At 43.2% G+C, this 143,657-nt stretch overlaps 3 protein-coding genes, 6 non-coding genes and 1 pseudogene across 13 annotated transcripts; 8 read left to right on the top strand and 2 right to left on the bottom strand.

The window, feature by feature from the left end:
- Positions 1–24,671: 24,671 nt before the first annotated feature.
- Positions 24,672–52,245, top strand: KNG1 (kininogen 1). Its single transcript, XM_010389702.2, has 11 exons — positions 24,672–25,128; positions 26,803–26,913; positions 28,798–28,882; positions 31,411–31,583; positions 33,327–33,434; positions 37,875–37,959; positions 38,846–39,018; positions 45,399–45,506; positions 45,628–45,714; positions 49,484–49,561; positions 51,535–52,245. Exons 1-11 carry the CDS (start codon positions 24,934–24,936, stop codon positions 51,613–51,615), a joined length of 1,284 nt encoding a protein of 427 aa, XP_010388004.1. The 5' UTR covers positions 24,672–24,933; the 3' UTR covers positions 51,616–52,245.
- Positions 52,246–75,478: 23,233 nt separating this feature from the next.
- Positions 75,479–76,153, top strand: LOC104682891 (annotated as a pseudogene).
- A 10,136-nt stretch (positions 76,154–86,289) lies between these two features.
- On the bottom strand, positions 86,290–86,396 carry LOC115892090. The gene has a single exon (XR_004051980.1). It is a non-coding gene; the product is annotated as a U6 spliceosomal RNA (small nuclear RNA).
- Positions 86,397–97,843: 11,447 nt separating this feature from the next.
- EIF4A2 (eukaryotic translation initiation factor 4A2) lies at positions 97,844–104,450 on the top strand. 3 transcript variants are annotated; one of them, XR_004057984.1, is made up of 12 exons: positions 98,104–98,178; positions 98,971–99,019; positions 99,106–99,238; positions 99,515–99,654; positions 100,436–100,604; positions 100,720–100,829; positions 101,059–101,202; positions 101,671–101,808; positions 102,040–102,129; positions 102,350–102,429; positions 102,864–102,974; positions 103,679–104,450. XR_004057984.1 is itself a non-coding variant. In XM_010389747.2 (11 exons), the coding sequence occupies exons 1-11, from the start codon at positions 98,150–98,152 to the stop codon at positions 103,821–103,823; spliced, it is 1,224 nt and encodes a 407-aa protein (XP_010388049.1). In that variant the 5' UTR covers positions 97,844–98,149; the 3' UTR covers positions 103,824–104,450. The 3 variants fall into 3 exon arrangements, 2 of the variants coding, with proteins under 2 accessions (XP_010388049.1, XP_010388042.1); XM_010389747.2 differs by lacking the exon at positions 102,864–102,974 and having other exon boundaries at positions 97,844–98,178; positions 98,974–99,019; XM_010389740.2 differs by lacking the exon at positions 102,864–102,974 and having other exon boundaries at positions 98,116–98,178.
- Positions 99,346–99,414, top strand: LOC115892279. The gene has a single exon (XR_004052177.1). It is a non-coding gene; the product is annotated as a small nucleolar RNA SNORD2 (small nucleolar RNA).
- On the top strand, positions 100,875–101,001 carry LOC115892167. Its single transcript, XR_004052048.1, has one exon. It is a non-coding gene; the product is annotated as a small nucleolar RNA SNORA63 (small nucleolar RNA).
- On the top strand, positions 101,228–101,405 carry LOC115892274. Its single transcript, XR_004052173.1, has one exon. It is a non-coding gene; the product is annotated as a small nucleolar RNA SNORA81 (small nucleolar RNA).
- On the top strand, positions 101,845–101,976 carry LOC115892166. Its single transcript, XR_004052047.1, has one exon. It is a non-coding gene; the product is annotated as a small nucleolar RNA SNORA63 (small nucleolar RNA).
- On the top strand, positions 102,157–102,295 carry LOC115892188. Its single transcript, XR_004052071.1, has one exon. It is a non-coding gene; the product is annotated as a small nucleolar RNA SNORA4 (small nucleolar RNA).
- Positions 104,445–128,859, bottom strand: RFC4 (replication factor C subunit 4). 3 transcript variants are annotated; one of them, XM_030932538.1, is made up of 12 exons: positions 128,789–128,859; positions 127,993–128,073; positions 119,017–119,159; positions 115,729–115,807; positions 111,982–112,061; positions 109,084–109,203; positions 107,527–107,670; positions 107,213–107,333; positions 106,447–106,572; positions 104,876–104,956; positions 104,692–104,805; positions 104,445–104,614 (listed from the first exon to the last, which is right to left on the bottom strand). In XM_030932538.1, exons 2-12 carry the CDS (start codon positions 128,050–128,052, stop codon positions 104,519–104,521), a joined length of 1,164 nt encoding a protein of 387 aa, XP_030788398.1. In that variant the 5' UTR covers positions 128,053–128,073; positions 128,789–128,859; the 3' UTR covers positions 104,445–104,518. The 3 variants fall into 3 exon arrangements, with proteins under 3 accessions (XP_030788398.1, XP_010388024.2, XP_030788409.1); XM_010389722.2 differs by lacking the exons at positions 127,993–128,073; positions 128,789–128,859 and adding an exon at positions 120,739–120,948; XM_030932549.1 differs by lacking the exons at positions 127,993–128,073; positions 128,789–128,859 and adding an exon at positions 120,672–120,924.
- Positions 128,860–143,657: the final 14,798 nt, after the last annotated feature.

Raw genomic sequence — 143,657 nt, 5'->3', positions numbered from 1 at the left:
TATAGATTGCATGCAATCTATATCAAAATATTCTCCACAGAAATAGAGGAAAAAAAATTAAATTTATGTGAAACCACAAAAGACCCAGAATAACTAAAGGTATCCTAAGCAAAAGAACAAAACTAGAGGAATGACTTGACTTGACTTCAAAGCATACTACAGATATATAGCCATCAAAACTGCACAGTACTGGCATAAAAACAGACACATAGACAAATGCAACAGAATAGAGAACCCAGAAACAAACCCATACACCTATAGTGAACTCATTTTTGACAAAGGTGCCAAGAAGACACACTCAGGAAAAGACAATCTCTTCAATAAATAGTGCTGGGAAAACTGGATATCCATACACAGAAGAATAAAACTAGACCCCTATCTATCATTATATACAAAAATCAAGTCAAAATTGATTAAATACTTAAATATAAGACTTCAAACTCTGAAACTACTATGAGAAAACACTGGGGGAAATATTCAGGACATTGATCTGGGTAAAAATTTCTTGACAAATACCCCACAAATATAGGCAACCAAAGTAAAAATGCACAAATAGGATCATAACAAGTTTAAAAGCTTCTGCACAGCCAAGAATGCAATCGATAAAGTTAAGTGACAACCCATAGAATGGGAGAAAATATTTGCAAACTACCTATCTACCAAGTGATTGTTAACTAGAATTATAAGGAGCTCAAACAACTCTACAGTAAAAAAATCTGATAATTGATCAAAAGATGGGCAAAATATTTGAACAGGCATTTCCCAAAAGAAGACATGCAAATCATAAGCAGGCATGTGAAGGTCCTCAACATCACTGACCATCAGGGAAATGCAAATCAAAACTACAATGAAATATCATTTCACCCCATTTAAAATGGCTTTTATCCAAAAGTCAGGCAATAACCAATGTTGGTGAGGATGTAGAGAAAAGGGAACCCTCATACACCGTTGGTAGGAATGTACATAGTATACCTACTATGGAGAACAGCTTGAAGGTTCCTCAAAATACTAAAAATGGAGCTACCATATGATCCAGCAATTCCACTGCTGGGTATATACCCAAAAGAAGGAAAATCAGTATATTAAAGAGTTACCTGCACTCCCATTTTTGTTGCAGCACTGTTCACAGTAGCTAGGATTTGGAAAAAACATAAGTGTCCATCAACAGATGAATGCATAAAGAAATGTGATATGGGGATTTCCATTCCAAGATGACCGAACAGGAACAGCTCCGATCTGCAGCTCCCAGCGTGATCAACACAGAAGATGGGTGATTTCTGTATTTCCAACTGAAGTAACTGGTTCATCTCATTGGGACTGCTTGGACAGCGGGTGCAGCTCATGGAGGGCGAGCTGAAGCAGGGTGGGGCATTGCTTCACCTGGGAAGCACAAGGGGTCGGGATTTCCTTTTCCTAGCTAAGGAAAGCCATGACAGATGGTACCTGGAAAAATGGGACATTCCCGCCCAAATACTGTGCTTTTCCAATGGTCTTAACAAATGGCACACCAGGAGATTATATCCCGCACCTGGCTCTGCGGGTCCCATGCCCATGGAGCTTTGCTCACTGCTAGTGCAGCAGTCTGAGATCATCCTGCCATGCAGCAGCCTGGCAGTGGGAGGGGCATCTGCCATTTCTGAGGCTTGAATAGGTAAACAAAACAGCCGGGGAAGCTTGAACTGGGTGGAGTCCACCACAGCTCAGCAAGGCCTCCTGCATCTGCAGACTCCACCTCAGGGAGCAGGGCATAGCTAAATAAAAGGCAGCAGAAACTTCCGCAGGCTTAAACATCCCCATCTGACAGCTCTGAAGAGAGCAGTAGTTCTCCCAGCATGATGTTTGAGCTCAGAGAATGGACAGACTGCCTCCTCAAGTGGGTCCCTGACTGACCCACATGTAGCCTAACTGAGAGACACCTCCCAGTAGGGGCCGACTGACACCTCATACAGGTGGATGCCCCTCTGGGAAGAAGCTTCCAGAGGAAGGATCAGGCAGTGATATTTGCTGTTCTGTAATATTTGCTGTTCTGCAGCCTCTGCTGATGATACCCTGAAAAACAGGGTCAGGAGTGGACCTCCAGCAAACTCCAACAGACCTGCAGCTGAGAGAACTGACTGTTAGAAGGAAAACTAACAAACAGAAAGGAATAGCATCAACGTCAACAAAAACGACATCTACACCAAACCCCATCTGTAGGTCACCAACATCAAAGACCAAAGGTAAATAAAACCACAAAGATGGGGAAAAAACAGAGCAGAAAAGCTGAAAATTCTAAAACCCAGAGTGGCTCTTCTCCTCCAAAGGATCACAGCTCCTCGCCAGCAATGGAACAGAGCTGGATGGAGAATGACTTTGACAAGCTGACAGAAGTAGGCTTCAGAAGATCGGTAATAACAAACTTCTCTGAGCTAAAGGAGGAAGTTCGAACTCATCACAAGGAAGCTAAAAACCTTGAAAATAGATTAGATGAATGGCAACTAGAATAAACAGTGTAGAGAAGTCCTTAAATGACCTGATGGAGCTGAAAACCATGGCATGAGAACTATGTGACACATGCACAAGCTTCAATAGCTGATTTGATCAAGTGGAAGAAAGGGTATCAGTGACTGAAGATCAAATTAATGAAATAAAGAGAAAAGAGAAGTTTACCAAAAAAAGAGTAAAAATAAATGAACAAAGTATCCAAGAAATATGGGACTATGTGAAAAGACCAAATCTACGTTTGATTGGTGTACCTGAAAGTGATGAGGAGAATGGAACCAAGCTGGAAAACACTCTTCAGGATATTATCCAGGAGAACTTCCCCAACCTAGCAAGGCAGGCAAACATTCAAATTCAGGAAATACAGAGAACAACACAAAGATACTCCTTGAGAAGAGCAAACCCAAGACACGTAACTGTCAGATTCACCAAGATTGAAATGAAGGAAAAAATGTTAAGGGCAGCCAGAGATAAAGGTCGGGTTACCCACAAAGGGAAGCCCACCAGACTAACAGTGGATCTCGCAGCAGAAATTCTACAAGCCAGAAGAGAGTGGGGGCAAATATTCAACATTCTTAAAGAAAAGAATTTTCAACCCAGAATTTCATATACAGCCAAACTAAGCTTCATAAGTGAAGGAGAAATAAAATCCTTTACAGACAGGCAAATGCTGAGAGATTTTGTCACCACCAGGCCTGCCTTACAAGAGCTCCTGAAGGACACAGTAAACATGGAAAGAAACAACTCGTACCAGCCAAAATCATGCCAAATTATAACAACCATCAATGCTATGAAGAAATGGCACCAACTAAGGGCCAAAATAATCAGCTAACTTCATAATGACAGGATCAAACTCCCACATAACAATATTAACCTTAAATGTAAATGGGCTAAGTGCCCTAATTAAAAGACACAGACTGGAAAATTGGATAAAGAGTCAAGACCCAACAGTGTGCTGTACTCAGGAGACCCATCTCCTGGGTGCAAAGACACACATAGGCTCAAAATAAAGGGATGGAGGAAGATCTACCCAGCAAATGGAAAGTGAAAAAAAAAGCAGGGTTGTAACCCTAGTCTCTGATAAAACAGACTTTAAACCAACAAAGACCAAAGCAGACAAAGAAGGCCATTACATAATGGTAAAGGGATCAATTCAACAAGAAGAGCTATCTATACTAAATAAATATGCACCCAATACAGGAAAACCCAGATTCATAAAGCAAGTCCTTAGAGACCTACAAATAGACAGACTCCCACACAATAATACTGGGAGACTTTAACACCCCACTGTCAACATTAGACAGATCAACAAGACAGAAAGTTAATAAGGATATCCAGGACTTGAACTCAGCTCTGCATCAAGCAGACCAATAGACTCTACAGAACTCTCCAACACAAATCAAGAGAATATACATTCCTCTCAGCACCACATTGCACTTGTTCCAAAATTGACCACATAGTTGGAAGTAAAGCACTCCTCACCAAGTGTAAAAGAAGAGAAATCACAACAAACTGTCTCTCAGACCACAGTGTAATCAAATTAGAACTCAGGACCAAGAAACTCAATCAAAACCACACAACTACATGGAAACTGAACAACCTGCTCCTAAATGACTACTGGGTAAATAACAAAATGAAGACAGAAATAAAGATGTTCTTTGAAATCAATGAGAACAATGACACGGCATACCAGAATCTCTGGGACACATTTAAAGCAGTGTGTAGAGGGAAATTTATAAAACTACATGCCCACAAGAGAAAGCAGGAAAGATCTAAAATCGACACCCTACTATCACAATTAAAAGAACTAGAGAAGCAAGAGCAAACGAATTCAAAAGCTAACAGAAGGCAAGAAATAACTAAGATCAGAGCAGAACTGAAGGAGATAGAGACACAAAAAACCCTTCAAAAAATCAATGAATCCAGGAGATTTTTTTTTAAAAGATCAACACAATTGATAGACTGCTATCAAGACTAATAAAGAAGAAAAGAGAGAAGAATCAAATAGATGCAATAAAAAATGATAAAGTGGATATCACCACCAATCCCACAGAAATACAAACTACCATCAGAGAATACTATAAACACCTCTACGCAAATAAACTAAAAAATCTAGAAGAAATGGATAAATTCCTGGACACATACACCCTCCCAAGACTAACCCAGGAAGATGAATCTCTGAATAGACCAATAACAGGCTCTGAAATTGAGGCAATAATTAATAGCCTACCAACCAAAAAATGTCCAGGAGCAGACAGATTCACAGCTGAATTCTACCAGAGGTAGAAAGGGGAGCTGGTACCATTCCTTCTGAAATTCTTCCAACCAACAGAAAAAGAGCAACTCCTCCCTAACTCATTTTATGAGGCCAACATCATCCTGATACCAAAGTCTGGTAGAGACACACAAAAAAAAGAGAATTTTAGACCAATATCCCTGATGAACATTGATGCAAAAGTTCTCAGTAAAATACTGGCAAACCAAATCCAGCAGCACATCAAAAAGCTTATCCACCACGATCAAGTCAGCTTCATCCCTGGGATGCAAGGCTGGTTCAACATATGCAAATCAATAACCATAATCCATCACATAAATAGAACCAATGACAAAAACCACATGATTATCTCAATAGATGCAGAAAAAGCCTTTGACAAAATTCAACAGCCCTTCATGCTAAAAGCTCTCAATAAACTAGGTATTGGTGGAACGTATTTGAAAATAATAAGAGCTACTTATGACAAACCCACAGCCAATATCATACTGAATGGGCAAAATCTGGAAGCATTCCCTTTGAAAACTGGCACAAAAGTGGGATGCCCTCTCTCAATCACTCCTATTCAACATAGTGTTGGAAGTTCTGGCCAGGGCAATCAGGCAGGAGAAAGAAATAAAGGGTATTCAATTACGAAAAGAGGAAACCAAATTGTCTCTGTCTGCAGGTGACACAATTGTATATTTAGAAAACCCCATCGTTTCAGCCCAAAATCTCCTTAAGCTGATAAGCAACTTCAGCAAAGTCTCAGGATACAAAATCAATGTGCAAAAATCACAAACATTCCCACACACCAGTAACAGACAGAGAGCCAAATCATGAGTGAACTCCCATTCACAATTGTTACAAACAGAATAAAATACCTAGGAATCCAACTTACAAGGTATGTGTGCAGGACTTCTTCAAGGAGAACTACAAACCACTACTCAACAAAATAAAAGAGGACACAAACAAATGGAAGAACATTCCATGCTCATGGTTAGGAAGAATCGGTATTGTGAAAATGGCCATACTGCCAAAGGTAATGTATAGATTCAATGCCATCCCCATCAAGCTCCCAGTGACTTTCTTCATAGAATTGGAAAAAACTACTTTAAAGTTCATATGGTACCAAAAAAGAGCCCGCATTGCCAAGGCAAGCCTAAGCAAAAAGAAAAAGGTGGAGGCATCATGCTACCTGACTTCAAACTATACTATAAGGCTACAGTAACCAAAACAGCATGGTACTGGTACCAAAACAGAGATATAGACCAATGGAACAGAACAGAGGCCTCCGAAACAACACCACACATCTACAACCATCTGATCTTTGGCAAACCTGACAAAAACAAGAAATGGGGAAAGGATTCCCTATTTAGTAAATGGTGCTGGGAAAACTGGTTAGCCATACGTAGAAAGCTGAAACTGGATCCCTCCCTTACACCTTATACAAAAATTAGTTCAAGATGGATTAAAGACTTAAATGTTAGAACTGAAACCATAAAAACCCTAGAAGAAAACTAGGCAATACCATTCAGGACATAGGCATGAGCAAGGACTTCATGATTAAAACACCAAAAGCAATGGCAACAAAAGCCAAAATAGAAAAATGGGATAAATTAAACTGAAGAGCTTCTGCACAGCAAAAGAAACTACCATCAGAGTGAACAGACAACCTACAGAATGGGAGAAAATTTTTGCAATCTCCCCATCTGACAAAGGGCTAATATCCAGAATCTACAAAGAACTTAAACAAATTTACAAGAAAAAATCAAACAACCCCAACAAAAAGTGGGCAAAGGATATGGACAGATACTTCTCAAAAGAAGATATTTATGTAGCCAACAGACACATGAAAAAATGCTCATCGTCACTTTCCATCAGAGAAATGCAAATCAAAACCACAATGAGAGAGCATCTCACACCAGTTAGAATGGCGATCATTAAAAACAACAGATGCTGGAAAGGATGTGGAGAATAGAAACACATTTACACTGTTGGTGGGAGTGTAAACTAGTTTAACAATTGTGGAAGACAGTGTGGCGATTCCTCAAGGATCTAGAACTAGAAATACCATTTGAGCCAGTGATCCCATTACTGGGTATATACCCAAAGGATTATAAAGCATGCTACTATAAACACACATGCACACTTATGTTTATTGTGGCACTATTCACAATAGCAAAGACTTGGAACCAACCCAAATGTCCATCAATGATAGACTGCATTAAGAAAATGTGGCACATATACAGCATGGAATACTATGCAGCCATAAAAAAGAATGAGTTCATGTTCTTTGCAGGGACATGGATGTAACTGGAAACCATCATTCTGAGCAAGCAATCACAAGGACAGAAAATCAAACACCACATGTTCTCATTCATAGGTGGGAATTAAACAATGAGATCACTTGAACACAGGGCAGGGAACATCACACCCTGGGGCCTGTCGGGGGCTGGGGGGCTGGGGGAGGGATAGCCTTAGGAGAAATACCTAATGCAAGTGACGAGTTGATGGGTGCAGCAAACCAACATGGCACGTGTATACCGACGTAACAAACCTGCATGTTGTGCATATGTACCCTAAAACTTAAAGTATAACACAAATAATAATAATAATTTTAAATAAAAGAAATGTGATACATGTACACAATGGAGTAATATTCAGTCATAAAAAAGAATGAGATTCAGTCATTTGCAACAACATGGATGGAACTGGAAGACCTTAAGTGAAATAAACCAGGCACAGAAAGACAAACATCACATTTCTCATTTATTTGTGGGATCTAAAAATCAAAACAATTGAATTCATGGACATAGAGAGTAGAAGCATGGTTATCAGATGCTGGGAAAGGTAGTGTGGGTGGTATGGGTGGAGGTGAAGATGCTTAAAGGGTATAAACAAATAGAAAGAATGAATAAGACCTACTATTTGATAGCACAACAGGGTGACTATAGTCACCAATAGCTTGATTGTACATTTTTAAATAACTGAAAGGGTATAATTGGATTGTTTCTAACAGGAATGACAAATGCTTGAGGGGACGGATACCTCCTTCTTCATGATGTGATTGTTTCACATTGCATGCCTGTATCAAAACATCTCATGTTCCCCATAATTTTATACACCTACTATATACCCATAAAAATTTAAAATTAAAAAAGATTACATATCAATACATATATCAAATAATCAATAAACATAATCAGAGTAAACATGACATAGAAAAAGCATAAAATTCATGCATCATATATCTTGAAAGTGTGCATAGCAAATGTAAACATAGAAAATCTTTAGTATAGTCATAACTTTTTGTCATTTTACACTTAGAACTAAACTAAAAATTACAAGTTAGCAATTTTCCACATTAAGCACTTTTGTGCACATAGTAAGTAAACACCAGTATGTCAACATTGAACAGTTTTGATGTAACAAACAATTTGCTAACCTAAATTAGATTGATACTATTCACAGGGAATACTATATAGCTAAATTATTTCTATATTTTTGTTTTAATAGCACTAATAGTAGATAAATCAATCCCACAGAGATATGTTGACAGAAATGGAAGAACAGAGTTTAAAGCAATTTCAACAAGTCCAAGATATTCATTATTAACTTTTATTAATAACATGGCCCTACTGGCCATTACTAGTTTGCAGCTCATGCCACATGTGACTCACCATGCAAGTTCACCACCAGAGCTGATCCTCTATTCCATTCAAAGACAAAGTCACTGATCGTTGCTTAGACGCAGCGGGAATGGCAAACTGCTAGCAAAGTCCTCTCCATTTCTGTACTCATATCCTCCTGGGCCACTCACAAACAGCTGACAGTCCGGCACAGTCTTTACACCACACTTTGAATAGCACTGACCCATAGGACCTGAAAAATTGGTCTGTCAGTACTTTCATTCTGCAAAAACTCAAGGTAAAGAGACACAGCCTTTTTACCAGAGAGTCGCTCAAAGATCTGTGAAAAGTTAGCATATTTGGGGCAATGCATTAGATCGCTTATGCCTCCAAACCCATGCAGATGGCAAAAGTGCTGACAGACATTTGTGTCTTTAGTTTTAAAATTATGCTGTTTCCACATATTAACATTACATTCACTTATACAAAGCGTGTTTCTGTTTGAAGTTCTTGTAAATAATGGTTGTCATTTTACATTCATTATGATAGCAAAAAACAGTTTCAATCAGACAAATCCAATTAACATGAACATATTGACTTTCACCAGCAAACAAAAGAGACAGAACTGCAAGAATAAACCCTGGTCCCCCAGCGGAGAAATGGCAGTGAATTCTAAAGACTCATTTCAATTCACACTCTAATTACTGAATCCATGCTCACTGGCTAAGAATCTCCAGCATTGTGGACAAGCCAGCTAATAAAGGGATGTATAGAGTCCATACGTAGGGCACATGTTATTACTTGCATGATGTCAGTGAAGTGAGAGACTGGGTTCTTACCTTGACTTGGGAATTGTTCCCAACCTCTTACTTCTGTAAAAAGAAGAAGATTTTGTGGACAAAAAAAAAAAAAGCCAAACTCTGTAAAATACAGATAGAGTGGTTTATTCTGAGACAAATGTGAGGACAATAACCCATGACACATCCTCAGAAGTCCTGAGAACATGTGCCCAAGGTGATTGGGTTCCATCTTGACTTCATACATTTTAGGGAGACTCAAGTTACAGGCAAAGACATAAATCAATGCATATAAGGTATACATTGGTTTGGCCTTGAAAGGTAGGACATCCTAAAGAGTTGAGGTCAGCAGAAAGAAATGCTTGGGGTTAAGATAAGGGGGTTGTGGAAGTCAAAGTTCCTGTTATATAGATGAAGCCTGCAGGTAGCTAACTTCAGAGAGAATATATGCTGAATGGGTGACTGCTTCTTATCATACCTTAAAAGGTATCAGATTCAGGTAAATTTCTCCAGGTTTGGAAAAAGGCCTGGAAAGGGAAGGAGATTCTCTACAGAATGTAAATTCTTCCCCTGAGAGACGGCTTTGCAGAGTTCTATTAGGTCATTCTTGCATTGCTATAAAGAAATATCTGAGACTGTGTCATTTATAAAGAAAAGAGGTTTAATTGGCTCATGGTTCTGCAGGCTGCACAGGAAGCATGGTGCTGGCATCAGCTTGGTTTCTGGGGCGATCTCAGGGAGCTTTTACTCACAGCAGAAGGAGAAACAGGAGTGGGTGCATCACATGACAAAAGCAGGAGCAAGAGACAGAGAGTGGGGAGGGGGAAGTGCCACACACTTAAACAACCAGATTTTGGAGAACTCATTATCATGAGGACAGCACCAAGCCATGGGACATCAGCCTCCATGACCCAGTCACCTTCCACCAGACCCCGCCTCCAATTCTGGGGATTACATTTCAACATGAAATGTCGAGGGGAACACATATCCAAACCATCTCAAGGGCCATTCCAAAATATGTTAAATAAATGTATTTTGGGGAAGAATTATTTGATTTCCTTTTGGGCCTGTTATCTGTCAGGTTATCTGTCAGGTGTTATCTGCCAGAGCCAGCTTGGAGTTACTATCTTATTTCTACAAAGGGCCTGTGCTATCAGTCTTAGGATCTGCATTTTTATGTAAATGCTGGTCAGTTGTGTCTAAACTCCAAGAGGGAGAGGGAGTAATGAGTCATGTCTTGACTCCCCTCTTCCTGTCATGGTCTGAACTAGTTTTTCAGGTTTCTTTAGAATCCTCCCCTTAGCCAAGAGGGGAGTCCATTCAGTCAGTTGAGGAGCTTAGAACTTTATTTTTGGTTTACAATTTTCATGGAAATATTTTTGCTCTTTCACCACTACCAAATGATGTCCCCTCTGTCTCTGTCCAGTTCAACTCCCACTTTGGTGCTCTGCATATCCCTCCCTCCCCCATCTGTCTATGCCAATGGCTGTAAGCCTCATGCTCCAGAAAACTGCCACACAAATATGCCCCCAACTGTTGACCACTATAATTAACTGTTGAACATCTGCACTTGCTACAACAGGAGATACACGATGTTAAGATCCAGTTCAGTAGTTGACACTTTGAGCTGCATATGACACGTGGCTCAATATAGAGAGAAGCACAACGTGCTGGGAATGAGAGGTAGGCAGCACAGCAGAAACTCAAACAGCACTCAAAGGAAGAATGCAAGAAGTTTACTCCCCGTGTATAGTCAGGAGTGTGGTCAGAGTAGTAACAGTTTAGCTCAAATATAAGCATGATTCTGAGAGGCAAACCAGAGAATGGTGGAGTGATGGGAGGCTTTTAAAAGCAGCATGAGACATTGTTGCATGGTGGTGGGGATTACACTGGAGTGGTTGCTTGCTTGCCAGTGCCAGGTTGATTCCTGTGATCCTTTACAGTGTGTTTCCAAACATTCAAAAGGGTACTAAAAACGCTAAAAGGTGAGAATACCACTATTCTCATTTATCTTCCTATATTAATCTTCCATATATTTATCTTCATACATTCCCCCATTCTTACTAAGCTGGCCTGAGTCTGATTTTCTGATTAGCTCTCTAGAGTTGAGCTAGAACCAGAACTCTACCCTGTAATGATTATAACAACCACCCCTGTATGTTAAGAACCTACAGTGTACCAGATACCATACTGGGTGCTTTAAATACCTTATATCATCCTCACAGTATCACTGTAAAGTAGGAATTATTATCCCATTTTATAGATATGAAAAATGACTTTTTAATAATTGTCATTCTGACTGGCATGAGATGGTATCTCATTGTGGTTTTGATTTGCATTTCTCTAATGATTCGTGATACTGAGCTTTTTCCCTATGTTTATAACCAACTTTTATTAAGACCCTACACAGCAAATATTTTTATCAATTCCAACTGATTGACACCCACAAAGATCCCATTTGATAAATGAGGAGGTAATTGATGCTCAACTAATGAAGGGTCTTGCCAATATTCACAACTAAACTGAGGTTAAAATCCATTTCTTTTCATGCATAGTCCTGTGGGATTTTTCCCCTGATTATTTACAAATTGATACCCATGTACCTGTGGGAAAATGTTACTAATAATAACTGGCATTTGCATGGTGACCTACAGTTTACAAAACACTGTCACATATATTACTGCCATTTCAGAACCTCACAATAATGCCACTGACAAGGAAAAGGAAGTGTCTGCCTCCTCTTTCTTGGGAAAAGGTGGCCTAGAGTTTTAAACACCTACCAAAGGACAATTATCTAGAAAGTTTTAGGACATAGAATTTTAATTCTGATTTCACATTGAGGATTTTTCTAAGGTTTGACAACATATCATTCATAGCTGGAAGGAAAGAATCATATATTAGTTCCTTTTCAGGCTGTGGAAATTTTCAAACTGAACCAATTGTAGCATTCTGCTTAGTGGCCACCAGAAAAGACACCTCCTTCCCCTATCCCCATCCTCAACTAACTCTTCATGAGTTTGGTGTGGGTAATGTAAGCCCAGTGGTGAACCATGGAAACCGGAGAAGAGGCTCGGGGCTAAGTGTTTTATAGCATACTCTCATTTAACTGAGCCCTCCGGTGCTGGGCGTGACGCCTGTAATCCCAGCACTTTGGAAGGCAGAGGCAGGCAGATCACTTGAGGTCAGGAGTTCGAGACCAGTCTGGCCAACATGGTGAAACCCTGTCTCTATCAAAAAATACAAAAATTAGCAGGGCGTGGTGACAGGCTCCTGCAGTCCCAAGTACTTGGGAGGCTGAGGTGAGATAATCGCTTGAACCCAGGAGGCAGAGTTTGCAGTAAACTGAGATCTCACCACTGCACTCCAGCCTGGGTGACAGAGTGAGATTCTGTCTCAATAATAATAATAATAATAATAATAATAATAATAGAGCCTTCCTACACCTGTAAGTATATGTTATTATACCCATTTTACAATGGCTGGCTTTCAGAAATTTTGTGTAACTTTCCCAAACTCACAACTAGGAAATGGAGAAGCCAGGATTAATGTAGGTCTCTCTGATTCCCAAACTGTACTCAGAACCTCAATACTTAACAGTTTCTTCTAGCAGACAGCCATCCTCTTGTCCTAGGCAATCTTTCACAGCTGGGTTTAGGGGCCTCTGGAGCACAGGAGTGCCATCCAGTTGTAGCCTTTGTACCTATGGTGGAAACAGCAGACACTTGCCTTGACAGTGTCCATGAAAACCCATCTTTATGCTACGCAGGTTCCCTCCTGTCCAACACTTTCCTCCAAGGGACTAGCTGCAGTTGCAAAAATCCCTCTTCAGTACCATTCTTCATTGTTTGTAGGCACGGGCAACTCAGTTCTCCAGGGCAAAAGGGTTGGCCTAAAGGCAAGGCAGCAATGATGTGGTTTTCCTCACCACCCATGGGGAAGCCCAGTACTGGTGCCTGCTCATGAAAAAAACCACAGCAACTTAAGCGATACCCTTTGACACCTGCACTTTCCCCAAAGTGTTAACAAGGAAAGACTGCTGAACAACTGGTGGGGCTATCTGATCACATTACTCTTATTTTCTCTAAAGCTCTTCTTCCTTTCCTGAATGTCTGGAAGTTCACACCTCTGGCTGGGCATCTTCACTTCCCCATGTGCACACATATACACCATGCATACACACACACACTAACGGGTTTATCTCTCCTTTGAAAGTCTGTGGAGTCTGCAGAGTATATTTGTCCTATGATGCAGGAGCCTTGAACTTGAAAAGCACAAAAGACCTTGTCATAATGTGCAAAGTATTCAACCCTCAGGTGAGTTGTTTAAGCAGACTTTGTCATGAGCAGTGCCAGACTAAGTGACATTTGCACACACATAGTGTAATTGGTTCTTATGGCTCTGTAAGAGAGATTGTGCATGCACGTGTGTGTGAGAGAGAGAAAGAGAAAGACAAGAAAAGAGATACAGAGAGTGCCCCAAACTGGGGAAAGGAGTGCAATGGCTATTATCACACGAAAAGTATAAATACTTTTCCAAGAACTGGGGAGGAACAAGATTTGGAAGAAAAGTAAAATCGTGTCCAATTCACTCAACCTTGAATGAATTTGAAAAAGCTCCTTGCAGTCAGGACTCCAGTACTGAGACTTAGTCATTCCTAGCTTTTATTATTAGGCACAGAATCCAAGGGGAATAAATTAGCCTCAAATTTATTATATAAATGTATATAAAATAAGATGCAAAACTATATTTTACTTCTGTCCCAGAAATCTTAGTTCTATTTTTTACATGAGTACAAAGATTTGCTTCATGGAATTTTTTGTATCAGAAACAAAACTGAAAATACTCCAAACATCCACATCCCAAATTAAAAAAAGAAAGAAAGAGAAACAAAGGGCAGGGTTGTCACCATGAACATAACTCTGTAGATATTTTTTAAAATTAAACTCTAAACAAGAAAGAGGGGGAACAGGTTAAGTGTTCAGCCTTGGGGAGTAAGAGATATCGATACCGTTAAGCCTCAGACCTCTATCAAGAATATCAATTATAAGGCACTAGCTCCCCAATGTTAGTCCACACATGGTTTCCAGGCCATAATACAGTTTCACCACTGTCTGTTAAAATGAGAAAAATGAGGATAATAATTTTTTTTTGTTTTTGTTTTTGTTTTTGTTTTCATAGAGATGAGGTCTTGCCGTGTTGCCCAGGCTGGTCTCGAACACCTGAGCTCAAGTGATCTGCCCACCTGGACCTCCCAAAGTGCTGGGATTACAGGCATGAGCCACCATATCTGGCTGATAACAATGCTTTTCGTATCTAACAATTTTCCATCTATAGGACTATCTTTTACTCCGAAGTTGTATTTCTGACCCTTTTGTGAAATGATGGTGGAAGATAACAGTTGTGGTTTACATTTTAAATATCAACTGGGTTAAATGACAATTTCAGAACACTTTTTTAAATTCTACTTTTCAAATTCATTTGTGGAATCCAAGATCTGGGCGCCATTGGTCTAAACATAGTTAAATGTCTAACTTCTCATTGCGTGTTACATGATGATATTCACTTTTCTGTGTTCCATACCAGGAAGATAGAATCATCAATGATATAACCCGCATTTGGGCTATCCCTTTCACTTTGGTGGGCATGAGCATTCTCCTACTGCTAAACTTCCATTTAAGCCCCATGGGTCCAGAGATCATCATCATCCCCACAAGCTACAAGAACTTGGATTCCCACCTCTCCCAGATGAAAAAGATCACTTGGACAGACCCTCTACTTCAACAAAAGGACTCGTTCACAATTGCCCTCTTCTTGGTCAACAGGTCATCACACCCCTTCTGGCACAAAAAGGACCCAAAATCACCCTCATAATCATAATTACAGAGAGGTCCATCTTCATGACCGTCATCCCCAAGGACACTATCTGCATGGACATGGTCCCTATGCACATCACCACCATGGCCATCACTTCCATGAGGATGGACCCTATGACCCACCACCCCATAGCCAAGGTCCCCAAGGTCACCATCTCCATAGCCATGGCCCACCACCTGGGCACTCAGAAGAATGAGATCCAGGTAAAGGACACTTTCCCTTCCATTGCAGACAAACTGTATCTGCGTTCCCACTCCCTCCTAAGGGAAGGAGAGGTGCTGAGTCTTCCTGAAGTCAATTTTCCCAGCTTCCCATAGCTGCACAACAAAAACCCTCTAAAGCTGAACTTTCAGCCCTCCCTCAATCTGCCTCTGAATCACGTCCAGGGAAGTTCAAGAGTGAGTTTCCACAAGTTTCCAAGTTTTTTGCATGTAGATTTCCAAACTAAAATGTGATTCCTTAGATGGGAAAAATATTAAAATATTTTGAACTAGAACCACAAATGAAATGACCAGTAATAATGAAAATCTCAGTTCCTTTCACCTTACATGCTTACTCAAGATGCAGCAAAATATGGATGGGAAAGGAGATCACATGAGCGAGATAAAAATGAAAAGGAAAGAGCTCAGTGCTGCCAATCAGTAGTTAATTCTGTCACTCTCCACTACATCACTTGAGGCAAATCTATGACCTTCCAAATTTCTTTCTCTTTTGGACTTAACTCTAATTCTACAGTCTCTATTACTGCTTGGGCTACATGTGGGCATACCAAGAAGGGATGGTACTTAAAGGATGAAAGATGATAGTGATGATGATGATTATTATTATTATAAAAGTGATGCAAATTCTCTCCTAGTGATTATTTCTAGTTATATAAATTTCCTCTTGGAAAAATTAGTTCTAAACTCAATCATGAAGCAAAAAAACCTCTGGCTATAAATTCCAAAGAAGTTTGCTGGCATAATTCATGATCATAAATTCATGTTCACAAGAAATATCACTTTATGTTCAGAACAAATTTATTTCAATTTCAGGTTGCCATCTTACTGGCCTAGTAGGAAATTTAACCCCAGTCCTTCTTGGATTCTTCTTGCCCTGCCCTGCTATTTTCCACACAAGTTGGGCCACAGTTCTAGAATCTCACAAATCTCACACAGTGCCAAGCTGTCTGGGTAGTGACCACCAGAAGGAGGTCTGATCCTTGATCATTAGCCCAACAGTTGCCCCTGTTGAGGGATAGTCACCACTCAGGGTGGTGACTATCTGAGTCTTGTTTATCTGCTACTTCTGTAGCAAAGTGTGGATACAGAAGCGTCTGTAACTAGAAATGGACGTGACTGCTAAGGTAAAGCATGTTACTATTCTCTCCTGGCTTCTTGCTGCCTTCCTGGCTACAGGCCCAGAAAGCAGGGCAGAGGTGTTCTCTGCTTCAAAGACCCCAGACCCCGCTGCTCTTCTTATATCTTCTTCCTCGGCTAAGGGCTCTCTTTCTAGTCTCAAGTAACTTCACTTTATTTATTTTTAGGGCCCGAAGACTCTTTTTCCGTGCTGAAATATTATTTTTCTTCTCAAATCAGGGCTCAATCATTTGAAACAAACTAAAAGAATTCAGATTCTCTATGCTTTCCAAGTACAATGGTGATACTCAAAGTATTGTATAACCAATATGAAACAAGCACTGACCCATCAGACCAGACAAAACAACGAATCAGAATAGCTGCCATCCATAAACAAAGAGTGTGGCCACTCTGACAGATGCAGCTGAATGTGACCCTGTAAAATCACATTCCTCCTGGAGGCATGGACACCAGGTCAGCTGCTTGAATGGGGAGAAGAGAAAAGTGAGAACCAGGGAGGACAAAAGATACAGAGGTTAATAACTCGGAATGTATCCTCTTGCAGAAGCACTGGTAGGGTTCAATAATTTACAAAGTACTTTCACAAACATTGCTTGAATTAATGACAGTATTACCTTGAATACAGAGGAGTTGAAGTTCTCAATTCATTTCAATTAAATGCATTCTTCACATGCACACCCGATACTGCAGGGGAATAACGGGATACGAAACCATTCCCACCCTGAGAGCATACGTTCTACTAGAGGCTTTAGACAATACACCATGTATCCTTGCCTTTCTAGACTTTATATGTCATCATGGCTAACAAAGCTATGAATCTTTGCAAATATTCTGTAAACTTTCACAGGTGATGTTCACAGAGGGAATATAACTGCCTCCTCAAATGTCTAAAGCCCAAGCGCCTCACTCTTCTCTAGAAAATTTCTCTCACTTCCTACCATCACTCTTGCTGTCAGTGGCACAACCATTCTTTACGTCCTATAGCAGAGAAATACTTATTGATTCTCTCTTCTTCTTCATCCCTATAACAGCACAGATGTTGTCTCGTTTGCTCATTAAAGCGCCTCCCAAACAGTAAGTGTTCAAGAAATGTTTATTTAATGACCTGGTACAGTAAAAATTTATTATGACTCTGAAGATTTTTTGTTTTGTAATTTCACCTTTACCAACAAGTCCCTCATACAGAAAATATCATTGTATCAAAATAGGTCAGTTGCTGGAACAAACAAACTCAGTGGCCTAAGGATGGAGAATTTGATTTCTCTCTCATGTTACAGGTCAATATGGGTTATCAGCAGGCGGTCATCTACATGGTGATTTGGGGTGCCAGGCCCCTTTTGTCTGTGGCTCTGCCTTCCCCTTGGCCTCAGAATTGTCTCTTGGATCCTCTGCATCCAGTCCACATCGGGAGAGACTGGAGGATCAGAAAGGTGGTTTCTGTGGGCCAGGCCTGGAAGGCACATGCATGATTCATGCTCACATTTCACTGGCTAGAACTCAATCATATGGCCACACCTAATGCAAGGGAGATGGGGAAATGAAGTCTGCCTGTACTTCAAGGAGGAAAGGGACATAGGCGGGAAAATGGGCTGCATGATCACCATTTCTTAGGGAAGAAAGAGGAGAACCAAAGAGGTTGAATTACTTGCTTAGGTTTACAGTCAGAAAAGTGGGACTGGGATTAGAACCTTGACTGGCCTCCACCACAGCCGCATGCTGTCTTCTTGATGACACTGCCGGCAGATGCTGCCCAGGCCTGTTTCTTTTGTTGTTGTTGTTTTGAGATGGAGTTTCCCCCTTGTCGCCCAGGCTGGAGTGCAGTGGTGTGATCTTGGCTCACTGCAACCTCCCCCTTCCTGGGTTCAAGAGATTCTCCTACCTCAGCTTCCCAAGTAGCTGCGATTACAGGCACTCGCCACCAAGCCCAGCTAATTTTTGTATTTTTAGTAGACATGTTGGCCAGGCCATGTTGTCTCACACTCCTGACCCCAAGTGATTTGCCCACCTCTGTCTCCTAAAGTGCTGGGATTACAGGTGTGAGCCATCACGCCAGGCCTGTTCATGAGCCTTCACTGGAAACACACTTGCTGGTCAGCCTCAACCACTCCTGTCCACTTCCCCCTGGACAGAGCTCCCTCATGCATTTCCCCATCCTCCCAGTCTTCAGCTTCTGCATCTCTACTTCTCCTCCTTCCTCTCTGCCTCAGAACTTCGCAAAATCGCTTCCATTTTTCATATTTTCCACACAACTCCCCATTGAAATCTGCCTTCTCCTATGACTATGCACTTGAACCTATTTCAGTCAGGCAAGGATTCTTAGACACCTTTCCCTAGCATTGGAGATAGTTTATAAGAACGAATTACCAAGCCCTGCACATATATTAATATTATCTCATTCACTTCTCAAAAACACCCTGTTAAAATATTATGATTTTCAACCATTTAAAGGTAAGAAACCTAAGGTCAGAAAGGTTATGTGACCCTGTCTTGCTTGGGGTCACATAGGTTAAGTAGCAGAGTTAGATTGGAATCCAGGTTGGACTCACTGCCAAGCTCATGTTCCTGCCCCACCCCTATAATAGTCCCATTTGCACCCACTGACCCTTCTCCAGGGACTCCAGGGAGAATCAACTGGCAAGTTAGAGATCCTAACACAACAAAACTTCAACCTTTATGTTTGTAAGACTTGAAGATACGGCCGGACGGGGTTGCTTACGCCTGTAATCCCAGCACTCTGGGAGGCCGAGGCGGGCGGATCACGAGGTCAGGAGATCAAGACCATCCTGGCTAACATGGTGAAATCCCGTCTCCACTAAAAACACAAAAAATTAGCCGGGCGCCTGTAGTCCCAGCTACTCGGGAGGCTGAGGCAGGAGAATGGCGGGAACCCGGGAGGTGGAGCTTGCATTGAGCCGAGATCGCGCCACTGCACTCCAGCCTGGGCGACAGAGCAAGACTCCATCTCAAAAAGAAAAAAAAAAGACTTGAAGATACACATTTGCTAAGGACAATCACGTGTCTCTAACCTACCTTTAACACTCCTCTCTCTGAATAGTCTAAATTTATTTAAAAGTTTGCTTAGGTTTTGTGAATGCAAAACACAGTATCCACTGCAGGGGCAAATAGGTGTGATGCTTTTCCTTACCCACCATAAGGGTCACAGCTGGGACTCTTACAACAACAAAAAGAGTTAACAGGGGAAAGCATAGCATATTCATTTAATCCAAGTTTTTATAGCGTGGAAATCTTCAGAATGAAGACCCAAACACACAAGTGACACTGTTCATCGTTAGGCTTAAGTCGATGGAAGACTGTACAACAGTATAAAATGGGATTATAGGGAAAGATCCCATAGTAATAGACTGTCAGGGGAAACCCAGCCAGGGCTTCAGTGTGAGTTCCCCGTGGCCCCTCTGCGTGGCAGTTCTTGCTCCTGGGTATAGCGCCTAATCCCTCTGGAATGTGGATCTGAGAACCTATTATCAGACAGTAAATCCTAGAATTTCTTTACCGCCAGCCCCTACAAAGAAAGACGCATCAGGGAGGGTAGAGCTATATTTTAGGTTTTATGGTTATTTGGGGGCAGAGGTATTTCACTTTCTGTGACCTGCCTAGGGGAAGCAGAATTCTAGTTTCTATGGTGCCTTAAGAGAGAAAGGAGAGCAGGAGAAAGTAGAGTGGGAGAAGGTCAAACAGATCTCGCTTCTGAGGCCCTTTTGGTTTCCTTCAGTTCAAAGGACTCAGCATATCAAGGCACCATAGTTTGGAATATTGTGCTCTGGGTCCCAACAATATTCGAGTGAACACGGGAGTGGTAAGTGTCCTGGGGCTATGTAATGAAGGGGGATCTATTAGGATTGCATGGGGGCTGGGTGCGGTGGCTCACGCCTGTAATCCCAGCACTTTGGGAGGTCGAGGCGGGCGGATCACAAGGTCAGGAATTTGAGACCATCCTGCCGAACATGGTGAAACCCCGTCTCTCCTAAAAATACAAAAAAAAATTAGCTGGGCGCGGTGGCGGGCGCCTGCAGTCCCCGCTACTTGGGAGGCTGAGGCAGGAGAACGGCGTGAACCTGGGAGGCGCAGCTTGCAGTGAGCCAAGATGGTGCCACTGCACTCCTGCACTCCTGCACTCCAGTCTGGATGAGAGAGCGAGACTCCGTCTCAAAAGAAAAGGATTGCATGTGGGGAGGCTTCCGCTTGGTAGCCATACATGGGTAGGATTTGCATAGGAAGAGGGTCTGGGTAAGGCATTCCTGGTGAATTCCTGACACCACTACTTCTAGGTGAGTAGGGAATCAGAAAGAAGGGTGTTGGGGAACAAGTGAATATAAGCAGGGGGGTTCCAGAAGTTCTATGTGGGCTCTGGAGCTGTCATTATTTGGGAGATGAGCCTCCAGGCTCATCTTAAGGCAAAGCAAGGCTACTGTTTTCACTTCGATTATTTGCTTACCTGGAGTGGATTTGAGTGGCTGATAGACACTATGAAAAGACATGAAGCCTCCCTCCTCTCTCCCAAAATAAACTACTCCCTCTTTGTTGAAACAACTGAAATCAGGAGGACAGACCAGGAGTACTACAGTGTACTACAGGAGTACTGCAAAGCAATGTACCCTTCTTAATGTATCACAGAGGGAACGCTGCAAGTTGCAGAGAACAGGAGTGCTGGAATTTAGGTTTCCATTCAGTGACCCTTACTCCCATTCCAGACTCTGCTCCAGGTTATAGCACAGCATGCGTCAGCACAGAGCTACCTCTGAGAGCTAGCACACAGAGTGGGTGAGCGGGTGAGGCCCCATTGTGCCTGAGGAAACTGAGGCAGGAGACAGGGACATGAACTTGGAAGTTATTTTATGTATGCAGGAATGAGGTGCCAGACCCGGGCAGTGGGAATTAGGGCAATGAGAATGAGGAATAGACATGAGAGAGATTGCCAGTTGGTTGATGTTTGTCATGCATTTAGAAAATGGAAAGTCAGGCCAGGCATGGTGGCTCACGCCTGTAATCCCAGCACTTTGGGAGGCCAAGGTTGCCTGAGGTCAGGAGTTCAAGACCACCCAGGGCAACATGGTGAAACCCCGTTTCTACTAAAAATACAAAAAAAATTAATGGGGTGTGGTGGTGTGCACCTGTACACCCAGCTACTTGGGAGGCTGAGGCAGAAGAATTGCTTGAGCCTCAGAGGTGAAGGTTGCAGTTAGTCGATCTCACGCCACTGCACTCTAGCTTGGGCCGCGGAGTGAGACACCATCTCAAAAAACAAAAAAAGAAAAGAAAATGCAGAGTTAAATAGACTGCAGTGTATACAACCCGTGAAGTGAATAGAAGGCTAGAAGGAGAAGCATCTAAAATGAATGAGAGTGGTACCTCTGAGAAGAAGCTGAGGTGCGGGAGGGGTGATTTTTCACACTCTGCTTATGTTCACGTCATTTGAACCTTTTCAGTGAAATAGTATTCACGTTATCACTTAGGTGGTGCATTTTGTGAAAGGCAGAATGAAGCATGGTGTTGAAGCACAGGCAACTGAGGTCTCCAGTGCAGAAGGGTGGATGTGGCTTTCCTCAATACCACCCATGGGGAAGCCCAGTGCCGGTGCCTGCTTGTGTCTAGCAGACAGCCATCCTCCTGTCTCAGTTTATCTTTCACAGCTGGGTTTAGGGGCCTCTGGAGCACAGGCGTGCCAGCCAATTGTAGCCCTTGTACGCAGGGTAGAGCCAGCAGACACTTATCTTGGCAGGGTCCATGAAAATCTATCTTTATGCTATACAGGTTCCCTTTTGTTCAACACTTTCCTCCGTGGAAGAAAACCACAATAACTTAAAATGACACCCTTCACCACCTGGGCTTTCATCAACGTGTACATGAGGGGAGATTGGTGACCCACTGGTGGGGCTATCTGATTATATTACTCTGATTTTTCTAAAGCTCCTCTTCCTTTGCTGAATGACTGCAAGCTCACAACTCTGGCTGGGCATCTTCAGTTCCCCATGTGCGCACACACACAGGCTTCTCTCTTCTTTGAAAGTCTCTGGATTCTGCAGTGCAGATGTGTCCTACGATGTCATAAACTGTGAAGTCTTCAACCCTCAGGTGGGTTTTCTAATAGGCTTTGTTATGAGCAGTACCAGACTTAGTGGTATTTGCACACACATAGTGTATTTCATTCTTATGGCTCTGTGTGTGTGTGTGTGTGTGTGTGTGTGTGTGTGTGTGTGTGTGTGGAAGGAGCAGGGGAAGAGATACAACACTCCTGGGGAAAAGAGTGCAATTGCTAGTATCACACAAAAAGTGTGAAAACTTTTCCAAGAATTAGGGAGTAATACGATTTGGCAGAAAAGTAAAGTCATATCCAGTTCAATCAACCTTGAATGAATTTAAAGATGCTCCTTGTAGTTAGGACTCCAGGGCTGAGGCTTAGTCGTTGCTAGCTTTTAATATTAGGCACAGCATTCGGGTGCAGTGGCTCACACCTGTAATTCCAGCACTTTGGGAGGCCAAGCAGGGAGATCACTGGAGGTCAGGAGTTCAAGACCAGCCTGCCAACATGGTGAAACCCCGTCTCTACTAAAAATACAAAAATTAGCTGGACATGGTGGCAGGTCCCTCTAATCCCAGCTACTTGGGAGGCTGAGGCAGAAGAATTGCTTGAGCCTGGGAGGTGTAATGAGCTGAGATTGCACCACTGCACCCCAGCCTGGACCACAGAGCAAGACTCTGTCTCAAAAAAAAAGAAAAAAAAATTAGGCATAGAATCTAAGAATAAATTAACCTGAAATTTATTATATAAGTGTATGTAAGATAAGATGCACAGCCATGTTTTACATCTCTCCAAGAAATCTTTGTTCTATTTTATAGGTGAGCATAAAGATTTTCTTTACAGAATTTTTTTATCAGAAAAAAAAAAAAGATTGAAAATAGTCCAAACATCTACATCCTGTGTCAAAAAATAAAAAATAAAAGGAAAAAAGAAAGAAAAAGAAAAAGTACGTTTGTCATCATGAACACGGCTCTATAGATTTTTTTAAAAATTAAAGTCTGAACAAGGAGCAGAGTGAATAGGCCGGTTGTTTGTTTGTTTGTTTGTTTGTTTGTTTGTTTGTTTTTGACGGAGTTTTGCTCTTATTGCCCAGGCTGGAGTGCAATGGTGCGATCTCAGCTCATTGCAATCTCCACCTCCCGGGTTCCAGTAATTCTCCTGCCTCAGCTTCCGGAGCAGCTGGGATTACAGGCATGTGCCACTACGCCCGGCTAATTTTCTATTTTTAGTGGAGATGGGCTTTCTCCATGTTGGTCAGGCTGGCCTCGAACTCCTGACCTCAGGGATCCACCCGCCTCGGCCTCCCAAAGTGCTGGGATTACAGGCGTGAGCCACCGCACCCGGCCAGTTTTTATCCTTTAGGAGTAAGGATGTTGATACCATCAAGCCTCACACGTCTGTTGAGATGCTCAACTGTAGTTTTCCAATGTTGGCCTACAGATGGGGGCCATTCTGTAATATAGTTTCCCCACTCGGTGTTGATGTGAGGGAAACAAGGATAATAAAGTTTTATTGCTGATTTTGAGGGAGAAGGGTTCTATGACCCGCCTTGGGGAAGAGAAATTCTAGCTTTCATGGCCTGCCTTGAGGGAAGAAGTGGAGCAGGAGAAAGACAGGCAGGAGGAAGCAAGAACGAGAATTTGTTTTTGCAGCCTTTTTAATGTCCTTCAGTTCAAAGTACTCGGCATGCCAAAGAGCCATATTTGGGGCTATCTTTTTCTGCGCCAAACCAACACCACCAAACCAGAAAGAAGCAAGCATAGGGAATCCAGGGCTTCACCCAACCCGTCTCTTCCTATGCTTCTCCTCTATCGCCTCCACCCTGGGAGCAATTTTCTTTTACAGAACTAATGCAATTGAGCAGAAAAAAGCTGCCTGTCCAGAGACCAGACAGGACACCCATGTTTTATTTTCAGTTGTGTCAACATCCTGCATGAGACTCCCGGAACTCACTGGCTGCCCCTGTGCGTGAGCTTCTTAGGCATGTAATAGAATTAACAGCAGTCTGCTTCTATGCAGGTAGGTATCCTGCAAAGAGATCCTGTAGGAAACATGTCTGCACATTGTACTCATTCTTGCATTGTTTACCCATGTAGTGACCTTCACAAATGGCTTTGTGAAAGTCACAGGGGAATAACCAAGTTAGTAGGTACTTTTTTCTCCTCCTTCATCAGATTCTGCTCTGATTTGCTACATAAAGTTGTATAATCACCTGGAAATATGCACTGTGCTCCCTCATGATTTTCAAATGCAAATGAGCAGGTTAACAACCCCAGTGTTGCAATGTTCTAGCCGTAAATATGTTTGGATAACCCAGCAGAGTCATTTAACCTTTGGGAACAGGGTGTGCGTATGGCAGCAGGAATCTAACCCGTGCCCCGAGTGCTGAGGCAGAGAGGAGGACAGAAAACGAGAGGCTGGAGATTGTCAAATTCAGTATCCAAGTTGGCTCTTGATTCTTGGTGAAACCATCCCTCAGCTCCTAGAGGGAGATTGCTAGATCATGAAACTAATTACCATCCTTTTCCTCTGCTCCAGGCTGCTACTAAGTTTAACCCAGGAATCACAGTCTGACGAAATTGACTGCGATGACAAGGATTTATTTAAAGCTGTGGATGCTGCTCTGAAGAAATACAACAGTCAAAACCAAAGTAGCAACCAGTTCGTATTGTACCGCGTAACGGAAGCCACTAAGATGGTGAGTGAACTGTGTTTAACCTTGAAGTCACTTGGGATTTGTACTGTCACTAGGAGCCCAGGCCTCTCACACACACACACACACACACCCCACCACCACCACCACCCCCCACCATCACCACCACACCCCCTACCACCACCACCCACCACCAGCACCCACCACCACCACCCCCCACCTGCTACCACCACCACCCCCCACCATCACCACCACACCCCCCACCACCACCCCCCATCACCACCCACCACCCACCACCACCACCACCCCACACCACCACCACCACCACCCACCACCACCACCACCCAGCACCACCACCCCACCACCACCACCCACCACCACCACCACCAAAGATGTGATCATCAAAGGTAGAAGCTTACAACTTGTGGAAAGACCGATACCACTCTCTGGCCTGGGGTGGGAGGGCAGAGTATGACTCGTCCTCAGGCAGATGGGTGAAATGAAACAAAGTAAATGGAGAAATCTGAACGGGACCAAGTAGAGTGGGAGAATTTAGGAATTTAGTTAGACTGCAGCAAAAGAATTCACTGGGTCTCTGGCCCTAGGCTAAAAAACAAACCTTAAATGGGAGGGGATACTTAATGGGTCATGTCTAAGAGGAGTCAGGAATGAGTTTAGTGCAATTCTACGGAATTAGACAGAAGTCTGTATGGCTGAATGTACCAGGTTTAACAGCAATGTTTTAGTTAGTTTTTATTATTATTGCAATGATACACTCCAGTAGGAGATAAACCCTTGCAGGATGCATGGTTCAAAGAAATACCAATCTTTCAAGAGTATGTTTAAACAAATTTCACTATAAAAGACTGTATCTCTGGGACAGTTAAGCAATTGGTTACTTTAGCAGAAAAAAAAAAAAAACTAACCATGTGACAACATGGGGATAAAGGAAAATCAACACAGTGGACATGTTATTTTTTCTGAAAATAAAATCGACCCATTTTGTTTCACAATCGAGTACAGTCCTGTGAGAAATTCTGCTTCATGGTGATCTCAAGCAACAGTTTATTTGTGGTGTGGCACCCAATAGATTGTGGTGGGTATGGTTGTAAATATACAGAAAACATTAAATTGTATACCTTTAGTGGGTAAATTTTATGGCACGTAAATTATATCTCAATAAAGCTGTTTAAAAAAGAAAAAGTAGGAAACAAAACAAACCAAATAAAAGTGCTAAAATTACCCATAATTAATTCCACCATACAGAGATAACTGTTAACATTTGTTTAAGGTTTTCTTGTTTGCTTTTTCTAATTGGTAAAAGTCATATATGTTCATTAGGGGAAAAGACCACTTAGAAATGTTTGCTTGAAGAAGAATGTGAAAGATAATTATAATCTCACCACTGACAGACAAACATTTTAACAGTTCACTGTGTATCTTTCCAGACTTTTTAAAAACATAGATTTATATATAAACCAGTTTTTACAAAAATGGGCTAATACTATGCATACTGCTTTGTTACCTTTAAAACGACATTGTGAGTATATTAGAAACATTCTTTCACATAAATGTTTATGATACAAATATAAATATATTTTAAGCGAATGCTTTGCTCTCAAGTCAAAGATCAATATTCCTAACGTTACTGAAACCCACTAGAATTATTTGCTATCGGGTCAGTTGGATGAACCCTCAGTATCTTTGGCTGCTTTTCAGGTTGGCTCTGACACATTTTATTCCTTCAAGTACGAAATCAAGGAGGGGGATTGTCCTGTTCAAAGTGGCAAAACCTGGCAGGACTGTGACTACAAGGATGCTGCAGAAGCGGTAAGTGTATTGACCATTCTTGGGCCTTCTGTTCTCTCCATTGACTCTGCCAGATTTTTTTACTCATGCAGAAATGATGACTACTGGTGAGCCTGTTTATGAGAAATGCAAATAAACATTCCAATGTGTAGAAAAGTCAGATGCTTTGTATCTATATTCCTGTATAGACAGAAAAATCGTGGAGAAGCCAGCAGTTAAATGTGGAGAAAGCCTTTCCATGAGAAGGGGGCTGTCAGTCAGTGTCCAGTCAGAACATGCAGCTCAGACTCCAGAGAGACAACAGATGGACATTTGGGCCAAGCTGAAGGGCTGGCAAGGGGAGGGCCTGGGTGCTTCTGTTGGACAACCTTGAGTGCAAATCTTGACTCTGCCTTCCGTTAGCTGTATGATAGCGGGGGAGCTGTGACCTCTCAGAACTGGCACTCTCCGCTGTATGTGGGAGATAATATTGACCTCATCAGGTTGTCGGAGGATGAAATTAGATGAATTATGCAAATAAATTTGATAACAATGCCTATCTTAACCAAATGCCTAACATATAGGCCTGGCACACCATAGCCGGTTGTTCTGCTTTAATTAAGAAAGACTTCAGACAGTGTCTGCCTCGGAAGCAAGCCTCTCTTTTCATGGATTGATTCCCTTCTTTTATGTCAGAACGTAAAAGATCACTGTCAGTCATCTGCGGTTACCGAAGAGCACTGAACTCCAAGTCAGGAATCTAGGAGTTTGCAGTGCTGGTTCTCCCTTCTCAATCATCTCATCTGCAAGGTGGGGATAAGTAGCTGCTGTGCCCTGTGCTGCCTGCTTCTAGGAGCTGTGTGGATAAAGGGAGGTGTGCTCTATCCTGATGGAATAATACCTGTCACTTAGAATCCAATGGATATGACTGAAGAATGACAAGACAAAACAAAAACACTGTTCAACAACAACAATTAAACAACTGCCTATTGTTAAGTACCTGCTCTGTAGCGGGCCTCTAGTAGGCAAACACAGCGTGTGTTTGCACACATGCTGTTCACAACAACCCTAAGAGACAGGTGTGTTCTATCTCCTACAACATGGATAAACTGAGACTCCGAGAGTCAAGGGGACATGACATAGGTAACAGCTAGCAGGTGACAAGGCTGGGACTGAAAACATTTTGATGCCAAGGTCCTTGTCTTTTCTGTTAAGTTAAACTGAAGTTTATATGAACAGTATTAACTCACTAAAGTTGAGAGGTAGATAACAGGAGTGTTTACCAGGCTGGTTCTAGACCTCTGCATCCCTCTTGGTTAGAAAGAAATAGCTCCAGGGCTCAGTCAGGCGCAGTGGCTCATGCCTGCAATCCTAACACTTCGGGAGGCCGAGGTGATTGGATCATTTGAGGTCAGGAGTTCAAGACCAGCCTGACCAACATAGTGAAACCCCGTCTCTACTAAAAATACAAAATTAGCTGGGCGTGGTGGCACGCACATGTAATCTCAGCTACGTGGGAGGCTGAGGCAGAAGAATCGCTTGAATCTGGGAGGCAGAGGTTGCAGTGAGCCGAGATCGCACTATTGCACTCCAGTCTGGGTAACAAGAGTGACACTCTGTCTCAAAAAACAAATAAAAGAAAAAAGAAAAAGAAAAAAGAAATACCTCCAGGGCTTAAAACAAAGACTCGACCTTTAAAACCTTTTTACACTGTCTTTCCTCCAACATCTCATGAATATCAGTGGCTTATGTCAAGTAATCATTAGGCTATAAAAAACATTTATTCTCATGTCTCAAAACTCTTTTGGATAAAATCTTCACAAGTTTTGTTTTGTTTTTTTAAGGAAAGCCACATTTAGCAACAGTACTAGGTAGACTTTCCCATCTGAAAGATTAGGATAAATGATCTCTTTCTTTTCTTTTTAGGCCACTGGAGAATGCACGGCAACCGTGGGGAAGAGGGCGAGTATGAAATTCTCCGTGGCTACCCAGTCCTGCCAGATTACTCCAGGTACCTGGTTTATCCTCTGGCACTGCCCTGGTGGGAAATTAACTACTTCTGTGTGCCAGGAACACAACCTTGACCAGGCTCTGCTTGCTCCCAGAGGGCGGCAGTAATAAAGCCATTTGCAGAATTAGGGAGCATTGGGTGGAGCAGCAGAGCCCGGAGGGTGGGCCAGGCTTGTGACCATCATCCCCTTAGGACTATCCCAACTCTTCCTGTGTGCTGCATTGTACCTGGTGTGTGCAAGGGCTCTGCAGAAGGACCAGGAGACACAAGACCTGCCCTCTATTGTAGGCAGCATCCCAGAGTGAGGAGCCCATAGGCTTTGAGGGCAGACCTGGCCTGGAATCTTTCAGAGCTCCTTGCTTTCTTGGCTGTCCTTTTCCTTGTCTAGAAGAGGGAGGTAACAGTACTTTCCACCTCACAGGACTGTCGTGAGGCTGAAATGAGATGATATGTCTGGAGGTACAATCAACATACTAACATATTAATCATAATAACATATTAGCAACAATCAGGATAAAAATAATAGCTAACATGTATTGAGTCCTTACGTCTCAGCCATGACTTGAAGCTCCTTACATGTATTAACTTCTCTTTCTTTTTTTCTTTTACTGATACATTATATTTTACATATTTATGAGGTACATGTGAGTGTTTTTTACATGCGTTGAACATGTAATGATCAAGTCAGAGTATTTGGGGTACCCATCACCTGGAATATTTATCATTTCTATGAATTGGTAATATTTCAAGTCCTCTCTTCTAGCTACTTTGAAATATACAATATATTGTTGCTAACTACAGTCACTCTAGTCTGCTGTATAACATTAGAACGTATTTCTTCTATCTAACTATAATTCAGTATCTATTTTACCAAGCTCTTCATTTCCCCATTCTACTTCCCTACCCTGCTCAGCCTCTGGTATCTATCTTTCTCTTCTCTCCTCTATCTCCATGTGATTAAGTGTTTTACCTTCCACATATGAGTGAGAACAACGTGCAGTTTGTCTTTCGGTGTTTCGGTTGTTTCACTGAACGACCTCCAGTTCTGTCCATGTGGCTTTAAATGATATGATTTCATTCTTTGTTTATGGCCAAATAGTATTTCATTATGCACACATACCACATTTTCTTTTTTTTTTTCTTTTTGAGATGGAGTCTCGCACTGTCACCCAGGCTGGGGTACAGTGGCGCGATCTTGGCTCACTGCAACCTCCAGGGTTCAAGCAATTCTCCGGCCTCAGCCTCCTGAATAGCTGGGATTATGGGTATCCGCCACCATGCCCAGATAATTTTTGTATTTTTAGTAGAGATGGGGTTTCACCATGTTGGCCAGGCCAGTCTAGAACTCCTGACCTCAGGTGATCTGCCCACCTCAGCCTCCTCCCATAGTGCTGGGATTACAGGTGTGAGCCACCGCGCCTGGTCCCCCACATTTTCTTTATTCATTCACCCTTTGATGGACACTTAAGTTGATTTCATATCTTTGCTATTGTGAATACTGCTGCGACAAACCTGGGAGTGGAAGTACCCCTTTGATAGACTGATTTCTTTTCCTCTGGGTAGATGCCCAGTAGCTGGACTACTGGATATATGGTATTTGGTGTTTTCATTTTTTGAGAAATCTCCACACTATTTTCCATAGCGGTTGTACTAATTTACATTCTTACCAGCAGTGCATAAGCGTTCCCTTTTCTCCATACCCTCCTAGCTGTGTTTGCCGCTTACACGGCAAGCAGCGAGAGCTTGGTGGGTGAAGAAGCCCAGGCTCCCAGGGGGTCCCTCCAGGTGTGCCACTCACTCTTCAGCTACGTTACCTTTTTATAGACTTTGCCTCTATTGACCAGTAGGTTAGGGCTATCTGTTATGAACATTACTTGGTAATTTCATACAAACTCTTTTTAACAATAGCCATTCTAATGGGTAAGATGATATCTCATCTCGTAATGGTTTCGATTTGCATTTCCCTAATGCTTAGTGATATTGGGCATTTTTTCACATACCCATTGGCCATTTGTATGTCTTCTTTTGAGAAATGCCTACTGAGATCCTTTGCCCACTTTTTAATGGGACTACTTGGTTTTTTAATTGGTGAGTTGATTACATTCCTTGTATATGCTGGATGTTAGTCCCTTGTGGGATGAATGGTTTGCAATTTTTTTTTTTTCTTTTGAGACAGAGTCTTGCTCTGTCTCCCAGGCTGGAGCGCAGTGGCGTGATCTCGGCTCACTGCAACCTCCATCTCCTGGGTTCAAGCAATTCTCCTGCCTCAGCCTCCCATGTAACTGTGACTACAGGCATATGCCACCACACTCAGCTAATTTTTGTATTTTTAGGAGAGATGGGGTTTCACCATGTTGACCAGGCTGGTTTTGAACTCCTGACCTCAGGCAATCTACCCACCTCTGCCTCCCAAAGTGCTGGTTTTACAGGAGTGAGCCACCATACCCAGCCTCTTCTTTGTTTAGGGCAATGTATGTGAATGCTGATTGTAATCACTGATGCTGCGTTTTTGTCTGCTCTTTGTTAAGCCGAGGGCCCTGTGGTGACAGCCCAGTATAACTGCCTCGGCTGTGTGCATCCTATATCAACGCAGAGCCCAGACCTGGAGCCCATCCTGAGACACGGCGTTCAGTACTTTAACAACAACACTCAACATTCCTCCCTCTTCACGCTTAGTGAAGTAAAACGGGCCCAAAGACAGGTTTGTTCTTTAATTCTCTAGGTCACCTAGTATTACTAAAATGTGTTAGATCTTTACGTTTAAAATGTCTGATTGCATGGCTGGTGGTGTTTTCATGTGACTAGCACAGGAAGCAAAGGCCTTTCTCCTTAGTCAAAGTGAGTCGGATACCACAACATGTAAAGTGAGAAAAGATGTCTAATCAGACCCCCTTCCTTTGACGTTTGATTTTGACAAATGGGTAATCGTCCTGACATGCTCTTCCTAGAGACAGTGAAAAGTCATAGTGGCCTTAGGATTTTCAGAAAACTATACTATCACCTAGCCATCATGAGTTAAACACAGCTCCAAAATATTACATTGTGTCTACAATGGTCGGCATGGCTTCCTGGCTACCCACTAAGTTACAGTTCCCGTATCATCAGAAAAAAAAAAGTAAATATCCATAAATCTGGTTTTTTTGTTGTTTTTTTTTGTTTTATTTGTTTTGTTTTTTGACAGTCTCGCTCTGTTGCCGAGGCTGGAGCAGCGGTACGATCTTGGCTCACTGCAACCTCTGCCTCCCAGGTTCAAGCAATTCTCCTGTCTCAGCCTCCCGAGGAACTGGGATTACCGGCACGCATCACCACATCTGGCTGATTTTTGTATTTTTAGTACATGAGGGTTCACCATGTTGGCCAGGCTGGTCTCGAACTCCCAACCTCAAGTGATCCTCCCACCTCGGCCTCTCAAAGTGCTGAGATTACAGGCCTGAGCCACTGCGCTCAACTACAAGTCTTCTTAATGATTCAGTACAACCAGAATGTCGTCCTTTTTTTTTTTTTTTTTTTTTTTTGAGATAGAGTCTTGTTCTGGAGTGCAATGGTGCGCTATCTCAGTTCACTGCAACCTCCACCTCCCAAGTTTAAGAGATCTCCTGCCTCAGCCTCCCAAATAGCTGGGATTACAGGCACCTGCCACCAGGCTCGGCTAATTTTTGTATTTTCGGTAGAGACAAGGTTTCCCCAAGTTGGCCAGGCTGGTCTTGAACTCCAGACCTCAGGTGATCCGCCTGTCTCAGTCTCCCAAAGTGCTAGGATTACAGGCATGAGCCACCACTCCTGGCCCACCCAGACTTTTCTGATGGTTGACTGGGTCGCTTGTATTTCAGCCTCTTATTATGAGTGATTCCCTTTGGTCAGTAACATTCTCTACATTTAATAAACCTTACAACTTGCTTTCATGTGAGCATGCTTTACTCAATGATGTCCATATAGAGTTATCAGGGTGGCAGAGGCCCAGAATACAGTAGGAGAAATCTTACTACTTGGTAACCTGAGAGCCTGAGGACCCAGCAGTAAAGACCACTCCCCTCCAAAGTTTTCTTTATCCATCTAGAAAGGCATTATTATTTTATGAAATTCAGTAAACATTTCTCTCTGCAGCCTGGCAGAGGAACTATTGTTAGGATTTACTTAAGGAAATCCATGTTCCAAAACTGGCTGAAAAATAGCAAAATATATATATATTGCTTGTCATTTTCAGATGGCTAGCGGTATGTGTGTGTGTGTATAGGGTGTGTGTGTGTGTTTGTGTGAGAGATGTGAGAGTGTTAAGGTGCTCAATGTTTATTCAGCATTTTTTTGCCTAGTAATAATAATAATTTATATTTCTTGAGCACTTTTTATATTGCCACACAGTTTTCTAACCTCCTCATAACATTCATATCCCACAGCGAATAATGTTTAAATCACGCTTTAAATACTCAATCTGAAATTGTTTCAGGTGGTGGCTGGATGGAACTTTCGAATTACCTACTCAATTGTGCAAACGAATTGTTCCAAAGAGAATTTTCTGTTCTTAACTCCAGACTGCAAGTCCCTTTGGAATGGTGTAAGTGGGCAAAAATTTAATGATAAAGTTCTTAGCATTTTGTTTACATTTTGATGGTAACTATCAAGCTGAGTGGGAAGACCGTCACGAAAATTTTAGATGACATTCAGCAATTCATATTCACATTCACTCGGGAAGCCTAAAGCTCCCGTCACTGGTCAAGCTGCCTTACCTACCTGGCCAAAGAATCTGCACAGCTAGCATTAAGGATTTTTTTATAACTTTATTTTATTTTATTTATTTTTTGAGACAGAGTCTCACTCTGTTCCCCATGCTGGAGTGCAGTGGTGCAATCTTGTCTCACTGCAGCCTCCACCTCCCAGGTTCAAGCTATTCTCCTGCCTCAGCCTCCCAAGTAACTAGGACTATAGGCGCCAACCACCACGCACGGCTAATTTTTGTATTTGTAGTAGAGACAGAGTTTTACCGTGTTGGCCAGAGTGGTCTGGAACTCCTGATCTCAGGTGATCCGCCCACCTTGGTCTCCCAAAGTGCTGGAATTACAGGTGTGAGCCACCGTGCCTGGCCAGCAATAAGTATTTACAGAGTATAACCAGGGACTACAAATAGACAAAATGCTTGAACTGTCAAGTGTATCTTTGTTATGTCTCCACAATTTCCTATTTCCTTTTCTTCCCCATGTGCTCAATGCCCATATGGTATTCCTTTGCTCTACCCAGGGTTAATCTTCATGTCAAACTTTTCTCTGCTTGTTTTCTCATCTTCCCTTCCCTACCTTTATCCTTAATAAACAGACCCTGAGTCTCTAGCCCTTAGTGGTCCTTCCTAGCATCGTATCTTGTTATCTGAACCAAAATTATATTAAAACGGTGTATCTCAAGGTAGTAGTAGCCAGTGAATGTTAAGATGGCTAAGACATGATATGTGCCCAGGGATGTTTGCATTTGAGCAGAAGACTGTGCTTTAGGCAAGGAATTGCTGAAAGCCCTTGGATCTAGTAATTCTGCTTCTAATTCTTTTATATGGGAAATCCAGACCATAAAATGTTAATTTCAGTTGTTTTTTAATAGAAAAATATTGTAAATAAATTGTTTATGCAACATTAAAGAATGGTTAAGTAAATTACAATATATCCATACAGAGTAAAAATACAACCCACAGAATGAGAGAAAATATTTGCAAGAGTTTAACATGATACAGCTATCAAAAATTTTTAATTTTTAGTGACATAGTAAAATGGTTACAATGTTAAGTAAAAAACAAAAAAAGTGGGATACAAAGCTATACATGTAGATTTATTTAAATATGTAAAATAAATGTAAATATAAAAAGTGATAGAAAACAAATTATGACAAAATATAGAACGTAGTTAACTTTCATTTGGAATTGTGGGTGCTTTTTCTTTTCTTTCTTTTTTTTTTTTTTTGTTTTGTTTTTCGAGAAGGGGTCTTGCTCTGTCACCCAGGCTGGAGTGCAGTGGTGCAATCTCAGCTCACTGCAACCTCTGCCTCCAGAGTTCAAGTGATTCTCATGCCTCAGCCTCCCTGAGTAGCTGGGATTACAGGTGCCCGCTGCCATGCCCAGCAAATGTTTGTATTTTTAGTATAGACGGGGGTTTCGCCATGTTGGCCAGGCTGGTTTCGAACTCCTGACGTCAGGTGATCCACCCACCTTGGCCTTCCAAAGTGCTGGTATTACAGGTGTGAGCCACCACGCCCAGCCACTTTTTCTGATTCTTTATATTTTTTGGAACTTTTTGATACTTCCTGAGTTTTCTAATTGAGCATGCATTTATTTTATTGAGAAAAAAGTAAAAAGAACGCTATCAAGGGAGTAAAAATACAACTCACAGAATGAGAGAAAATATTTGCAAATCATGTATCTGACAAGAGTTTAACATGCAGAATATATAAAAAACCTCTTTTTGTTCACAAAATAACAAGCATTAGAAAGGGCATGGAGAAATTACAACTTCTGTGCATTGCTGGTAGGACTGTAAAATGCTGCAACCATTATAGAAAATAATTTGGCAATTTCTGAAAAACTTAACTATAGAATTACTATATGATCCAGAAGTTGCTCTCTTAGGTATATGCCCAAAAGAAATGGAAACGCATATTCAAACACATGCTTACACGTGAATATTTATAGCAGCAAAATTCATAATAGCCAGAAAGTCAAAACAACCCAAGTATCCATCAACAGGTGATAAAGAAAATGTGCCAGCAGGCCGGGCGCGGTGGCTCACGCCTGTCATCCCAGCACTTTGGGAGGCCGAGGTGGGCGGATCACAAGGTCAGGAGATCGAGACCATCCTGGCTAACACGGTGAAACCCCGTCTCTGCTAAAAATACAAAAAATTAGCTGGGCGTGATGGCGGGCGCCTGGAGTCCCAGCTACTCGGGAGGCTGAGGCAGGAGAATGGCGTGCACCTGAGAGGCGGAGCTTGCAGTGAGCCAAGATCGCGCCACTGCACCTCCAGCCTGGGTGACTGAGTCAGACTCCGTCTCAAAAAAAAAAAAAGAAAAAGAAAAGAAAATGTGCCATCATATATATACACAATGAAACACTGTTCACCCTTTAAAAACAATGAAATTCTGATGCATGCCACAATGTGGATGAAGCTTGAAAATATGATGTTAAGTGAAATAAGCCAGACACACACACAAAATATTGTATGATTCCACTTACATGAAACATCTAGAATAGGCAAATTCATAGAGACAGTGAGTAGATGTGAATTTGTGAGTGGAGAGGAGGAGAGAATGGGAGTGTATTGCTCAGTGGGTAGAGAATTTCTGTTTGGGGTGATGAAAACTTTTGGAAATGGTGATGGGTTGCATGACATTGTGAATGAAATTAATGCCACTGAACTGTATCCTTTAAAATGGTTAAAATGGCAGATTTTATGCTATACATGTTTTATCACATTTATCACACAGCACTTGGCTATGTTTGTTTATTATTCTTTTTTCCCCTCACTTCTGGAGACCTAGGCGTAGGTTTTTCTATTTGTTTTTCTCCCACTGTTTTCAAACTATGAACTCATGTTAAGTCAAAAATTAACTTAAAATGCTGTTCTGATAACATTATATGGAATTCTCATTTTTGTTATTTTGGTTGTTTTTTTTTTTCCTTATCCAAGAAAGACCCTAACTTTATTGGCAAGCATGTTTATATTTTCAAGTATATCATTTTTGTTTGTTTAAACATGCTATTAATTTTTACAGATTATTTTTTCTTTTTGGTGCTGAGGTGAAAGAACATGTTCTGTATTGCTTATGCTTTGTAAAATTTATTGAATCTTTTTGTGACCTGGTGTAAAAACAATGAACAATATTTGTATGATACTGGCTGGGCACGATAGCTCATGCCTGTAATCCCAGCAGTTTGGGAGGCCGAGGTGGGTGGATCACTTGAGATCAGGAGTTCGAGACCAGCCTGGCCAACATGGCAAAAGCTCATCTCTACTAAAAAAAAAACAAAAAAATAGCTGGGTGTGGCTGCACACACCTGTAATCCCAGATACTTGGGAGGCTGAGGCAGGAGAATCACTTGAATCCAGGAGGCAGAGGTTGCAATGAGCCAAGATTGAACCACTGCATTCCAGCCTTGGTGACAGAGAGAGACACTGTCTCAAAAAAAAAATATATATATATATATATTATATATATATATATATGTATATACACACACACACAAATACATACAAATTTTATGATACTTATGAAAGTATTTTAAATCATATGCAGCATATGAAAATACCATTTAAATAAATCTTTATCAAGTTATTCAAATCTTCTATGGTCTTACTATTTTTTCTCTTGCCCTTTCTTAGATTTGTAATTGCATGCTAAATTTTCCCACCACGATTATTTCTATCCATTTCTCTTCACATGTGTAATTTTTTCTACTTTATGTATTTTGATTCCATGCCTTCCAGTCCATGCTTTTGAAAAATAAAATGATCATTTTTACTACCTTTATGAGTGTTTTTGTTATCATGAATTTGACTTTGTCCAATATTACTAATACTCTAGTTCCTGCTATGTTTATATTTGTCCCATGTAGCTTTGTTCACCTTTTATTTTTAAGCTCTATACATTGTTTCTATTATAAGATGATTCTTGAAACCGTAATACATTGATTTGGTGTTTTAACAGTCTGAAAGTCTTACCTTCTTTTTTTAGAAATTTACCTTTTTACTTACATGGCTGTTATTTCTATACTAGATCTTCTTCTTATCTTATTTCCTGCTTTCCATGTGCTTGTGTATATGCATGTATTTGCTGATGCTATTGATACTAATATAACTGTATTTTAGTATCTCTTTCGCAGTAAGACTATGTTTTGTTTCTTTTTTTGCTACACAATGATTTGGAAAGTACACATCCCTGTTTTTCAATTTTACTAGTTGTTTACTTTAAAGACTCTAAAAAATGTTTTTAACTGAGCACTTAAATGCTTTCTAAAAACCAGGATACCGGTGAATGTACAGATAATGCATACATCGATACTCAGCTACGAATTGCTTCCTTCTCACAGAACTGTGACATTTATCCAGGTAAGGAATAACACACGTTGGCACCACAATAGAGGAATAGCGGTCCCAGACAGCTGGCTGGGTCTTTTCCTGTAAGTTGTGTTTTGGCTCCCATGATATACTCCAAAGTCTGTGTAACCTGCAGACACAGATGCACCCCTTGATGAGAACACTGGACCCCTTCCCTGCCCAGTTGTGCTGCAGCTCAGACTGTTCTGCAAGTGGCCAGAATGGGTTATGAAGACAGAAGGGAAATTTATGACCCCTGGGTAAAGTCGGCCTTTGGGTACAATGCCAACTGGTCTCTCTTCTCTACAAGTTGTCCTTAAGTCAGCTGTTGTAAGTTGGAGAGACCTGTATTTTATTTCTTAGCACTCAGAATAAAACCCTTTCAATTAAGCTGGGGTTTTTTTTTCCTGCATGTTATAATGGGAGGAAATGGAGATAGTGTGAGTTTGTGGTCAGGTCAGTGTTTCTTATAACAAGGGTGTGCTTTTCTCATACTTGAAAAACACTTGTATGCATTCCACCATGAGTAGTCTGAAGCTGCCTGTTCACCAGAACCACAACACTTAAATTTTTCTCATGAGAGTCACTCCTTTAAATTAAGCATTGCTTTTTACAGTTTCCATCAAAAATGCAAAAATTCAGGAAAAGTGTAGCATTTTGATTGAGTTACTCGCACCTTCCTATTGAAAATGTTTCCCTAAATACACTGGGCACTGAGGAGGGGAAAAGAAGAGAGGCAGGAAGTGACAGTCAGACAGACAACCTTCACGCACTCACTACTGGGCCTGGGCTCCCATGTGGCCCTTTATACATGTGGATGCTGGTTCTTGTGCAGGAGGGATGCTAGGCCAGGCTGCTACTTCAGTGTACATGCTGACTTAAAACCTGATCCTTTCAGGGGAGGATTTTGTACAACCACCTTCCAAGATTTGCGTGGGCTGCCCCAGAGATATACCCACCAACAGCCCAGAGCTGGAGGAGACACTGACTCACACTATCACAAAGCTTAATGCAGAGAATAACGCAACTTTCTATTTCAAGATTGACAATGTGAAAAAAGCAAGAGTACAGGTTTGTAAATTATGCTACAAAAGCAGTAACGCTATAGTCTATGTGCAAATTGCTTACTAATTTTGCCATTGATCTTGGCTCTGCTTTAGGAAATGATACATTTGATAATGTGATTTGGTGCATTAGATTTGATAAATTAAGTGCCAATCTCCCTGTATGCTTGATCCTGGACAGGTGTTTTACAACATTCTCTCTGTTTTCTATATGTGAAGGACTGAGGTGAGGATCAAATAAGTTAATATATGTCATATCATTTTTTCAAACTGTAAAATGCTATATAAATACAATAGCGGCTGGGCACGGTGGCTCACGCCTGTAATACCAGCACTTTGGGAGGCTGAGGCAGGTGGATCACAAGGTCAAGAGATCGAGACCATCCTGGCCAACATGGTGAAACCCTGTCTCTACTAAAAATACAAAAATTAGCTGGGCGTGGTGGTGTACACCTATAGTCCCAGCTACTCAGGAGGCTGAGGCAGGAGAATCGTTTGAACCTGGGAGGCAGAGGTTTCAGTGAGCCGAGATCACGCCACTGCACTCCAGCCTCACAACACAGCGAGACTCTGTCTAAATAAATAAATACAATAGCAACCGTGATACAATTAATAAAATTCAGGGCTAGGGCCAGCAAAACTTACTCTATGTCTTTCTAGACTCATCTCTCATTATAATACCACATAATGCCTTGGGCTCGGCCACATCAGGCAATCCATCACTGCCCAGGCTCCAAACTCTCTTGCCTCCATGTCTTTCACCCACTGTTCTCTCTGCCTGGGATCTCGCTCTCCTGCAAATGTACCCTCTGGGGATTCATCTTCCTTTCATGCCCTGTCAATAGAAGATTGACAGGAGTGTCTCCTGGGAGTCAGGAGACTCAGTTCCACCATAGCATCTGCCACTCATATGCCAGATCACTCTGGGTGGTCATTCAAATGTTCTAAGCCTTTGTGGCCCCATTTGTAAAATGAGTGACTGTATTAGAAGAGTCTACATTTGCTGGGCATAGTGGTTCATGCCTGTAATCCCAGCACTTTGGGAGGCCGAGACAGGCAAATCACCTGAGATCAGGAATTCGAGACCAGCCTGACCATTGAGAAACCTCGTCTCTACTAAAACTACAAAACTAGCTGGGTGTGGTGATGCATGCTTGTAATCTCAGCTACTCAGGAGGCTAAGGCAGGAGAATCACTTGAACCCGGGAGGTGGAGGTTGCAATGAGCTGAGATTGCGCCATTGCTCTCCAGCCTGGGCAACAAGAGCAAAACTCCGTCTCAAAAAAAGAGAAGAGCCTACATTTCTAGCAACTCCAATAGTCTCTGAGATGATTATGGACAGATCCCTGTTTTAGGAACTCAAAATTGGCTTCCCTAAATACAAGCTAAAGAAAAATAATCAAAATAGAGCCAAACTGTTACAGCAAGCCAACATAATCCTCATAATCTGGTGAAAAAATTCTCACTAAAAAGTTCATGCTTTTGGCTCCGAATTGAATTTCTAGGAATCTAAAATAGGAGTCTTTATATACCATGCTATTCACTGCAGTTTTAAATATAACAGCAAAAACAGTAAACTGTCAAAATGATTAATATGAGAATGATTAGATCATGCCTGGCATATCCTCAGAACAGAGTGTTAAGCAGCAATTTAAAAGTATCTTTGTGAGGAGCTCTTGATACGGGGAATGTCTTGTGTTATAATATTCAATGAAAAAAAGGAGGCATAAAATTGAATATACGTGATGTTATCAATTGTGTTATTTTAAAGGACAGAAAATAATGTTGAAAAAAAAAAGTGGCTCACGTCTGTAATCCCAGCACTTTGGGAGGCCGGAGTGGGTGGGTTGCTTGAGGTCAGGAGTTTGAGACCAGCCTGGGCAACATGGTGAAACTCCATCTACACTATTAGGTTGGTGCAAAAGTAGTTGTGGTTTTTGCCAAAGTAATGGCAAAATCACAATTACTTTTGCACCAACCTAATAAAAATCCCAAAATTAGCAGGGTGTGATGGTGCACACCTGCAATCCCAGCTACTCAGGAGGCTAAGGCACAAGAATGGCTTGGACCCGGGAGGCGGAGGTTGCAGTGGGCCGAGATCCTGCCACTGCACTTCAGCCTGGGCAACAGAGTCAGACTCCGTCTGGAAACAAACAAAAAAACGAATGTCTCATAGTCATAGGGGAGATTTTTAGATGATGGAATAACAGGCTACTTTAAACTTTCTAATTTTCTGTGTTACTTTTGTAACTGAAAAAAGTAAATAAATTAGATTAAAGTAAATCAATACTGACACTTGGATCTCTCTGCTACTTGAGCACTGGTTTCTATCCCAGACACGACCACCCTCTCTCTCTGATTTCATTGCCACATGGCCACGTTAGGTTTACTTGAAAGGGATGCCAATCTACGCCATTCATGCTCTTGTCAGCTTTTAATTCTCACTTTATATTTTTGCTTTTTTGTGAAACTTTTTTTTTTTCCTTGTTGTTTTTTAAGAGAGACGGGGCCAGACGTGGTAGCTCATGCCTGTGATCCCAGTACTTTGGGAGGTCGAGACAGGAGGATCACTTGAGCCCAGGAGCGAGATCAGCCTGAGCAACATAGCAAGACCCTGTCTCTACAAAAAAAGAATTAAAGGCCAGATGTGGTGGCTCATGCCTGTAATCCCAGCACTTTGGGAGGCCAAGGCAGGTGGATCACCTGAGATCAGGAGTTCGAGACCAGCCTGACCAACATGATGAAAAACCGTCTCTACTAAAAATACAAAAATCAGCCTATAATCCCAGCTACTCAGGAGGCTGAGGCAGGAGAATCACTTGAACTTGGGAAGCAGAGGTGAAGTGAGCCGAGATCACGCCATTGCACTCTAGCTTGGACAACAAGAGTGAAACTCCATCTCAAAAAATAATTTAAAAAAAAAGAATTAAAAAATTAGCTGGATATGGTGGTATGTGCTTGTAGTCCCAGCTACTTTGGGAAGGTGAAGTGGGAGGATTGCTTGAGACCGGGAGGTCGAGACTGCAGTGAGCTGTGATCATGCCACTGCATTCCAGCCTAGGTGACAGAGCAAGACCCTTTGGGCAACAGAGCAAACAAAAAAAGAGAGAGTGTGAGAGAGAGATGGGGGTCTCACTGTGATGCCCAGGCTGGACTCGAACTCCTGGGAGCAAGCAATGTGACCATCTCAACCTCCCACGTAGCTAGGATTACAGGCGCACACCACTGCTCCCAGCTCCCTTATTCTCTATTCTGAATGTTGTAGGAATAGGCCACCATGTGTTGTATGTCAGAGGTTTGCCATCAAAAACAGAACCACTCATTCTCAAGCATGAATATCTAGTTTTCTTAGTAGTTACAGTTTTCTCTGTAGATTAACAAATCAACATTCTAGTATGTGTGTGTGTCTACATTAAGGATGCCAGGGAGACACAAAGAGGTAACCCATCAGTTAGTTGTCAAGTGAATCTGAATATTGTGAGAATTTCAAACTTACTTGAGAGAGATGAATCTTAACTGATTTTTGCATTTAAAGAGAGCAATTTGGCTGCTTGGACATAGTCACCCAAGGCGGCCTTGGTGGAAGCAGCCAATTGACTGGAAATCAATTAAACATATGATGAATTTACTAAAAGCTAGTCTCCAAATGACCAATTTGCCAAATTGCTAAATATATATTTTATAGTTTTAATCTTGCCCTGGGTTTGCACATTTAGTCCTGTTTGGATGCATGTTGATTCCATGTTGGGTTCACATTTCAGATACCAAACACTTCCTGAATCTTCCATTTTCACACGTTAGTGATTGCAGTTTCATATACGTTTTATTTTGCCCTGCCACCACTGCTGCTGTCCCCAAGGCTGTTGATGCTCCTGTCTGCCTCTGCTGAGATGAATACACTTCCAAGATCTGTGTGTGCACATGCAGAAATTTTTCCTTTGACAAAGTCCTAGAAATGTCAAAGAATATGTATATATCTAAGACTTGATGCAAATTGCCAAAATCACTAAATATTTGCAATGATGCCAATTTACACTCACATCACCTGGGTATAAGACACCTGTTGAGGCCAGGTGTGGTAGCTCACGCCTGTAATCCCAGCACTTTCGGGGGCAGAGGCGGGCGGATCACCTGAGGTCAGGAGTTTGGGACCAGTTTGGCCAACATTCTACAAAAAATACATTCTACATTCTACAAAAAATACAAAAATTAGCTGGTCATGGTGGCACTTGCCTGTAATCTCAGCTACTTGCAGGGGTTGAGACAGGAGAATCACTTGAACTCAGGAGGTGGAGGTTGCAGTGAGCTAAGATGGTGTCACCGCACTCCAGCCTGGATGACAGAGTGAGACTCTGTCTCAAAAAATAAAAGCAAAAAGACACCAGTTGAGGATCTCAATTTAAATTCTTTTCCTACCAGCAGTGACTGAGGCTGCTTGATTCCTATGCCTGGCCAATGCCACGTATCATCAATTTTTGTTTTCATCTTTGCCTGCATGGAAGGCTAACAATGATGTCTCATTGCTTTTTTAATGTGCATGTTTTTGTTTATTAATGAAGTTAAACTTTTTTTCAGGCTTAATGACCATTTTAACTTCTTCTCTGAAATACCTGCTCATGGCTTTTGTCCATTTTTTAGTATTGGGCTTTATATGCATACAGATATTGATTCTATATCATATTTTCCCAGCTTGCCTTTCTATTTTGCTTATTGTGATTTTTCAGAAGCAGTTCTCATTTTTCTCTAGTCAAGTTTTAATATTTTCCCCTTCCTTTAGATTTCTGTCCTCTGCTTTTCGTCTAAGAAAGGTCTTCCTCATACTGACTTTTGGTGAATATTTATTTATTTGTTTTAGTTTAGTTGTGTTTTTGTTGTTTGTTTGTTTTTGTTTTGTTTTGTTTCCCGAAACAGAGTCTCACTCTGTCACCCAGGCTGGAGTATAGTGGCACAATCTTGGCTCACTGTAACCTCTGCCACCCGGGTTCAAGCAATTCTCCTGCCTCAGCCTCCCAAGTAGCCGGGATTACAGATGCCTGCCACCATGCCTGGCTAAGTTTTAGTATTTTTAGTAGAGACAGGGATTCACTATATGTTGGCCAGGATGGTCTCAAACCCCTGACCTCAGGTGATCTACACGGCTCAGGCCCCCAAGGTGCTTGAGACTACAGGCAGGAGTCACTGTTTAAATACTACAATTTAATACTAAATAATTTGGTTGAGAAATTGGGCCACAAAATATTTAATGGAAGATAGCATTGAGTAGTGATTAAAACTGTTGCTAGAGATTAAAATAATTTATTTTCTTTTTGAGACGGAGTCTCACTCTGTCACCCAGGTTGGAGTGCAGTGGCATGATCTTGGCTTACCGCAACCTCCGCCTCCTGGGTTCGAGTAACTCCCCTGCCTCAGCCTGTCAAATAGCTGGGATTACAGGTGTGCACCACGATGCCCATCTAATTTTCATATTTTTAGTAGAGGTGGCCAGGCTGGCCTTGAACAGCTGGCCTTAAGTGATCCACCTGCCTCAGCCTCCCAAAGTGCTGGAATTACAGGCACAAACCACCACACCCAGCCTAAAATAATTTCTTAGTATTAAAAATAGTAAGAGAACAATAAAAACCCCAAATAATTTTTCTAATTACAAAATTTAATCCACATAATTTCTACAGTAGTACTAACTCAGTATTTCACCAATTCAAGATTTGGCAAGACAATAAGGCATGTTTAAAAACATTTTAAGTTTTTCTTCCTATTCCTGTTAGATTCTTAGATATTACAACTTGAGCCCTTGAATTACTAGTGAATTTAACAGCCATTGGACAATAAAACTCAAATAAATACATAAATAAATAAAGATTATAGGCCAGGCATGGTGGCTCATGCCTGTAATCCCAGCACTTTGGGAGGCCGAGGCAGGTGGATCATCTGAGGTCGGGAGTTCGAGACCAGGCTGACCAACATGGAGAAACCCCATCTCTACTAAAAATACAAAATTAGCCAGGCATGGTGGCGGGCAACTATAATACCAGCTACTCAGGAGGCTGAGGCAGGAGAATTGTTTAAATCCAGGAGGTAGAGGTTGCGGTGAGCCAAGATCATGCCACTGAACTCCAGCCCAGGCAACAAGAGCCAAACTCCGTCTCAAAAAAAAAAAATTATAGCTTGCTTATTTCTTCCCCCATTTAGAAAAGGAAATGGGAGCAACCGACAGCCAAATATTTTAAATATGCATGCCAAGCTTTAATGCCAAACATTTGTACTTTTTTAATGTAACTCCCTAAGTTGGTCAATTAAAATTTCAAGATTCTCCCTTAAAATTTCTTGAAGATAAATGATTTATTATGCAAATATTTTTAAGCGTTTACTTTGTACTAATTAATTTTTCAGGTGGTGGCTGGCAAGAAATATTTTATTGACTTCGTGGCCAGGGAAACCACATGTTCCAAGGAAGGTAATGAAGAGTTGACCGAAAGCTGTGAGACCAAAAAACTTGGTGTGAGTAGTCATGCACCTGTCTACTTTTTCACTGGAAGCCTATTTGATGTTTTTAGAATCATTTGTGCAAATATCTCATGAATAACACTGTCTCTCTTTTGACTTCTGTTTTTATGGATAGCAAAGCCTAGATTGCAATGCTGAAGTTTATGTGGTACCCTGGGAGAAAAAAATTTACCCTACTGTCAACTGTCAACCACTGGGAATGGTATGATTCTAATTACAGTCAGTGTGGGGTCGGTTCTGCTCATTCTGAAAATCGGTATTTGGGGGTTGAAAATGAACCATTACTGAAATGAATTGGGGAGCTATCTTTTTAAATGGGAAGTAACTCTCACACTTCTGTGCTGATGTCTGTTTAATGGCTACAAAGGAGAGTAACAGTCCTCCTGATCACTTCTCACACATTGTCAGTGTCTCAGTGAAGCGTCTATAGACTCTCTCCTAGTGCATTGCAGTCCTGCTGTGGGGGAGCAACACTGGCTATGCCAGGTGTACCTGAGGCCCGATACAGCACTCCACTGCATTCTGCTGACATGCAAGGACCATGTGAAAAATGCACGGCCGGGAGTGGTGGCTCATTCCTGTAATCCCAGCACTTTGGGAGGCCAAGGCAGGCAGATCACCTGAGGTCAGGAGTTCAAGACTAACCTGGCCAACATGGTGAAAACCCTGTCTCTACTAAAACTACAAAAATTAGCTGGGTGTGGTGGCGCACATCTGTAATCCCAGCTACTCGGGAGGCTGAGGCAGGAGAATCCCTTGAACCCAGGAGGTGGAGGTTGCAGTGAGCCGAGATCCTGCCACTGCACTCCAGCCTGGGCAACAAAGAGCGAAACTTTGTCGAAAGGAAGGAAGGAAGGAAGGAAGGAAGGAAGGAAGGAAGGAAGGAAGGAAGGAAGGAAGGAGGTAGGGAGTGTAGGGAGGGAGGGAGGGAGGGAGGGAGGGAGGGGGGAAGGGAGAAGGGAAGGGAAAGAAAGAAAGGAAAGAATGAAAGAAAGAGAAAGAAAGAAGAAGAAAGAAAGAAAGAAAGAAAGAAAAGAAAGAAAGAAAGAAAAGAAAGAGAAAGAAAAGAAAGAAAGAAAGAAAGAAAGAAAGAAAGAAAGAAAGAAAGAAAGAAAGAAAGAAAGAGAAAGAAAGAAGTGAGTGAGGGAGGGGAAGGAAGGAAGGAAGGAAGGAAGGAAGGAAGGAAGGAAGGAAGGGAGGGAGGGAGGGAGGGAGGGAGGGAGGAAGGGAGGAAGGAAGGGAAAGAAAGAAAGGAAAGAAGGAAAGAAAGAGAAAGAAAGAGAGAGAGAGAAAGAGAAAGAAAGAAAGAAAGAAAGAAAGAAAGAAAGAAAGAAAGAAGGCCGGGCGCGGTGGCTCAAGCCTGTAATCCCAGCACTTTGGGAGGCCGAGACGGGCGGATCACAAGGTCAGGAGATCGAGACCATCCTGGCGAACACAGTGAAACCCCGTCTCTACTAAAAATACAAAAAATTAGCCGGGAGGGTGGCGGGCGCCTGTAGTCCCAGCTACTGGGAGGCTGAGGCAGGAGAATGGCGTGAACCCAGGAGGCGGAGCTTGCAGTGAGCGGAGATCGCGCCACTGCGCTCCAGCCTGGGCGACAGAGCAAGACTCCGCCCTCAACAAAAAAAAAAAAAAAAGAAAGAAAGAAAGAAAGAAAGAAAGAAAGAAAGAAAGAAAAAGAAAGGAGTGAGTGAGGGAGGGAAAGGAAGGAAGGAAGGAAGGAAGGAAGGAAGGAAGGAAGGAAAGAAAGAAAGAAAGAAAGAAAGAAAGAAAGAAAGAAAGAAAGAAAGAAAGAAAGAAAGAAAGAAAGAAAGAAAGAAAGAAAGAAAGAAAGAAAGAAAGAAAGAAAGAAAGAAAGAAAGAAAGAAAGAAAGAAAGAAAGAAAGAAAGAAAGAAAGAAAGAAAGATTCAGACTTGCAAACCCCACTTCACAGCTACCGAATTTTAACGAGATCCCCGGGGGATTCATATGCATGAATCAAGTTTGAGAAGCATTCTTGATGTCATTTTTCTACTTTAAGTCTTAAAAGATCTCTGGGACATAGGAACACTTTCCTTATTGTCAAGGATGAGACACTAAAAATTAGAAAGACTCTGAGGTCCTGAGGGAATAATGACATTATCAAATGCTTCCTCTGTCCCAGGCACTATACTGAAGGCTTCACTCACATTTTCCAGTCCTCCTTATAACTCTGTGAGGCAGGTGCTGTTATTATTTCTATTTTACAGAAGACAAAAGTGAAGCTGACAGCACTTGGATTCAAATCTTGGTCAATTCAGAGTCTACCCTTTTCATCACCATGCTGATTACCAGTAGGGTCTGGCTTGACTGCAGTGACCATGTTCTTTGCATCACCAAACACTGCCTCCAATTAACACATTCTCACAGGTAGCAAAAGTGTAGGTAGAATCAATCTACAAATCGACTTCTTTGATGCAAGTTGCCTCTTCTCCCTCTTTTCTGATTTGGTCTTTTGTTGTGTGTAGGTATGTAGATAGTCTAACACACAAACATTGTACTAAGGCTGCATTTCTTTTTTTTTTTTTTTTTTTTTTTTTTTGAGGTGGAGTCTCGCTCTGACACCCGGGCTGGAGTGCAGTGGCCGGATCTCAGCTCACTGCAAGCTCTGCCTCCCGGGTTCACGCCATTCTCCTGCCTCAGCCTCCCGAGTAGCTGGGACTACAGGCGCCGGCCATCTCGCCCGGCTGTTTTTTTGTATTTTTTTAGTAGAGACAGGGTTTCACCGTGTTAGCCAGGATGGTCTCGATCTGCTGACCTCGTGATCCGCCCGTCTCGGCCTCCCAAAGTGCTGGGATTACAGGCTTGAGCCACCGCGCCCGGCCAGTTTGCAAATATGTCTCAGTGTACTTCAGCACAACGAAGTGATCATGGATACATGCTCCCTATATATTCAGTTCATAAAGCCACTTAGGGCCTTTTAGGATAAAAGCAGTGATGGTGGTAATAACAGTAGTATCAACAATTAAATACAGTGCTTGCATAAACATAGGCCTAGAAGATACCCTAGAGATGGCCGGGCGTCGTGGCTCACGCCTGTAATCCCAGCACTTTAGGCAGGCGGATCACAAGGCCAGGAGATAGAGACCATCCTGGCTAACACAGTGAAATCCCGTCTCTACTAAAAACTACAAAAAAATTAGCCGGGCGTGGTGGCGGCACCTGTAGTCCCAGCTCCTTGGGAGGCTGAGGCAGGAGAATAGCGTGAACCCGGGAGGCAGAGCTTGCGGTGAGCCGAGATCGCGCCACTGCACTCCAGCCTGGGCGACAGAGTGAGACTCTGTCTCAAAAAAAAAAAAAGAAGAAGAAGATACCCTAGAGATTAGCTAGCTTAACCACCGAATTTTTCCAGATGAAGAAAAAATGCTCAGCTTATTTTACAGTGTTTTTTGTTGTTTGGTTTTTGTTTGTTTGTTTGGTTTGGTTTGTCTTGTTTTTTTTTTTTTTGACAGAGTCACCGTCACCTAGGCTGGAGCGCAGTGGTGCCATCTCAGCCCACCGCAACCTCCACGTACTGGGTTCAAGTGATTCTCCTACCTCAGCCTCCTGAGTAGCTGGGATTACAGGCATGTGCCACCACACCCAGCTAATTTTTGTATTTTTAGTAGAGTTGGGGTTTCACTATGTTGGCCAGGCTGGTCTCAAACTCCTGACCTCAAGTGATCTGCCTGTCTTGGCCTCCCAAAGTGCTTAGATTACAGGCGTAAGCCACAGTGCCTGGCCATTTTACAGTATTGTTAAGAACAATAATCAATGTCCACAAATTTTAAGATCAATCAAAAGACAAAAACATATTATTCATCCTTTCTGGAATATTAATACAGTATTTAAGCTCTGGAAAACACCTCCCCCATTGTAAACTAAGATGGCACTGCCAGATCTCAGTGTTTCTTTCCTCCATTGATAGCATGATTTTTGCAGTAATACTTTCATCTTAATATTTTCTGTTTAGATCTCATTGATGAAAAGGCCTCCAGGTTTTTCACCTTTCCGATCAACACAAGGAGGGGAAATAAAAGAAGAAACATCTGTAAGTCCACCCCACACTTCCATGGCACCTGCACAAGATGAAGAGTGGGAGTCAGGAAAAGAACAAGGGCGTACTCATAGACATGACTGGGGCCATGAAAAACAAAAAAAATATAATCTTGGCCATGGCCATAAACATGAACATGACCAAGGGCATGAGCATCAAAGGGGACATGGCCTCAGCCGTGGACACCAACAACAGCATGGTCTTGGTCATGGACATAAGTTCAAACTTGATGATGATCTTGAACACCAAGGGGGCCATGTCCTTGACCATGGACATAAGCATAAGCATGGTCATGGCCATGGAAAACATAAAAATAAAGGCAAAAAGAATGGAAAGCATAATGGTTGGAAAACAGAGCATTTGGCAAGCTCTTCTGAAGATAGTACTACACCTTCTGCACAGATACAAGAGAAGACAGAAGGGCCAACACCCATTCCTTCCCTGGCCCAGCCAGGTGTAGCAGATACCTTTTCTGACTTTCAGGACTCTGATCTCATTGTAACTATGATGCCTCCTATACCACCAACTCCCACAGAGAGTGATGACGATTGGATCCCTGACATCCAGATAGAACCAAATGGGCTTTCATTTAACCCAATATCAGATTTTCCAGACACAACCTCCCCCAAATGTCCTGGACGCCCCTGGAAGTCAGTTAATGAAAATAACCCAACCACAGAAATGAAAGAATCTTATGATTTCAATCTTGCTGATGCCCTTTATTAATGTATGCAGCTATGGGTATTTCTTTAATACTTTATTAAAGTATCAATATCCCTCTCTCCATTGTCCAAATGAAAATATCCTGATATAATGCACCAAAAACTGTGCAGCTTCAGAACAATCTAAAGAGAAGTGGTGAGACTCTCGGTGGAGACACCATCAGTCTCCATGGACTGCATAAAATTGTGTGCCACAATTCTGAATCTTTTCTGAATCTTCTCCCCAAGTTTTCTAAACTAGCACAGTAAATGAACAAACTAATGTGCCTTATGGCCTGCTGCAGTTGGCTTCTCTGATAACAATTATGTACCTTGCAACGTATGTCATGAATTTTCATACAAAGATTCTTGACATTCTTAATAAACTGTGGCACCTGGTCTTTGAATGTGTGTGAAAATAAGGGAAGTCAAGAGATTAAATGGTGAACTTATTAATGGACTAGAAATAAGAAAAACTTCCAGATGTCAAAGAGAAATAACAAGAAAGAAAGACAGGTTGGCCAAAGGGAGGAAAGGGGGGACATAAATTAATTGACTTTCTGTTCCCAAAATGGGCTAGTTATATCAAATAACTACTCCCACTTCCCTTTCTGAGTCAGACTGTTTCTCACAAGTCAATAACTTCTGTTTACTCATTAACTACACTTTGCAACAGACTTTCACAGAGGAGTATTCTGTTTGTTTTTGCTGAACCTAGATTGAGTAATTCTTAGTTTACAGAAGCTTCAAGCTTAATGATAAGGATGAAAAGCAGAGGGAGCAACATAGAAGCAGGCTTGCTAAGAAAACTTTTTAAATAATTGACAAGGGAATATTATGGAATGTGATGCAAAGTTTGTTCAGAAATTTTATGAGGAAATTATTCTCTAGTCTCACTTTATAATCTTTTTGCTATGACTTTGAAGACCATTGACTTTTGAGAAAGAGAATAATAGGATTATCTTTCATTGCCTTATACTGCAAAGAAGGTATATGCTTTATAACCAACGTTGTCTTTTTGCCTAGAGAAACAAGATATGGCTTTAAATAGCTACAATCATCTTTGGATGTATATGTCACTGCTGCTTCAACTTTTTGGATGCATTTGAACCTCTGAGTTTGTCTTTCATTTTAAATATTGTCTGTTCTTTTAAATAAACAACCACAGATGTCAGGAAAAAGTCTTACCTTGTCAACTGGTTGCTCCACTTTTTAAAAAAGATTGAATGATAACATCAGATTAACTGCATTTTACTATACTTACAGAGTCACCTAAGGTCCTGCGAGTACAAGGGTCGACCCCCAAAGGCAGGGGCAGAGCCAGCATCTGAGAGGGAGGTCTCTTGACCAATGGGCAGAATCTTCACTCCAGGCACATAGCCCCAACCACCTCTGCCAGCAACCTTGAGAGGAAAGACAAGAAGAAAGATGGGATAGAATTTAAATAGAGAAGATTGCCATTTTATCACTCTGCCTCTGGGTGAAATAAAGATCAGTCTTGATGTTCTTACTCCTGGTTAATTCACAGTGGTCTCCTTTCGGCCATACCCATCCTGCAGCAAATTCCAGCTGGTCAGAGAGTCAGTGCTGTGGCTCTGCCATGGAGGTTCATAACCCAACACTGGAACATTCTCTAACCAAGGCAGAAGTGCTTTGGCGGGACTTCCTTTTAGCACCATGGGTGCTAAAAGAAGGGTTAGTAGGTTATGCTACTAATCTAAGGACTCTCTCTACCTTCTCTTCTTCCTCTTTATCCAGATTTCCAAGCCTTAGCTAAGAGTAATTTGGCTTGTTTAGTATTGTTTTCTTATGGTCCAGTTAATTACCAAAAATATTTTTAAAATCATCTCTGTTAATATGATGCCTACCAACTTCTCATTATCAGAAAATACCTAACCTCCAAAGAAATTTGAAATTATCTTTCTGATCCAGGTAAAGCAGCAAATAGAAAATCAATAAAATAAAAAGTGACAGAGATTTTAAATTTTCTGTAATAAAAACATTTATTGGGCTGGGCATGGTCGCTCACGCGTGTAATCCCAGCACTTTGGGAGGCCGAAGCGAAGGGATGACCTGGGGTCAGGAGTTCGAGACCAGCCTGGCCACATGGCAAAACCCATGTCTAATAAAAATACAAAATTAGCCGGGCATGGTGGCACATGCCTGTAATCCAAGCTACTCCAGAGGCTGAGGCAGGAGAATCACTTTAGCCTGAGAGGCAGAGGTTGCACTTGCAGAGGTTGGACTACTGCACTCCAGCCTGGATGACAAAATGAAACAAAACTCAGGCTCAAAAAAAAGGAAAAAAAAAAAAAACCATTTATTGAACATCTATTACAGCCATTTGCTGTGCTAGATAATTTACTTTTGGCATATAACTTAATCCTCACAACCACTCTAAGGCCCTCGTGGTCATCATTCTTTCACAAGGAAACTGTAGTTCACAGTGCCTAGCCCAGGGTCACATAGTTAATAAGTGACAGGGCTGGCATTCAGACTTAGACCTTTTGAACTCCATTATACCATGTCATCTGAAGGCTTTATTATTAATGTTGTCATTACAAAAGACACACCAAGTCACTGACTATAGTCACAGAGACCCAATTAAAAAAAAAAAAAAAAAGACACACCAAGATAATTTCTGACTCTGAGAGGATCCTTGTCTCAATCCAAAATATCCTTATTAAATACCTAATTGTGGCTGGTGCTGTTCTAAGTATTGGTCAGGATTAACTGAGTTAAGCAGCAGTCACTAACTATTTACCATATGCTTCGCATGAGGTCCTGAGAGGAAAAGAAATAAATTTTAAAAGACATAAATCCTTTCCCTCAAAGATCTTGCAATCCCATTGGTAAGTCAAGATGAAAGCATATGGAACGAAGACTTGATCCGGCTGCAGTCTTTTGTGGAACAGTGAGTGAACGCAACCAATGTGACTGGAAGAAGTTGACAAGGTAGAGGGATCCGCTGTGAAAGGTAGCATGTAGCCCAGTTGGGAGTTTAGGCTGAAATATGCAGTAGAGTTCCTTCTACAGTCTTTACCATACTCAGAGAGCATTTGAGATAGATGATTCTGAAGGTTCTGGGTAGGGTGGACCAGAATGAGAAGAGAATGGAGTCAGGGTGCTGCTCTGGGTATTTCCTGACGATCATGTTTTAGCAGAAAAATAATGACTAAGGGCTGATAATATAAAGCCTATACGTCTCAGTTTACTCAACAACATGAAGTATTTCCACTTCAGGCCTTTGTTAGGTAACATAAACATGAGTTTCCTGTGACCCAGAAACTAACTTTCTTATTTTTTAAATATCTATACCAGTGGGACATGGTGGCTAACGTCTGTAAGCCCAGCACTTTGGGAGGCCAAGACAGGCAGATCACCTGAGGTCAAGAGTTCAAGACCAGCCTGACCAATATAATGAAATCCCATCTCTACTAAAATTACAAAAATTAGTTGGGCATGGTGGTGTGTGCCTGTAGTCCCAGCTACTTGGGAGGCTGAGGCAGGAGAATTGCTTGAACCTGGGAGGTGGAGGTTGCAGTGAGCCAAGATCACGCCACTATACTCCAGCCTGGGTGACAGAGCAAGACTCTGTCTCAAAAAATAATAATAATAAATAAAAGACATAAATCACTTACTGAGTATGAAGAATGAAAGAGAGGAATAAATCGAAGAGGACAAGATATTTTTCAGTCCGGTGCCTACAGGAATGATGACATTGACACAAACAAGGAAACTGTGCTTTCTAGTAGCTCATAAAGTAACAGACTGACTTAAAATGCACATAATTTAAAACATTTCAATAGCTGCATGCATAAACATACAAAATCAATACACAAATGGAGTGTAAAACACTACTATATCCCGGCTCAAATAATCGAAGTCTAAGGATTAAAGTCATGTCATTAACTCTAATATCCATGGCACTTGCCATACAAACAGGATAGTATCCTTAGATATTCATGAACTAAGCTTGTGGAAAACATGTGGGAAACTGCATTACAAGACTCCTCATCATATCAAAAAGAATAGAAAGCAAAGAAATTATTCTCTGAAAATAATCTTAACTTCTGTCTCTACTACTGAATTAGAAATATGATTCTAGCAAAAGTCTTTGGGCTCTAATTGTCTTTCTCTTTATGGCAATTAGAGACGGTACCACATTGAGTGTAGAAATAACACGATTCAATGCATCCATTAAAAATGGATAAAACAGTAGGTCTTGGAAAAAAATACATAGGTAGCAGCTTTTTAGATAAGTGGTATTTACCAGCTGGGTCATTTTGCTCTGTGCCAACTCAACTCAGCAGGAATTACACTTTTAAGGAGCCCCTGTCCTACATGGGTCTGGGTTAGAGTTAGCCAAAGGAGAAATTTATGTGAGATTTGGAAGACGAAATGAAGCAGCAGCCACCATTCTCTGAAAGTCATTGGGGTAACATGCAGTGAGAGGGCTGGACACGGTTGCTCATGCCTGTAATTCCAGCACTTTGGGAGGCTGAGACGGACGAATCACCTGAGGTCAGGAGTTTGAGACTAGCCTAGCCAATATGGCGAAACCCCGTCTCTACTAAAATGCACAAAAATTAGCCAGGCATGGTGACAGGCGCCTGTAATCCCAACTTGAACCTGGAAGGTGGAAGTTGCAGTGAGCCTAGATTGCGCCACGGCACTCCAGCCTGGATGACACAGCGAGACTCCATCTCAAAAAAAAAAAAAAAAAGAACAAAGAAAAGAAAAGCTGCAGTGAGAGATGGATGCAGGGGAGGGTTCCAGCCTGTTCTCCCTCGCCCCTGCTTGGCACTCAATTATTCTTCCATTGCCAGCCGCGCTAACTTAAAGCCACAGCACACCTAACAGGGCAAGAGCCTTCCACAGATTTCTCCACTAACTCCCCTGCGCAGTCCCTTGGCAGCTATATGTGCCTGTCCAGTTTTCCCTAAAAGCTCTGACTTGTCCAGCAGCACCAATGCTTTTGGAAGGCTGATTAGTAACCTTCCTCAGATCCTCCAACTCCCTTTCCCTGGACATTATTTTCCTAGCTCCTCCCACAATGGCATTAGATTTCGATAAATCCCCTACGCCATAGGATTCACAGTGGTTCTGCTTCCTTGACGAAACCTTGACTGATGAACCAGCCTTTTTTTCACCCTATCAATTTGTTACCAAAACACCAAGGGTTAGGTCTAGGTTCTGCTGCTTGCCACACAGAAAGCCAACCACTGACACAAGTGTTGCCAGTTAAGAAGGCTTTAATTGGGTGCTGCAGCCAAGGAGATGGGAGATCAGTCTCAAATCCATCTCCCTGACTGGCTAAAATTAGGGGATTATACTGCAGGGAAGAAATGTAACTACATACAGGAAAACAGGAATTAGGGAGGGGTAAGGAAGAGGAGCTGTTCAACAGGAAGCAGGTAGTCACTTAGGCAACCATGGTAGGTGAGGGGTCTGATGTCTTATTGTCTAGATGCAGTGATCTGGTAAGTTTCAGTTTATTGACACTATCTAGGAGGCCTAATGGTTGGATGCCAGAGAAAGAAACTGAGAAAAGATAAATGTAACTTCCTCAAGTTTCAAAACTGGGAGGGTCAATTTCCATGTTTATTCAAAAGAAGCCATAAATATCAGTTCTATGGGACAACTGGACCAGTTTCCGAGGTATATTAGGAGAACACATCCTATTGCTTTCAAATGCATGACCAGGTCCAGCAATGCAACTGCATCTGAGCATCTTCTAGGAAAATGATTAAAGGCTGGCAGGGTGCGGTGACTCACGCCTGGAATCCCAGAACTTCAGGAGGCCAAGATGGATGGATCATCTGAGGTCAGGAGTTCAAGACCAGCCTGGCCAACATGGTGAAACCCTGTCTCTACTAAAAATACAAAAATTAGCTGGGCATGATGGCGGGTGCCTGTAATCCTAGCTACTCAGGAGACTGAGGCGGGAGAATCACTTGAACCTGGGAGGCCCAGGAGGCAGAGGTTGTAGTGAGCCGAGATCGTGCCATTGCACTTCGGCCTGGGCAACTGAGCAAAACTCCATCTCAAAAAAAAAAAAAGAAAGAAAGAAAAGGATTAAAGGCTGTTCCTGCCCTCAATATCACACTTTAGGGAGAAGCACAGACACATTAAAAAATATATAAATCAGCATAAAAATTCCAATGGTAGAGTGTTTAAGCTTCAGTGAAAGCATAGAGAAGGAAGAATCAAGTCTGAAAAGCTGGAAGAAGCTAAGAGGGCACAAAGACCTATCTCACACAGCATCATATTCCCAGGGCCCAGGCACAATGCCTAACAAAAAATTAGTGCTCAATAAATATTTTTTTTTTTTTTTTTTGAGACGGAGTCTTGCTCTGCCACCCAGGCTGGAGTGCAGTGGCTGGATCTCAGCTCACTGCAAGCTCCGCCTCCCGGGTTTACGCCATTCTCCTGCCTCAGCCTCCCAAGTAGCTGGGACTACAGGCGCCCGCCTCATCGCCCGGCTAGTTTTTTGTATTTTTAAGTAGAGACAGGGTTTCACCGTATTAGCCAGGATGGTCTCGATCTCCTGACCTCGTGATCCGCCCGTCTCGGCCTCCCAAAGTGCTGGGATTAATAAATATTTCTTGAGTTGAATTGAGTTAAACTGAATTTGTTCACAACACAGTATTTAGCCCTAGGAATGCAGCATTAACAATACAAGCCAGGTGCAGTGACTCACACCTGTAATCCCAGCACTTTGGGATGCCAAGGCAGGAGGATAACTTGAGGTCAGGAATTCAAGACCTGCCTGGGCAACATAGCAAGATCCCATCTCTACAAAAAAATAACAACAAAAAAAACCCCAGATGTGGTGGCATGTGCCTATACTCCTAGCTACTCAGCAGGCTGAGAAGAGAAGACTGCTTGAGCTCGGGAGTGCAAGGCTGCAATGAGCCATGATTATGCCACTGCACTCCAGCCCAGGTAACAGAGCAAGGCCCTGTCTCTGGAAACAAACAAAAATGAAAACGAAAAACCAGACAGTTCACACCTTTGCGCAGCTTACAATCTAGTGCAGTTCTTCACAAATTTTAGCACCCATCAGAATCTTCTAGAAAACTTATGAAAACTGTCCGGGTGCAGTGGCTCACACCTGTGATCCCAGCACTTTGGGAGGTTGAGGCAGGCAGAGTACCTGAGGTCAGGAGTTCAAGACCGGCCTGACCAACATGGGGAAACCCCATCTCTACTAAAAAGACAAAAATTAGCGGGGCGTGGTGGTGCATGCCTGTAATTCCAGCTACTAGGTAGGCTGAGGTAGGAGAATTGCTTGAACCTGGGAACCGGAGGTTGCAGTGAGCCGAGATTGCGAATTGCACTCCAATCTGGGCAACAAGAGCAAAACTCTTACCCAAAAAAGAAAAAAAGAAAACTTATTAAAACCCCAATTGCTGGAGCCCATTTTCAGAGTTTCCCATCCAGCAGGTCTGTGGTGGGGCCCTAGAACTGGTATTTCTGACAGCTTCCCAGGAAACGTTGGTGCTATTGGTCTGGGTTGCATACTTTCAGAGCTACCGGTCAAGTGCAATAGTTCTCAATGCTGGCTACACATTGGAATCACTTGCCTAACTTTAAAAAATAGCCTGCTAGGAGCATCAGCCCAAACCTATTAAAGGTAATTTTAATGTGCAGGTCAGCATTGAAACCACTGATATGACAAACAGGAGTAGTTAAAATTATTTGCTTGCTTGCTATGTAACAGACACCACTTGAAGATCTAATACATGTTATGACATTTATGAACCCCATTTTACAGGTGAGAAAACTGAGGCTCAGAGAAGTGAGATAAACTGGCTGAGATCATATAAGGCCAGCACAGTGGGTCACACCTGTAATTCCAGTACTTTGGAAGGACAAGGTGGAAGGATCACTTGAGCTCAGTAGTTCAAGACCAGCCTGGGCAATATAGGGAGACCCTGCCTCTACAAAAAAAAAAAAAAAATTAACTAGCAAGGTGCTGGTTGGGTGCAGTGGCTCATGCCTATAATCCCAGCACTTTGGGAGGCCAAGGCAGATAGATCATCTGAACTCAGGAGTTCGAGACCAGCCTGGGCAACATCTCTACTAAAAAATGTAGAGTTCTTTCTTTTTAACCCATTTCTACTAAAAAATACAAAAAATTAGCCAGGCGTGGTGGCATGTGCCTATGGTCCTAGCTACTCAGGAGGCTGAGATGGGAGGATCACTTGAGCCTGTGAGGCAGAGGTTACAGTGAGCCAAGAGTGTGTCACTGCATTAAGGCGTGGGCAATGGAGTGAGACCCTGTCTCAAAAAAAAATTAGCCAGGCGTGATGTACAGTATAGTACAGGTGTTTGCCTGTAGTCCCAGCTACTCGGGAGGCTGAAGTGAGAAGATTGCTTGATTCCAGGAGGTTGAGGCAATAGTGAGCCTTGATTGCACTACTGCGCTCCAGCCTGAGTGACAGAGCAAGACCCTATCTAAAAAAAAAAAAAAAGAACATCCTAGGCGCGGTGGCTCATACCTGTAATCCCAGCACTTCGGGGGCCAAGGCAAGTGGATCACAAGGGCAGGAGATCGAGACCATCCTGAGTAACACGGTGAAACCCCATCTCTACTAAAAATATAAACAATTAGCCGGGCGGCTGAGGCAGGAGAATCGCTTGAACCTGGGAGGCAGAGGTTGCAGTGAGCCGAGATCACACCACTGCACTCCAGTCTGGGTGACAGAGCGAGACTCCATCTAAAAAAATAAAAAATAAAAAAATAAAAAATCATAATAAGCAAGCATTAGTAGGGGAGGAGGGATTGAACCCAGGTATCTCTGACAACAGAGTCCATGCTTATAACCATCATATGTCAGCACCACATAGGCCTCACAGAAACACTGCCCCTGATTTGAATATTGAATGGTGAGTAGAAGTTCTCCAGGCAGGCAAAGGAGGAAAAGCATTTAAATACTGAGCTCCACACCTCTGGAGATGCCAAAGGAGAGGCAGGAAGTTAGAGGTATACTAGGAAGGATTTCTGAGCTAGGTAGGAGGGCAGGATGAGATGATCACTGTGGCCCACCTTCCTCCAAGAGCCTAGAATTGTAGAATGAGGCAATCTAGTACCTGATGGCTGCTTTATTTGTAGAAACCTTTCAAGAGGAAAAGGAGAAAAATAGGAGCGCTGACATTTGCTCAGAGTTGCCCTGAAAGAATAATGAGCATACGCCCATTTACAGCATTTAGTTCTTTTTTGAACATCTACTGCTTGGTCTTGAAATCTTATCTGTCCGAAAACAACTTTATGCTAGTTATCATGCTCTATAAATATTCACAGATAAGAGCCAGGAAAATGTAGGACAGAGGCTATCCATATTTATTCATTTAAGTGTTAAAATGCATGATTAATTTTTCTCCAAGTTTCCTGATACGTGTATTCTTTCTTTTCATATGCTAGTTTATATTATACACTTTAGTGTTTAATGTGGAAAATTTAGAAAATACAGAATAATGCAAAGAAGGAAATAAAAACTATTGTAATGTCACTGGCCAAAGGAAACTACTGTTGAAATTTTGGGCTGGGTGTGGCGGCTCATGGCTATAATCCTAGCACTTTGGGAGGCTGAGGTGGGAGGATCGCTTGAGCTCAAGAGTTCAAGACCAGCTGGACAACATGGTGAGACCTCACCTCTAATTTAAATAAATAAATAAATAAATAAGGCCAGGCATGGTGGCTCACACCTGTAATGCCAGCACTTTGGGAGGCTGAGGCATGTGGATCAACTGAGGTCAGGAGTTCAAGATCAGCCTGCCCAACATGGTGAAACCCCGTTTCTACTAAAAATACAAAAATTAGTTGGGTGTGGTGGTGAGCACCTATAATCCCAGCTACTCAGGAGACTGAGGCAGGAGAATCATTTGAACCTGGAAGGAGGAGGTTCAGTGAGCGGAGATCATGCCATTGCACTTCAGCCTGGATACCAAGGGTGAAACTCCATCTCAAAAAAAAAATTAATTAATTAATTAAAAACTAAATTAAAAAAAATAAATTTTGGTTATGACTTTCCAGAAATGTTTTCTCCAAGTGTATGCATGTATTCCAAAAATGGAATCAGGCTGTAAATACAATATGTAATCTCTATTTTTCACTTGATATATTGTGATGTTTTTTAAGTCTTTAGATTTAACTCCTATAAATTACTTTATAATTATAAATATGTGAATACTTTTTTTTTGAGATGCAGTCTCGCTCTGTTGCCTAGGCTGGAGTGCAGTGGCACGATCTCGGCTCACTGCAAGCTCTGCCTCCCGGGTTCACACCATTCTTCTGCCTCACTTTCCTGAGTAACTGGGACTACAGGTGCCCACCACCAAGCCCAGCTAATTTTTTGTGTTTTTAGTAGAGATGGGGTTTCACCATGTTAGCCAGGATGGTCTCGATCTCCTGACCTTATGATCCACCTGCCTCGGCCTCCCAAAGTGCTGGGATTACAGGCATGAGCCACCGCGCCCGGCCATGAATACCTTTTAATAATGATGCACTGCCGGAAAACTGCAGTGGGTAAGAAAAGTCAGTCAGTATGGTATTTGTCATTGCTATTATTGTACTGTCCTGAGGCTGCCGTCATGAAGTGTGGATCCATAAAATAGGTGGAGACTCATCTGGGAGTCATTAGTAGCTGACTCAAGAGGAACCAACAATGTTTACTCTCTGAATAGGTGTTTCTACATTTGAGAGGTGATTCAACTTATATTTTTAATCTTGTTCGAGTGAGTAAGGATTGTGAACTTGGAGCACTGGTAGAGTGCTTTTCCTCGTTGCTAGTAAAATAGGAAATGGAGGGACTCAATGCAGAACTCCCTTCCCAAGGTTAACTTTCCTCCTTCGGAGGGAACTGCTGCCTCCCAGAGGATAAATGCACAGGTGAAGGTCTTAATGCGAAGCCCGTGGCCACTGAGAGAATGTGTTTCCCTTCTTAACGAATGCATTTCCCTCCTTTCTTTTTCTTGTTCTTACAGGGTTTCTGTGTAATTTCAGTTTACCCAAGAGTTTTCTAATTTCTTTTGTTATCTGCTGTGATTTTTTTTTTTTTTTTTTTCCTGAAAGCCCACATGTATCCAGGAGGACCTGTGACTCCAAAAGGGACTCCACCCTTTCTGAAGCCTTCAGTAGTAAAAGCTTTCTATTCCTGGAGAATTGCTGTGGATATGTCACACATAACAGAGGCAGGAGCCTCCTTCAAGAGAGGCCTTTGACTTATATATAGGATAACTCACCCATGGAAAAATGAGAAAGTCAAGTCCAGTAAAGTACCTAAATTCGAGGGGGCTTTTACAATTGGTTTCAAAAGACTACTAAGACGTTATACATATCTAAGAAAATAAGAGAAATAGTCGTAAAGATTATCAAGAAGAGGCCGGGCATGGTGGCTCATCCCTGTAATCCCAGCGCTTCGGGAGGCTGAGGCAGGTGGATCACCTGAGGTCAGGAGTTTGAGACCAGGCTGGCCAACATGGTGAAACCCCATCTCTAATAAAATACAATAAATAAATAAATAAGCAGTTGTGGTGGCGGGCAGCTCTAATCCCAGCTACTTGGGAAGCTGAGGCAGGAGAACTGCTTGAACCTGGGAGGCGGAGGCTGCAGTGAGCCAAGATAGCGTCATTGCACTGCAGCCTGGGTGACGGAGGGAGACTCTGTCTCAAAAAAAAACAAAAACAAAAACAAAACAAGATTATCAAGAAGAGTGAGTCATTAGCCAGGCGCGGTGGCTCACGACTCTAGTCCCAACACTTTGGGAGGCTGAGGCAGGCGGATCACTTGAGGTCAGGAGTTCAAGACCAGACTGGCCAACATGACGAAACCCCGTCTCTACTAAAAAGCACAAAAACTAGCCAGGCATGGTAGTGCACGTCTATCATCCCAGCTACTCAGGAGGCTGAGGCAGGAGGAGAATCGCTTGAACCTGGTAGGGGGAGTTTGCAGTGAGCCAAGATTGCACCACTGCACCCTAGCCTGGGCGGCAGAGCAAGACCCCATCTCAAAAAAAAAAAAAAAAAAAAAGTGAATAATAAAACCTGTAAGGAAAAGGTAAATGCTCTTCTGTCACCCTGTCTATAGGTGTCCAACAGTAAAATTACACTCTATGCCTTATGGAAATGGATCCAGTACATGCTGGTCTTCAGAAGATGAAAACTTTAAAAAACTTTTTTTAGGCTGGGCGCTATGGCTCACGCCTGTTAATCCCAGCACCTTGGGAGGCTGAGGCAGGCAGATAACTTAAGGTTAGGAGTTCAAGACCAGCCTGGCCAATATGGTGAAACCCCATCTCTACCAAAAATGCAAAAATTAGCCAGGTGTGGTGGCGGGCACCAGTAGTCCCCGCTACTAGGAAGGCTGAGGCAAGAGAATCTCTTGAACCCAGGAGGCGGAGATTATAGTGAGCCAAGAGCGCACCATTGCACTCCAGCCTGGGCGTCACCAAGAGACTCTGTCTCAAATAAATAAATAAATAAAAAGTAAAAAAATAAAAAACTTTTTTTAAATGTATATTTTTTTCTTTTTAAAATAATCTAAAGATTACTTTAGAACCTGTGGTGGAAAAGCAAACAAAAATTTTGACTAGGAAAACATTATTTCCAAGAGGAAAAACTTAAGTTCAGATGAGAGTAAAAACTATATCTGACCAAAATAATATTTAAAAGATATAAATTGAGGCCGAGCGCGGTGGCTCAAGCCTGTAATCCCAGCACTTTGGGAGGCCGAGACGGGCGGATCACGAGGTCAGGAGATCGAGACCATCCTGGCTAACACGGTGAAACCCCGTCTCTACTAAAAAATACAAAAAACTAGCCAGGTGAGGTGGCAGGCGCCTGTAGTCCCAGCTACTCGGGAAGCTGAGGCAGAAGAATGGCGTGAACCCGGGAGGCAGAGGTTGCCGTGAGCTGAGATCCGGCCACTGCACTCTAGCCTGGGCGACAGAGCGAGACTCCGTCTCCAAAAAAAAAAAAAAAAAAGATATAAATTGGTCGGGTGCGGTGGCTCACACCTGTAATCCCAGCACTTTGAGTGGCCGAGGCAGGTGGATCACCTGAGGTCAGGAGTTAGAGACCAGCCTGACCACAGCCTCGGCCTCCCAGGTTCAAGTAATCCTCCCTCCTCAGCTCCCCCAGTAGCTTCTCTTAATGTTAACACCTTACAGGATCAGAGTACAATGATCAAAACTAAGATATTAACATTGGTGCAATGCTATTAACAAAACTACAGATTTTATTCTGGTTCCCAGTGAGCTTTTATTCATTTTATTTTATTATTATTATGAGTGAGACAGTGTCTTGCTTTGTTACCCAGGCTGGAGTGCAATGGCGCCATCTCGGCTCACTGCAACCTCCACCACCCAGGTTCAAGGGATTCTCCCTCCTCAGCCTCCTGAGTAGCTGGGACTACAGGTGTGTGCCACCATGCCCAGCTAATTTTTGTAATTTTAGTAGAGACAGGGTTTCACCATGTTGGCTAGGCTGGTCTCGAATTGCTGACCTCAAGTGATCCGCCCACCTCGTTCTCCCAAAATGTTGGAATTACAGGCATAAGCCACAGTGCCCAGCCTATTTTTATTTTTATTTTTGAGACAGACTTTCTCTGTGTCACCCAGGCTGGCTGAAGTGCTGCGATCTTGGCACACTCCAACCTCTGCCTCCTGGGTTCAAGTGATTTTCGTGCCTCAGCCTCCAGAGTCGCTGGGATTACAGGTGTGCACCACCACACACAGTTAATTTCCTGTGAGCTTTTAAGTTATGTTTTAAAACCTACTTGGCCAGGTGCAGTGGCTCATGCCTGTAATCCCAGCCCTGTGGGAGGCCGAGGCAGGCAGATCACCTGAGGTTGGGAGTTGTACAGCAGTGATTTTGTATTTAAATTTTAACTTTCTGTCACAAATAGTTTTGCAAATGTTTAAAATACTAGATGATATTGTGAAGATTTTTAAATTTTCATATATGTAAACAATAAAACATACAATTTATATTGGAAAAAGTGGCACACTATAAAATTAGGAGTTTGGCTTAAAGGGTCCCTTAGATTATCACCCGAGAAAGACTTTTATCTGTTTTGTCACTTGATCACAAGGTGGGTTTTTTCTTTTTCTTTTTTTGTTTTCAGAGACAAGATCTCAGTCTGCGGCCCAGGCTGGATTACAGTGGTGTGACAATAGCTCACTACAGTCCCAAACTTGATCTTCCTACTTCAGCCTCCCAAGCAACTGGGACTACAGGCAAGTGCCACTGTGTCCGGCTAATGTTTTTTTTTTTTTTTTTTTTTTTTTTTTTTGTAGAAACAGAGTCTCACTCTGTTGTACAGGCTGGTCTTGAACTCCTGGCCTCAAGTGATCCTACCACCTTGGTCTCCCAAAGCGTTGAGATTAAAGGCGTGAGCTGCTGTGCCCGGCCAATCACAGGTTTTGAAAGTAAGAAAATATAATTATCCACTTAATTATAAAGATTCCATTCCTAAGTCTCTCATCAAAAACAGTGGTTCTCAAAGTGTAGTCCTCAGATCAGCAGCACCAGCATTACCTGGGAACTTGTTAGAAACACAAATTCCCAGCAACCTATGTTTTAACAGAATTGGGTGATTCTGAAGGTGAAAATTTAAGAATTTCTGATTTAAAGAGTTGTCTTTATGACAAAAGGGAGGTGAGAGGGAGGAAGAAGAGACTAAAAGAGAAAAAAAATTCCAATGGGACATTCAACCTGACTGTTAACAGGAAGGTCTGTTTCACACTTTGTTTTTAAGAATTTAGATTGTACTGGCGGGGCGTGGTGGCTCACGCCTGTAATCCCAGCATTTTGGGAGGCCGAGGCCGGCAGATCACGAGGTCAGGAGTTCGAGACCAGTCTGACCAACATGGTGAAACACCGTCTCTACTAAAAATACAAAAACTAGCTGGGCGTGGTGGCACGCACCTATAGTCCCAGCTACTCAGGAAGCTGAGGCAGAAGAATCACTTGAACCCAAGAGACGAAGGTTGCAGTAAGCCTTGATCACACCACTGCACTCCAGCCTGGGCGCCAGAGTGAGACTCCATCTCAAAAAAAAAAAAAAAAAAATTCCAACGGGACATTCAAGCTGACTGTTAACAGGAAGGTCTTGTTTCAGACTTTGTTTTTAATAACTTAGATTGTACCGGCTGGCCGCAGTGACTCAGGCCTGTAATCCCAGCACTTTGAAGACAGTGTAATTTGTACGTTATGTAAGTGGTTACAGATAAATGCACTTTGGTAACTGAAATTTGCACTGTGTTGTGGGAGGACTGGTCATGTCTACCTGAAATTTTTGCATATTGGAACCATGCAAAGAGAGGATTGCCTACATTGATTTCTTTTTTTTTTTTTTTTTTTTGAGACGGAGTCTCGCTCTGTCTCCCCGGTTGGAGTGCAGCTGGAGACAGGTGGATCACAAGGTCAGGAGTTCGAGACCATCCTGGCCAACATGGTGAAACTCCATCTCTACTGAAAATACAAAAATTAGCTAGGCGTGGTGGCATGTGCCTATAGTCCCAACTACTTGGGAGACTGAGACAGGAGAACTGCTTGAACCCAGGAGGCGGAGGTTGCAGTGAGCCAAGATCGCACCACGGCACTCCAGCCTGGGCAACAGAGTGAGACTTTGTCTCAGAAAATTTTAAAAAATGAAAACAAAATTTAGATTGTACTTTGTTTCTCGTAAGTACAGACTCACCTTTGTGACACAGCAAGGTTTAGACTATGGTCACCTTTGACCTGAGTGAACTGTTTCCAAAAACTACAAAACAATTTACATACACCTAATATATTGATAGCCTCTTCTGCCAGAAACCAATTTGATCATTTTCTTGTCAAGAAATCAATGTAGGCAGGTCGGGCGCAGTGGCTCATGCCTGTAATCCTAGCACTTTGGGAGGCCGAGGCGGGCGGATCACAAGGTCAGGAGATCAAGACTATCCTAACACGGTGAAACCCTGTCTCTACTAAAAATACAAAAAATTAGCCGGGCATGGTGGCAGGTGCCTGTAGTCCCAGCTACTCGGGAGGCTGAGGCAGGAGAATGGCGTCAACCTGGGAAGGTGGAGCTTGCAGTGAGCCGAGATCCAGCCACTGCAGTCCAGCCTGGGCGACAGAGTGAGACTACGTCTCACCAAAAAAAAAAAAGAAAGAAAGAAAGAAAAAAGAAATCAATGTAGCAATCCTCTCTTTGCATGGTTCCAATACGCAAAAATTTCACGTAGATAAGACCAGTCCTCCCACAACACAGTGCAAATTGCAGTTACCAAAGTACATTTATCTGTAACCACTTACATAAAGTACAAATTTCACTGTCTTCAAATAACAGATATGTGTTGTGAGCAGTTACCAGTCACATCAATTCTTTCAAAGTGTATTGATGAGTCACTGTGCATTTGTTATTTGGTTCATCCACAGTCTAGCAGAGTATGTAGTTGCTTCTTTGTCTCCAAGTGATAAATCCACATGACAGTTTGCAAAAATAGGTCATCAAAAAAGGGAGGAGCTAGGTAGTGGCTAGCACCTGTAATCCCAGCTACTGGGGAGGCTGAGGTGGGAGGATCACTTGGGCCCGAGTTAGAGAGCAGCCTGGGCAATACAGTGAAACCCTGACTGCAAAAAAAAAAAATCTTATTAAAAAAAAATTTTTAATTTAAAAAGAGGGTACTGCTCATTAGCCAGGAATGGTGGTGTGCACCTGTAATCCCAGCTACTCAGGAGGCTGAGGCAGGAGAATCACTTGAACCGGGGAGGCAGAGGTTGCAGTAAGCCAAGATTGCCACCACTGCACTCCAGCCTGGATGACAGAGTGAGACTCTGTCTTAAAAAAAAAAAAAAAAAAAAAAGGAGGGAATTGCTCAATGAAGATGAAAGTGAAGCAAAGAAAGAAAAAGTGATATTGTTAGAAGTGGAATTGGATGTGAGTAGAAGATACCCCACTTGGGAAATGTTGATCCTGCTGTCATTCTTGAGATAAGATATGAAGCCAGAGGAATTTTGTGAAGGGGAATTTATTGACATAAATGTGGAACATGATTGTGAAAAAAAGGATAAAGATGTCCCAGATAAAGTGATGTCTGCAGAAAAACTTCACATTAAAGAGATCCCTCAGATTTCACAGCATTGAAAACACAAAAGATAAAACCTTACAAGCAAAAATAAGTTGTCAAATTATACTACCCGGAGAGCCGGGACCTAGATCAATAGGCTTTCAGGGAATTAGGGGTTGACAAATTGTATATTACATTGGGAATGTGTTAGTTCAGAAATTGTTGTGTCTTATATGCATTACCTTTATCCTCTAAAGTTTTATTTCCTCTTGGTTGACATTCTTAATAAGTAATTGATCTTATAATAATATTTAAATCATTGTCTTTTTTCTAAAACATAGAAATACTTATGAATTTTCTTAATTAAGCCAGAAAAGGATTTTTGATGCTTCTCTCACATTTATGTTGGTTAAAAAGAAGGAAAGGGAGGAGAAAGGAGAGAGAAAGCGGAAGACTCTCGCTTCCATTTTTTTTCTTTTTCCTTCTCTTGAGACAGGGTCTCATTCTGGAGCCTTGACCTCTCCTGGGCTCAAGCGATCCTCCCATCTTAGCCTCCTGAGTAGCTGGGGCTACAGACATGTGCCACTACACCTGGCTAATTTTTGTATTTTTGTAGAGACGAAGTCTCTGCTATGTTGCCCAGGCTGGTCTCAAACTCTTGACCTTAAGTAATCTGGTCACCTGGGTATCCCAAAATGTGGGGATTACAGGCTTAAGTCATCATACTTGGGCTCAATTTTTTTTTTTTTTTTAAACAGAGTTTCACTCTTGTTGCCCAGGTTGGAGTGCAATGGCACAATTTCAGCTCACTGCAACATTTGCCTCCCGGGTTCAAGCGATTCTCCTGCCTCAGCCTCCTGAGTAGCTGGGATTACAGGCATGCGCCACCACGACCGGCTAATTTTGTATTTTTAGTAGAGATGGGGTATCTCCATGTTGGTCAGGCTGGTCTCAAACTCCCAACCTCAGGTGATCTGCCCGCCTTGGTCTTCCAAAGCGCTAGGAATACAGGTGTGAGCCACCGTGCCTGGCCCACATTTTCTTTTTTGTATAGTATATAATTATTATTTTAAGGATTCAATTCTTCTATGTCTTAGTCTTTTTTTATTTTTATTATTATTATTATTTTTAACAGAGATGGGTTTTTGCTGTATTGCTCAGACTGATCTCTAACTCCTGAGCTCAAGAAATCGTGCCTCAGCCTCCCAAAGTGCTGGGATTACAGGCATGAGCCACTGTGCCCAGTGCATTTTAGTCATTTTAAATGTGCTCATTTCATGTTCTCTTTTAGATAATCTTTCCGTAATCCGCAATTCACGACCATGAACCTGGCTGTTTGTTGTTGGAACTGACTCACAGGCATGGTGAGCAGTTTCCATGGATGTCTGGAGCATAAGTTCATCGGTAGCAGGGCTTGCTTTTTCCTGAGAGAATTCATTGTGAGAAAGAGTCCTGGCACGTCTGTTCTGTTGACTTCTGCCGAGAGTCTTGGAACGTCACTGGGCTTGTACATATTTCTATAAGTTCTTATATTAGAGTTTGGGGTACCACATAGGTAAAAAAATTCAAACTCTAAATCCCTATGAGAAACTAAACTCTGAGATGTTAACAGTGAGGGAACGTGGGTGAAACAAATAAGGAGAAACTCTGTACTACCTGTAGCTTTTCTGCAAACTTACAGTTATTCCAAAATAAAAAGTATTTTTAGGCCAGGCACAGTGGCTCATGCCTGTAATCCCAGCACTTCAGGAGGCCGAGGAGGGTGAATCACTTGAGATCGGGAGTTTGAGACCAGTCTGGCCACCATGGCGAAACCCCGTCTCTACTAAAAATACAAAAATTAGCCAGGTGTGGTGGCACGTGCCTGTAATCCCAGCTACTCGGGAGGCTGAGGCAGGAGAATTGCTTGAACCTGGGAGGCAAAGGTTGCAGGGAGCTGAGATTGTGCCACTGCACTTCAGCTTGGACGACAAAGTGAGACTCTGTCTCATATATGTATGCATATGTATACACACACACACACACATATATATATATATATTTTTTAATGAAGCCCCTAGATTACTAAAGCCAATTCAACCCTTAGGTAGTTTGGAAGGAAAATAAATCTCCCCAAAATCAAAGTCAAGCTGGGAACTGCGTAGGGCAAACCTGCCTCCCATTCTATTCCTAAATAAGATAGCTACAAAGAGTTTAAAAAGCTACATACCTCCCTCACAATCTGCCCACCAGGAAATTCCCTGTGGACAAAGTACAGGCTGAACTCAAAGTCATCGCTCTGCTCACATGAGACAAATGCGTATCTGATTGCCTCCTTTGCCCTGCTGTTTCACCAAGCCAGACTAAGACTAAGTGACTATTCTGGCAAATTGTGCCTTCAGTGAAAGGCTAATCAGAAACTCAAAAGAAAACATTTGTCTCTTGTCTACCTATGACCTGAAAACCTCCTCCCTGCTTCGAGTTGTCCCACCTTTCTGGACTGAACCAATGTACATCTTACAATGTACATCTGACATGTCTCATGCCTCCCTAAAGTGTATAAAGCCAAACTGTGCCCCAACCACCTTGGGGGAACCTGTTGTCAGGATGTCCTGAGGCTGTGTCACAGGTGCATCCTTAACCTTGACAAAGTAAAGTTTCTAAATTGAATGAGACCTGTCTCAGATACCTTTTGGCTTACAGTAGTCAGAGTCAGCTTATATCCTTGTTGGTCTTCACTTTCCTCCTCATTTGATATATCTGCAGATAGTCCTTTTGCCTTGCATGCTCAGCTATGAATTTAAAATAATTTGTGTTCACCAGGTTCAGTGGCTCACATCTGTAATCCCAGTGACGCAGGAGGCTGAGACAGGAGGATTGCTTGAGATCAGGAATTCAAGACCAGTCTAGGCAATATAGCAAGATCCCCATTTCTTAAAAAATTAGCCAGGCGTGGTGGCACACGCCTGTAGTCCCAGCTGCTCAGGAGACTAAGGTGAGACTATAGCTTGAGCTCAGGAGTTTGAGGCTGCGGTGAGCTATGATGGCACCACTGCACTCCAACATGGGCAACAGGCCAAGACTCTGCCTCTGAAAAAGAAAAATTGTGTCATAATTTATTTAGTATTTGTGAAAGTTATCAGGTCATATTAATTCACTACACATAGCCTTAATTCCACATTTTCTCTTTAACCGGCACTAATCAAGCTTTCATCCCTACCACTGGATTTGTTCTAGTCAACATTACCAATAGCATCCATCTTGCAAATCCAGTGGTCATTTCTTAGTAGTCATATTAATATTCCATCAGCATTTAAACCTTTGAGAAATCCCTCCTTGAAACTCCATATTCTCTTGGTTTGTCACACTCTTCTTTTTCCTACCTCTCCTCAGTCTTCTTTGTGGACTCGTACTCCTTTGCTGACCTTTAAATGCTGAATATGGCCGGGCGCGTTGGCTCACGCCTGTAATCCCTGCACTTTGGGAGGCCAAGATGGGCGGATCACCTGAGGTCAGGAGTTCGAGACCAGCCTGGCCAACAAGGTGAAACCCAGTCTCTACTAAAAATACAAAAATTAGCCGGGCATGGTCGCAGGCACCTGTAATCCCAGCTACTCAAGAGGCTGAGGCAAGAGAATCGCTTGAACCCGGGAGGCGGAGGTTGCAGTGAGCCAAGACCTTGCCATCGCACTCCAGCCTAGGCAACAAGAGTGAAACTGCATCTCAAAAAAATTAAATAAATAAAAATAAATGTTGAGTATTTCTGGACTCAGTCCTCTATCCAGTCTCATAATTCTATGCTCATTCTCTATGTGACCCCATCCAGTCCAGTGATTTTCAATGCCATATATATGTCAATGACTCCCACACTGAGATCTTCCAACCTGATTTCTCACTCCCAATCCCTGTTGCAGGCTTACATATACAACTTTATATAACTGCCCACTCAACATCCCTTTTTGAATGTCAGACTTAATATGACCCAAACAAAATTCTCAGTTTGGTGTCAACAATAGCAGCAAACAGAAGAGAGAAGTAAATCACTATGGCATAGCAAAAACCTCTTCGTGGGATAGTAGGTAGGCTTTTGAGTGCACACATGGCCCTCCCCAAGTCTAACAATATGACACAGAAAAAAAACATAGTTCTCTACATGATCACCAAATGTCAGGTGCACCTTCATGAGGGCCCTCAATCCAGAGGTATTTTTATTCACTATTTTTGGAGAATAAACCTCTAGCCAGAGTGGAGGAGGAAAAGTTGCCTAATTACCTGGGGCAGGGGGAGAAATTCCTGAAGTTCCACTGCATTTTCAACAGATTCTCAACCAGCGTCTGTGTTTTACTCTCACGTCCCCATGTCCAAAGGCACCTGGTGCCACCAGTTCCTGGTCTTTGGGTCTTTCCGCAGCTTAGATGAAGTTGCTTATCAGCTTTCCTCACTTCCCTTTTAGGACTAAGCTTTTTCCCATCTGCTAATTTCATCATCGTTTTCCTATTTGCTTTCCAATTTAAGCAGCTTTGTGGGCTGTTGTCTCTTTTCCAATTTTCTTTAGTGTTTAAGTCTTTTTTTTTTTTTTTTTTTTTTTGAGACAGGGTTTTTCTCTGTCACCCAGGCAGGAATGCAGTGGCATGATCTTGACTGACAGCAGCCTCCACCTCCCCAGACTCAGGTGATCTTCCCACCTGCAATACCACACCCAACTCATTTTTTGTTTTTTTGTTTTTTTTTTTTTTGTAGAGGCGGGGTTTCGTCATGTTACCTAGGCTAGTTTCAAACTCCTGGGCTCAAGGCGTCCACCTGCATCAGCCACCCAAAGTGCTGGGATTACAGATGTGAGCCACCATGCCCGGCCTTTAAGTCCTTTTTAATAACACTTTTCACTGTACTTTAGTGAGCTTTCAGGAGACAGTAGAAGCTAAATAGCAATCTTCCGATTTTAACCAAAATTCAAGACTGTAATCCATAGAGATGAAATCCCGTTTGAAGAGGAAGGGCAAGAAGGAGCGAAGGTAGGGCCACGGGAGCCCCTGGGAGCCTCAAAATCCACCTAGATCCACACACTATTCAGAGTTCCCCGGAAGCCCTGAAACCTCAATTCTCACTAATTAGCCCAAGGGTTGCCCTGAGGAACTCACATTTCGGTTTACTCAAGCACAGCACTTAAGCAACTATCTTGAGATAAATCCTTTAATATCCATACAATCCAACCCTTTCCAGGCCTTTTACTTATAAGAACCAAGGGGACTGCAAAGAAAGCAGCCAAAGTGGGAAAATAGGTGCCCCGAAGGCATATTTAGTAATTATGCCTCAGGTGTACCCTGTTGAACATCCATTCCTAATGATTCCTCACTGTCTACAAACACAGCTGAGAGATCAGATAGATTGAGTACCTCTATTTTATCAGACTGACTTAGATCTGATTAATCTAAATTCCCATATACTTATAGAAATGCATGCCCTGACTCTGCTTTTGAAACCTGGAACATCACCAGGTTCTCTCTTTTTTTTTTAAACAGGGTTTCACTCTGTTGCCCAAGCTGGAGTGCAATGCTGCAATCTCGGTTCACTGCAACCTCCAACTCCTGGATTCAAGCAATGTTTATACCTCAGCCTCCAGAGTAGCTAGGATTACAGGCACCTGTCACCACACCTGGCTAACTTTTTTGTATTTTCAGTGGAGCCGGGGTTTCGCTATGTTGGCCAGGCTGGTCTTGAACTCCGGCCTCCAGTGATCCATCTGCTTTGGACTCCCAGAGTGCTGGGATTACAGGCGTGAGCCACCGTGCCTGGCCTACTCAGTTCACTTTATTTTTTTATTTTTTAAGATGGGGTTCCACTCTTGTTGCCCAGGCTGCAGTGCAATGGCGCGATCTCAGCTCACCGCAACCTCCGCCTTCCGGATTCAAGTGATTCTCCTGCCTCAGTTTCCTGAGTAGCTGGGATTACAGGCATGTGTCACCATGCCTGGCTCATTTTTTGTATTTTTGGTAGAGACAGTGTTTCTCCATGTGGTCAGGCTGGTCTTGAACTCCTGACCTCAGGTAATCCGCCCGCCTCAGCCTCCCAAAGTGCTGGGATTATAGGCGTGAGCCACCGTGCCAGGCCATACTTAGTTCACTTTCAATAGATTTTCCTTTCAATATCTACTTCAGTGAGTCTAATAGATTCAACTGTTGAAGGCAGGAAAATCATGAAGTTCCCATTGAAGAACTCCAAAGGATCTTTTGCCTTTTACTTATTCTGGAATGAGGGAGTTCAGACAGGCAGCATCTCCTTTGCTTTCTGCAGGGAGTTTGCCAACTGAGTTTATCACAGCAGCAGCCTTATTCAAAAACCAAGTTTTGAGCTGTGTTCATATTAGAAGCACCCTGGGCCAGGCAGCTTGAGACCCGGAGTTTGAGACCAGCCTGGATAACGTGGCAAAACCCTGTCTCTACACAAAATACCTGTGGTAAATTAGCTGGGTGTGGTAGTACGTGCCTGTAGTCCCAGCTACTGGGGGGCAGGGGTGCTGAGGCAGGAGGATGGCTTGAGCCCAGGAGGTTGAGGCTACAGTGAGCCACGATCATGCCACTACACTCCAACCTGGGCCACAGAGTGAGACCCTGTCTTCAAAAAAGAAAAAAGAAAGAAAAAAAAAAAAGGCCGGACATGGTGGCATGTGCTTGTAATCCCAACTACTTGGGAGGCTGACGTGGGAGGATCACTTGAGCCCGGAGGGCAGAGGGAACAGCTCAGGAAAAGTTTCGGTATTTCTTATTATATATAATGAGAGACAGAGCCTTGTGTTAGAAAACAAACAAACAAACCTTTTTTTTTCTCTAATGTCTCGCTACAACAATCAACACAGGAAACTTCTGTCACCAGACATGTGGAGATGTCCCCCCACACACCAAGCAGAGGACACCAGCTGAGTGTCTTCCAGTTTAATTCTGACGTTATCTTCCTGGATAGCCTCAGAAACCACAGGTTAAGGGCTCAGTCCCGCAAGTCTGCCCTGCCCCTTCTCACCATTCACAAGTCCATGCCTCAGGAACTTCTGACCAACAGGCTTCAGGTTGGGGTTCCCACAAACTCCTCTTTGGGTTTGATTAATTTGCTAAAGTGGCTCACACAACTCAAGGAAACATTTAAGTTTACTGGTTTATTATAAGGATTTTTAAAAAATATGAATAAACAGATGAAGAGATATTGATACATACCTACATACCTACCTACATACTGAGAGGTCTGGAAGGGTCCTGAGCACAGGAACTTCTGTGCCCGAGGAGTTGGTTGAAATAGTTCTTTTTATTTTTTTTGAGATGGAGTTTCGCTCTTGTTGCCCAGACTGGAGTGCAATGGCATGATTTCAGCTCACTGCAACCTCTGCCTCCCAGGTTCAGGCGATTCTCCTGCCTCAGCCTCCTGAGTAGATGGGATTACAGGTACCCGCCACCATGCCTAGCTAATTTTGTATTTTTAGTAGAGATGGGGTTTCTCCATGCTGGTCTCGAACCCCCACCTCAGGTGATACACCCGCCTCGGCCTCGAAAAGTGTTGGGATTAAGGGCACGAGCCACCGCGCCTGGCTGTTCAACGAGTTCTTATTCACCTTCCTGTCAGTCTCCGTGTGTTCAGGTCTCCAGAACTCCCTAAACCGTGTCCTCTTGGGCCTTTCATGGAGACTTCTTGGATAGGCATGACTGAAGCATGGACAGCCATGTTGAAATGTGATTGGACAAAAAGGGAATGATCTAAACCCAGCAAGTCCTGTCTGTTCAGATTCTTCTTGGCTCTTCAGTGCGGCATTCTTACCTCCAGGTTATGAGGCAGAACTTCCTCTGGAATGGAGACTTTTATGACTCACATTTAGAGTCCTGCATCTGGCAAGTGAAAGAAGGGCGAGAGAAGGTCAAAGAGAGAGAGTCTGTTTACTGTGACATGGGCTATGGGAGTTATAAGTCACAAACCATGGATGAAAACGCATATATTGGCCAGGTGCTGTGGCTCACAACTGTAATCCTATAGCACTTTGGGAGGCTGAGGTGGGAGGATCACTCGAGCTCAGGAGTTCTAGAACAGCCTGGGTAACATAGTGAGACCTCATCTCTAAAATTAAATAAATAAGTAAATAAAACACACACACACACACACACACTAGTATCACAAGTTCCTGGGAAAGCAAAATGGATGGGTGTGTGTCTAACCTTATGGTCTGCAACCTGGCCTGCAGAGGAAGCTGGAAGAGTTGAAGGAGAGTATTCTGGTCTATTAATTCCTGGCTAGTAGAACTGATCAGAACAGCAGAACCGCATTGCACAGGGCATGCTCAGCCAGACAGGCAGAAATTGTTGAATTTTTGTTGCAACTTGGAGTGCCAGTGAATGATAAAGACGATGCAGGTTGGTCTCCTCTTCATACTGTGGCTTCCGCTGGGCAGGATGAGATTGTAAAAGCCCTTCTGGGAAAATGTGCTCAAGTAAATGCTGTCAGTCAAAATGGCTGTACTCCCCTACATTATACAGCTTCGAAAAACAGGCATGAGATTGCTGCCATGTTACTAGAGGGCGGGGCTGATTCAGCTGCTGAGGATCATTGTGAGGCTACAGCAATGCCCCGTGCAGCAGCCAAGGGTAACTTGAAGATGATTCCTATCCTTCTGCACTACAGAACATCCACGAACACCCAGACACTGAGGGTAACACTCCTCTACACTTAGCCTGTGATGAGGAGAGAGTGGAAGAAGCAAAACTGCTGGTGTCCCAAGGAGCGAGTATTTACATTGAGAAGAAGAAAAGACACCCCTGCAAGCGGCCAAAGGTGGCCTGGGTTTAATACTCAAGAGAATGGTGGAAGGTTAAACAGCTTGGATTTATTCTTACCTTTTTTTTTTTTTTTTGAGACAGTGTCTTGCTCTGTCACCCAGGCTAGAGTGCAGTGGCACAATCTCGGCTCACTGCAACCTCCACCTCCTGGGTTCAAGCAATTCTCCTGCCTCAGCCTCCTGAGTAGCTGGGATTACAGGCATGTGCTACCATGCCCGGCTAATTTTTTGTATTTTTAGTAGAGACAGGGTTTCACCGTGTTAGTTAGGATGGTCTTGATCTCCTGACCTTGTGATCCGCCCGCCTCGGCCTCCCAAAGTGCTGGGATTACAGTCATGAGCCACCGTGCCCGGCCCTATTCTTACTTTGTATGTTGTGGTGTTGTTCCCAGTGTCCTGGAAACTAATGTACTTGTGCACAAGACATCATCTATGAACGATAAAGTTTTCTCACCTTCAAAGTCGTATAAACATGTTGACCGTTGTTCCTGCTGAGTTACTTGTTCTAAGCTTACAGCTTGCTTTCCAGGCATCCAGTAACTGTTGAGATTGCTCTACTGCTGTCATATATTCTTGTATATTGAATTCTGGTTAATTTTGAGTAACTAATTCCGTGGCTGTTGTGAGTTTTCAGCACCCTCCCATGTACCTTATATCCCTTTTTGAAACAGAACAGCTCCAATAGAAAGAAGCCAGCTGTTCTGCCAGATGTTTCTATGTGGATTCTCTAATGTGCCTCCATACAGTTAAAACATCGTAACTTGTTTTTCACGCTTACTCAGGCCTGTGCCAACATTTCTGGGTTTGTTTTTTTGTTTTTGTTTTTGTTTTTTTTGAGATGGAGTTTCACTTTTGTTGCCCAGGCTAGAGTGCAATGGCACGATCTCAGCTCATTGCAACCTCTGCCTCCTGGGTTCAAGCAATTCTCCTGTCTCAGCCTCCCAAGTAGCTGAGATTACAGGCACCCACCACCATGCCCGGCTAATTTTTGTATTTTAAATAGAGATGGGGTTTCATCATATTGGTCAGGCTGGTCTCGAACTCCTGACCTCAGGTGATCCGCCCGCCTCGGCCTCCCAAAGTGCTGGGATTACAGGCGTGAGCCACCGCGCCCGGCCATTGTTTTGTTTTTTGAGACGGAGTCTCGCTCTGTCACCCAGGCAGGAGTGCAGTGACGTGATCTCGGCTCACTGCAACCCTTCCTCCTGGGTTCAAACAATTCTCTTGCCTCAGCCTACTAAGTAGCTGGAATTATAGGCGCGTGCCACCACGCCTGGCTAGTTTTTGCATTTTTAGTAGAGACAGTTTTTCACCACGTTGGTCAGGCCGGTCTTGAACTCCTGACCTCATGATCTGCCAGCCTCTGCCTCCCAAAGTGCTGGGATTACAGATGTGAGCCACTGTGCCCGGCCACATTTCTGTTTTGTTCAGCCATGAGATTTAATTTATTTCTGTGATAGGAGGAACATTTCTTTTTTTTGAGATGGAGTTTCACTCTTGTCACCCAGGCTGGAGTGCAATGGTGTGATCTCTGCCTCCCAGGTTCAAGTGATTCTCCTGCCTCAGTCTCCCAGGTAGCTGGGACTACAGGCATGTGCCACCATGCATGGCTAATTTTTTTTTTGATTTTTAGTAGAGACGGGGTTTCACCATGTTGGCCAGGCTGGTCTTGAACTCCTGACTTCAGGTGATCCACCTGCCTTGGTTTCCCAAAATGCTGGGATTACAGGCATGAGACACTGTGCCCAGATGAACATTTACACATTTTAGTGGACCAAATTTTAAGTTGGAGGGTGTGCTCTAAAATAATAAACAACAATAGCCCATGTACCCATGTATTTTTTTGATGAGCTATTTACTCTGAAATAAAATGTATGACTTTTTTAAAAAGGAAGTTTTAAAATACCTATATTGAGTAATCTTGTATTGAAAAGAATGTTAAGCTTGTTAAAATGATATGTAACAAAAATGTATTTTGATTTGTATTTTGGAAACTAAAAAATAAAATGTTGAAAGAAAAAAAATCCCAAGCCTGATAAATTATAATGAAGTTTTTCTTCACCAATCTGTTTCCTTTAATCCTGATCTCACCAGACTGTACATATTCCTCACCCCTTCTTTTTATTTATTTTATTTTATTTATATATCGTTTTGTTTATGTATTTATTTTTTGAGACAGGAACTCACTCTGTCACCCAGGCTGGAGTGCAGTGGAGGATAACAAAGTAATGGTGAATACTTTGAAAATTTGAAGTACTTGACATAATAGCTTTCTTACAACGCATATTAAGTGATATTGTAACTTATAGTTTCTTTCATTTAGATCAAGGCCAAGCCCAAAATTTTAAAGGAAAATAAAATGAAAGGGCACTACCCCCGACTCTTTTCTCTCTTTAGGGAAGACTCAAAGATCTTCTAGGAGATAGTATCAGAAAGTACCAGCGACTTATACATCACTTCAAGTGTTTCAATGGGGACAGACAGGAAAGTGGCATAGTGGTGGTTCTAGGAGATATTTTTTCCCCCAAATCCTAGTAGCATAATCAAAAATAATCTTCACCAGCAACAACTGAAAATACTTATGTGGCTAGTCACAGACTTCAGCAGTCCAACTATTTAGAAATTTACATTGAAAACAAGATCTAGCTGGGTGAGATGGCTCACACCTGTAATCCCAGCACTTTGGGAGGCCAAGGCAGGCAGATCACCTGAGGTCGGAAGTTTGAGACCAGCCCGGCTAACATGGGGAAACCCCGTCTCTACTAAAAATACAAAAAATTAGCCGGGCATGGTGGTGGGTGCCTGTAATCTCAGCTACTTGGGAGGCTGAGGCAGGAGAATTGCTTGAACCTGGGAGGTGGAGGTTGCAGTGAGCTAAGATCGCGCCATTGCACTCCAGCCTGGGAGACAGAGCTAGGCTCTGTCTCAAAAAAAAAAAAAAAAAATTTACATTTGCCTCTGCCATGATTTGCCTAATGACTACAGATTCCAGTGGGCTACAATCTGTCAGTACCAGCATATCCCAAACAGTCAGAAGATTTCAGATGGAGCATTTATTCTGATACTTACCTGATTATTTTAATCAGCATTGAAAAAAGATAACAAATTAAACCTGTAATTTCACTGAAGCTAAGTAAATGCAAATTGTTACCTATAGTTACAATACTTTGTTAAGAAAAATTAGCCATCCCAGCACTTTGGGAGGCTGAGGTGGGAGGACTGCTTGAGGCCAGGAGTTTGAGACCAGCCTGGGTAAGAGAGTAAGACCTCATCTCTTTAAAAAAAAAAAAAAAAAAGGCCGGGCGCGGTGGCTCAAGCCTGTAATCCCAGCACTTTGGGAGGCCGAGACGGGCGGATCACGAGGTCAGGAGATCCAGACCATCCTGGCTAACATGGTGAAACCCCGTCTCTACTAAAAAATACAAAAAACTAGCCGGGCGAGGTGGCGGGCACCTGTAGTCCCAGCTACTCGGGAGGCTGAGGCAGGAGAATGGCGTGAACCCGGGAGGCGGAGCTTGCAGTGAGCCGAGATTGCGCCACTGCACTCCAGTCTGGGCGACAGAGCGAGACTCCGCCTCAAAAAAAAAAAAAAAAAAAAAGGAAAGAAAAAAAGAAAACTTAAGTAAATATGTCAAAGACTACTCAGGTATAGCAAAAATTATGAAGCCTGAATAACTGAAGAATGACTGGATTTATACCAAAAAAATAAGGTCTGTAAACTGCTGCTTTGCTTCTGAGTTGGCTGCACCTCAGCCTTAGACGCAGGGACTACATTTAAGGGGCACCCTTACCAACCCATGATATAGGTTCAGCTTTGAATTTGGGCAAACACCATACAAAGTCTACAGATAGTGTCAGCAGAAGTAACAAACAAAACAACTCATGAGGGAGTAAACAGGGCGAACTCTTCTGTCACCCTGAGCTTGATTCCTTATTATAGTAGGAGGCACAGGTCGCAGTGAGTGGAGATGGCGCCACTGAACTCCAGCCGGGGCGACAGAGCAAGACCCTGTCTCAAAAAAAAAAAAAAAAACACACAGGCTGGGCGCGGTGGCTCACACCTGTAATCCCAGCACTTTGGGGGTCTGAGGTAGGTGGATTGCTTGAGGTCAGGAGTTCGAGACCAGCCTGGCCAACAATGGTAAAACCCCCATCTCTACTAAAAGTACAAAAATTAGGCAGGCATGGTGGCTTGTGCCTCCCTGCTACTTGCAGGGCTGAGGCAGGAGTATCACTCGAGCCCAGAAAGCAGAGGTTGCAGTGAACCGAGATGGTGCCAGTGCATTCCAGCCTGTGTAACAGAGTGAGACTCTGTCTCTAAAAAAAAAAAAAAAAAAAAAAAAAAAAAAAGAGAGAGAGATCTTGAGATGGAAAGATTGTCCTGGATTATTCAAATTGGCCCAGTGGACTTACAAAGTCCTTGTAAGAGGGAGGCAGGATATTGGGAGGCCGAGGCAGGCGGATCGTGAGGTCAGGAGATTGAGACCACCCTGGCTAACACGGAGAAACCCTGTCTCTACTAAAAATACAAAAAATTAGCCGGGCATGGTGGTGGGTGCCTGCTAGTCCTGGCTACTTAGGAGGCTGAGTCAGGAGAATGGCATGAACCAGGAGGTGGAGCTTGCAGTGAGCTGAGATGGCATCACTGTACTCCAACCTGGGTGACAGAGTAAGACTCCGTCTCGAAAAAAAAAAAAAAAGAAGGAAGCAGGAAGGTCAGAGTCAAAGGTGTAACAATGATGATAGCAGAGGTGAGAGTGATGTGGCTATGAGCCAAGAAATGTAGGCAGCCTCTGGACAATGAAAAAGGCCTGCCCTGGAGTCTCCAGAAGGAACACATCTCTGCCTACTGCTTGATTTTAGCTGTGAGACTCATTTCAGATTTTGGGGTTTTTTAAACTAAATATTCAGACTTCAAGGAGACCGTTTCAGATTTTTAATATCCAGAGCTGTAAGATACTAAATTTGCGGCCGGTTGCAGTGGCTCACGTTTGTAATCCCAGCCCTTTGGGAGGCCGAGGCGGGTGGATCACCTGAGGTCAGGAGTTCGAGACCAACATGGTGAAACCCCATCTCTACTAAAAAAACAAAAATTAGCCGGCCGTGATGTCTGTAGCGCCTGTAATCCCAGCTATTTGGGAGGCTGAGGCAGAAGAATCGCTTGAACCCGGGAGGCAGAGGTTGCAGTGAGCCGAGATCATGCCACTGCACTCCGCCTAGGTGACAGAGTGAAACTCCATCTCAAAAAAAAAAAAAAGATACTAAATTTGTGTTGTTTTTAAGTCACTAAGTTAGCAGTTTTAGTTACAGCAGCAACAGAAAACTAATACAAGCACCAAGGCACTGGGCTTTATATTGTGAGAGATACAAAGATTAATAAAACATAATCTACCCTCTCAAGGTAGATACAATTTAGAAGAGACGAAACACATTACTAAATAAGCTAGAACATGATGAATATCATAAAAGCAGCAGAAAGAATGGCTATGGGAGTCCAAAGGAAAGAAATCACTGTTTCTAGGGTTATTCATAGTGGAGGAGTAGGTTTTTGAGCTGATCTTAAAAGGATAATGTAAATTTTCTTTTTCTTTTTGGAGACATGATATCGCTCTGTCACCCAAGCTGGAGTGCAGTGGCGTGATCTCAGCTCACTGCAGCCTCCACCTCCTGGGTTCAAGTTATCCACCCAGATCTCGGCTCACTGCAGCTTCCACCTCCTGAGCTCAAGCTATCCACTCACCTCAGCCTCCTGAGTAGTTTGGACTACAAGTGTGAGCCACTGCACCCAGGCAGGATAAGTAATTTTTTTTTTTTTAATGGAGTCTCTGTCGCCCAGGCTGGGGCGCAGTGGCACCATCTCAGCTCACTGCAACCTCCGCCTCCCGGGTTCAAGTGATTCTCCTGCCTCAGCCTCCTGAGTAGCTGGGACTACAGGCACGTGCCACCACACCCAGCTAATTTTTTGTGTTTTTAGTAGAGACGGGGTTTCACCATGTTGGCCAGGATGGTCTCGATCTCTTAACCTGTGATCCACCCGCCTCGGCCTCCCAAAGTGCTGGGATTATAGGCGTGAGCCACCGCGCCCGGTCAATAAGTAAATGTTAAGAGACAAACAAAAAAAAGGTGGAGAAAGTGGCGCACTTTTACAAATTAAATCTCAATATAAGGCATTTTTAAATAAACCTATTATTAGTCATTGATAAAGGAAATACTCCTATAATAAAAAATAATCATGCCGTAATATGTCTTTTGTTCTAAGGAAGACACAATTAGATTTGCTTGAACCTAAATAATGACAGCATTGTAATTACAGTTTTAAAAATTATAAATGTCACTGGGTCCGGTGGCTTTTGCCTGTAATCCCAGCACTTTGGGAGGCGGAGGTGAGAGGATTACTTGAGGCCAAGAGTTCAAGACCAGCCTGGGTGACATAGCAAGGCCTTATCTCTATAAAAATAAAAATAAAAAAATCACCGGGCATGGTGGCACCTGCCTGCAGTCCCAGCTACTTGGGAAGCTGCGGTGGAAGGATGGTTTGAGCTCAGGAGTTTGAGGTAGCAGTGAGCTATGATTGAGCCACTGTACTTCAGCCCGGTAATGGAGGCTGACTCTGTCTAAAAATACATATATATATATATATATGGTTGTAATATATGCTCATGGTACTAAAAAAATACAAACAGAACAGTAGTGTGTCAAGCAAAAGGTAAGTTTTCTGGCCAGGTGCGGTGGCTCACGTCTATAATCTTAGCACTTTGGGAGGCCAAGTGGGGGCGGATCACCTGAGGTCAGGAGTTCAAGGCCAGCCTGGCCAACATGGTGAAACCCCATCTCTACTAAAAATACAAAAATTAGCCAGGCATGGTGGTGCACACCTGTAATCCCAGCTACTTAGGAGGGTGAGGCAGAAGAATAGCTGGAACCTGGGAGGCAGAGTTTGCAGTGAGCCGAGAGCCTGCCAATGCACTCCAACCTGAGTGACAGAGCAAGTCTGTCTCAAAAAAAAGTATGTTTTTCCTGTCTGCTTCCCATTTGTGCTCCCTATTAGAGGAAATCACTGTTTCCTTCTAGAAACGTTTGATTGAAATAATTACGTATAATATATGTTTCTTTGCATAAACCTACACATGTACCCATCCATTTTTGTTTTAAATATAGAGATAGGGTCTTACTATGTTGCCCAGGCTGGTCTCAAACTCCTGGACTGAAGCAATCCTCCCACCTCGGCCTCCCAAAATGCTGGGATTACAGGCGTGAGCCACTATGCCCTGCTTACCATCCATTTTTTTAATTATTACTATTTTTGAGACAGAGTCTAGCTCTGTTGCCCAGGCTGGACTGCAGTGACACAATCTTGGCTCACTGCATGCTCCGCCTCCCAGGTTCAAGCGATTCTCCTACCTCAGCCTCCTGAGTAGCTGGGATTACAAGTATGTACCATCATACAGGTGTCTGGCTCATTTTTGTATTTTTAGTAGAGACAGGTTTTCGCCATGTTGGCCAGGCTGGGCTTGAACTCCTGAGCTCAGGTGATCCGCGTGCCTCATCCTCCCAAAGTGCTGGGATTACAGGCATGAGCCACTGCACCTGGCCTACCCCTCCATTTTTTCACACAAACAGGATCTTGCAAAATATAAGGATCTTTGAGCATTTACAATACGTAAACATCTTTGTATATTGGTACACAGAGATCTAGTGACTTCATTGTTACTGTTGTTTTTCATTAATGTCATTTTGTTGCAGGAAGGGGTTCCCAATCCAGACCCCAAGAGACGGTTCTTGGATCTCACACAAGAAAGAATTCAGGATGAGTTCGCAGTGCAAAGTAGAAGCAACCTCATTAAGAAAGTAAAGTAGTGAAAGTACAGCTATTCCATAGACAGAGTATGACGTTCCCGAAAGTAAGAGGAGAAACGCATCCACCCTAGGTACAATACTTGTATATATAGAATAAAAAAAGATCATGGGAAGATGTGCTGTGCTCAAGGGTTTGTGATAAAGGATTCATTTTCTTAATTACTTTATTTTGTAAGAATCGATATTATTATCTTTAAAGCAAAATTAGGAATGCCTTTGTTCTCAAGATATTGGGATATTAGGACACTCCCACGTCTGGGTCTGTTCAGTAAACATTATCAATTTATTCCTTTAGTAAACATCTAGAGGCTAGGAATACCTTTCTGGTAAAGCAGCCCAGCAAGTTCCAGCCTCATTTTCCTAGCCCTCACTTAAGATGGAGTCTATTTAGAACGCCTCTGGCAATTCTATTGTACCAGGATTCACTCTAGGAGGCCATTTTACATTTAATAATCATTCTCTCTCTTTATTTTTTTGGAGACATTCTCACTCTGTCACCCAGGCTGGAGTGCAGTGGCACAATCCCAGCTCACTGCAGCCTCAGACTCCTGGATTCAAGCAATTCTCCCACCTCAGTTTCTCAAGAGGCTGGGACTATAGGCATGCACTACTACACTCAGATAATTTTTTTTTTAATTTTTATTAACTTTTATTATTATTATTATTATTATTGAGATGGAGTCTTGCTCTATCACACAGGCTGGAGTGCAGTGGTGTGATCTCGGCTCCCTGCAAACTCCCCCTCCTGGGTTCAAGTGACTTTCCTGCCTCAGCCTCCCGAGTGGCTGGGACTACAGGTGCACATCACCATGCCCAGCTAATTTTTATATTTTTAGTAGAGACCAGGTTTCAACACGTTGGTCAGGCTGGCCTCAAACTCCTGACCTCAGGTGATCCACCTGCCTCAGCCTCCCAAAGTGTTGGGATTACAGGCGTGAGCCACCGGGCCCGGCCCACGTTGCCCTTTAATAGCCACAGTTCATCTCTCTCCTGCCCCCATTCTCTCCTTAAGCCCTAACAACCACTACTGTTTTCTATTTCTATAATTTTGTCTTTTCAAAAATGTTATATCATGTAGGAGGTAACTATTGATTTATTTATTTAGAGACAGAGTCTCACTCTATCATCCAGGCTGGAATGCAGTGGCATGATCTTGGCTCACTGCAACCTCCACCTCCTGGGTTCAAGCAATTCTCTTGCCTCAGCCTCCAGAGTAGCTGGGATTACAGTCATGTGCCACCATGCCCGGCTAATTTTTGTATTTTTAGTAGAAATGGGGTTTCCCCATGTTGGCCAGGCTGGTCTCGATCTCTTGACCTCAAGTGATCAACCTGCCTAGGCCTCCCAAAGTGCTGGGATTACAGGCATGAGATACCGTGCCCGGCCAGGAGGTAACTTTAAGCATTGACTTAAAATTCAGCATAATTCTGGAGATTCATGCAAGTTGTGATATGTGATAATAAATAGACCCTTTCTTTTTATTACTGAGTAGTATTCCACAGTATGAATATATCACAGTTTAACCATTCATCCATTGAAAGACATCTGGATCGTTTTCAGTTTCTGCCTATTATAAATAAAGCTGCTATGAGCATTCATATCAGAGTCTTTGTGAAAACATAAGTCTTCATTTCTCTCATCTAAATGCCCAAGAGTGAAATTGCTGGATCACATGGTATGGTGGTAGTTACCTGTTTAGCTTTTTAAGAAACTATTACTGTGGCCAGGTACAGTGGCTCACACCTGTAATCCCAGCAGTTTGGGAGGCCAAGGTGGGTGGATTATCTGAGGTCAGGAGTTTGAGACCAGCCTGGCCAACATGGTGAAACCCTGTCTCTACTAAAAATACAAAAATTAGCCAGGCGTGGTGGCAGGTTCCTGTAATCCTAGCTACTCGGGAGGCTGAGACAGGAGAGTCACTGGAGCCTGGGAGGTGGAGGTTGCAGTGAGTCAAGACCATGAAACTGCACTCTAGCCTGGGCAACAGAGCAAGACTCTGTATAAAAAAAAAAAAAGAAAGAAAGAAAAGAAAAGAAAAGAAACTATTACTGCTTTCCAGGTGGCTACACTTCATTTTACATTTCCACCAGCAGAGGACGACAGATTCAGTTTCTCTGCTTCCTTGTCAGATTTTGTTATTGTCACTTTGTTATTTTAGCCATTCTAATAGATGTATAGCAATATTTCATTATGGTTTTTATTTGCATTTCTCAAATGGCTAATAGTGTTAAACATCTTTTCATATGCTTGTTTGCCATCTGCATATCCTCCTCAGCGAAATGTTTGTTTTCCTTTTTAAATTTTGTTTAATTTTTTAAAAATATGCAACACTTTATGAATTTGCATGTCATCTATGTGCAGGGCCCATGCTAATCTCTGTATCATTCCAATTTTTTAGTAAATGTGTGCAGAAGTGAGCACAGACCGCTTTTTAAATCTTTCGCTCACGCTGTATTAGGACTGTTTTGTTTTTGTTTTTGTTTTTGAGACAGAGTCTCTCTGGCTCTGTTGCCCAGGCAGGAGTGCAGTGGCTGGATCTGGGCTCATTGCAACTTCCGTCTCCCGGGTTCAAGAGATTCTCCTGCCTCGGCTTCCCCAGTAGCTGGGATTACAGGCGTCTGCCACCACGCCCGGCTAATTTTTGTATTTTATTAGAGACGGGATTTCACCATGCTGGCCAGGCTGGTCTCAAACTCCTAAACCTCAGGCGATCTGCTCACCTCAGCCTCCCCAAAGTGCTGGAATTAGAGGCGTGACCCACCGCGCCCGGCCAAAACTGTTGTTTTTTTTACTGTTGAGTTTTGTGCGAGTTTTTATCTATTCTAGATACCAGTACTTTGCCAGATAGTGGTTTGCACATATTTTCTCCTCTATAGCTTATCTTTTCATCCTTATTTTAACAGGGTCTTTCAAAAGCCAAGGTTTTCCTGTGCACTCGGAGGAGCTGTGGCTGCCAGCTCCGCTGGTGGCGGGTGCCCCCAGGCCCTGTGGCCGACGGGGCGAGCTGGCCTGCGCAGGGTCCCGTGGGGGTCGCGCAGGCAGTGTGCCCGGAGCGCCCCCAGTGGGAGCGCAGGCAGCGGGGCAAGGAGAAAGAGGAGGAGGCGGATAAGGTGATGGCGAGAAGATGGAGGAAGAGCAGACGAAGGAAGAGAAAGGAGATGGAAGGGAGAATGTCACCAGAGGAGACGGAAGGAACAAATTCTGACGCTGCAGGAGAAGCTGTGGGCCCGGCAGAAAGAGAAGGACCAGCTTTTTCTGCAGCTCGAGAAAGTTTCCATGAGGAAGAAACACCGAGGCGAAAGGAGCAGAGCGACCTGACCTTCTGACATCCGCTGTGGGCCGGCAGAGCCCGATCATTCAGGCGGGGACCCGCCTCCTCCTCCGCATGCGGGCAGCAGACAGCGCTGGAGGGCACGATCGCCCGGGCATTGTCATAGCAGCTGACCCAGCCAAGCAGATTTTCAGACCCCACGTACTTGCGAGCCGGAAGTCCGTGGGCTCAGCGGCGGCTTTTGCAGGGACCCCAGAGCAGGCAGCCTGGGCGGTGCCGCTGGGACTGCTCAGCCCTCACCTCAATACGGGCCCACATAGCTAGCCTGTGGCCCTAGTCGGCAGCTCAGAGCAGTTCAGTGCTCCCTGAGGTGCATAAATGGCCCAGCCACAGCCTTATGATCTGCTGGGCCACTTTCAGCACACCCAAACAGGGTTCCTCCTCTGGTGGTGCTCTGCCTTTGAAACCGCAGACAGACCACGCTAACCAGCACACAGGTTTATCTGGTCCATCCTCCCTGACCCCCATACATCCCTAGGCTCTGCATCCAGGCCCTAGACTCCTTGCCTAATCCCAGCTCCCCGTGAAGATGCCGCCAGCAGGAACGTCTGGGCTTTGCAGCTACCAACCAACCAGGCCCTCAGCGACTCATCATCCAGCACAGCCAGAACCTGTTACGCTGCAAGTGACCATGAGATAGCTTCAATCTCGCCCTGCCCACACACGCACCATGGGTGCGGGTTCCCCCTCTGAGTGTCCCAGTCCAAGGCCAATATAATCTACTTGCCACTGGGAGAAGGAGAAGGAAAAGGAGGAGATGGAGAAGGAGGAGGAATGAAGAAGAGAGCAAAGGGTTTTCAGGATAAGTCCAATTTATCAATTTTTCCTTTTTATTTTTTCATTTGTCTCAAGCATGTTCATAATTGGTCACCGAAGAATTTTCATCATGGCTGCTTTACAACCTTGACCAGATAATTCCAACATTTCTATCTCAGAGTTGGCATCCATTGTCTTTTTCATTCAGTTTGAAATCTTCATGTTTTGTTTTTGAGATGGAGTCTCCCTCTGTCACCCAGACTGGAGTGCAATGGCACAATCTTGGCTCACTGCAACTTCCACCTCCCGGGTTCAAGCGATTCTCCCACCTCAGCCTCCTGAGTAGCTGGGATTACAGGCACCTGCCATCATGTCCGGCTAATTTTTTTGGTATTTTTGTGGAGATGGGGTTTCACCATGTTGGCTAGGCTGGTCTTGAACTCCTGACCTCAGGTGATCCTCCCACTTTGGTTTCCCAAAGTGCTGAGATTACAGGTGTGAAACACCACGCCCGGCCACAATTTTTGGCTTAAGTGATTTTCTATTGAAATCTGGAGATTTCTGTATTGTTATGTGACTCAAGATCTTTTTTTTCTCTCTGTGTTTCTTTCTTACCTCCCTCCCTCCCTCCTTCTTCTCTTCTCTTCTCTTCTCTTCTCTTCTCTTCTCTTCTCTTCTCTTCTCTTCTCTTTGTTTTTTGAGATGGAGTCTCACTCAGTCACCCAGTCTGGAGTGCAATGGCACGATCTCAACTCACTGCAACCTCCACCTCCCGGGTTCAAGTGATTCTCCTGCCTCAGCCTCCCAAGTAGCTGGGATTACAGGCGCGTGACATCAAGCCCAGATAATTTTTGTATTTTTAGTGAAGATGGGATTTCACCATGTTGGTCACGCTGGTCTCGAACTCCTGACCTCAAGTGATCCACCCACCTCAGCCACCCAAAGTCTTGGGATTACAGGCGTGAACTACCACCACCATGCCCAGCCTGTTTTTTAAATCAGTAGACTAACAACTACAAGTAGGTGGGAAAATATTCTAATGGATTAACTTCATTCTAACTAGATTATCTGGCTAGGAATATATTTTTATTTTGGTAAAATGGGCATAACACATAAAAGGTACCATTTTTACCTTTTTTTTTTTTTTTTTTTTTGAGATGGAGTATCGCTCTGTTGTCCAGGCTGGAGTGCAGTGGCGCGATCTCGGCTCACCGCAAGCTCCGCCTGCTGGATTCACACCATTCTCCTGCCTCAGCCTCCCGAGTAGCTGGGACTACAGGCGCCTGCCACCACACCGCGCTAATTTTTTGTATTGTTAGTAGAGACAGGGTTTCACCGTTTTAGCCAGGATGGTCTTGATCTCCTGGCCTTGTGATCTGCCCACCTCAGCCTCTCAAAGTGCTGGGATTACAGGCATGAGCCACCACACCCAGCCCATTTTAACCATTTTTAAGTGTAGACATCAGTAGCATTGTGCACATTCATGATATGATACAACCATGATGGGTATTCATCTGCAAACCTTTTTCCCCAAATTGGAACTCTGTACACATTAAACAGTAACTCCCCATTCCTCCTTCCCCAGTCCCTGATAACCCTCCTACTTTGTTTCTATGCTCATATAAATGGAATCATATACTACTTGTCCTTCTGTGTGTGGCTTATTTCAGTTCATAATGTCTTCAAGGTGCATTCGTACTGTAGGATTGATTGGAATTTCATTCCTTTTTAAGGCTGAATAATATTCCATTGATGTATAAAGCACAATTTGATTTTTTGTGTTGTTTGTTTTTTGGAGACAGGATATTGTTCTGTTGCCCCCGGGCTTGAGTGTAGTGGCATAATCATGGCTCACTGCTGCCTTCACCTCCCAGGCTCAAGCAAGCCTACTGCCTCAGCCTTCCCTGAGTAGCTGGGGCCACAGGCACATGCCACCACACCTGGCTAATTATTTGATTTTTTTGTAGAGATGGGGTCTTCCTACATCGCCCAGGCTGGTCTCAAACTTCTGGGTTCAACTGATCTTCATGTCTCAGCCTCCCAGAGTGCTGAAATTACAGGCGTGAACCACCATGCCCAGCCACGTTTGTTTTATCTACTAATCCATCAATGGATGCTTGGGTTGCTGTCACCTTTTGGCTATTGTGAATAATGCTGCTATGAACACTGGTGTACAAATATCTGTTTGCATCCCTGCTCTCAATTATTTTAGGCATATACTCAGAAGTGGAATTGGTAGATCATATGGTAATTTTGTAACTTTTGGAGTCACTGCCATACTGTTCATAGTGGCTACATTTTACATTTCTACCAGCAGTGGACAAGGATTTTGGTTTTCCACATCCACACTAACAATTGTTATTTTCTATTTTAAAAAAAATAATAGTCATTTTGGTCAGCCGAGCTGGCTCGCGCCTGTAATCCCAGCACTTTGGGAGGCCGAGGCAGGAGGATCGCTTAAGCCTAGGAGTTCACGATCAGCCTGAGCAACACATTGAGACTCACCTCCCAACCCTTCCCACCCCCTTCTCTATTTAAAATAATAATAGTCATCTTAATGGGTGTGAAGTGGTATCTCATCGCGGTTTTGATTTGCATTCCTCTAATGATTAGTGGTACTGAGCATTTTTCACAGGCTCATTAGATCTCACTTCAATCTCTGGCTCTTGCTGGCTTTCTCTGATGCTGCTCTGGCAGGGGAAGGACAGCACGGCCTCCCTACTGCCAGCAGGGGGTGGAAGTCCAGATTTCTCACTCACACAGGAGGGGATGATCCTTGTTACTGCTGGGTGGGGGCTGGAGTTCCTCATGTGGTCTCCACCGACACTACAATGAGGTGGTCTCATGACGACTGTGTGATAAAGTCCTGATTTCCCAGCAGGCCTTCTATGATACCACCTTAGTGGGATCTGAAGGATCACCTTTGTTCCTGCCGGGTGGGCCTGGAAGTTGAAACTACTCCATGGTTTCCTCTGACAATGTGGTGGTGGTAGTGGCGGGGGTCTGGGGGTGGAGGTTGTCAGAGAACCTCATTACAGCCTCCTAAGGGTAGAATCACGGGCTCTTCAGTTGGCTTTTGCTGGCATGGGTGTGGGTAGGACCACAGCTGTTTCTGTGGTATTTAGCTGAAAGAATGGAATTACTGTGGAAAACTTTTCTATCTTCCTAGAATGCCTCTGTCCTGGGTAGAGAAAGCAGCCTTTTGCTGGGGCTTTTCTTATCTGTGCCTGTTGGCTTTTCTGGGTTGCTAGCTTCTTCAGTTTCAACTCAGGATGGGTGAAGCAAGAAGAAAACCCAGGGAATTCACTATCACGTGTATCTCGAGGTTCCTACCTGTCTGCCTTCTTTTCCCCACCTCCCAGAGTCTTCTCGTGTTTGCTTTATGTGTAATGTCCAGGGTGTTTAGTTGCACTTAGTAGGAGGAACAAGAAAAATTTTGTCTACTCCATCTTTCTAGAAGTAGAAGTAGACCTCATTGTTTTTAATGACTAATATACACAGCATACAATTTACTAACCCATCTCCTTTTGACAGCCATTTAGGTTGTTTATAGTTTTATTATTTCAATAGTTTTTTTTTCCTATTAAAATAATGAAGGGCCGGGTGCGGTGGTTCATGCCTGTAATCCCAGCACTTTGGGAGGCCGAGGCAGGTGGATCACCTGAAGTCAGGAGTTTGAGACCAGCCTGGACAACATGGCACAACCCCATCTCTACTAAAACACAAAAATTAGCTGGGTGTGGTGGCGTGCACCTGTAATCCCAGCTACTCGGGAGGATGAAACAGGAGAACCACTTGAATCTGGGCGGTGAAGATTGCAGTGAGCCAAATCGCACCATTTGCACTCCAGCCTGGGCAACAGAGAGAGACTCTGTCTCAAAAAAACAAAAACAAACAAACAAACAAAAAAAAAAAGAAAAAGAAAAAAAAAGAGGAAAAACTTTTCACCTAAAGTATGATTTCCATTATGTTTAAAAATAAACAGACATTCTTGGGATTGGTGATTGTTTTCTTTTCTGTCATTTCCAAAAAACAATATAACTATTACTTTTAATGAACTATATAGGAATATATATAGTTTATATACACATATATATATAAACTTTATCTCATATATATGGTAAGGATGAAGGATGAGGCCGGGCGTGTTATGAGAATTAAAAGAGATAAATTCTTGGCCGGGCATGGTGACTCACACCTATAATTGCAGCACTTTGGGAGGCTGAGGCAGGCAGATCACCTGAGGTCAGGAGTTTGAGACCAGTCTGACCAACATAGAGAAACCCCGTCTCTACTAAAAATACAAAATTAGCTGGGCATGGTGATGGATGCCTGTAATCACAGCTACTCGGGAGGCTGAGGCAGGAGAATCGCTTGAACCCGGGAGGCAGAGGCTGAGGTGAGCCAAGTTTGCACCACTGTACTCCAGCCTAGGCAACAAGAGCAAAACTGTCTCAAAAAGAAAACAAACAAGCATGAAAGGTGAGTTGGTTGTGTCACATGAAGAGGGCAGTATAGAGCCCCAGGTAATGGGGCATAGGAGTGGGATTCCAGATACCAGGCCTACATTTTAGGGGTGAGATTGCCAATCAAGGTCTTTCTTCCATCCCTCACAGAGGTGTAGGTTTGTCCTCAGGACAAATTCTGGAGACTTCATGTAACCTAGAAGAGACATGCAAACTGATGAAAAACAGTGATTTTTTTTTTCTTTGAGAGAGTCTTGCTCTGTCACCCAGGCTGGAATGCAGCGGCGTGATCTTAGCAAACTGCAACCTCCACCTCCTGAGTTCAAGTCATTTGGCCTCCCAAAATGCTGGGATTACAGGTGTGAGTCACCATGCCTGGCCAAAATATTGAATCTTTGAGGTAAAATAAAGATGTTGCCCAGGCTGGAGTGCCATGATCATGCTATTGTACCCTCTGTCTCCCAGATTCAAGTGATTATCCTGCTTTCCTGCCTCAGCCTCCCGAGTAGCTGGGACCACAGGTGTGCGCCACCATGCCCAGCTAATTTTTGTATTTTTGGTACAGATGGGGTTTCACCATGTTGGCCTCGCTGGTCTCGAACTACTGATTTCAAGTGATCCGCCCACCTCGGCCTCCCAGAGGGCTGGGATTACAGGTATGAGCCACTGTTCCCAACCTTAATTTTTCAAAATAAAAAACTGGCCCCACCTCAGTTCAGATCCAGTGAATCTGGGTGAGAGGGCAGAGTCCACAAGTATCTGCATTTCAAATAGATGTTCCCATTGATTTTTATGCATACCACAGTTTCTGATCACCTGATTTGAAGTACAGCAATGTACTTTTATTTCAGTCTTCCTCTGTAAAGGTAGAAAATCTTCTGTATCTTGGCTACACAATAGAGTTTAATAACCTTGGATCAGCGGATTCAAACCTAGTTCTTAGCTAGTTTAAAAGCCCTTCCGTGGTCCTCCTCAGTTTTCTCCATTTTTTTCAACTCTCTTAATATCTTTACCTATCTTCATGCAAATTATTATTATTATTATTTTGAGACATAATCTTCCTCTGTCGCCTAGGTTGGAGTGCAGTGGTGGGATCCCAGCTCATTGCAACCTCCGCCTCCCGAATTCAAGTGATTCTTTTGCCTGAGTACTTGGGATTACAGATGTGCGCTGCCACAACCGGCTAATTTTTGTATATATACATTTTTTTTTTCCCCGAGACAGAGTCTCGCTCTGTCGCCCAGGCTAGAGTGCAGTGGCACAATCTCGGCTCACTGCAACCTCCGCCTCCCAGGTTCAAGCAATTCTCCTGCCTCAGCCTCCCGAGTAGCTGGGATTACAGGCGCACACCACCACGTCAGACTGATTTTTGTATTTTTACTAGAGAGGGAGTTTCACCGGGTTGGCCAGGCTGGCCACGAACTCCTGAACCTCAAGTGACCTGCCCGCCTTGGCCTCCCAAAGTGTTGGGATTAGGCGTGAGCCACCACGCCTGGCCTATTTTTTGTATTTTTAGTAGAGACCAGATTTCTCCATGTATGCCAGGCTGGTCTTGAACTCCTAATCTAGGTTGTTCGGCTCACCTCAGCCTCCTAAAGTGCTGGGATCACAGGCGTGAGCCATCACACCCAACCACAAATGTTTTCTAAGTTATAGTGTAAGAACACGGCAATAAATGCCACCCTCCAAATTGCATCGGGGTCTCAGACAAGCAGAACCTAGCCTCTAATTTCCTCAAAAACTGTATAATAGCCGGGCGCGGTGGCTCAAGCCTGTAATCCCAGCACTTTGGGAGGCCGAGACGGGCGGATCACGAGGTCAGGAGATCGAGACCATCCTGGCTAACATGGTGAAACCCCGTCTCTACTAAAAATAGAAAAAACTAGCCGGGCGAGGTGGCGGGCGCCTGTAGTCCCAGCTACTCAGGAGGCTGAGGCAGGAGAATGGCGTGAACCCGGGAGGCGGAGCTTGCAGTGAGCCGAGATTGCGCCACTGCACTCCAGTCTGGGCGACAGAGCGAGACTCCGCCTCAAAAAAAAAAAAAACAAAAAAAACTGTATAATAAAAAGAAGTTACAGAGATTATCCTGGGTTTGCCAAAAAGGAAAAGAAAAAAAAAAAAAAGAGGTGAGTAGCACCAACATCTCTATCCAGCTCCAGGCAGTTCTTCTTTCTTTTTTTTTTTTCTCCCTCCCTCCCTCCCTCCCTCCTTCACTCCTTCCCTTCTTCCTTCCTTCCTCCCTTCCTTCCTCTCGGTGGAGTCTTGCTCTGTTACCCAGGCTGGAGTGCAGTGGCACCATCTCTGCTCACTGCAACCTCCGCCTCCCGGGTTCAAGTGATTCTCATGCCTCAGCCTCCTGAGTAGCTGGGATTACAGGCGCATGCCACCGCGCCTGGCTAATTTTTTAGTAGAGACGGGCTTTCCCCATGTTAGAGAGGATGGTCTCAATCTGCTGACCTCGTGATCTATCTGGCTCAGTGCTGGGATTACAGGCGTGAGCCGCCGCGCCCGGCCCAGTTATTTTTAAACACTGAAATTACAGATGTAAGGACAGCATGTACTATACTTTGTGCTTTATACTTTATTATTACTAAATAACATTAATAAGTAATAATTAGATCCAAAACACATACATTAACAAATGTCTACATATCAATAGATTATCCAGACACTGCTTTAAACGTGCAGCTATCACTTAAAATCAACTGATGGGTTCAAAATAACGTAAGAATCTCAAGATGGCATACAAACGCTCCCTGAATGATGAGAATACATGGTACTTTTTATAGGAAGATGTCACTGTCAACACAAAGCATATCCTTTTTTGTTTGAGACAGAGTCTCGCTTTGTCACCCAAGCTGGAGTGCAATCTCCACCTCCCGTGTTCAAGCGATTCTCCTGCCTCAGCCTCCGGAGTAGCTGGGACTACAGGCGCCCGCCACCACACCAGGCTAATTTTTGTACTTTCAGTAGAGACGGGGTTTTGCCTTGTTGGCCAGGATGATCTCGATCTCCTGACCTCGCAATCTGCCCATCTCAGCATCCCAAAGTGCTGGGATTACAGGTATGAACCACCGTGCCTGGTTGAATGCATATTCTTTTAAGGTTTTCTTATTGTTTTTCCATGTAGTACTGACAGATTTGTACTAATTCTTTGCTTCTCTGGTTGCTAATTGGCTTTAGAATTGTTAGCTGACGCTCTTGAAGAGCAAAACGAAACTACCTTAGTTGGCTTAGATACGGAAATAATCTGAGTTTTAGGATTATTTGCAGTATAAATGGTTTCAAACACTAAAGTTTGACAAAGAAGCATTTATAGTCCACTGAGAAGGCTATCTAATTTCAGATTCCAGGTAAGCAGAATCACTTAAATTTAAAAGAGCACGCTCTGTGTTGATATGCAAAACTTTGTTAAAGTATACGTTTTGATCTTTAATTCATTTATTAGTTACTGTTACTTACTATTTAGTAAGCACAGGCAAATGTGGTAAGCACTGCATTTATTAGGCTGGGCGCGGTGGCTCAAGCCTGTAATCCCAGCACTTTGGGAGGCCGAGATGGGCGGATCACGAGGTCCGGAGATGGAGACCATCCTGGCTAACACGGTGAAACCCCGTCTCTACTAAAAAATACAAAAAACTAGCCGGGCGAGGTGGCGGGCGCCTGTAGCCCCAGCTACTCAGGAGGCTGAGGCAGGAGAATGGCGTAAACCCGGGAGGCGGAGCTTGTAGTGAGCTGAGATCGGGCCACTGCACTCCAGCCTGGGCCACAGAGCGAGACTCCGTCTCAAAAAAAAAAAAAAAAAAAAAAAAAAAGGAATACACTGTAAGGTTACAGGCAGTGTGGCTGTGGATTTTGACTGTATTTGAAGTTTTCTTACCTTGAAACTTACTCAGCACTTGCAAACCTATACCAGAGTTTAGCCCTTACTTCCTCTTAAGAGGCTTGAAAATCCTCCACAGCATCCAGTGTAGTGCTAATCCTAAAGAAAACAACCAACAATTAAGTGTTCATTGTTGATTGGTATCACCCTGTGATCAATTGTTTTCACCCAAGTGACACCAAACGGTTGGTCACTTTTTTGATTTAGTGTATTTTTCAGCTTCTTAGATCTCAGGATAGTTTTAGTAGATTTTGGATGAGACAAGACGGACCTCTGACAACCATCATTCTCAGAAAATGTCTGGCATCACCTCATATATGGCTTTCGAACATTACAGAGGAATGAATGAGGAGCAGTACCACGAGACTGAGGGCCAGGCCCACTTTGCCATTTTGGTATTCTTCATCTTTGTCTCAATTCCTGGCATGATAAGAATTTTCAAATGAATAAATAATTTTTGTAATAAAATAGTATTTAGAACCAAATATCTTCTATAATACAGAAAATTGAGTCAGCTTTCCCAGTAATGATTCTTTAAGTTGGCCTTCTGAAATATGACAAAATGTTTCCCAGATAGTCTCGATGATATTTTGCACCATGGGTAGGGTTGTATTTTAAAGTTAAATGACTACATATATTGTTTTTTTTTTTTTTGTTTCTGTGAAGGGACCTGAGATGGGGCTAATTGAAAACATCTGGAGCTGAAAGACCCGTGCAGTTTACGCAGCAAGGATATTATTGCTCTGAATTTCAATAAATCAACATTTCACTATATATTGGCAAAGCTCAAAGCCTTTAAAAAATGACCAATATAGATGGAATCATAACCGATATAGTCCCAAAGCGGCACAGAGCTGTATCTGCCAAAGCGCCCATTTAAATTCGTGCGTTCCACGGAAAATTACTGCTCCTTAGCTTCTATCCATTATGCAAAAGTTTATCATTTTTTTCAGGCATTCCTCACACCTGTTAGGTTAAAATCAGTAACACTCTTTTAAAGAGAAAGCGAGACCGGAAACGATATGAAAATAGAATTGGCTACTTCAGAGACACCGCAAATGACACTCCATTTTTTTTTTCTCGCTGCAAAATGTACCGGTAAACCAAACTTTCCGGGACTCGCTGGGTGGCCGACATTTTCCCTAGCAGGAATTTTACGTTTCCAAGATCTGAATGGATGTTAATGGTCAGGCTAAATGTCAGGCAGGTCTTCACTGTCAAATTAAACAGCGGTGGGAGCAAGTGGAATAACCGAGTTCCCCTCCCGCACCTGAGCGCCGGCAGCGAGCCGCGAGAGGGGACCCCTCGCACGCAGGAAGCCCCAGACGCCCGGCGAGCAGCGTCTCGGGCTTCCGCCTCCGGCTCCGGCTCCACTCCCCCAGCCCGCCTCTGCGTCAGGGACGCGGAAACCCCGTAGGAGCAGGGCGGGCGGGGAAAGAGGTGTTTGACTAACGCTGCAGCGATATGCTTCCGCCGCAAGGTAAAGAGTCCCAACCCAACCCCGGGCCCTAGGATTTCCAGCGACCCTATAATATCGAGAAATTACCACATTTGGATTTTCCAACCGACTTGATTAGGATTTTATCCGAGGTAACGACCCCAGGATCACAATTTTGTGGCTGACCGAAGCACGGCGAGAAAATTCCTCCGCAAGAAACGCGTTCCGGCCACGAGCCTATAAAAAACGGGTGGCGGGGCGCTGCTGTCTTTTCAGTCGGGCGCTGAGTGGTTTTTCGGATCATGTCTGGTGGCTCCGCGGATTATAACAGGTATGGCGCTCTGTAGGCGGTCGCGGTCCGTAGTGAAGGTTGTAGGGCGCCAGGAGAGAGTACAGTGGATGGCATGGAGGCAAAAACTCCAACTTAGTGTACGTTTCCTTAGGGTACAGCACCCCTGTGCCCTTCCAGAAGCTTCCATGATGGGTAGGGCCCGGATTGTGGGGAGACAGGACGATGGTGCGAAAGCAGTGGCTAAAGGGCGTTTCTCCTCCATAAGACAATTACGGAATTTTGGCTGCTTCCCCTCCAAGTGTAGAGCACGGGAAACATGCAGTACACAGCCGTGGCGCTGTGCGCGTTCGGTACAGTGTAACCAGTACCCGAAGCTTTATTTTCAGTTAACCACAGGAGTTGGGGGTCCTTGGCTTCAGTTAGGGAAGGGTTGGAGGCAGCGGTCTCCACTCGGCCACGGCGCGGAGGCGATGGGACCGGACCGGCACGGCTGCCGGCGAACCGTTGGCATCGCTCTCGCCAGGCCGCTCCGCCCGCGTCAATCACCCGGCTTGCGCATTGTTGGGGGCGGAGCTCGTCGCCCCGAGCTCTCGCGAGACGCTCCGCCGCCGAAACGGGATCGGCATGCGCTGAGGCCTGGGGGCTGCTTTTCCGGACATCGGCAGCCCCCAACCTTTAGGGAAGGCGCTTGCAGTGTGATATTCGTCCTGCAGCTGCTGCTTAACTTGTGCAGGGGAGGCTAACGTGCTGAGACGGGTTGCAAAGGGCTATCCGTTTAAGATGCAGTTAAGGTGGCTTGGAAGGGATGTCTGACTGCAGTATTCTTGTCAGCAGAGAACATGGCGGCCCAGAGGGAATGGACCCCGATGGTGTCATCGAGGTAAGAAACGGTTGTGGATCTTGAAGCTTTGAAAAGGTGAGTGTGTTCATCTCATTCATGCGTGCATTATTTTTTTTAACTTACAGAGCAACTGGAATGAGATTGTTGATAACTTTGATGATATGAATTTAAAGGAGTCTCTTCTTCGTGGCATCTATGCTTACGGTTTTGAGAAGCCTTCCGCTATTCAGCAGAGAGCTATTATTCCCTGTATTAAAGGTAAAAGAAACTGACATTTTTAGGAAATGACTTTATTGTTCTACATAGTCATGGACCCTAAAAGGGAAAGTAACCTCTGGGGGACTAGCACCTCTTTGTATTCCTTAAAGTGAAATGATGGCAATCATCTTTCGGGACTGACCTGAAATGAAGAGAATACTCATTGCTGATCACTTACTATTTGGGCATAATTCATGTTCCAAATGGAATACATGGTGTGAAGTAGAAGTGACAATTTGATGTGGGATCGGTAAATATGTATCCTACTTTTTTTAGGGTATGATGTGATTGCTCAAGCTCAGTCAGGTACTGGCAAGACAGCCACATTTGCTATTTCCATCCTGCAACAGTTGGAGATTGAGTTCAAGGAGACCCAAGCACTAGTATTGGCCCCCACCAGAGAACTGGCTCAACAGGTATTGATAGTGTAGTTCAAAAAAACTGCTTGCGTGTTGCATAGGTTTCAGGTTTCACAACTGTGAAGAATTTAAAACTTAGTATAAATTGGTCCTACCAGATCCTTCCTTTTGATTATCCATGCATGCAGGGAGTTTTTGTTGAAAGCTTTAAAAGAACTGGGTATGCAGGTATAGTTTGTAGGGTTGTATACTAATAGATGGAGAATCCGAAGCACTCTCTTGGATGTACTAGATCTGTCCCCATTTTTTAAGTTTGAATGCAGTTGTGCAACATGAAAACTGCAGTGACATGTTACCATTTGACTGTCTCCGTAGTTTGTGATGCATCTGTTGCATGCTATGTTTTCAAAGCTCACTGCTATATTGGCTTTGAAGTAAACCTTCCTAATAAAGCTGTAGGCTTTATTGAGGTCAAGATTATATAAGGCACAATATCCTCTGGGGAAAAAAATTATTTGCCCTAGCTGTAATTACAGAACATACATTTCACTACGTACTCCCTACAGACAGTGAAGAATAATGTAGGAAATGTTATTCTTGAATTGTCTAGCTGATGCGTGGGGCAGCAGCATCCCAAGTTTGACAAGGCAGAAGAAAGACATTAAGGGAGTTTTACCTTGAAGCAGTTAGGTCAGTCTGCGTTTTAAGCTTGGAAGTAGTTATGTGCTGTGCATGCATAAAAGCTGTTGGCAGACCAGTTTAAATTAGCCAGTATGCTTTAAAAAGTAGTCATTGATCCTGGAGTTCTTCGGGATAATAATTAATGCTTGGTTTTTAGATCCAAAAGGTAATTCTGGCACTTGGAGACTATATGGGAGCAACTTGTCATGCCTGCATTGGTGGAACAAATGTTCGAAATGAAATGCAAAAACTGCAGGCCGAAGCACCACATATTGTTGTTGGTACACCTGGGAGAGTTTTTGATATGTTAAACAGAAGATATCTTTGTAAGTATTGTCTTTAAAAGAGTTTTTTTTTTTTTTTTTTTTTTTAACTGTTACAGTTGAAAAGTCGTATTACTGAGTAGATTTAGAAATGACAGTATGACTTTGTTTCTAACAGCTCCAAAATGGATCAAAATGTTTGTTTTGGATGAAGCAGACGAAATGTTGAGCCGTGGGTTTAAGGATCAAATCTATGAGATTTTCCAAAAACTAAACACAAGTATTCAGGTAAGCATTACTTCACTTCCCTCTTAAAGGTAGAGATGGGGTTTAATGCAGGTACTGTTACAATACAACTGACGTGTTTTATTGTCGTTCCCCCTGCTTAAAGCACTTGATGCATAACTATCTCTGTCTAACTCCACTCCGTAGTAAGACAGAGACGCTTGGCTTCAAACATTTTCCCTTGGGTATTAACTGTGTAAGTTGTGCTACAACGTAATTTTCTCTTTTTAAGGTTGTGTTGCTTTCTGCCACGATGCCAACTGATGTGTTGGAAGTGACCAAAAAATTCATGAGAGATCCAATTCGAATTCTGGTGAAAAAGGAAGAATTGACCCTTGAAGGAATCAAACAGTTTTATATTAATGTTGAGAGAGAGGTAACTGATTGTTAGACATTATTTTACCTTCTTGTATAAGCACTGTGCTAAAATTGCAGACACTAGGACTATGTCTTGGTGTTTGCAATAATGCTAGCAGAGTACACACAAGAAGAAAAGTAACAGCACTAGATTGTAAAGACTGGGGTGGACCTCTTTCTTAATGTCCAATGTCCTTTGTCTTAAGATTTGGTGCAATATCTCATTAGACCTAACAGAATGAAGTTAATTTTTATATGTTTTACGTTTTGAGACTGGGTCATGAGACTGGCTAAGAGGGGCCATTTTGGTTTTTTGGGTAGAGACAGGGTTTCACTATCTTGAAACTCTGGTTGGAACTCCTGGGCTCAAGTATTGGGGTCCCAAAGTGCTGGGATTATGGGCATAAGCACTGTCCCTGGCCCAGAATGAATTTTTAACTGAAGAAAGTTGGAAAAGCTAAATGTCTGTTTTTTCTAAACATTATAGGAATGGAAGTTGGATACACTTTGTGACTTGTACGAGACACTGACCATTACGCAAGCTGTTATTTTTCTCAATACAAGGCGCAAGGTGGACTGGCTGACTGAGAAAATGCATGCCAGAGACTTCACAGTTTCTGCTCTGGTAAGAGGTGTTCTAAAATGTCTGGATTTCCACTAAAAGCAGGATTCAGACTACAATATAGCTGCTAAGTGCTGTGTTGTCGTTCCGCCTGCTCAAAATAAAGTTGTTTCTTAACTATACCTGTCTGCTATTTTCCTGTAGCAGCCAGGGACGCTTGGTCTCATACATGTTGATTAAAATTAAATACTGACCTGACTGGTGATTCTTGAATTAAGGTTTATTAATTTGCAGCATGGTGACATGGACCAGAAGGAGAGAGATGTTATCATGAGGGAATTCCGGTCAGGATCAAGTCGTGTTCTGATCACTACTGACTTGTTGGTAAGTCTCTTAATACTTTTTAAAAATCTACCAAAAGTTTGCATTTTAGGGGGAAGGTTTTTAAGTAACCTTTGCCAACTTGGGCTATTTGGAAGAGTAAAAGGACCACACTCCACAGTGGGCTATACCACTTAGTATAGTTCGCTACTATTTTGTGGCCTACATGACAGGTATCAAGTTTTTTGAATTAGAATTTTTAACATATGCTATTGTGTTTCAGGCTCGCGGGATTGATGTGCAACAAGTGTCTTTGGTTATAAATTATGATCTACCTACCAATCGTGAAAACTATATTCACAGGTGAGAAGAAGCCAGCATCTTGGCTGTATTGAAAAAAATTGATACGTTTTTCTACTGTGATTTGTATGAAAGGTAACTTCAAATCAAGGAATAGATGCAGTAAAGTCAGTAGTGTTCAGTAAGATGATGTAATTAAATTTGTACTAGGGGAAGGCTGATGAGAACAAAAGTGGGAAAACTTGTAAACATTGCTCAGATTGTGGGCATAGGTTTTTTTTCCCCCCGCAATTGTTGGTCTTAGCTTATGCTTGAGCTTTTAGTGATGTTCTTGTGTCCATGTGCTTTTTCTTGATTTTTTCCATAGTTGGGATTTTCTTGGTGTCGCCTGGTAGCAATTTGAGTGAACCCTGGTTTAGTTATAGTGGCTTTATCCCTAAATAAATTGAATCGTACTTTGTTATGTGATGTAAAAAAAGACTTTTTAAAAAATACAGGAGTCGATAGCAGCAGTTGATGACGAGATGGCACTCAGAAACGGCGTTGACGTAATTTAGGACGTGGAATCATAAGCGAAACAGCACACTGTTTGAATAAAGAGCGAGTCGGTATTTATATTTGTTTTTCTTTTGTCATGATTATTTATTTTAAGTTGCTCCAGCTGAGGCATTTTTTGTATCAGTATTTCTGTTAGGGAACCTTTCTTACTAGGTGGTTTGTATTGTCTGGTTTCCAACATGAAGGTAGCTGTTTGGCGGTTAAACACGTTTTGAGTAATTTGAGTTACAACGTGTGAAACTGAGCAAAAAAGCAGTGATAAGTTTGGGTTACCATACCAAATATTTGTTTTCCCACTGGAAAAAAGTAAGTTTTAGAAAATAGTTAACCTTTGCAGCATTTGTTTACAGTTTACAGTTCCAGAAGTGCGTCGAAATGGATTACATAACTGCTCTTTTATTCCTGGTGTTTACATCTGTCCCAGGCTGACACCTGCTCTTGGCTGGCCCACTTTGGTATGGGCTTTAATTTCACTACCCCAAACACAATACTGTCATCTGCTTTATAGTAATGCTCAAGATGCCTGATAAAAAATCTCATTTTGCAGCCAGACAAGCCTTGAATCCTTTTGGCACTAACTGCAAAGGAAGATTTTTTTCTCTAGATATGCATTAGCAGCTAGTGCTCCAGTTAGAAGCACGAACTATAACCTTGATAAGTAAACAGCAGCTGATGGTTAACAAGTGGATCGTCATGTTCAGTAGTCCATAAATTATGTGAGAAGTAACATTCTGATTGTTTTTTTCTTATACAGAATTGGCAGAGGGGGTCGATTTGGGAGGAAAGGTGTGGCTATAAACTTTGTTACTGAAGAAGACAAGAGGATTCTTCGTGACATTGAGACTTTCTACAATACTACAGTGGAGGAGATGCCCATGAATGTGGCTGACCTTATTTAATTCCTGGGATGAGAGTTTTGGATGCAGTGCTCGCTGTTGCTGAATAGGCGATCACAACGTGCATTGTGCTTCTTTCTTTGGGAATATTTGAATCTTGTCTCAATGCTCATAACGGATCAGAAATACAGATTTTGATAGCAAAGCGACATTAGTCGTGAGCTCTTGTGAGGAAAGTCATTGGCTTTATCCTCTTTAGAGTTAGACTGTTGGGGTGGGTATAAAAGATGGGGTCTGTAAAATCTTTCTTTCTTAGAAATTTATTTCCTAGTTCTGTAGAAATGGTTGTATTAGATGTTCTCTATCATTTAATAATATACTTGTGGACTAAAAGATATAAGTGCTGTATAAAATCAGCCAATTATGTTAAACTAGCATATCTGCCTTTATTGTGTTATTAGCCTGAGTAGAAAGGCCTTTAAAATTTTTTTAGAAAGCATTTGAATGCATTTTGTTTGGTATTGTATTTATTCAATAAAGTATTTAATTAGTGCTAAGTGTGAACTGGACCCTGTTGCTAAGCCCCAGCAAGCAATCATCCTAGGTAGGGTTTAATCCCCAGTAAAATTGCCATATTGCACATGTCTTAATGAAGTTTGAATGTTAAATAAATTGTATATTCACTTTAAAGGTGCTTTTGGTCATTTTTATTACAACCCCCTTATTTACAAAGCCCCACATCAAAATATATTCACTTCTTAACAATTCTGAGATAACTGCTGCATCACAGTTGCGCAAAGGCTGATGAGTTGCAAATGTTCATCAGCACCATCTGCTAGGCATTTGTCAACTTCCTACAAGAAAAATTGAAGAAATTAGCATCCTTCAGGTAGTTAAATGTTTCATTGACATGTGCAAAGTACCTACTTACGGCAAGTTTTTCTGTAATAATGGACTTCTGTTTATCAGACAAGTTATTCTCTACAACCACATCATGGAGTTGACTGACGAGCTGAGTTGCTGCATGACCTTCATCTATTAAGTCCTATAAAAAAAAAAAACCTTAGTATGATCACTTAATACTCCTTTCCCCAAAGTTGGTAAGCTGACTTTACCTTGACCACAGCTTCTAGTTTGTCAAAAGAGCCACTCTGACAGGCAGCAAATACTCCATCAATTTTCTCAGCTGGTACTACCTACGTAATTGAACGTTTGGTATTAAAGATGTTTCCAGGTGAGACTAACACACTCCCCCCAGTCCTCTCTGTTCCACACGTAAAGTTCCATACTTAGCTAATGTGATAACCCTGTAAAGTTACGAAGGCTTTGGGAGAACAGCCAGAGTAACTCCAGTCACCACTAAAGTAACCAAGGTGCTAACGGTTGTGCTTTTAAAGCCCAAGTTTGGGCACACATGGGTTATAGCTTGTTCTGGTCAGTGGATGAAGACCAGTGGCCAAGATCAGCCAAACAGACTGATTTAAGGGGAAGTGCCCTTTCTCTAAAAATCCATGTAAAGATGCCACTAATGAGATTGGTTTAAAAAGTCCACAATATCCAGAAAATTTAAGAGGATTAGTGGTACCAGTCTTGTCATATGGAAGGCCTACCATGAAGGTGAAAAATGTCATAGAAACAAAAGTTTTTAAGTAGTAGTGATTCTGAGGTGAGTTTTGACATGGGAGTATCCAAAGACAGGTGGGGTACTCCATTATTACTGTAAGTTGGGTATGCCTTTTGTTTATACACAACTGGCAAAATAGTTTTCATGTATAAGAACATCTGCTAAAACTGATGTAACTGCCAAAGGCATCTCTTTAAAAACTGAAGGCTGGGCACTGTGGCTCCCACCTGTAATCCCAGCAATTTGTAAGGCTAAGGGGGGCAGATCACCTGAGGTCAGGAATTCAAGACCAGCCTGGCCAACCAACATCGTGAAACCCCATCTCTATTAAAAATACAAAAATTAGCTGGGCATGGTGGCAGGTGCCTGTAATCCCAGCTACTTGGGAGGGTGAGGTGGGAGGCAGAGGTTGCAGTGAGCTAGTATTGCATCACTGCACTCCAGCCTGGGCGACAGATCAAGATTCCGTCTCAAAAAAAAAAGGAAATCTAAGAACTGAAAGTGTCCTTTTCTTTTCTTTTTTTTTTTTTTTTTTTTTTTTTTTTTTTTTTTTTTTTTGAGGCAGAGTCTCGCTCTGTCGCCCGGACTGGAGTGCAGTGGCCGGATCTCAGCTCACTGCAAGCTCCGCCTCCCGGGTTTACGCCATTCTCCTGCCTCAGCCTCCCGAGTAGCTGGGACTACAGGCGCCGCCACTTCGCCCGGCTAGTTTTTGTATTTTTAGTAGAGACAGGGTTTCACCGTGTTAGCCAGGATGGTCTCGATCTCCTGACCTCGTGATCCGCCCGGCTCGGCCTCCCAAAGTGCTGGGATTACAGGCTTGAGCCACCGCGCCCGGCCGAAAGTGTCCTTTTCTTTCCTGAAATGTCTATTACATGCCTGACAAATTGAAAAGTCACTGTTACCTCCTCACCTGAAACACTCTGTTACTCCCAGGTTATTCCCTTATACTTCCTAGTGCAGTACTTGGCACTTGCTAAACATTCAGTATTTCTTGGATGAAAATTTCCTAAAAGCCACAAAAAAGCCAACTAAAAAGAAATTTGGAATATCTAGTACTCTTACCCCAGCAATGTCTGTGATCACGCTCTCTGTGATCTCCTTTCCACCTGTTAATCGAGTAGCACTTTGAAGAAATGTAATGGCTTTTCTTAAGTCTCCTTCTGACACTTTAACAAGATAAGCTATTCCCTGAAGACAAAAGAGTTGTTTTTAACCTATGATGGCCAATTAAGGATTTATGACTTTAATTTTAAAATGTTTAATAAAAGTGAAAAACCCTATGTTTTAGTCTAGAGTTAATGAGAAAAAACATTTGTGTTTTGGAATAAAATATGATCAGTCTAGGGGCCGCGTACAATGGAAGGATAGAGATGTCTTGCTTCTGAAATAAATTTGCAGAGATGAAAAAATGTTCCATATTTATCCCATTTCCTTGCTCACATAAAGCAAATTCAAATTATGGTTAAATTCTGTTATAATTAATAAGGGCCTTATGTTTCTATCAATTTCAGGGAAGTACTGAAGTATGAGCTAGAAGACTAAAATCTTGTCAGCATGCAGAGATTTATATTGCAGATTTTGCATTATATGTATGAAATCCACCTCAGTTTTGGGTCTTTGATATATTAAAAGTAATTAACTCAAAAAGTAATAGAAAAGCTAAACCTTGTAATTCCTACACATTTCAATTGTTGCCCCTTTAGCTTAAGTTTGTCTGAAGAACTGGCATCAGGGTTGAGGCAACACATATTTAAATCTTTCAGGGTCTCTTTATATGCATTCATCGAAGGAATTAGTAACTCTAATAATTGTAATAATTAGTAATTACCTCATCACTAATTTTGACATTTTCCTTCTCAGCAATGTCTAGTAATCGCTGCTGTTGAATTTTATCTGACAGAGGCTTGAAGCGGAATTTTGAACATCTAGAGGTCAGAGGTTCAATTATTCTGTGAAAGATGAGAAAAACCAAGTTGGTGTCTAAAGAAAGAATTTCCCCAAAAGAACTCATTTTTATCAAGAACAAATCAAGATTGAATGGGGGAAAAATGAACGTAGCCTTGAAAATTCTACATTTCCTTTCCCTAATTGGGTTATGAAAATGAGGCTGCCTAGCATCTGTCTTCAGGGCAATATACATACCGACTGACATAGTTACAGATAAGACAGAATCGGGTGGTTTTAGACTCCTTCTCCATGGTACGTCTTAAAGCCGCCTGAGCAGCTGAGGTCATAGAATCTGCTTCATCCAGAATCACAATCTTAAAAGGTGGACACGGCTTCCCACTGATTCAGAGAAACACGTAAGAGTTGAACATTAATATGTATATTGGTTTTAACAGCTTTGTTGAAATATACATACCATACAATTCACCCATTTAAAATGTACAATTCAGTGTTTTTCTGTATATTCACGAAGTTGTGCAACTACTACCACAATCTAATTTTAGAACATTTTTATCACTAAAAGAAACTTTGTACCTATTAGGAGTCACTCTTCTTCCCCCAGTCTTTCCCAGCTCTAGGCAATCATTAGTCTACTTCCGTCTCTATAGATTTGCCTATTCTGGACATTATATGAATGGAACCATATAATGTGCAGTCTTCTGTGGCTGACTTCTTTCACTTAACATATTTTAAAGGTTCATCCATGTTGTAGCACGTGTTTGCTTCATTCCTTTGTACTGTCAAATACTATGGCAAACGGATATGCCACATTTATTCATCCATTAATCAGCTGGACATTTGGGTTGTCTCCATGTTTTGGCTGTTAGGAATAATGCTGCTATGAACATTTGTGTACGTTTTTGAGCAGATATGTTTTCCAAGAGGCTGCACCATTTTACATTCCAAACAGCAATGTAGGAGGTTTACCATTTCTCCACATCCTTGTCAATGCTTGTTATTTTCTGTATTTTTTTATCATAGCCATCCTAGTGGGAGTTACATGGTATTTCAGTGTGGTTTTGATTTTCATTTCCCAAATGGATAATGATGTTGATGAGCATCTTCTCATGTGCTTATTAGGCATGCATATATTCTTTGGAGAAATGTCTACGCAGATCCTTTGCCCATTTTTTAATTGGGTTATTTGTTTTTATTACTGAGTTTTTAAAGTTCTTCATATGTTCTAGACATAAGTACTTTTTAGATATATGATTTGTATTTTCTCCCATTTTGTGAGTTATTACCTTCTGCACACTGATTTTTGGTAATCTGCCATTAAAATTTTTCTCCCACCAAAAGTGGCATTAACATAATTGTATGAAAATTATACCAAGAAAACAGATTTCAAGTATTAATGGTAGAAGGGATCTCAGAGTCTTTTAGTCCACCTCCCAGTCTTCATTTCACATAAAAATAAATTAGGTGCTATAGAGGTTGTGACTGATTGCACCATCAATTCAAGGTGGATATCAAAAATTAGTCATTCACTTTCATAAATTTTTAAATGTGCTCATGTAAATTTTACATATATGTTTAGGTACCACTAATGTAATCCTGGACCTTTGCCACCTAAGGAGCATAAATAGTTGATTAAATCAGTTTACCTCAGGCAGGATAGTCTTCTAACATGAAAAGGGAGTTGACAATTTGGCAGAAATACACTTGATCTTAGCCATAAGGCTGAGGAGCAATGGCAGAAACACATATTTAAAATAATACATGCTATGGAGGAGGGAGGGCACATTTACTTACTCTGAACGACTTCCCGACACAGTTAACTGAGCAAAATTTTTCACTTTCTCTCGAACTACTTGTATTCCACGTTCATCAGATGCATTTAACTCAAGAACTCTTAATCGGAAAAGTTCAGGTCTATCTCAAAATGAAACAAATATGAAACATAGAGCACAAGTAGGCTTAAATCACATTTTAACATTTGCACACTTTGCAGATGTTTAAAATCCACTTAGTAAACAATATGGATAGAAGGCACACAATCACTTTTGTATTCTTTCTCGGCAGAGTGCTGCAGTTACCATTTTGGCTTTTTCCGTGCATTTAAAAAAATGTAGACATTATTACATAAAATATACAATTTCTTTTCTTTTTATTTTTTTGGACACAAGGTCTTGCTCTGTCACCCAGGCTGGAGAACAATGGCATGATGATGGCTCACTGCAGCCTTGAACTCCTGGGCTCAAGTGATCCTCCCACCTTAGCCTCCCAACTAGCTGGGACTATAGGCACATGCCATCACACCTGGCTAATTTTGTTTACTTTTTGTAGAGGCAGGGACTCATTATGTTGCCATGCTGGTCTCAAGTGATCCTTCCACCTTGGCCTCCCAAAATGTTGGGATTACAGGTGTGAGGCACCACACCTGGCCCCACATATAAAATTCTAAATCGATTTTCCACTTAGCATGTATAATAAGTATCTCGGCATGTTATCAAAACCACTGTAAATAACATTTTAACAGTCGTATGATATTCCATCCTGTGACTGTACCATCATTTACTTAACATTCTTCTATTGTTAGAATCTAGTTTTAAATGTTGTAATTTTAAACAATGTTAGAACATAGCACATTTTAAATTATTTCCGGATGGGTGTAGTGGCTCATGCCTGTAATCCCAGCACTTTGGGAGGCCGAAGCAGGTGGATCATGAGGTCAGGAGTTCGAGACCAGCCTGACCAACATGGTGAAACCCTGTTTCTACTAAAAATACAAAAATTAGCTGGGCATGGTGACAGGCGCCTGCAGTCCCAGCTACTCAGGAGGTTGAGGCAGGAGAATCACTTGAACGCGGGATGCAGAGATTGCAGTGAGCCAAGATCGCACCACTGCACTCCAGCCTGGGCAACAGAACAAGACACTGTCTCAAAAATAAGTAAATAAACAAACAAATAAATAAATAAATTCCATAGGGTAGTTTGCTATATGGAAACTTACTAGATTAAGGAAAATAAATGGATTAAAACATGAGCAGGTTTTTAAAGTGAGTTTTAATAAAAATTACTAAAAGTAATATATGCTTACTGTAGCGAAATCTGAAAAATCAAAAGAAAATAAAAGGGCACACTGTCAAAGCACTGTTTTGAAACTTCCCTCTAGTCTTTTACACACACACAAACACACACACATTTTTAAATAAAAAACAAGAGTTGTGATTTAGTTTCATCTCTATTTTTCCTAATCAGCATGGTATCCTAAGCATGCTTATGGACATAAACATTTACATGCATCTATTTTCTATTTTAAAACCACAATATTAAATATGAAATTCACTGTTAAAGTAAGTTCTTTAAAGACAAACATTATTTTACAAAGAATATAGAAAAAGTTGTATAATCTGGACTGACCTACTCTAACTAATAATAAACAACTGTTAAGGCTGATTCAGATTGGTTCTATCTGATTGAGTTGTAGAATAATCAAAAAAGTTCTTTTATAATTTTACTGAGCATCAAAAGTTGCTGTCAAATAAAATATTAGGCACATAGCAGCTTCTCCGTTTGTCTTTTACATTTTGACATAACTAATAATCCTTACACATTTGGTGATTTCAGTGGCATCTTTTTTTTTTTTTTTTTGAGACCGAGTCTCACTCTGTCACCCAGGCTGGAGTGCAGTGGCATGATCTCGGCTCACTGCAACCTCCACTTCCCAGGTTCAAGCGATTCTCCTGCCTCAGCCTCCCGAGTAGCTGGGACTACAGGCGCATGCCACCATGCCTGGCAAATTTTTGTATTTTTAGTAGAGATGGGGTTTCACCATGTTGGCCAGGCTGGATTCGAACTCCTCACCCCAGGTGATTCACCCGCCTTGGCCTCCCAAAGTGCTGGGATTACAGATGTGAGCCACTGCGCCTGGGCTATTTTCATATGTAGGATTTCAGATATTTCTATCAGTTGTATGTCTAATATTAATTCTGGAAAAACTCAAGACAGCCTTTGTTATGTTGGCGCATGTTTCATGTATATCAGACCCAGCCCACTACACATCCTTTAACTCTAGGTAAAGGGCTCCTCTAGAATGGCTGGTTAAGCCAAGATGGTCAATCTAGGAAGAGGAACCTAAGAAGGTGACTCACAGGAAGATTTTCTGGTGTACCTGGAATCATACTACATCAACTACCACTTATGCTCAGGAGACCTGAGGCAAGGAGCTGGCCTGGCCACTCCAGAGTCACAGCCTAAGAAGTCTAGAGCAGGACTCAAGAATGGACGGTGCAAATAGTACCATCAGAAACAGCAGATTCTATCATACAGCCATACAGATGTAAACACAATCATTAAGAGGGTTATAAAACTATCAGCACAATTGGACATTAATTGGACCCTCTGGACTCCAAAATTATAACGGAAAATTTAAAGAAAGGGATGGAAAAAATCATAGGCTCCCAGTGTTGTAGTACATTCAAACACGTGAATAAGATTCAGAAGGAAGGTTACAAAAGATGCAGGCAAGCTGGTTTCTTCAGGGGAGCAAGGGAGGAACAAAATGGGCTCATGGGATTTTTAAAAATCAGAAATAGAAAGAAAACTGTCCTACAGAAAACGAAGTGCAAATTTTTAGAGGGAAAAAAAGCAGTATCAGAGAATTTTGGTGTCAAATATTTTAAAAAAAACAGACTGATTTCAACATACCCAAAGAGTTCTCTAGCTGCTGCCAAAATAGTGGATGTTTTTCCAGTTCCAGGTGGTCCATAAAACAAGAGATTAGGAAGCTGTAGAAAGTAAATTTATTTTTAATAAATGGTATTCTGGCACAAATAGATGAAAAGGAAGATTGAAAAAACTGTCTGTGGAACAGCGCAATGACTTCTCTAATAGGGCACATAACTTCTAAGTTTAAAGATTTCTTAATATAACTGACATCATAGTACTGACAGATCTAAATCCTGCTTTTTCATATACTACCACTTTTTTCCCCAAGTGTCTTTTTAATCTCTTAAGCTGGACCAATATTTATGCCTGCTCTATAGCTAATCCACTTAGGTGAAATTTTCAAAGCTGGAATGAGAAACCTTTTATTTCTAAAGGGAATCTCAGTTTCCTATCCCACCTCTATGCTCAAGATTAGGTAAGATTTTATATTATACAAAATGTCAGTGGCTTCAAAGGGGAAGCAGACCAAAAGAGTAATGGGATTTGGCCAAAACTGAGGAAAAAGGACTAAAAAAGACATAATTAGGGCTTTGAACGAGCAGAAGTACCAAGAATAGAAATATTAACAAAAAATACAAAACTAGACATACATTAAATGCTAGGCACTGTCCCACATCATGATTATGTACTCTGTAAGGATGCTTGCATGTATCAGGGACAATTCATTAGAAGAGGAAAGGATAAGATTAAATAACTAGCTACCTTCTTTTATACCTTATATCTAGCTAGTTTGGTTCCTATCAAGCAGTCGATTGATCTAAGGTGAAAATCAGTAAGTCAACTAAATTCTAATGAGCTCTGCTATGAAACTGTACATTCTTCAGTATGTTCTTTCACGTAAGGAAATCACTGTACACAGGAAACTAGGCATTAGAGTTTGTTTCCACTCTTGCCTAACCCTCCCTCTTCCTGTCCATTCATTCTCTACCTAAATCAGATACCACTCTGCTTGCTACTTAAAACTATTCCACTTAGAAAAACAAAAACAAACAAAAAAACCCTCAGCTTTTTACCATGGCCTAAAGGACTTCCATGATCTGCCTGTCACCCCCTTCACCTTCCAGGCTCCAGCTTACAATGGCCTCTAACAGCTTGGCACTTTCTGGCCCTAACATACGTTGTTCCCATGACCTGGAGTCTGATCCTCTTCTTTCTGCCTGGCCAACTCCTAATGCATTACAAATCAGAAACCATTCAGTCTAAAGGAGGTCTCTCCTATTATCTCATTAGTCTTTGTTGCATTTTGCGTTGGTTTATTGTTATTTAACTGTGGGGCTTAATTGTAAAATGCCTGCCTACTTCATTAAAAGACCAAGAAACTTATTTGTTCTATTCACATCTGTATCCTAGCATCTATTACAGTAGTCAATGTTGGCCAAATGAATGAATAAACCAAGATATAGACAAATATGTTAATTAGAAGACTATTACTGTTACATTCATAACATATAGCTTATAGTACAAACTATGAGATTCATAATTTAAAAACCTCCTAGTCCTCTTAGTAATTAAGGTCTACAACTATTATTTTGATCTGTGCATCCCTTAACAATGTAATGATTCATCCAGGTTAACTATCAGATAAAATAATTTAAATTCTTTGAAACACGGTAAACTTATTAAACCTTACATTATACACTAGTCTAATATATATAGTACATTCAAGAACTGTATGTGGAATACCAGTTCTTAAAAGAAAATCAATTTCTGAAAAAATTATCTTCTTATAATTCTTTAAAACCTTTCTTTTTCTTTTCTTTCTTTTTTTTTTGAGACGAGTCTTGCTCTGTTGCCCAGGCTGGAGTGCAGTGGCACCATCTCGGCTCACTGCAAGCTCCGCCTCCCGGGTTCACACCATTCTCCTGCCTCAGCCTCCCAAGTAGCTGGGACTACAGTAAAACCTTTCAAAGTAAATTGAATGAATTGTTTTCCTTTACTCTTTTGAATTAAAAAAACTATTTCACCTCTTTACAAAAGTTAGTCTGAAAAGATGTACAAAATATTAAACCGAAGTTCTTACTTCAGCCTCATAAATTACATGGCATAAAGTCAAGAACTAGATCTTAGGCTGGGCAGGATGACTCACACCTGTAATCCCAGCATTTTAGGAGGCCAAAGTGGGCAGGTCACTTGACATGGCTAAACACTGTCTCTATTAAAAATACAAAAATGAGCTGTGTGTGGTGGTGCATGCCTATAGTCCCAGCTACCTGGGAGGCTGAGGTGGGAGGATCACTTGAGCCTGGGAGCAGAGGTTGCAGTGAGTTGATACTACACCACTGCACTCCAGCCTGGGTGACAGATCAAGACTCTGTCTCAATTGAAAAAAAAAAAAAAAGACCTGGATCTTAATCTCACTACATTTGCTGAAGATACTAGTAATTAACTTAGGTATTATCCTGCAAACTGTGTAATTACTACGCAACTGCAATTAAAATGGTATATACTGTTACCAAGATATACAAGCAGAATATATCAAAAAATAAAATGGCATACTATTATAGAATTAAAAGGTATAAGAGTATTTGTGTTATTTATTTTTTATTATTTATTTATTTATTTTTGAGACCAGAGTCTCACTCTGTCACTCAGGCTGGAGTACAGTGGCACGATCTTGGCTCACTGCAACCTCCGCCTCCCAGTTTCAAGTGATTCTCCCGCTTTAGCCTCCTGAGTAGCTGGGACTACAGGTGTGTACCACCAATCCTGGCTACTTTTTCTAATTTTTGGTAGAGATGGGGTTTCACCATGTTGGCCAGGCTGGTCTCGAACTCCTGACCTCAAGTGATCTTCCCATCTCAGCCTCCCAAAGCGCTGGAATTACAGGTGTGAGCCACTGTGCCCGGCCAAAAAGGTATGAGTATACGAATCAAATCAAAACACATACTGGTAAAGAAAAAGATTCTAAATAGTTTTATAAATTTAACTTCTTTCAAAATGTGTACTGTAGTAATATAATTTCAGCAAGAGAATGATGGCAGCAAAACCCAAAAGAACCTCTAATTAAAAGCAGCCAGATTGAGAGGAAGGAAGCAAATCTTGAAACTAAAGCAAAAACTACATCCCACTTCACCACTTTACTGAGCTGTTGAAGCACTTTGGGCATTCATTGTAACACAACTTTAAGTTGCTAATTCTCCACATGGGTTTATCTTATCTCAGAATAATTTACAATGCAAATCATTCATGGACATTTTATCCCCCACCCCATATCACAGCAGAAGAGAGTGCTATAAGCAGAATTCAAAGCTCTGGTTTTTTTTGTATTATAGGTCAATCCAAATCCTAAAGTTAGTAAGCAATTATACTTTAGAGGTATCTCTGGCTCTTCTTTATAGCACATATTACTACCTAGAATTATTTATTGGTTTACTTGTTTATTCCCTCTTACCAATAAAAACCCATGAAAAAGGGGCATAGTTCATCTTGTTCTACGTTTTATGTCTTGTTCTATGTCTATGTTTCATAGCCTGTCTTAATTACTATGACTTTTACTTGAATACTGTGTAACACTGCTATGTAAGATTAAATAGGAGATGCTCAATAAATATTTGAACTAATTATCATTGTACTAATTATCATATGTACTAAGCATCATAGTTATCAAGGACCTACTGTACATAGAGCATGATATTTAATGAAGGCTAGAAGTTACAAAGGAAGAAAGAGGGTGAATAAATTAAGTCTTAAATATCCCAGTGACATTAAACACCATTTGCAACTCACATCGGCTCCTTCTAAAGACTTTTTCAGCACTGCAACCACTTCTTCCTGGAAAGCAACTTCATCCACACATTTTGGGCGACTTGCAGGGTGGGGAGGAGGAAAGAGGTTATTTAGTATATTATAGTAACCACAGAAAACTCTCAAGTGTTCCTTCTACTAAAATACCAATGACAACTCTCAAACATCAGCAATGAAATGAGAAACTTTTTCATAATTGGAAATAGGTGGAAACCCCATTTGTTTTTACCATAAGCAAACACATCCTGAAAGAGTGAAATAATGTTTTACTTCCTATCTGCATTGCTTCACTCTGTTATATCCACAAAAATTAAGCAAAAGGATTTTATTTTATACACTACAAACACTAATTAGAAATTAAAGTGGGGGATCAAGACCATCCTGGCTAACATGGTGAAACCCCATCTCTACTAAAAATATAAAAAACTAGCTGGGCCAGGCCGGGCACGCGGCTCACGCCTGTAATCCCAGCACTTTGGGAGGCGAGGCGGGTGGATCACGAGGTCAGGAGATGCAGACCATCCTGGCTAACATGGAGAAACTTTGTCTCTACTAAAAAATACAAAAAATTAGCCAGGCGTGGTGGCAGGTGCCTGTTGTCCCAGCTACTTGGGAGGCTGAGGGAGGAGAATGGTGTGAACGCAGGAACCAGAGCTTGCAGTGAGCTGAGATCGCGCCACTGCACTCCAGCCTGGGTGACACAGCAAGACTCTGTCTCAAAAAATAAATAAATAAATAAAAATTAGCCTGGCGTGGTGGCAGGCGCTTGTAGTTCCAGCTACTCAGGAGGCTGAGGCAGGAGAATGATGTGAACCCAGGAGGCGGAGCTTGCAGTGAGCCGAGACTGCTCCACTGCACTCCAGCCTGGGCGACAGAGAGAGACTCCGCCTCAAAAAAAAAAAAAAAAAAAAGAAGAAATTAAAATGGGGCTGGGTGTGGTGGCTCACACTTGTAATATCAACACTTAGTGAGGCTGAAGCAGGTGGATCACCTGAGGTCAGGAGTTCGAGATCAGACTGACCAACATGGAGATACTCTGTCTCTACTAAAAATACAAAATTAGCTGGGCATGGTGGCGCATGCCTGTAATCCCAGTTACTCGGGAGGCTGAGGCAGGAGAATCGCTTGAACCCCAGATGCAGAGGTTGCAGTGAGCCGAGATCGTATCACTGCACTCTAACCTGGGCAACAAGAGCAAAACTTCATCTCAAAAAAAAAAAAAAAAAAAAAAATTAAAGTGAACACCTGCTTAGAAAGCATTAGTTGCCGGGCGTGGTGGCTCAAGCCTGTAATCCCAGCACTTTGGGAGGCCGAGACGGGCGGATCACGAGGTCAGGAGATCGAGACCATCCTGGCTAACATGGTGAAACCCCGTCTCTACTAAAAAATACAAAAAAAACTAGCAGGGCGTCGTGACGGGCGCCTGTAGTCCCAGCTACTCGGGAGGCTGAGGCAGGAGAATGGCGTAAACCCGGGAGGCGGAGCTTACAGTGAGCTGAGATCCAGCCACTGCACTCCAGCCTGGGCGACAGAGCGAGACTCCGTCTCAAAAAAAAAAAAAGAAAGCATTAGTATTGGTTGGATGCATACGTAGCTCACGCCTGTAATCCCAGCACTTTGGGAGGCCAAGGCAGGCAGATCACCTGAGGTCAGGAGTTGAAGACCAGCCTGACCAACATGGTAAAACCTCATCTCTACTAAAAATACAAAAATTAGCTCAGTGTGGTGGTGCATGTCTGTAATCCCAGCTACTCGGGAGGCTGAGGCAGGAGAATCACTTGAACCCAGGAGGCAGAGGTTGCAGTGAGCTGAGATCATGCCATTGCACTCCAGCCTGGGTGACAAAGCGAGAATCAGTCTCAAGGAAAAACAAACAAAAAAAAACCAAAAACACAAAAAACATATGAGGGCCTTACTCGGCCTATAAATAATCTGTAAACATTGGTAATTACTGAGGCTACATTCAACCAATAGTTACAATTACTTGTGGTAGTATCACTTAGATGACTGACATTATTTATTTATTTTAGACAGAGTCTTGCTCTGTCACCCAGGCTGGAATGCAGTGGCCTGATCTCAGCTCACTGCAATTTCTGCCTCCCAGGTTCAAGTGATTCTCATGCCTCAGCCTCCTAGGTAGCTGGGATTACAGGTGCCCGCCAACACACCTGGATAATTTTTGTTTTTTCTTTTTTTAGTAGAGAGGGGGTTTCACCATGTTGGCCAGGCTGGTCTGGAACTCCTAGCCTCAAGTGATCCTCCCACCTTGGCCTCCCAAATTGCTGGGATTATAGGATTACAGGCGTAAGCCACCTAGGTGGTGACTGACAATTTAAATGCCAATTCAAGTGTTGTTTAGACAAAAATGTATGAGCTAACCAAAACTGAATTTCCAGGGCTGGCTGAAACCCCCTCTCTACTAAAAATACAAAAAATTAGCCAGGTGTGGTGGTGGGCACCTGTAATCCCAGCTACTCGCGAGGCTGAGGCAGGATAATCGCCTGAACCCAGGAGGCAGAGGTTGCAGTGAGTCGAGATCATGCCACTGCACTCCAGCCTGGGCAACAGAGTGAGACTCCATCTCAAAAATAGCAATAATAGTAATAATCTCCACCTATTGTAATGAAAACGGGGAACAGATTACATATTTGGATTTAAGTAGAACTCCTGGCTGGGCACGGTGGCTCAAGCCTGTAATCCCAGCACTTTGGGAGGCTGAGGCGGGTGGATCATGAGGTCAGGAGTCTGAGACCAGCCTGGCCAATATGGTGAAAACCTGTCTCCACTAAAAATACAAAAATAGCCGGGTATGGTGGTGGTGCCTGTAATCCCAGCTACTCAGGAGGCTGAGGCAGGAGAACTGCTTGAACTCGGGAGGCGGAGGTTACATTGAGCCAGAGATTGTGCCATTGCACTCCAGCCTGAGTGACAGAGTGAGACTCCAACTCAAAAAAAAAAGTAGAACTCCTGACCAAGTATTTATAGCCAGTTTACTGAAACTTGTTTTCTTCACTTTTGTATCCCAGTCCCTACAATGGAAGCCTCTGCTTATAGAGATCTCAGTTTATCTACAAAATAAGGAAATTAAACTAGATTATTCTCAAGTAACTTCAGTTCCAGGGTTCTATGACTTATATAACCGGGTGATTTTTTCAAAGCCAACTTCTAAACAGAACACAGTATTCCTCCATAAGTTTAAAACAAAAGTGATCAGAACTGGCTAGAGAGATAATTTATTAATTATTTTAACAAAGACACAAGTGTTCTTACTATTTTTCCACCCAGGGAACGGGTTTGGCTTTCTTGTTCTCTCCGCTACTTCCCGCAGTGGCAGCTACTCCTCGATCCTTGGTCAGCAGGGATTTAGTACTGATGGATGTGCCTTTAAGAAATGCCTGCATGGTTACTTCACCCTGGTCAGGTGCAAGACAGAAAAAAAAAAAAAAAAAAAGCTTTTATCAAAACCATTTTGGGAATCAGCACCATAGGAAAGTGGGGTGGGGGGAGAACCATTATGAGAAAGTACAGCCTGAAAACACACTTAGCCTTGTGCAAAGGTGTTACATAATAAAGGACATCACCCCATGACCTAGAACACTCTGACTGCACCGTATTGAGGGCTACAAGGACAGAAAAGTGGTCAAAGTCCTTAAGGAACTTAGAATCTATTTATAGTGCAGGAGTTATAGAACAAAGATCATATGTCACAAAAATGTTTAATGGGTTCCAAATGCATTGATAAATATGATGTCGCTCATGACCAAACCACATGGGCCTCCATGGTTTCTTTCACAGTCACGGGCCTAGCTTTAGCTCAGACCCTGAAATGGACTCTTCAGCAATTAAAGGTGCTGTGCTTGCCCCACAAATGAGAACCTTCACTCCTTTACTTGTCAGAACTCACTCAAAGACCTTTTTTGGTGGTTGTTTTTTTTTGAGACAGGGTCTCATTGTTTTGCCTAGGATGGAGTGCAGTGTCACAATCATGGCTCACTGCAGCCTCGACATCCCAGGCTCCTGTGATCTTCCCACTTCAGCCTCTCCAGTAGCTAGGACAACAGGTGCGTGCCACCATCCCCGGCTAATTTTTTTAATTTTTGGTAGAGACAGGGTTTCACCATGTTGCCCAGGCTGGTCTGGAACTCCTGGGCTCAAGTAATCCTCTTGCCCCGGCCTCCCAAAGTGCTGGGATTACAGGTGTGAGCCATTGCGCCTGGCCAGGGACCTATTTTAATGGCAGAGTCAATGCCTACCTACCTTCAGAGACTTTCTGTGGGGAAAGGAAGGTGGGGGACTCTGTTGTTAAAATAGAAACAGCTGTTTTTCTCATAACACACTCACTTGAAGAAATCAAAACAATGCAGAAAAGCATGAGGGATTTAAGAAAGTAATACAAAATCCCACCCAGAAGGTAACTATTTCTAACATGCAGGTAAACATTCTTCCAGGGTGTTTTCAGGGATAAAAAGCATCATTAGCTTGCCTGAAAAATCCCCAGTTAATTCTATTTTTTTTCAATGCTACAAGCCCTGGTGCCGAGAACAGTGCCTGGTACATGGTAGATGCCCCATAATATTTGGTGAATGAATTACCATCTATGACACCCGGTTTCCTTTTCTGTTAAAGGAGCTAAGGCCTATTCCACAGGACAACTGAGTTAAATAAAAGAATGTATGCAAATACATAGTTCCTTGCTTGGCATATGGGGATATGCTCAATAAAATAAAATAAATTGTTAATATCTATTGGCAGCCAAGGTTTTTATAACGTTATTGGATTAGTCTATCCCTGCCTCGGGCTGTTAAACACTAATACAGCCCAAAGCCGGGGTCTGCAGGATGCTGTCCGGAACCACCCTTTCACCAATGGGCGCGGCCAGGGCATGAAAGGGCGGCTAGGCTGGGGCCCCGAAGGAAGTGGAAGACCTCACGGGGGCATCAAGGGCAGGAGTGGGGAAGGCGAAGTGGGCTTGCAATTCTTTCAGCCGGTTACCAGTCAGCCTGACTTCTCGTGCAGGTCACCGCCGCCGGCTAGTTCCTGAGGTTTCCGCGATACAAAAAGGACAAGATGGTCTCAAAGTCTTCGTTCCGTTCCCTAATCTGAGAATAACGGGCCCAGGAGACTTGCGATCACCGCTATCCCCACAGGCCTCAGTTCCCGCCACGGAACGGCGAGCGAAAAGCAGGTCGGGAATACGCCGGTAGGAATACGCGAGCACGTAACGCGTCACTTCCGGTCCTGGGGCGCGCTGCCAACGGGGAGACTTTGCACGTATATGGTTTTATTTAAGCAGGTAATGAGCCAGCCGGACTTTCAGGGAGAACTGGACTGGAACAGGCATGGCCTAGGAGGTGTCCCTGTCCCGGTGCATTGCTCCCACTTGAGACGTGAGCGCGACCCTCCCCGAAGGAGTAGAGGTCGCGCGGGCACGGCGCTGGGGCCGCTTACCCGGCAGGCTCAGCAATCAGGGCGGGGCAGCGGCGCGCGGGCCTCTGGAGCCCTGCGGGTCCACCGAAGGTCCCGAGCCCGCTATCTTCGTAGGTCCGGGCCTCCGGACGTGCAGGTCCCTGTCCTTGTCCTGCTTCGTCGCAGAGCAGAACGCGTGTGCTTTAAGGGCAGAGACATCTGAAGATGCCTTGCCTTGCCCTCTTGAGGGCACGTGGCTTTTACTTCTAATAGTGTCTGCCTGTTGTGGAGAGGGAAGACCATGGAGCTGTGGACATCTGTTATAATTCCTGAGCCCCACTTAGAAATCTGGAAGTGCAGGCGTTCAATAAAAGTTAAAAGATCGATAATCATGTTTAGCCCCATCAAGGTTCATGCACTGTGGCTTCTAGACAGGTGACGGACACCACTGCTTTTATCTCTTCCAAGTACTTGGTTTAGTCTGAAATGCTTCTTAATCCTATTGAAACCTGACCCTTCTCAAAGGCCACCTTCTCTACAGGCCTTTACTAATTACTAACCCATAAGGTTGATCCGGGTCTTCTTCAAATGACTTATTTGGCACAAACCCAGCATGATATCCATTGTTAACTGCACGTTTCTTTCATCTTGCAACAAATGCTTACCGAATGTCCACGCACTGTGCTAGATGCCTGCAGATACAGCAGGGAAAACGCTAGAAGATGCCCTCAGGTAGCTTTACAGACTAGGAAAGTGACAGACAATGTGATGTGTGGTTATGCAGAGGAAGTAGGGGGCTGTGAGAACTTGTCATTCTCAAGGTAGTGAGTTCTTGTTCCTGGGAGATTGGATTCGTTCCTTGATCCTGAACTTTCCAGCCTCCAGAACTGTGAACCAATACATTTATGTTCATTATAAATTACCCAGTGTGAAGTGTTCTCTTATAGCAGCACAAAATGGACTAAGAGAGTGGCCTTTCACAACACTATTCAATATTCTAACTAAATTTCTCCCAGAAAACAATTAGGTTGTTATGAGATAGAAAATGAAAATATAAATTAGGTGTAGGCAAATGGAAAAATCACCTTACATATCAGTTGGTGTGTTGAAAAATCACCTTACCATATCAGTAGGTGATATGCTTGCATTGCCACAAAGAAATAGCTGAGATGGAGTAATTTATAAAGAAAAGAGGTGAACTGGCTCACAGTTCTGCAGGCTATACAGGCAGCATGGCACCAGGATTTGTTTCACTTCTGGGGAAGCCTCAGGGAGCTTTTACTCATGGCAGAAGGCAAAGGGAAAGCTGGCATCTCACGTGGTGAAAGCAGCAGCAAGGGGGTTGGGTTGCGGGGGAGAGGTGCCACACAACTAGATTTTATGAGAACTCACTCACTATTGTCAGGACAGCACCAAGCCAGGAGGAATCTGCCCCCATGACCCAGACACTTCTGACCTGGCCCCACCTCCAACGCTGGGGATTACATTTCAACATAAGAAGTGGGCAGGGACAAATATCCAAACTGTATCAGTTGCACAAATCCACTATTCAGTTACCAATACAGAACCTCATTTACAGGGTCCCATGTGAGCCTGGCATTGTGCTCTAGGTTGTGGGCAGAAATCAAAAGCATGACGTTTAGATGAAGAGGAAAATAAAAATCGATACATGGTAGTCCCCCATTATCTGTGGGGGATGTGTTCCAAGACCCTCAGTGGATGCTGAAACCATGGCTAGTAATGAACACTGCATATGCTATGTTGTTTCCTATACATACATACCTCTGATAAAGTGTAATTTAGAAATTAGGCACAGTAACAGATTAACAACAATAAAACAGAACAATCATAACAACATCCTGTAATGAAAGTTCTGTGAATGTGGCCTCTCTCTCAAAATATCTTACTGTACTGTACTGTCCAGTTAATATTTTTTGTTTGTTTGTTTTGAGATGGAGTTTCGCTCTGTTGCCCAGGCTGGAGTGCAATGGCGCGATCTTGGCTCACTGCAACCTCTACCTCCTGGTTTCAAGAAATTCTCCTGCCTCAGCCTCCCTAGAAGCTGGAATTACAGGTGTGCACTACCACACCAGGCTAATTTTTGTATTTTTAGTAGAGACAGGGGTTCACCATGTTGGCCAGGCTGGTCTTGAACTCCTGACCTCAGATGATCCACCTGCTTCGCCCTCCCAGAGTGCTGGAATTACAGGCATGAGCCACTGTGCCCAGCCCCATTTAATATTTTTGAACTGTGGTTCACTGAGGGTAATTAAAACTGCAGAAAGTGAACTGCAGATAAGAGGGGGCTACTGTACATAAATCATTGTAACTAAAAGGCCCAGAAGTATTGTCCCAGTTCCCTTCTTTTACAGAAGTGCAGACAGGGAGTCAACTTCATACAACTTGTTGACAGTAGAGCTGAGTCTCCTGTGCCTGGTGCACTAGCAGGGTCTGATGATACATCATGGTGAGTGATGCAAAGAGCAAGGGCTCTAAGAATTTAGCCGGGATCCACAGTGGATGGTGAGGCAGCAGGAGCCAGTGCCTAAAAGGGGATGAGACTCTAGGAGCAGAATGCAGACTCAGGGGTATCCAGGCAATGGTGGGAGGGTTGTGTCCGAGATTCCAAGATCAGAAATACTGGGAATAGCAGTACCTCACATCTGTCTAGCACTTTACAAAGCTCTAACACATAAATATTATCACCTCAGTTCATTCTTACACCACCGTATAATACCTATTAACCTTGGGAATTGTTAAGCATAATAATCCTATCACTGGGCAAAGCATAGAGGGACTTCAGGGCCATGGATGAGAGGAAGGACACTGGGAGCCAATGAGGGGTATAGAGAGAGGGCCTCTCAGAGACAACCAGGCAGAAGAGGACATTGTACCGGGTGTATGGAGTCAGCTAGGGCTTGGACAGGGAAGAGAAGAGTGTCACTGATGGGTGAGACACAGCAGCACAAGAAGCCGAGGAGAGAGGCAGGCACTGAGGTTTGGGACAAGCTCCTCAGCTGTGGCATGACTACCTGTGATCAGGAGGTGCAGGGAGACTGTGGGGAAAGGTCAGGCCCCACCCAGAAGAGTGCAGGGGCAGGCAGCAGAAAGGGCGGGAAACAAGGCAAAGCCCCAGTCCTGGCAGAAATCAAGGCCACTGTCCCATCCTAGCAACTGGGCAACACGTGCCAGTCACATCAGTAGCAAAAGGTGGGCCCAGGAACCTTGAAAATCACAGAGCTGCCTTGAAATGAGCACATTCAGTGATGATCTGGAGCCGTCTGGGAGAGTCAGGGATAGGGGTGGATGGAAATAAGACTTGGGGCAGGTAGGCCTCAAATATTGGGCTGAAGGGTTTGGCTTTTGTGCTGTTGCAGGCAATGCAGAGCCCCTGGAGGCTGAGCTCACACATGGCTTTCTTTGTAGACCTGAGACAACACGCGAAAACGCAAACAAAGAATATGATCACTGTCCTGGGGATGTGTGAGTTTTCCTCCACAAACTTACATGGTTTGGGCTCATCTCTGTTCCCTTTGCAACATAGAAGATTGGAGAATTTGGTGGGCATACTGATACTGCCTAACTCAATATTAACAGAAGTTCTGGCTGTTAAAACTTGGTTGGACCCTAATCAAGGCATGCAGGGAACTCAGCAGGATGGGCTGGAGAAGTGGGAGAGGATGCCAGAACCAAGTGAGCAAGGGACTGAAGCAACTTTTTCTGAATGTATGAACGAAAAGAAGACCAAATATATACATGTAAATACGTGGTAACAGCATTTTATGTGTGGTGGCCTAGTTCCTTTAATACTTGCTTACTCAAATAGGTGTATATATAAAATAAGTTAAAATTGTTTTCCATTTGAGTGTTGATTTTTTTCCTTTCAACCTGAAATAAGTCTTTGTGTGAAACATGCAAAAATTGCTGGCTTGGGTAGACACTACACACACACACACACACACATTTTAGAGACAGGGTCTTACTCTGTTGCCCAGTGCAGTGATACAATCATAGCATATTACAGCCTTTAACTCCTGAGCTCAAGCAATCCTCCTGCCTCAGCAAAATGTTTTGAGAGTTCAAGCAGATTACTGATTTTCTAAGCTTACTATAAGGTATTTTTAATTTTTTTTTTTTTCTTTGAGACGGAGTCTTGCTCTGTTGCCCAGGCTGGAGTGCAGTGGGGCGATCCCAGCTCACTGCAAGCTCCGCCTCCTGGGTTTACGCCATTCTCCTGCCTCAGCCTCCCGAGTAGCTGGGACTACAGGCGCCCGCCACCACGTCCGGCTAGTTTTTTGTATTTTTTAGTAAAGACGGGGTTTCACCATATTAGCCAGGATGGCCTCGATCTCCTGACCTCGTGATCCGCCCGTCTCGGCCTCCCAAAATGCTGGGATTACAGGCTTGAGCCACCGCGCCCAGCCTAAATATTTTTTTTTTTTTTTTTTTTTTTTTTTGAGACGGAGTCTCGCTCTGTCACCCAGGCTGGAGTGCAGTGGTGCGATCTCGGCTCACTGCAAGCTCCGCCTCCTGGGTTCATGCCATTCTCCTGCCTCAGCCTCCTAAGTAGCTGGGACTACAGGCGCCCGCCACCACGCCCGGCTAATTTTTTGTATTTTTTAGTAGAGACGGGGTTTCACCATGTTAGCCAGGATGGTCTCCTTCTCCTGACCTCGTGATCCGCCCGCCTGGGCCTCCCAAAGTGCTGGGATTACAGGCGTGAGCCACCGCGCGGACCAAGCAGTTTCCTTAAGGCAACTCCAGCTCTTTCCGCCAAAATGAAATGGTCCTGAGATTTGCATATGCAATGTTTACCTTTCTTTTTCATTAAACGAGAGAGGGAACCAAAACAAAAATACAGTTTGACCATTTAAAATGTTGGGAGAAGAGCTGCCGCCTTGCTAGCACTATCTAGAGTGGCTCCATTCTGCCATCTAGTGGAAGGGAAAAGACAAATTCAGAACAAAAGACTTCCATCTTTAATTTACAAAGAAGTGTGTTCTTTTGTTTTTTGTTTTTTAAAGTTGGGGTCTTGCTCTGTTACCTCGGCTGGAGTCCAAGCAGTGTGATCATAGCTCAACAGCCTGGAGCTCCTGGGCTGAAGTGATCCTCCCACTTCAACCTTCCCAGTCACTGGGATTACAGGCATGAACCGCAGCAACAGGCTGTGTTTTCTGATTAGCATAATTTAAATTATCTACTAAATTTGCTTGTTAATAGATTCACTTTGTAAAGAAAAAACCACACAGTATTCTAAACACTAAGCACTAAAATGAAATTTCCCAAAACATTTATAAACTATGAATTTCAAAGATCTGCAGAGGAGAGAACGTTCTTGAGTTCTTATTATCATAATTTTCCTGCCCCTCCCTTTCCCATTTATATTATCCATTTCTACACATACTCTTTATGTTTATTTTGGCACATAGACTGGGAGTAACCCAAAGTCCCTGAGGATTATGTCTTTCCCAAAATATTGAGCAAAATCAGTGGGGGAATAAGACCATTCCATTCATTTTTCAAAAACGTACACTCACTTAAAATGTTGATGTATCCGGGCGCAGTGGCTCAAGCCTGTAATCCCAGCACTTTGGGAGACTGAGGCAGGTGGATCACAGGTCAAGAGATTGAGACTATCCTGGCTAACATGGTGAAAACCTGTCTCTACTAAAAATACAAAAATTAGCTGGGCATGGTGGTGCATGCCTATAGTCCCAGCTACTCAGGAGGCTGAGGCAAGAGAATCGCTTGAACCGGGGAGGCGGAGGTTGCTGTGAGCTGAGATCATGCCACTGCACTCCAGTCTGGTGACATAGTGAGACTTCGTCTCAAAAAAAAAGTTGATGTAACCAAGGTATTTGTTAAGGCCTGTGTGCTTGAATTCATTTTTTGCTGGTGTATGTATGCATGTGTTTCCTTTGTTTTGATTTCTGTGGACATTATCTGTGTATTTGTGATGATTTCCATTGTCTAGGATGAAGACATTGGCAGCCAAAACTCCCTGAAAAGTTAGTAACAGCAGCATACCTGAAGTGACTGGTTTTATTCTGAGGCTGTTACTCTTTTTTTGAAAGAGTCCTGCTCTGTCACCCAGGCTGAGTGTGATGACATGATTTTGGCTCACTGCAGCTTCGACGTCCCAGGCTCAAGCAATCCTCCTGGCTCAGCCTCCCAATGTGCTAGGATTACAGCATGGGCCACCATACCCGGCTAATTTTTAAAGTTTTTTTAGACACCGGGTCTCCCTATGTTGCCCAGGCTGGTCTCAAATTCCTGGGCTCAAGAGATCCTCTTGCCTTGACCTCCGAAAGTGTTGGGATTACAGGTGTGAGCCAACATACCTGGCTGGTTATTACTCTTATTACTAGCAAATGTTATTTATTGAGCTTCTATGGTGTACCAGACCCGTTTTTTTTGTTTGTTTGTTTTTTGTTTTTTTTTTTCCCCCAAGATGAAGCCTCACTCTATCTCCCAGACTGGAGTGCAACGGCACGATTTCGGCTCATTGCAACCTCCACCTCCCAGGTTCAAGAGATTCTCCTGTCTCAGCTTCCCAAGTAGCTAGGTTTATAGGTTCCTACCACTGCACCCAGCTATTTTTTGTATTTTTTTAGTAGACACAGGGTTTCACCATGTTGGCCAGGCTGGTCTTGAATTCCTAACCTCTGGTGATCCATTTGCCTCGGCCTCCCAAGGCTGGGATTACAGGCATGAGCCACCCTGCCCGGGCCAGACCCTGTTCTTGGTGTACATTTTGTTAATCCTTCCACTAAATCTCCAAAGTAGATATCATTGTCTTCACTTTAGAAATAAAAAAAACAGATGCTTATGACCACCTACTAGCAAATCTTGATGTGCCAGGGCCTGGTGGGGATAATCATTGACCGTCTGGCTGACCATTATGAGTCACAGTTTCCATTCCTGCAAAATGAGAATTTTTTGACTTAGGGGTGGGGTGTTTGCTAAGCTTTTTGCCGGATTCTAATTCTTCTGCTAGAAGCTGTGGGTTTACAGAGGTGGAAAAGATAGTCCTTCCACCAAACATATATTCTATTATATATATCTTATCTATATATATTATATATTCTATTATATATCCCTTCCACCAAAAATACATTCTTTTATATTAATAGAATATAAATCCAGGGTCAATGGAAAAGACTTAAGGGCAGACACAGAGTGGGATGTACTTTATGTTAGGAGAAGCCTGAAGGGACATCATGGCAGGCATTTGTGTGACCTCCCACAAAACACCCTCCTCTACTCTGTCCTCACTTGCTCTGCTCTTCCTTCCCTTTGTCCTTATTATTTCCTTTCTGCTTCTCTTTCTTTTCTGTCTCCCTCTGTCCTGCCCTAGAACAATGCCTTTCCAATTGTGGGTTATAACACATTATTAGTAGGTCGTAAAATCAATTCAGTGGATGTGGACCGGCATTTTACAAAGTGAATAGAATATAAATAAACTAATTAAAAGGCATTACTCATACTCAGGATAATACTGTTGTGTAAAATTTGTTTTAATATGTGTGTCAGCATGTGTACACTGTGTCAAGATGTAACACTTATATCCTATTTCAAGACCCTGCTGTAGACTAAACAAGGACCCCCATGGTGCTCCAGGCATCCCCACCCTCACCTGTGGCACCAGGAGCTACTGCTGTCACTGGCTCAGCTGGGTCCTGTGTCTTTCTCTGTGTTGTCAGGGCCTGCGCTGACAGTCCACCCACAGGGAGGTGGAGTCTGGGACTTGACAGTGCTGGGAGGATCCTTCAGGCTCAGGCAAATCCTCACCTGGAGGCGGGGAATGGACTAGATGACCCCTGAAACAGTCCAGTTCAGCATGTGAGAGCTCCTCTGGGTCCAGCCCCTGTGCCACCTTCCTGCGCTTCCCTGCAGGGCCCTGGGGAGAGCAGAGAAAGCAGCTGCCGGCTCCAGGCAGTTATTTTACCCCAGGTGCCACTTACCCTGCAGAGGGGCTGGAACTAGATAATCATTTTACCCCAGGAGCAACTTACCCTACAGAGTGGCTGGAACTTCTCAGGTTTTTCAGTTCCTGTGTTACCTCCCAGCCCTTCCCACCACATGCTGTGGGTGTCCACGGCTGACGAAGGCCCCTGAGCCAGGCCAACCCCCCCGGCCTCCCAGTGGGTGGCTCTGTGGTCCCTGAGAGCCCCAGCATCATCCGGGGCACAGAGGCCATGGACACTCAGGGGATGGTCAAGGACGCAGCTCCTTCCGTTCCTCCCTCACAGAGCTTTCAACAAGATAGATGGTCATTCTTCTGTCCTCACTGTTTGCTCCTGGCATAAGGGGACCCCAGGACTGGATGACTTCCCTAAAGAGGAATCTCTTGGGGTCCCGCAGACACTCCCAAGTCCTGTCTGGAGGATGAAGGCGGGGAGCACATTGCTGATGCAGTTTCTCCTCTGCCCTCCACCCCTTGCCCCTCCTGAGTTCCTGGACTAGGAACTCAGCGAGGACTTGCTTCAACCTGAGAGGATGATGTCCAGCCCCCTTGGAGCCTGCCAGCGTCCGGCGGGATTTCAGAGGGACCTCCAGGGAGGCGCTGCCCAATTGCCCCCCATGTTGCTCACACAGCCCCCCACTGATCTACTCTGGGGAGGGCTCGGGGCCCAGAATGCGGCTTCTAGGGGGGCCTGGGGCAGCAGGCCGGGAGATACCACTTGTTCACTGCCTGCTCACCCAGATAACTGCAGCTTCCTCCACTGCCGCCTACCGCCCTCCGGCCATGCCTCTGCCCAGAATGCCCTCCCTCTCCAGTCCTGCCCGCCCCTCAAGGCCTGCCCAAATCTCCCTGAATTCTCGCCTGAGCAGACACTCTCCTGCACGATTCCCGCCGCGTGGATGACTCAGTTGAGCCTCAGTCTGGGGCTGCCCTGTGCTGGCACCTTTATGCAGATGCTCGGCTCCCTACCCTGGCCTGTGAGCCGTGTAGTGCAGAAACTGCATCTCACTCAGAGCGAGGGTAAAGAGCAGGGGTGCTGGAGAAGCCAGCTGCCCTGCCACAGGCCAAGAGGACTTGGCCAAGTGACCATTGCTGTCTGTTTCCCCACCTGTAAAGGGGGCTGAGACCCTTACAGGGTTGTGAGGCTTAAACTCTGACAAACGCCTGCCATCCCACCAGGCACAGGGCAGTTGCTGAGTATTTGGCGGTGGCTGCCGTTCCCCACAGTGTCCGACATCGCCCGGGGATGTAACAGGTGCACCACGGACAAGACTGAGGGGTTTATCAGTTCACTGGGGAGAGAGGCAGGATGGATGCACTTGCTTGTTCCTCTGATTTTCCCTTATGCGGAGCGGTGACACTTGGCAAAGGCTGCCAGGGAGATGGGAAATTGACGTTAATTACGGGAAAGTGAAGCAAGAAGGGGAGGAGGGTGAGAAAGAGGGAAGAAGAAAGGAAGGAGGCATGGTTAGAAGACTGGCAAGCAATAAAGACTGTTTTCTTGGAGGAACAAGGACGTAGGGCCATGAACAGCACGTGGACGCTTCTTCTCAGTGAATTATGGCATTTCAGCGCTGGAATAAGCCTGAAAATCACAGATCCCCTTCACAGCCCAGCGGTGTACAGGCCCTGGGAGAGCAGGAGTGAGAGAGGACCGTGCCTGCAACAGGCACTGCCTGCTACACCCTGCCATGGGCAGAGGGGCTGTCCTCCCACCCCACAGAGGCCCCATCCTTCCCTTTCTCTCCCCAAGGCTGCTCCAGCAGGGAGTTTAGCTTCGTGGACACCTTTGAAGGTTATGAAGGTGCAGAAGACATGGAAAAGATGAGCAGCGCTCTGAATGTAATTTCTTCCTTTCTTGTTTCTTTCATCTTCTTCCTCCTTCCTACTCATCATCTCCTCCTGCCTCCTGTCCCTCTCCCCCTCCTCAGGATTCTCCCCCATAAGGACCTGGCCAAGCCAGGGAGCCGAGGTCACAAGTCCTCAAAGTGGCTCTGACCCTGCTAGCCCGGCATGTCCCCACGTGGCTGTCTCTTTGGCGGTGCGCTGGTGTCCGGTCATAACTGGGGTTCCCGCTTGGAGCCCCGTGGCCCAGGTGGGAGGACCACCTTGCCAGGCCTGGCCACAGCCTCCAGCAATAACTCTGAGGGTGCACCCGTCCCCTCCCTTCCAGCTCGCGGGGCCTTTTCCAGTCTGATGACAGTCACGAAACCTGTTCCTCCAAATCCGCTTTCCTGGAGAGGGGAGAAAGAACCCAGGGAAAAAAAGAAGAACGCGATGAGGAGGAAACGTGAGCGTGAGCGAGAAAAGACTAAGCGCCTCTGTGGGCCACAGGCGTCTCTGACCTTCCTCTTGGAACTGCAGGACGACCGGCAGCACCGAGAAGGAACGCGCTGGGGCGTCCACCTGCCGGCTGGCTCCTGCGGGGGCGACGACTGGTTTCCAGGCGAGGGCGCGGCGCCCTTGCGGACGCCCCCGCTCCTCGGCTCCAGAGCGCCCGCATTCCCGGGAGAGGCGGTGTGGGGGCCCGGGGCTTGCCCAGCTAGGCAGAAAGCAGCCGGCGCCGCGGCGGCGGCAGAAAGGGGACGCCCAGGGCCACCTCCCGGGAGCCCGAGCGGTGTGCCGGGTGCTCGGGTGCTCGTCTAGCTCCGGCCTGCGGAGCCCACTCTTCCCCGGCCCACGCGCCCGCGAAGGACCTCGCGGGGCCGGGACCCCCAGTGCGCCTGCGCGAGCGCGGCGGGCGGAGGCAGACGCTCGCGGAGGCCACGCCTCCTAGGGTTCGGCCGAGCCTAGGAGGAGCCGGAGCTGGCACAGGGCTGCTCCAACCTGCCAGCGCCGGGGCCCACGCTCGCAGTGGACCGGGTGCGCAAGCCACTTAGCACCTGACAGGTTAATTCAAAGGGGATGGTTCCAAGGTAACTGCTGAGAGATTTACGTTTAGATTTGTTAGTTTAAAAATTAGTTTTCCAGTTGTTTATTTTTTTTGAGACAGTCTCTACCTGTCGCCCAGGCTGGAGTGCAGTGGCATGATCTTGGTTCACTGCAACCTCCTTCTCACATGCTCACGCAGTTCTCCTGCCTCAGCCTCCCGAGAAGCTGGGATTACAGGCATGTGCCACCACACCACGCCCGGCTGATTTTTGTATTTTTAGTAGAGTAAGGGTTTCACCATTTTGACCAGGCTGGTCTCGAACTACTGACCTCAGGTAATCCGCCCGCCTCGGCTTCCCACAGTGCTGGGATTACAGGTGTGAGCCACCGGGGCCTGCCGATTTTCAGAAATTTTCGTCAGATGTTTGCACCTATTTAGTTTTTTAATTTATTTTTAGACTTAACTTGTCAGGTTTCCTTTTTTTTTTTTTTAATTTGCAAATTAACTTTTCTGATTTTAATTTTTACTTATTTAGTTTTAAGGTGTATTTACTTTCAGAATTTCTTAGGTTTAACATTGTTGTCAGTCAGGGTCCAATGTCAGGGTCCAATCACTGAAATAGACTCCACACCAATTATTTTAACAGAAAATTTAATGTAAGGCATTGTTACCCAACTATTGGAAAACTAAAAAGGCAAAAGAAAAAAAAAGAAAAAGAGAAAAAAGAAAAAAGAAAAGGATGATGTTGAGATATCATGAAGATTTCAACTGCAAGAAGCAGCTACTACCTCAAGAGCCAAGGGAACAAAAAGAAGTTGGAATGATCAAAACTCAGAAGTCTGAAGATGGCCCAGGGCTGGGGGTTGTTCTCTGAGGAGGAGACACTGCTCAGAGCCCAGGTCTGGGAGCTGGATGCAGAACTCGGACGGGAACATGCCCAGCCCATGCTGGTGTCTCTGAATGGGCATCATCAGGCTGGTTATGGAAGTGCTGGGAAAAGGCAAGCTGGAACCAACTGCTGCTACTGACACCAACTGTCATTCTCAGGTTGGAGACCCATTGCTAAAAGAATGCTGACAGGAGCCCAGGAGCACAAGAAGGAGCGCATCAAGACCCTGCACCACAGAGCAGGGGCAGGGGTGGGGGGTAGGGGGTGTAAAAGCTGAGGACCATGGCTTAACTATCCAGCACGCTTAGCTTTGGAGTTGCTTAGAGCTCCGTTAGGATTCAGTTAGTTTTGGAATTGTTAGGGGTGATTTGATTTCACTTTTTCACTACATGCGGGATCTGGCGGAGTCTTCAGTCTCCTGGTCTTGTTTCTGGAATGGAGTGGGTCACGGACACCTCATTGGAGTCTGTCCCAGGAAACTTGAGACGATCACTTTAGAATTCAAGAAAACAAAAATAACGTGTTTCACTTGGTTCATAAAGAAGCCCTTTGACAAAGTGGCCAAAAAGGGGCACAGCCTAAGGGACAGACTCTTAGGGAGGGGCCCTTGGAACAGTGTCCTGCAGAGTGTTCCTCTTTCAAATTCTTTAGAATATTATGCTGTTTTGTGGGGCCACCCTCTCCCACTCCCTTTCCTAACAACAACACAGTGACTTTCTTGCTTTGAAGTTGTAGACTGTTTTTTAATTGTTTGCACAATAAAATAAAGTTCCTCCCAATAAGAGACAGACTCTTAGGGAGGGGCCCTTGGAACAGTGTCCTGCAGAGTGTTCCTCTTTCAAATTCTTTAGAACTTTACGCTGTTTTGTGGGGCCACCCTCTCCCACTGCCCCTCCTAACTACACAGTGCCTTTCTTGTTTTGAAGCTGTAGATTGTTTGCACAGTAAAACAAAGTTCCTCCCAAATCAATAATCTGTCATCTTAGGTTCTTCTACCTGCATTATCCTTCAGCCCACATTGTTCCATTTGACCATCAGAACATTTACATATGTATGTACATATGTATGTATGTATGTATACACTCCCTTTATTCAACACCTATTTCCTGAGCACTCCTCTGCCCTGAGGATGGGTCTGGCACCAGGTAGAGACCAGGGAGGTATGAAGATGAGTGAAGCATTCAGTCCAGTGGGGGAGGCAGATGTGGAAACAGAATCACAACACGATGTGGCAAATTATCTGGGAGCACAAAACACCGTCACTGACTCTTCCTGATACAGTCAGGAAGGGGTGACACTGGAACTGGGTCTTACAGGCAAGTGTCTTCTCCCGGTGGAGAAGGAGAAGGGCACCCTGGCGGAGGGAACAGCATGAGCTCAGGTACAGAGGCATAGAGGAGCTGTGCATGGCAGGTAGGACGAGTTGATGGGGATGCTGGGTCACAGGGTTCAGAAAGGCACTAAGCTTAAGGGCTAACCCTGGTGCTTGACAGATCCTGCTTCATTTGTTCCTGCAGCAAGTCTGCAAGATAGTAGGGAGCAACCTCAGGAGTCCCATGCTTCTCCTAGCACAGTTTACATTTCTGGGTATCTTAAGCGCCTTCCCAACTTTCTCCTTCTCCCATCCTTATTTTCATTTGTCTATTGAAGATGAGTTCCTCCTTCCTTCACCTTTTGATTCCTGCTTCTTAAACATATGTAGAGATGGAGGAGGGTTGAGACCAGCAAGGTCTGAAGCACAGGAGACTTTAGCTGAAAAAGGGAGATGGAGAAGAGCAGAGCAGAGGAGACCTGCTTGTGGGAATGGTGTGCAGAAGTTCTGCAGACCAGCACGGTGGGGAGTGAGCTCCGGGCATCACCAACCATGACTGCCTCCAACTGTATTCAGCAACCATTGTAAGGTCATGAGGATGCCTTTCCCAAAGGGGGAAACTGCTTTAGATCAACCCAGGCTTGTGAATGTAACAGACTGGAATTTTTAAAAGCACACAGAGCCCTTTGCTGCACTAACAACCATGGACATGTCTACCAAGTAAAACACACACACACACACGCACACACACACACATATATATATGGTCCTACACAATCTGCGGTGGTATGTTTTCACACTTTTTATAATACACATCTATGCATTCAGTCTTTTGTGTGTGTGTGTGCGTGTGTGTGTGTGACTAACTTAACACACTGAATGCTGTATGCATTAAAAAGTTTTCCAGCAGACTTCTCTGTTTTGACCTCTGCTATGGTCTGAATGTTTGTTCCCCCCAAATTCACTTGTTGAAATCCTAACCCCCTAGGTGATGATGGTGTTAGAAGGTGGGGACATAGGGAGGTGATCAGGTCATGAGGGCAGAGACTTCATGAATGGGATTATTATCCTTATAAAGGGGGCCTGAGAGAGACTCCCTTGCCCCTTCCACTGTGTAAGGACACAGTGAGAAGGCACCACCTATGGACCAGAAAAAAGGCCCTTGCTAGATGCCAAATCTCCTGGTGTCTTGATCTTGGACTTCCCAGCCTCCAGAACTGTAAGCAATAAGTTTCTGGGTTTTTTTTTTTTTTCTTTTTCTTTTTCTGAGACTGAGTCTCACTCTTTCGCCCAGGCTGGAGTGCAGTGGTGCAATCTCGGCTCACTACAACCTCTGCCTCCCGGGTTCAAGTGATTCTCGTACCTCAGCCTCCCAGTTAGCTGGGATTGCAGGTGCACGCCACCACACCTGGCTAATTTTTGTATTTTCAGTAGAGACAAGGTTTCACCATGTTGGCCAGGCTGGTCTTGAACTCTTGACCTCAAGTGGTCTGCCCACCTTGGCCTCCCAAAGTGCTGGGATTACCGGCGTGAGCCACTGTGCCTGGCCAGTTTCTGTTGTTTATAAACCACCCAGTTTATAGTATTTTCTTATAGCAGCTCAAATGGGCTATGACAGCATCTCTGATTATCCTATCACAATATATCCATTTCTCTATGAGAATCCATTTATGTGTGAGAATGTGTAAGAACTTCAGATGTTTCATGCTGTAGCTGAATAGAGGAGTCTCCTGGGTTCTGGCCACTTGCCTTGGGAAGCAAATCACTTGGATCCTCTCAAACACGTTTGACCACTGAATAGCCAGCCACTCACTATGGAAACACAGCCCAAAGCATTCTCAACCTTTTGGACCTCAGCCCTTTTCTGGATCTATGAAAATGTCCATACTGGATGGTGCTGGCAGAGTGCGAAGTGGCCAAACTTCCCATGTTTCATAGGATGAACCCTCTGCAAATCTTAGATGGCAGGTAGGTGACCAGAGGAGCCATTCCAGTACCAGTCATTGCTGGATGTTTCTGGGGTGCTGTCCTCAGGTGCTATGGACCATATCTACTCTGTCTACTCTGTCTTTCCATTCCAGTCCAGTGGATATTGTGTCTTCTTCTTCAGGCCCTTGTTCACTGTAGCTGCTCAGGAAATAGTTGCGAAATTAATTGTTGTGGTACATTCTTAAAACTCTTTGAAAGTGAGAAAAAAAGAATGACTCTTCTGTCGGTAAAGCTTTGGTCATCTTTCCACTTGTTTACATGAGAAAGAATACAGAACAATGAGATTAAAGTTTCCTAAAACTTTTGGAAAAATTGTTCATGTCCTCTACAGTGTTATAATTTTGCTATTGTCCCCCAGAGGGGCTCAGGTACCATGCTTTGGATGGAATGGTGGGACTAAAGGCAGCTTTGATTCTGTACAATTTGGTAGTGTTCTGAATACAAAGTAAGCACTAGCTGTGCATTATGCAATATTTAAAGGAAGTAGAAATCATCCAAATCAGCATTTCCAGAGTGTTTTTCAGACCAAGCAAGAGAATACAAGAGATCAGCAGTTTTCTCCCTCAAGTTGTTCTATAGGAAAAAAAAATTACCCAGGCTCAAAGAAATTCTATAGGAAGGAAGTCTGCATACTTTTGCTAACCACATCATTTCCTAAATTCTTTGAACCCAGAAATCATGGTGGAATGCCACATGGCACGTATGTTAGTAAGGTGCGGCACAAGAGACTCAGCCATATCATGACTTAAATAATAAGTTTACTTCTATCTCATGTCACAGTCCAGGGCAGATAGGAAGCTGCTTACTCCACACAGTTATTCAGGATTCACAAACTTCTTCCATATGGGTTTTCCATCATGTCCTAGAACGTGTCTTTATCTGTATGGTCAAAACTGAGTTATGGGCATATCTGTGTTCATAGGTAGGGGAAAGAGACTGAGGATTACATGTGCAGTATTTTAAGACTCAACCTGGAAGTGGCACACATCACCTTCTCTCACATTCCATTAGTGAAAACTTACTCATGTGACCACTCCTCACTTCAAGGAGGCGTGGGAATTATCAAGGAGGGGTAGGAATTATGGTCTCTAATGGGGAGGTATTTCTACATGATTTCTGACAGCTACAAGTCTGTTAATGTGTATCACGGTTGCCCCAGCAGCCTGCAACAGAGCAGGGGCTAGAAGCCAGGTCTTCCAACTCCTAGTTCAGAGTTCCCATTACCACACTAGTATTTCTGTACAGTAAGTCCTCAATGTTATCAGCAGGTTCTTGGAAACTGCAATTTTAAGTGAAATCATGTATAATGAAATCAATTTTGAAATTTCTCATCAGTGTTGTAACTAAGTAACATTATTTGAGGACCTGCTTACGTAGTTTTGCTTGAAGTCCAAGTTTCCAAGAACCTATTGATGACATTAAGTGAGGACTGACTGATTGCGTTCAGCCGACATATATGGAGTCCTCCTGTGTGCCAAGCTCTATGTCAGTATAAGAGTGGAAAGTCTTACAAAACAGAACCCCCTAATTACATATTTACTGTAGTATCAAGCTTTGTTAATGGATAAACATTCAGATAGTTTCATAAAGCTATCCCAAATTATCTGATAGCTTTGCATGATGCTCCTTTCATTTGCCAAGAACATACATATTCTTGGTAAGGGATTAACACATATAATGAACAGAGTAGAGAATCCTGAAAGAGATCCCAATGCATTTGAAAAATGGGTAGATAAAAAGATCATTTAAAAAATATAACCAAAAAGCTAAATACGCATTAAAAAGGAGGATGTTGGGTCCACTAACTAACTAATTAAATAATGCTAGATTTCCCTTCAATTCCCTCTTGAACAAGGAATTGCTTATGCAAGACTCCAAAGCTGAGAACCAGATTGTCTTTCAGTTGTCATGCAGCCTGGAAAGCCCCTACTTATGTACCAATAGATTGTGAAGCAATCAAAGACTACTATATACACTTTAAAGCCAACCAGAAAGACTCCCTCACTTCCAAGTGTCTTTTACCCTATTGGAACTAGAATATCTCACCCTAAAAGAACACTCACCAAAGATTGGCCTAAGTCTTCCTCCTTGTAGTCTGTAAAACTTATTCTTCTAGACCAGGCACAGTGGCTCATGCCTGTAATCCCAGCACTTTGGGAGGCCAACGCGGGTGGATCACCTGAGGTCAGGAGTTTGAGACCAGCCTGGCAAACATGGTGAAACCCCGTCTCTACTAAAAATACAAAAATTAGCTGGGAGTGGTGGTGGGCGCCTGTAGTCCCAGCTACTCAGGAGGCTGAGGCAGGAGAATCGCTTCAACCCGGGAGGTGGAGCTTGTAGTAAGCTGAGATGGTGCCACTGCACTCCAGCCTGGGCAACAGAGTGAGACTCCATCTCAAAACAAACAAACAAACAAAAAAACAAAAAAAACTTACTCTTCTTTCGAATCCCTTCCAACCTCTGCTGTGATGGTAGCTGACTACCTTATAACAGTAAGTTTTGAATAAAGAGCCTTTGATTAATTCTATTTTGTCTGTCAAAGAAAATAATTAAAGTTTGGTCAAATAAAATAATTAAAAGAAAAAGAAATCATGGACATTCTAGAGGAAAACTTTTATTTGAGCTTTACTGCTGAAAAAGAAAACATATTTTGAAAAGTAACCTTGACTGCACAGCAAAAGAAACTATCAACAGAGTAAGCAGACAACCTACAGAATGGAAGACAACATGCACAAACTATGTGTCTGACAAAGGTCTAATATTCAGAATCTATAAGGAACTTAAATCAACAAGCGAAAAAACAAATAACCCCATTTATGTCCTTTGCTTACTTTTTGGACAATTCTCAAAAGAAGACATCCAAGTGACAAACGATCATATGAAAAAATGCTTATCATCACTAATCATCAGAGAAAAGCAAGTCAAAACCACAATGAAATATCATCACACACCATTCAAAATGGCTATTACTAAAAATAACAGATGTTGGCAGTGCTGCAGAGAAAAGGGATTGCTTATGCACTGTTGGGGGGAATGTAAATTCATTTAGCTACTGTGGAAAGCAGGAGATTTCTCAAAGAACTAAAAGTATCATTTAAACCAACAATCCCATTACTAGATATACATCCAAAGGAAAATAAATTGTTCTACCAAAAAGACACATGCACCTGTAGGTTTATCACAGCACTATTCACAATAGCAAATACATGGAATCAACCAAGGTGTTAATCAACAGAGGAGTGGATAAAGAAAATATGGTACATGTACACCATGGAACACTACGCAGTCAGAAAAAAGAATGAAATCATGGCCTTTGCAGCAACGTGGATGCAGCTAGGACCATTATCCTAAGTAAACTAACGCAGAAACAGAAAAGCAAATACCACATGTTCTCACTTATAAGTGGGAACCAAGTGAGTACACATGGACATAAAATGGGAACAATAGACACTGGGGGACTACAAGGGAAGGGAGGGGGACAAGGACTGAAAAACTACCTGTTGGGTGCTATGCTCAGTACTTGAGTGACGGGTTCAATTGTATCCAAACTTCAGCATCATGCGATATACCCTTGTAACAAACCTGCACGTGTACCCCGCCCCAAATCTAAAAGAGAAGTTGAAAAAAAAAAAAAAACCCTTGGAGTGGGAGGAGTCTTTTCAGACAAAACATGAGATCCAGAAGACAAAAGTAAAATGTTAATAAGTTAGGCTGCATAGCAAGCCAAAAATTTTATATGAAACATATTTTAAAGTGAAAAGATAGAAAAATTTTCAAAACATATAATAAAGAATTAATTTCCTTGGTATACAATCATCTTTTAAAAATTAATAAGAATAATTCAATGAGAGGTTGAAATGGGTACAAATATAGAGTTAGGTAGAAGAATAAGACCTAGTGTTTTGTAGATCGGTAGGGTGACCGTAGTTCAAGATCATCTATTGCACGTGTCAAAATAGCTGGAAGAGAACAATTCAAATGTTCCTAGCATTAAAAAAGATAAATATTGCAGGTGATGAATATCCTAATTACTTTTTTTTTTTTCCAGACAGAGTCTCATTCTGTCACCCAGGCTGAAGTGCAGTGGCGCAATCTTGGCTCACTGCAACCTCCACCTCCTGGGTTCCAGTGATTCTCCTGTCTCACCCTCCCGAGTAGCTGGGATTACAGGTGCCCACCGCCATGCCGGTATTTTTAGCAGGGATGGGGTTTCACCAAGTTGGTCAGACTAGTCTGGAACTCCTGATCTCAGGTGATCCACCCCCCTCGGCCTCCCAAAGTGCTGGGATGACAAGCGTTAGCCACCATATCCAACCTCTTTAGATCTTTACACATTATATGAATGTGCCAAATTATTACATGTATCCCAAAAATATGTACATTATGTGTTAATAAAAACATTTTCAAAATTATTAAGAATAATTCAATAAGGCAAACGGACAAGGATAGAAACACACAATTCCAGGAAAAAATGAAAATACAAACAATCAATAAATATGTGATGCATTTAATCACATATAATAGAAGAAATACAAATAAAAATGAGGCACTTTTAACACAATCTATTAGAATACCATATATTTAAGTCCGACGGAATTGGGTATTGGTGAGGATATAGAGAAATGGGTACTCTCATCCTACACTGGGAGAAATATAAATCAATAATGGATTCTTGAGATTCAGTTTACAATAAGTATCAATTGAAGATGTACATATCTCTTTACCCTGCAACACCACTTCTAGAAATTTATCCTAAATATTTATTTACAAATGAGCAAAGACATATATGTACAGGGATGTTCAGATTTTTATGTACAGATTTTTGTATGGACGTAGTTTTTTTTTTTTTTTTAGATGGAGTTTCACTCTGTCACCCAGGCTGGAGTGCAGTGGTGTGATCTCAGCTCACTGCAACCTCTGCCTCCCGGGTTCAAGCAATTCTCCTGCCTCAGACTCAAGTAGCTGGGATTACAGTCATGCACCACCACACCCGGGTCATTTTTATATTTTTAGTAGAAACAGAGTTTCACCATGTTGGCCAGGCTGGTCTTGAACTCCTGGCCTCAGGTGATTTGCCCGTCTCAGCCTCCCAAAGTGCTGGGATTACAGGTGTGTGCCACCGAGCCCGGCCACATGGATATAGTTTTTAGTTCTTTGGGATAAATGCCCAGGAGTGTTACTGCTATTTAATCTTCAAATAAACTGCCAAACTGTTTTTCAGAGTGGCTGCATTATTTTCCATCAGCAAAGTATGAGTAATCTATTTTTATGCATTATTTCCCAAATTTAGTATTTTTACCTTTTTTTTTTTTTTTTTTTTTTTGAGGCAGAGTCTCGTGCAGTTGCCCAGGCTGGAAGTGGCACTATCTCGGCTCACTGCAACCCCTGACTCCCAGGCTCAAGCGATCCTCACATCTCAGCGTCCTGAGTAGCTGGGACTACAGGTGAGTGCTACCACCCGTGGCTAATTTTTTTTGTATTCTTAATAGAGGTGGAGTTCTGCCATGTTGTCCAGGCTGGTCTCAAACTCTTGACCTCAACCGGTCCACCTGCCTCTGCCTCCCAAAGTGCTTGTTTGCCTCCCAAACCCTCCCAGGGTTACAGGCGTGCACCACTGTGCCTGGCCATTCTCACCATTTTTAGTTCAAAAAAAGTTTGTGTTCTCTATTCTCCACATCTTTTTGTTCTTTTTAATCATCTAAAGTCCCTAGTTTGTATTAGGATTAACTTAGTGTTTTACATTCTCTCTCTCTCTTTTTTTTAATGAAACGGAGTTTCTCTCTTTTTTGCCTAGGCTGAGTGCAATGGTGCGATCTTGGCTCACCAAAATCTTTGCCTCCTGGGTTCAAGTGATTCTCCTGCCTCAGCCTCCCAAGTAGCTGGGATTATAGGTGCATGCCACCACGCCCAGCTAATTTTGTATTTTTAGTAGAGATGGGGTTTCACCATTTTGGCCAGGTTGGTCTCCAACTCCTGACCTCAGGTGATCTGCCTGCCTCAGCCTCCCAAAGTGCTGTGATTACAGGCATGAGGCACCATGCCTGGCCTAGTGTTGTACATTCTATGGGTTTTGACAATTGTATGTATCCACACGTATCTACCATTATAGTATTCCTATTTTTAATTTTAGCCATTCTAGTAGGCATGTAGTGATATCTCATGGTGATTTTAATTTGTGCTTCCATAATGGTTAATAATGCTAAACATCTTTGCATGTGCTTGTTTGTCATTCGTGTTTCCTACTTGGTGAAATAATTGTTCATGTCCTTTGTCCATTTTCTAATTGAATTTTTTTTACCATTTAGTTTTGAGATTTGTTTATACAATCTAGATCCAGATCTCTTGTCTCAAATACGGTTTGCAAATACTTTCCTCTAATTCATAGATTGCCTTTTCCTCCTCTTAACAGGATGTTTCACAGAGCAAAAGTTTTAGTTTTGTTAAAATCTCACCTTTCATTTTTTTCTTTAGTGGATGGTGCTTTTGTTGTCATATGTAAGAACTCTTCACTGGCCCTAGATCCTTGTACTGGTTTCCTAAGGTTGCCATAGCAAATCACCATGAATTTAGTGACAAAAAACCAGAAATTTATTTTCACCTCCTATTGTAGGCAGACTAGACATTAATTATTTTAATATATGCTTATTCCTATCACATCTTTTTGAATATAATAATTATAGTTATTCTTAAGCTTCCCCCTTTTTTCTATTAGCTTTGTTTCCTTGGGTGTCACTTCTTTTTTTTTGACGTTGTGACCTATGCCAGATCATGTTGATTAGTACTTAGCCGTCCATTCACCTCTCCATAATCCCTTTTGTATTCCTGGAGCTTGATGCCTGAAATGACACATCCTACATTCTTTTGTCAGATGGGTACCAGTTAGCTTGTTCTCATGGGAGACAACCATGAAAAGACTGAAGTGGGGAAGAAGAGAGGAGCTCTTGTGTTTCAGTGGGTGCCCTTGGCAGCGGCAGTGACAGTGGCTCCTGTTCAGTGGCAATGGTGGAGCAGCTAGCGAGACACGCAGTAAGTGCAGGCTCATAGGCTGTGGCCCAGGGACAGTCACCGATTCCTGGTCTTTAGGCAATACCATCTCCCTTTGCTTCTCTAGCCTTTCTAAAATTATTGTAACAAATCCCTGCCTAGTACAATTTTTAGTATCTGGAGTGGTCCAAGGATACAGGTTTTAAAAAGTATGAATGCAGGGGTGCCTGCCTTCATTGACTGGGCTTGAATCATGATGGCCTTCTGGCTGGTGGCAGGAGGTGACAGTCCAAAGCATGCAGTAGCAAACCAGATACTTCAATTTTTATCATCTGAGGTACTTTGGAAGAAGTACCGCTGTAGCTATGTCTTCAGAGGACGTAAAGAAATATTCTCCTGGCCAGGCGTGGTGGCTCACACCTGTAATCCCAACACTTTGAGGGACCGAGGCGGGCAGATCACCTGAGGTCAGGAGTTCGAGACCAGCCTGACC

The sequence above is a fragment of the Rhinopithecus roxellana genome, chromosome 1 (assembly GCF_007565055.1).
Source record: "Rhinopithecus roxellana isolate Shanxi Qingling chromosome 1, ASM756505v1, whole genome shotgun sequence".
Classification (NCBI taxonomy): domain Eukaryota; kingdom Metazoa; phylum Chordata; class Mammalia; order Primates; family Cercopithecidae; genus Rhinopithecus; species Rhinopithecus roxellana.
This window is presented reverse-complemented; position numbering and strand designations above follow the sequence as displayed.

Coding starts and splice junctions, on each gene's coding strand:
- RFC4 (XM_030932538.1), bottom strand. CDS start 128,052: ATGGTCAGCCAGACGGTCAATGATTATCCCCACCAGGCCCTGGCACAT. Junction 107,671..109,083: donor GTGTCGGGAAGTCGTTCAGA/GTAAGTAAATGT, acceptor TCTCTGAATCAG/TGGGAAGCCGTGTCCACCTT. Junction 104,615..104,691: donor TTATTACAGAAAAACTTGCC/GTAAGTAGGTAC, acceptor TTTTTCTTGTAG/GAAGTTGACAAATGCCTAGC.
- KNG1 (XM_010389702.2), top strand. CDS start 24,934: ATGAAACTAATTACCATCCTTTTCCTCTGCTCCAGGCTGCTACTAAGT. Junction 31,584..33,326: donor TAAAACGGGCCCAAAGACAG/GTTTGTTCTTTA, acceptor AAATTGTTTCAG/GTGGTGGCTGGATGGAACTT. Junction 45,507..45,627: donor GTGAGACCAAAAAACTTGGT/GTGAGTAGTCAT, acceptor TTTTATGGATAG/CAAAGCCTAGATTGCAATGC.
- EIF4A2 (XM_010389740.2), top strand. CDS start 98,150: ATGTCTGGTGGCTCCGCGGATTATAACAG. Junction 98,179..98,970: donor GGCTCCGCGGATTATAACAG/GTATGGCGCTCT, acceptor TATTCTTGTCAG/CAGAGAACATGGCGGCCCAG. Junction 99,020..99,105: donor ACCCCGATGGTGTCATCGAG/GTAAGAAACGGT, acceptor TTTAACTTACAG/AGCAACTGGAATGAGATTGT.